Source organism: Scomber scombrus, chromosome 6, assembly GCF_963691925.1.
Source record: "Scomber scombrus chromosome 6, fScoSco1.1, whole genome shotgun sequence".
Lineage (NCBI taxonomy): Eukaryota > Metazoa > Chordata > Actinopteri > Scombriformes > Scombridae > Scomber > Scomber scombrus.
The window spans coordinates 17155004-17268306 of NC_084975.1; the positions used below are offsets into that span (position 1 = coordinate 17155004).

A 113303-nucleotide genomic window follows, 5' to 3' on the forward strand; every position below is an offset into this window, starting at 1 on the left:
TGCATAACATACTTTCCCAGCAGATGCTTTTACTTTCAAAGTTGTGTTTACCACATCTTTGGACATTACTGAGTATTTACATATCCGACAGCACTCAAATGCATCATAACATATGCCAGGGACACGGACGCGCTTGGGACGATCCGCTAAGGCAGGACCCGCCCTCCTCCTGCACTTGTCAAAGGGCTCTGATCGCAAATTACATTACAGTTTGCCGACAGACGCACACGCAAATTATACTGGGACCTGAATCACAAAGACGGAACATTTTTTAAACTCACTCCATCTTATTATTAGATGCCACAATGTTGCCTTTCAAGAGAACATTTGAGAGCGAAAAACACCAGCTGAAAGAGCTCAACAGCAGACTTGCCAATTACCTATCCAGAACCAAAGAGCTGGAACAGGAAAATGGGCATCTTATAGCCGAAATAAATAAACTCTGGCATGTGAAGACGGCTGAATGGGAGCCGAAGTACAAGGCTGAGCTGCGGGATTTGAGGAGAATGGTGGGACAGATCTCGTTTGAAAAGTCCCAGGGTGAGATGGAGAGGGAGAAGCTATGGCGGGAGTTGCAGATGGTCCAGTCTCTGTGCAGCGAGCAAACTGAGGCGGGCAGGGAAGTCAGTGGCGAACTGAAAGGCTGCAAAACTGAGCTTCACCTCGCTCACAAGACCAACAGTGAACTCCAGCAGCGTTTATTTCAACTAGAAAAAGAGTATAACGGCTTAGAAGATGTGCACAGACAAGAAATGGGCCATTTACGGCGTCAGGTGGAGTCCCGTGTGGTACCCATCATTACGCAAAGTTATTGCGGGCCTCCGGCGGCCTCCTTGGAAGAGGTGGAAGAATATGCACGCGGACTGTCCGAAGGATGGATTGAAACCTTTGAAATGTACCAACTGAAGGTGGAAGAAATGGAGCAGTCGATTCAAGCGGACCAGGCCAGACTGAGTGATCTGCAGAGGGAAAAGATGATGTACGCCTCAGAGTTAGGCAAATTACGCACAGAGGCGGAAAAACAAGGCAAGGTTCAGGTGCATCTTGAACAACAACTGATGCATATGCAGGAAAAAATCCGTGTGGACTTCAGTGAATATCAGGTGAGAAGAAATCTATTATTACTGAGGGAGGACAGATTTATATATCAGAGACCGAGTTGAAGCTAGAAGTCAGGTGATTTGTTTCAACTAGCCTACAAGACATTGGAAAACGTGCAAAACTGTATGAAACACAGAATAAATACCCACTTACTGCGCTGGGCCTTGGGAGAGGTTGCTCTCTCGCTGTGCCACACCCACTGCCTTTAAGGCACTGATGCAGCTGTAGCAGCTGCTATAAAAATGATAAGTTCAGTCTGGATCAGTCTGATTCTTGGAAACTTAATATTGAACATATCACCAAAATCTACGAAGACGTGATTATTTTCTAACTATATATGATGTGTGGCATCCTGTAACTTGCCCTAGCCTGGCTCGGGCCTATCACTGTGCCGTTACAACAACATAAAAATGAAAAAGATGTTGGACAATCAATTAATATAACACTCCTCCATGATAGTAAAGGGATGCCTATCAAGTTTGTGTTCCCATAAGTGCCAAAAGCATGCATGCACACCCACACACACCCACACACACTTCTGTATAGCTAATAGATTACACCAGCCACTTAAACCAATTAGCTGTCAGACTGACAAATCCCTTTTAGCCTCCTTAAGATGGAGCCACAAGCAGGTCAACCAGTTGCAAGTGACAACACTGTTCAAGTACTGTAGGATTGCTTTCAATATTGTAACAAAGACACGTTTAGCACAGGTTCACAGCGTTACAATTTATAGTTGATCATGGCAACTGCTTTGAGTTGTTCAATGTATGTTCTTTTGGAAAAGGATCATGCACAAATCATGAAAACAGGCACTGGATTAAGCAGTGCAAATGATTAGTACAGTCTGTTAATGGCATCAGATATGATTTTAAAAAGAATGTTCAGCTGCAGTAAAATAAAATGCTTAACAAGGAAGCTGAATGATTATAGTATTTATTGTTTAATTGCAAGAACGAACAAAAAATAACCGAGACACAGACTGGTGAAATTACACTGTGTGCAAAGTGTTAATTTCTTGTCTTTTTCCCCCCCAGATGATTATTGATCAGCTGGAGCATGAGAGGAACATAATGGCTGACACTATGGCACAAAAGATGCGAGAACATCAGCATCTTCTTCAGGTCAAAATGGATTTGAGCATGGAGGTGGCTTCCTACAGGTGATCATATTTATTCAGTATATCAGTTTTCCAGTCTAAAAAAACGATTTAATCATGCCTAATAAAAAGACAGCAGTTCTACATTCCTTGTAAAAGCAGTTTTTATTTAATTCATTTTGGGAAATGTAGGCTTTTACTAGATTGTCGACCCTAGAGAGATGACAGGAAATGAGGGATAGACTGGCCACAAAGCAGTTTATGGTCTAAGAACTGGTTCTGGTGTCTGGTTCAAGAGGTATGTGCTTCTCAAACTGTCTTTAATGAACAAAATGGTGCTGAGCTCAGTAATGAAAAAATGGGATTAGGTTTTTTATTATAATGATGAAAATACATTTTGAAATATGTGACAAATGTTGTGAAAACAGCTTTTTGTCTGGTTAAAAGGCTGCAGTAATAGCTATCTTTTCAGTGATATTTCCAAAATTTAACAACAATTTGCTTGTCCAAGCAAACCAGTCCCTACATGTACTCTTGGCTTGATTAGTGATAGTGATCAATGTTAGAGATTAGAGATGTACCGATATCAATATCAGATATCAGACCAATAATAACTCACATAGCTGGATCAGGTGTCAGTGACAATGGGACAATGTTATGTTGGATATATTATTTTAATAAATAATAATTCAGTAAATTTGTATCTATGTATTTTACAAAGTTAGAAAGACCAATATTTAAGTCAAGCCTGATGCTGCCTTACACATGAAAGAAAGATCCCAGTCTCCTCCACACAGTGAGACATACAGCTTATTAATTATACACTAGTATCAGATTGTTACTTGGTATGAGCAGATACCCAGAGCCCAAGTATCGGGTCTGAAAAGGTTGGATCGGTGCATCCCCAGGGGAGCTCAGCTGCTTGCTTCCCTTCCTTGTTTGCCACTAAGTGCTCTCATCTCAACTCTCCCTCTTCAGTTCAGTACTCTAGAAATAAGTTGCTCATTTACTGTCTTATAAATACAAAACAGATTTTGATAGGTTTCTTCAAACTTTCTCTGTGGTTTATTTTAACTGTACAGGAAGCGAGACAAATTATGTCTGGCATTTCATATCCTGTTTTAGCATGGCATGCCTAGTGGTCATGCTTCTAACACAGCCAAATCACACATGCTCACATAATAACAGACTATTTTTTATTGAAAGGCAAAGTCATTTACAAAGATGTTAATAAACATATTCTTAAACTTCATATTCTTAAGTTTATATGGAGTTGTTAGGCACATCTGGTTTAATTTGAATTTTTGGAATGGACAGAATACTTTCTCAGAGACGTGGCAGTGGCATGTGTTTTTGTATGTGTCACGAGTCAGCTTTTGCTTTGGGATTCCTACGGAAGTATGGACAGCCCCACAATGAAGCTGTTATTTTTAGGTCAGTCTTTTTGAAAGCACTCTCCGGAGAGGTTGTTTCTTTTTGAGGGAATTTGGTTTGCTGTTGTTTGTTTTGTTCAGTCATAGTCAAGAAAAGGTGAGCCATTTCAGCAAATTACTACAAGGTGTTTACTAGATGACAGTGGCTTGTTATGTTCTTGATGGTTATTACCCTATATGGCCAGGTTCTGGGTTCATACCGTCTTGTAAGCCTGATGCGTTTAGTTTGAGAGGGTTGAGATGGCAGAGCTGGATGACGTACAACGTCTTGTCAGGTATTTGTCTTTGATCATTTTTTATATACATGGGAAAGTAATTATTGTGGAATGGGGAAATAACCAAACAATTTGCTATGACTTGTTTGCCCTTGTTTTCAAAAAGCATTTTGTCTTTTGTCTTGTTTGTTCAGGGCTCTCCTGGAAGGTGAGAGAGTAGGTCTGCCAGATGCTCACAGGAGGGTGAATCAACAACAAAGAGAAAGAATAATAGGTACTGTATTGAAATGTGTTCTTGTTTGTTCTCTATATGTTGATCAAAATTGTACAATGTAAGAAAAGTTTAAATTATTTGTCTGAGGGTTTAATCAAACATATATAAGTTTAAATTGGAAATGTGGCTCTTTCATTCTCTGCCTCAGATATCAAGATGCCTTCCCAAACCTACACTCCAAGACCACTCACCTCAATCAGACAACACATGGATATCAGATACACACACCCAATTTCAACCCAGAGGAGATCTCCTGTGCCTCACTCTGGGTCCATTAGTCCTTCGAGGGTCATCCCCATTTCAGTTACAGCCAGAGCTCAGCATCAGAGTCCCGCTTCCAGAAGGGACATGATCTCATTCACTAACGCTCGGGCTGCTGCTTCTGCCCCCGCTCCCACTGCTACCAAAGATAAACAAATTGGTCAAAATGCAAAGAAAACAACAGAGGAGAAATATGTTAAAATCACACAGGCCTCTCAAGTAGAGAATAAAATCAGTTCCATTAAGTCCTCTACTGCTGATACCACATCAGTGAGAGTGGTGTCACCACCGATGATGAGCCTGAGCGTGCAAACTGAGACAGAGAACAAAAAGAAAGTGCCAGATGAAAAAGAGAAAGGAGATGTTTGTGATGGTGAGTTCAAAGCTAAATGGGAAACACAGTCTATGACAAGCCCAAGTGAGAAAAAGGTATTAGACTCAGTGTCTGTTGAGGAGATCATCGAGAAAGTGATAAAACCAGCTGGTTTGGAAGCTAAAGTTTGCTCCTCTGGAGAATCAAAGGTAATCTATCATCTGGAGAAAACTGAGCAGGAGGATGGCACAATTAAGACACAGATTGTGCTGGAGTCCAAGGTGGAGGAGGATCTGGATATCTCGGAGGATTCTGCCCTGGATGAACTACTGGGCCAAGGGGTGAAGAAGGTGTCACTAGAAGACATCAAGGACACAGCAACAGGAAGCATGATCAAGAGCCTGCTGAGTGGCCTACAGGGAGGCGAGAGCCTGACAAATAGGTCTGTCAACGTGGAAATTATTGAGGAGCCAGTGGAGTCTTTCAGTGATGAGGAGCATGAGGTTGAGCAGAAGTCCAGATCTAGTTCAACATATTTCCAAATTGAGGAGCTAGAAAATGTCCCTCAAGTCCAGAGGAGTGATGATGATGCCATCAAAACCTTAATGAAAGACACAGTCCATTCCAAGGGTGGATCTGTTCAAGTTCAAGAGCTCTCTAGGGAGAGTGAATCTTCATATTTCTCCCATGACCAAGAGCCTCATGAATACTTTGTCTCCACACCAGATGACAACCTTTCTGAACCTGAGGATGGTGGTGGTATCACCTCATATGGCCATTATGGTGTTGTGGATGACCTGTCAGATGAGAGGTATTATCAAGATGAAAGTCTTCCACCAAAGAGAGTGATTGTTGAGGAAAGTGACGAATACAAGTTCATGTCAGGTGATCACTCCTTTGTCAAGGAGAGTATTCCAGAGTGCATCATTGAAGAAGAGATTCGTGTTTCCCCTATAGTGCAAGAGTCAATGCTTGAGGTCCTGAGAGGGGACACTATGGAGCCTAAAGATCAGCTGAAGGGAGCTTTAGAGAAGTTACAAGGCTCAGTGTCAGGTCCACTGAGAGAGGAGTTGGCTTTCTTCACAAAAGTTAGTGGTGAAAGTCCACAGAATGTGGCTGTCGATGTCAAAAAAGTGCAACAGTCGAGTGACAATGGAACCATGACTATTGTGGCAGAGCTGAATGTCTCTCAAACACTAGAGGAATCTGGGCTTCTAGACACAGAAGATGATCTATCTGAAGAGCAGATCATGGCAGCTCTCAAGTCTTCTAAAGTTGAGAAAGCCTTCCAAGGTGGGGCCGGAGGAGGGTACAGCCTCAGAGTTTCCAAAGAAGAGGATGCTGCATATGGAGAAGAGTTTGAAAGCTTCACCAACAAAGGAGAGTCTGCATTTGAAATAAGCCAGAAACATATCAAACTAGGTCCATCAGAGAAGTCCCTCACCTTTCAGATGGATGTGCATGGCAGCCATGCTGAGGCTGCCTTAGAGCAGGAGCTGCAGTCTAAATTCTTGGAGACCCCAGTGAAGAGTTCTCATGAGAAAAGAGTTGCCACAGTTATCCTTGAAAGCCCTACTGATGATTAAGAAAGTTTTCAGTAAAAAATATTTTCAAACTCAATATTTGCCAATGTATCACTTCAGTGCACACATAGAGCTTGTTCTGATGCAACAGTCCACCACACATGGCATTAATGCTGGTTGCAGACACTGTAATAATGATGTGATTTCTGCAGTAAAACATTATATACATCATTGATTTTGTTGCGCTCTTAGCTTACACCTACTGTACAGTATGTCACCCAATATTGTGTGTCCCTAACTGCATCTCTTAATTAAAACAAAATTCACTTAATCAAGTAAGCATAGTAGATTGTTACATATTTTGTGGTAATTGAGGCGGTGCTACATAGTCAAAGATACACAATGCCAACTAATAAGGGCTAGCTTGAGTTAGAATTGTAATATCTAGCCTACATATCGTTGCAATTTTTCTATTGGTAGACTATATACAGATGGAGTGTACTGCTGGTGTGGGTTAACCTTTTTATAGTTTGCAGTATCTTTGAACTGGTTTGTTTATGCTCTCTATATTTCTCTATTTTTGTACTAACCTGTGCTGTACAGCTTAAACATCCTGTTTTGCAGTCCACAGCCCCCATCACCCTGACCATCACATCATGGCCTTTTTCTATTATGCTGTTAATTTAGTTGAATCATTTATTTGAAAGGGACAATGCATAATGCTTACATTTCTGAAAATATGCCAGAGTTAACCAAAGGCAAATTTTCTGTGGTCTACATTTAATGCAGATGAATATCTGACAGTTGGGAGTTATGATGTGCTGTGTACAGTATTTGAAGGTTGCAGGCTTCATTTTTTTTCCCACTTATGGACTGTTACTAAATGGAATGATGTTAGTATACACTGTACGCTGGAAAACAGCAGGTTATGTTAACCAGTTGACACTAAAGTTCACAGAATGTAGTTAATCTTATAGTGGAGGAAAATATACTCATGTTTGCTGAGGAAGTGGAGAAAAAGATGGTAATTTGTCTTAACAAATACTGCAGGTTTTTGAACACGGTAGGGGTAGAGTGCAAGTAAATGTGGCACTTAAAAGTGGCCGTCATGTAGAATAAACATTTATGTATTTAGGATTTACCCTTACTCACAAATAAGTTTACATTATATATTTTTAACAATTAGGGGGAAAAAACTGCCCAATATATAATTATTATATATATAATTACATTTCTGATATATGAAGCTACAATTTTCTAAAAAAAAAAATCTATATCTTTACTTGGTATGTGTCAATACCATGTTTTTATTCACCCAACATTAAATATTTTGACCTGAATACGTGTAAGGAAATGGTATGACGCAAGAAAGAAAAGAAACTAGAAGAACATTTATAAAGGTAAAATAACGCAGCGATAGTGTTATCAAAGAAAACATAATCACATCTGGGTTTGATGTATGTCTTGTCTAAAAGCTGTTTGCTTGTACACATTGTTTCATCACAGCGTTGGCTTGAAGGATTCACCTTTGCTCTGACATAAGAGTGTGTTGTTGACCACGACTATTTTTGGATCATCAGCTTAGTGACACTGAGTGTTCACCAGGGTTTGTTGTGTTCTGTTCTAGTTGCAGAAGCAGAAATCTTCCAATATGATTACAGTGTGGTTACACATGTTGCACGGATGCATAATTTACACTTACACTAACTACTGAGCACCGTCTTCTCAAATTGCCTGTTTGGCACTATCATTTTGAAAAATCGTGAGTGTGAATTTTATGCTTCTAAGTTGACAATTAGCATGTTAATTGTAAATCCATAAAATGAAACTAGAAAAACAATGTTTTATTTTCAAGTGCCCACACAGCATATTTTCATACATTTTTCTGGTCTGCAAACCAGTAATTTGAACCAAAAAAAAACCTGTCACATCATTGTACTTCAATTGTAGCTAAATAAGGAAATTCTCTTTTCCTTAATATGCACAGTATGTACACAATGTTATCTGGATACTACTGTTTATGTCATTTCATAGCATTAACATATTAGTGTACATGAGAATACAGAAAAGTCTACTTATGAATGAAGATTGTTTAATGACCGAGTGTTTACCCTGGAGAGCACAACATTATTGCTTTTATTGACATAATGATTTACATTGAACAAATAACATTATATTTTTTTCTGATTAAGATTCTTTGGAAATTGTTTCACATGGTAACATAATTAAAAACTGCTGTGGGAATGTTTTCTGAGCGTGAGTATTTCTTTAAAGTCAAGTTATTTCACCTGTACAAAATGACAACCAGATCATGTACTTCCAGGGACAAAATTAGAGCAATTCTAATTTTGAGCAGAGTTAGCTGCCAGTATATGATAGTAGTGATAACAGACAGACTAATTTCTTGAAACAGTTGATATGAGTAGGTCTTGGTCCAAACCATCAGGATTATTCGAGTGACATAAAAGAGAGAGGATTATTTTTTGAAAAATTAGATATGCTACCCTCTTTGCCACTGGATGGTAGAGCTGAAAACATTTGAGATTTTGTCTTCCTTCTACCTTGCCTCTGCAGGCTCTCAGCCACCTCTGGTGCCCTGCAAAACATACAGAACATGGTTGCATCACTGAAACAGAATGTATTATTATGTTTGTTCTTCCAAATCAATTTGTCCTCTAAATTCATCAAAACTATTTAATAACACCTGTTGGTTGGCAATTTATCATTAGACATATAATTTAAAGGTAGTTTAATTAATGACAAATATAACAATTTTCTGCAGATTTACCGGGCCAACATGTCTGCAGCTTTTTGTGTAGCTTTTGTCTTCTTGTGCTGAGGGCCATATAGCAAACTCTGGATCTCCAGGCACTAAAATAAAAAAAAAATTAAAAACAGCAGACTGAGTGATCAGTGGAAGATGAGAGGTGCAGCTCATACTCAGAGGGGAATAAACACTTCCTAGCAACATGTGAATGCACTAAACATCCCAAAATAACCACTGTAGCAGACCAAGGTTTAGATAACACCTGTGCTGACCACTCGGAGTGTCGAGTCAACAAGGGAGATCTCCTAGATTTCTTTTGAGGGCTCTAAATAAATAAGACAGTAATCTGAGGTAGTAAACTCAACAAATTAAAGACACAGTTTGTATCACTTTCCACTCAATATTTAGTTTGCTGAAACCAAATGAGATGAATGAGCAATGACTACTTCGCTATGAAAATATATCCAAATTTGACAAAATCCCCAAAAAAGTAAATTTTAACCAGAAGGACGTGTGATTATACAACAGACACGATAAAAGCCTGCAAGCCATTCCTACAATCATCAGTAAGAGATTTTCATTAAAGCCGGGAAAGAAGTAGGTAAAAGTTTCCTGCCTCACCAGGAAAAGTTAAACACTCCATAATCTGGAACAGATCCAGCTGGCCTCTTGGATGTTTTCACTGTTGCTAAGGTTGATGTAATGGAAGATGTTTTTTTTCCTCAGCAGCACAACTAGAGGAAGGGGGAAATGTCAAGTGTGTATCTGTGTCTGTGCCATTGTTCTCTATGTTTTGGGTTTTTTCTGTAGGTCTTATGTAATATATACTGTATGAACCAGCTTTCCTTTGGAAAAGTTGCTCAATCGGTGTGCAGATGGTGTCATGACGACAGCAGGGGAAAAAGTCCTGGCATATCTGCTCTGTGTCAGAGTACTTCAGAAAGGTTAATAGTCAAATGTAGTGTAGAGAGTGAGACTTGATTTACTCTGTCACACTGAGACCCCCTCTGCACTTAGCTGCAATAACACAGCAACATAGCAACCAAGCTCCTTTACTTTCAGGCATGTCATTACTTGCATGAAGAAATCCCCCTTTTGTAATTTAGTATGTTTGGTCGGTGGTAGAATTGACCTCATACAGCACACATATGCAATCATTTATGAAAAACAAATAATACTCATTACATAAGGAATAAAGTTGAGCACTAAAAGCTGTTAAGATGGAACATGATTAAATCAACTCAAGGCTGCTGTTTATTTAGTGTGTGTGTGCTGAAAGACACATGAATGTCACTTCTTCTGTTTCAAAGGACATAATGGCATACAGCACTAATTGGGGTCAGTGTCCCTTTAATTGACAGCAGTTAGCTAACAGCCAGTCTTTCTCGAAAGTTGTGTTGCCCATCTGTCAGGTTCCATCCAGCCTGAGGAAACACAAAGTCACTCTGATATTTTACACCAGGGAGGACGACTCTGCACACTGCACCCTTCCAAGATTAGCATGCGACTCTGATAGCGTTGAGCCTTTAGAGAGGATGGTGAAAATAGCTCATCTCAATATTACACGGACTCTTTGTGTGTGTATTTTGATCAAGGCTCTCACCCTCTGACTGGTATAGGTGGTCACACCCCTGACTCTTGCCCTTTAATAACACCCTCCTAAATTCTTTGGAAGGGAAATGTCGTTTCTAATATGTATTTACAGGTTGTAACCAGGACAAAAAAATACTACTAAATGTTCTGTAATTTGTGATTACCTTTGTCATGGTCCCGTGAGCCTGCTTCATTCTGCCATCACTCATTTCCAAACTTCCTATCAGCTGAAGGGTGTCTGCTACCTCAGCACTCAAATCACCAAATGTAGATTTCTTTGAATTGAGAGAGGCTCTCTGGATCTCCACACTTCTCTGCATAAAAAACAAGTTCAAATCATCAGCAGGCAGACTTCCACCCTTCCTAGCACGTGGAATCATTCCCTTGACAATTACAAACTCTGACGAAATGTTTCCATGGTGCTGCTCACGACAAAAAATGTGTTAATACTAAAAATCAGATGTCTGATGATACACTGTGCCTGGAGAAAATCATTGTGTGTGGCATAACCTCTTGCTGTCCATTGAGGAGGAGAAAGCGACAGAAGTCATCCTGGACAGCGAGAAAGGCTGGATCCTCCAGACCTACAGAGTTCTGGTATGAACTTAGGCTCTGCTCAAAGTGGTGACCTGCAGAGTCTACACCAGCATGGAGAAAACACACACATTATGCATGTTAACTTAATATATGGCAATAACTGATTCAGAAAATAAACAATATGGACGTAATAGTTGCCCACATGAACTCTTCCATTTTCTTAGTGTCCAGATGTTAGGCTTTACATAAATCCGCAGATCATACATTTAATCTACGATTGTTGACAGGGATGAATCATATTGATATGGCTGAATTTAGACATGTCTTCAATACGGTTATTATGAGTCTGGTTTCCGTAACACCATGTTAAAGAATTTGACATATAGGAAGACAGTAGGTGATTCAAACCCTAATTAACCCCTTGTGCCTATCACTCAGGCCTAGCATGCGTCTGAACAGACTCACCATTGTGGTGGGGCTCTGCAGTTGCAGAAAAGATGAGGGCCAGGCTGTGAGAGATCTGAGCCCTCTCTAGCTCCTCTGGGCAGTGACTCATAGTAATGGCATGAGCCTAGTAGAAACAAGCCAGTGAAATAAGACAGATAACACATCACCAAATAAGAAGTGTAGGAGCATTACCTGACAACATAGCATGACATTGTCTTAAGCTGCCTTGGTTGTGTATGCTGTACTTGAGTTTTGTGTATGATGTGTACATGATGTTCCCCTTGCCTTAGAGAGATGCTCTATTGCTCTGTCCAAATGACCCATGTCCTGTTCAATGGCAGCCATGTCCCTATAGACAGAGGTGGTCTTTTCTGGCTTTCCACAATCCTTAAGCAATTGCAGAGACTTCTCACACTGGCTCAAAGCTTCCTCTGGTCTGTTCTGTCTCTTATGGACCCTACAGAACAAAAATAACATACAAATAGGCAGGCTGTCAGCAATGGCAAGATGTACATAAGGACAAGTCAGTCTAGCCCACTAAAAATGTCAAAAAGAGGGGAACATGAATAGACTTTTAGTATATGTCTCTTAAATCTGCACACATTAACAAAGACTTTATTTAATTATTAGCTATATAAAGTCTGTTAATTCATTACTATAAGCCGGTTTTATATAACTGAAGTAACTTGTTTGGTTTCTAGCCAAAGCCAGTCCCTGCAGAGTGGTGAATGCTTTGGCTGATGGCTGCAGTTGGAGTGCACACTATAATAGGGAAAGCTTGCACATCGCCCTTTATCTGTTTTTGGTTGCATCCTTTCACCAGTCTCTCTCCTCTGGGACTGAAGGTTACACAGCTCCTAACCCTTGCATTTTAACTGGAGCCTCTCTGAGTCTGACAAATAAATCCTGCAGTGTGTTTAAACACCAGCGTGTCTAAATTAGGGGACACCCTTGGACATTCAATGGAAACCACCCGAGCAAAGCTGAAATCTAAGCATGGTCATTGATGACACATGGGTAGCTCAAATTTCATCTACATCAACAAATTCCACAGACTGGTGACAATTAAAGGAAAAACATAAATGTGCAGAGTCACATAACAACTGCAGGTGCTTCCACACAGGGCACAAGAGGTCACTGAAAGGTTTTGTAAATGCAGTGAATACTATGCCAAATCTAAACCCAGCTGAACACCTATGATAGATTTTGGATTGATATATTGGACAGCACTCTCCACTGCCGTTGTCAACACATGCAATGATGCAATGAGGGTATATGTTCTGGAAAAACTGTGTTTATCCATCCATTAGAGCTCCAGATACTTGGAGACAAGGAGCCCAAAAGCTGTTCTGCAGGCTTGTGGTGGCCCAGCACCTTACTAAGGCACATTAGTTTGGTGTTTCCTTTCATTTGTCGCTTATATGTGGCACATGCTTCCTGTTATTCTGCTTTGAATTGCTTTAGCTACTAAAGAGAAATCGGGGTGGGTGAGGGAAAGTGAGAGAGAGGACGTAACCATGGCTGCATTATCCACTGCAAGGACACTGGATCCATCAGGCGACTCTGCGAACAGCTTCAAACCATCTAATGGACTCTAAATTTAATTCAGCTCTCCTGTCAAGGAGGTGGCCTGTTTCAGAGGGCACTACTATACCATCTCTAGTTAACATTACTGTCACACAGCAGTATAGGAAACCTCTTTCACAAATAAGTCTTCGCATATCCGCACTGTTCAGACTGTAACTGTACGTGGTTATTTGGACAACTGATCATTTATTTATCTATGGAATAAACACTGCAGTCAATTTGTTACAGCATGCCATTTGATTTAAGGCTTTATCCAAGGTGCCTTCTAGTATCATGAGTACATACAGTAATTTTAGCACAGACAGCCTCTCTGGAAACCAAAAGTCTAAGCTTGTCAGTATTATATCATACTTGCATCCCTGGACCTTACAAAAACATTGTGAAGGCCTTATTTCTTTAAATTTTCCCATGAATCCAAGATTATCCTAACATGCCTTGATGGATAGAAATGGAGTGCCCCACCCATAAGTGTTTGTAAGGCTGACACTTTAGGTCCTTTTAGGGCAGCACCAATGGCTGTAGCTGAGTTACATTCCAGCATGCCTTGAGTTCTGCCATTCTGCTTGCATCGACAGACAGACACAATACCCTCTATCCTCTCATTCACTCTACATCCTTACACACTTCCCGGCAGAGCAGTAATATGCCACATCCCACTGAAATCTACTAACAGTCCACAAGGCAGGGAATTATTATAATTAAGGATTTGTAGAAGTGTTGCCAAGCAAGCCACACAGCCCTCTTTTGTAAATGTTTCCAGAACATGGTTGACGTAAGTTTGCTCAGAGCTTTCACTTGGAAAATGATACAGTAAGGCCAAGCCAAAGTGAAAGCAGCAGGACAAAAACACAGCAGCCTGCTCCAAGAAATCTGTGTGTTGCTTTGAATTTGATCAAATAACACTCAGAGTGAGCTTTTTATTGTGAGCTTCAGGTGGAGTGAATGAAAATTGGGAGTAATCTAGAGTATGCACAGGAATACTAAATACCATGTTCAGGCATCATCTAAAACAAAAGCCCTGCAGGTTTTATTTCAGCCATCTAATCAGAGACTATTATGATACGGAGTGATTGAAATTAACCACCTTTTTTGAAAGAAAACTAGCAATCTGTGGATCTTGATAATCAGAATACAACTAGTATTTTGAGCAGCCATTGTTTGTATTTCGGTCTGTGAATCCAGTAAACCGCCTTTGTATAAATTGAGGGTAAGGCCACTGATTATCTCAACAGCAGAAACTCCAGAGATTAGTTGCATAAAGTTAGTTATCAGAGTGCAGTTCAATTAATATGATGCATGAACAGGAAAATTAAGTAAGAGTGGAGAAAATATGGAAGAAATTACTGTAGATGTATTATTCAACTAGAGTGAAATGATACATACATGCTTGAAATGTTTAATTCAATTAAATCTGTCAACTAATCGTAGATTCATGACAACAGTTATGAAGAGGCAAAGATAAACAAGTAATTTGACACACACACACACACACACACACACACACACACACACACACACACACACACACACACACACACACACACACACACACACACACACACACACACACACACTCTCTAAGCCTAGCAATACAGCTTTTGCCTCCTTGTAAGAAATATCTATTTTGGCTGATTACAAGTGCACACCTTGAGTGTGAACCTGAAACTGAAGCAGAAAGTTTGGACCGGGATCTATAGGAGAGCTGAGCTTACTTTATTGTTGCAGGCTTTGGTGGGAACATTCCCCTCCACCACAACAGTGTTGACTGACAGAGCTTTAGAAGCATGCCAAATTCTTAGTCATCACCTAACAAAAGAGATTTAGCAAGCTTACACACCAGCCAGAGTCTGCACATTTTTTCAATTACGCATATCATGTCAACAAACTGACTCTCTGAAACAGACCAAGATGGCATCATCTATGAATTCCTTTTAGTGTAGCTCACCTCAGCTGATAAGGTTTGTATATGTGCTGCAGTACTGTTTCTCTTAACCCCGCAACTGCATTTTTTTAGCTTCCTAATTAAAGTCTAAGAATAGAAATATTAAACTAAAGCTTACCTGTAGGATGAAGTCCTGTGTTAAAAATATGCCACTACTGACCTACATAGAGATTTATAAGAATGATATATTTTCCCTTCTAAAACTAAGAAAACAACAATATGTATTTTCTTACATTGTGAGGATGTCAAATGTTTTGAAGGTGACAAGCTTGTATTTTGACTTTATGTTTTTCTCAATTCAACAAAGCTTATTGCACATGTGATATTTGAACTATACCCACATACAATATATGTGAGCATTTCTTACTCAGTTAGTCCAGATACATTAAATATTAACCGTAAATGTTGACAAACAACAACAGTATAAAAATAAAGACATTAGTGGGGTGATCTCAACTGAGGTAAGACTATACTCCAATTCCTGATTGAGCTTCTAAATCCAACCACAGTGATCTAAGTTATGACAAGTAGCTGCTATTTTTTATGTTGCCAGGCCACCGTTCCCGTAACATGTTATCAGTCTGTCTTGCACTCAGTGTCTGTGCTTGGTGCCTCCACCATGATCCTCTAATTCTTTAATCTTTTCTTTAGCATGTAGTACTACCCTTGGGACCTTTGTTGTCAATACCACTATTAGGTTACAAATGCATATTTTGAAATGGGAAAACAAATCAATAATATTTAAATGGTAGAGGGTGTAAAGTAAATAAAGTGACTGACATTTTGTCTGTGGATCAGGGGAAGAAAAGGCTTTGAAATATTTCAAGCATTGAACCATACAGTGAAGTGTGAGAAGAGTGAAGATCATAATTAGGGAGGTGGCAAAAGGTAGGATTAAAAAATATAGACATAAAGCATGTGGAGGAAAGTAAAACATTTTTTTTTTAAAAGAGCGTGTAGTAACTGGATGGACATGCAGAAACCACACCCAGCAGGGTCTGTAAGCATCACTACAAAACACCCACGCTTACTGCTGAGTGGACTGCACAATAACATAGGGGAAAACCCTGATTTAATATATTGTGTGGTTTCCAAGAGAACATAAATGAGCATGAATATATTGCCATCTTGTGGTCAAACATTGATCTAAACTCAGAAGTACTGTTTCTCAAATTAGACTTAGTTACCACGTTGTGCAAAATGTGATAATATTAATATAATTTAGTTGCAACAAGTGATGTTAATGTAAAATGCTCTTGAGCTATACTCTGAAACCTAACTGGACAGACGTGACCTCTTACCATTTAATGGGATGTGACGGACCCAGATCATTTATCTCAGCTTGAACATGATACTATATGTCAGAGGAAATAAATAGAGCAAATGACCTGATAACCAGAGAGCACTCCTAAAAACCAAGCCTTCAAACCTCTAATCTACTGTATTACTTACCACCTGGTGAATTTACTATTTTCAGATCTCATTTATACTAAAAAAAGAAAAGAAAAAATATGACATAAAAAATATGTTACACTACTATACCTAGATAGACCAGTGGAGATCTCCAGGTCAGACTTGATCTTCTCTTCCTCCCCGATTCCTCCGTGTTGATGAAGCTCTTCAATAATTCGTTTTGCTTCCAGATAGGATAATTCTGCCTCCTCGAGAGTTGAAAAGAGTCAAGGACATTGTCTATTGCCACTAAATGCAACATGCTACATCTAGCCTGTTTCTGAGTTAATATTAATAAATCGATCCCACACCTTTATTGTTAAACACATAATGGCAAGGATATTTAGCAGAAAGCAGTGCAGCACCCCCCTGTGTAAGACTTATGCTCAGCAGACATGAGAGAACCTCTAGTTTTTCATCTCTGCAGGAGGAGATGGAGGGGCAGAAAGTCAGCAGCTCTCTGGCCAGCAATGAGTGCTCTTGGGCCTGCAGTCCCCAACCTGCATGGACAAAGAACAATTGTTGAATTTGACATAAACTGGAAAACTGTGACTCTAAAGATAATATTAAAATGTTGTACAAGGTGAGGCAAACTGCCATAAGTGGTAAAACTGTAGATGCCTGAATTGTAGCTGCATCACTTAAACACTGCCATATTCTTTGCATATTGGTCTTAGATGGTAATTTACACTGTACCCAGTCTTTCTGAATTTACCTTTAAACTGGAAATATGCTTTAGCCAGTCTCGCATGGGCCTGGGCTAGTTTCAGGTGTCTATCCCCATATACCAGCCTCGTCAGTGCCACACACCGCACCAGGTCCTGGATGCAAGCATCAAACTGAAAGGATAAATGACTGTCAGTATCACTTGGTAGACCAATGTACCATGCATCAATATACCACATCAATAATAACTAAAATACTTCAATGGATTGCATTTATATAGCACCTTTCTAGACTTGTGGTTAACTCAAAGCGCTTTAAAATAAATGCCAACATTCACCCATTCACACATATATAACAGAGACTACCATGCTAGGTGCCAACCTGTATCTCTCCTCATCAGGAGAGATACAGGGCCTATGTTTCTATGCTCACCGTTTACACACAAACACTACTGAGATCCATTTTGGTGTTCAGCAACTTGTCCAAGGGCCCAACGACTGGACATGCCTAGAATTGAACCACTGACCTTTACCACCTATCACCCCCTCTTAAAAAAAATATCATTTACAAGAACCTGCATAGGGGTCAATGTTACTTTTTAACTGTTTAACCAGAGATTTGTTTTTCTAATGTCAGGGTTAGGGTTAGGGTGTGTGTACAGCTAAAATGATAATCTATAATTGATTAGTTCACCAATATAATATTAATAAACAATTAATTTAATAACTGTCATTTAAGTAATTTAACAAGCAAAAATAGCAATCCATCCTTTCAGACTGTTTTTTTCCAGGGTGCTGTTTTTCTTTTTATATCATTGCACGCTGCAAATTGCAAATCTTACAGTTTAGAAACTGTGTTGGACATTTTTCCACTGTTAAATTTGATGAACAAAATATAATTTTTTGAGAGACATATTAGTTGCAGCCATGTATATGTGCACTATGTATAGTTTATATTTATGTATATGCATCAGCCCTGTAAGCAAGACCAAAATCTGCAAGAATAGCTGTAAAAGCACTGTAAATCTTGAGCAAAACTGACCAAAAATTACTAAGAATGATTGTACCATGAATCTGTCACTATACTGTACCCACTTGTTGGTTGTCTTCATGGTCTTGAAATCTGCTTTCAAAGTGTCTGAGCTTTTCTTCTGGAGTCATCATCATACATTCCTTCCTAGCACATCCTATTTGTGAGGGACTCACCACACTTGAGTCACAAGGAGAAAACGTATCCATGCCCCTGTTGTTGCCTCCCATACTTTCAGGGTACCTACAAGTTTGTTCAAACAAAGTATTGTAATAAATTTGTATTTAGAAACAGCATATATTTTAGGAAACTATTATTTAAGGCTACTGAAAACTCCACAAACAAGCGCAGCGCTAACCCTAACACAAGTGTAACACAAGTAGAAATCACTTACGACTCAACAGAATCGGATGATTTGGGTCGTATTTTCGACACTCTGTTGTCATCATCATCCATTTTTTTTTTTTTTTTTACAAACAAACAGTGTGGAAAGCATGAGATTTAACACAGTCTATGTAGCTGATCCATAACCAGCAGTCTGCTTTCCTTAAGTGTTGCCGTGGATACACTGTAGCTAATGCGCAAACAACCGCTGCTACTCCTCTATATTGTTTTCTTGGGAGAATTAAACGTTTTCTCCCAAAATAACACTGCCCTAGATGATACACTGGAAAGCCTAACATACAACTCTGACCCAAGCTGTAGCCTAATCAGGTTAGATTCTGTTGTGAGCTCCACATACGGATCTGCGTTTATTAGTAACCATCGCTGGGAAAGCTGTTCTTGAAGGTTCACCATCTAGTTGGTACGCAGACGGAAGCGGGGTGCATTCAAGAAAAACAAGTCTTGCATTGAATTTACAATTTCCCCCCCATAATAAAACAGTAATAAATAGACTAATGCTGAAAAATAACTCACCCCCCTCTAGGTTATTAAATGAGAAACTTTGAATTATACAGTTTCCCTTTTAATTTTGTAATTGAGTTCTTGTGCGTTGTTTTAGACTTACTTAGGTAAAGTCGGTGATTGAAATAGGCTATAGCTTGGTGTCATCCATCTCATTTTCTTTTTGGTCGTCAAGGCTGGATTGGTAAAGCTGGTAACTTTTTTGACAATCTCTCTTTAATAAATGCTTGCTTTGGCCCCCATAACCTCAGTAATCTTGTGCTGCAAGATTAGACCTCTTCTATGTGAGCAGACACAAATGCTACTGTTCTAGTGGGACAATTTACACAATTTACATCGTGGTACACACACACACACACACACACACACACACACACACACACACACACACACACACACACACACACACACACACACACACACACACACACACCTGCTCAAGAGGTGTACTCCATTGTGACTACACCTCTTACTACTTACTTTCTTACTAAAAAAAAGTGAAAAAATGTAATTATTATAATTATTATCAGTAGCAGCAATAGAGTTAATTAGTAAAAAAGGAAAAATGTGTCCTTGTGGCTCTCCTGGAGGTAAATTGTGGGTTTTGTGATTGCTGAGTATACTTTTTCTTTTTCATGGATTGTTTCTCACTTTGTGCGGACTGGCACAATATACCCTTAGATGCATATATAACCTTAAAACCAGGATTTTTTTTCTCAACACATTAAGGGTACTTTATGTGCAGTTCCTAACACGTTTTAAACATATGAATTGTAATATTCTGCTAGTGCCATAAGGTGTCAGTATAGTAACACAGGAGTAATTCTCCCATATATGCTGTAGGTTTTACAGTTGTACTCAAAGGAGAATTATAATATTGAGCTCCTTTAAGTAGTGATTTGGCCTCTCTTCAGGGCATGCACACTTCAACATGTTGTTTTTTTTTTATTAAAAAATATTATTATTACTATTATTATACTATTATCCAAATTGCATTTTCAGTATTTATCAGACCATGTATTTCATTTAGAGTTTTCTCAGACCACCAAAGATGCAACTTATGGTTACTTACTAGTGATGTGCTTTTGATGTTATGTGAGAATTTATGAATAGCTAATGCTCACACGTTACAGACTTGCATGAGCTATAATCAAAAGCATCATCATCAAAAGAAGAAAACATGCAGCGCTGTCAGTCAAAACCAAAACCATCCTATAAAGAAACTGCAGCCACACTTTCTCTCTATCCTTATTGGTTAAAATATGGGAGTGGTAACAGTGACCTTAAAGTTGTTCAAAGTCAGCTGCTAATAGCTCATTAGTTTTAATGGGAGGCTGTTAAATGGACTGAAGTCACTGTGGTACACAGGTTCAGAGGTGCCACTCAGATGAAAAGGTAAACAATGAACCTGAAAGACGCTTCTCTACATTTTTTTAACCCCAAATTTAAAAAACAAAAACAAAAAAACAAATGTTTCTATAGTGTTTTCTAATTGTTTGTTATTCTCTAAAATTACACTGCCAGATATGAAAAATATATTTGCTCACAGGCTTTGTCTACTGTCTAAATCTACTATCAATAAAACTGAATAAATATTCTACAAAAACAGGCTTCCCCCTCTATTAAGTTGTTTATTTTGTAAGAATGAGTTTACATTGTGTTTTAGTGCAGCACAATGTTTGTCCATTTATATAGAGCCTACAATTTTGCAGTAATCAAGAAAATCTGAATTGTAAGTGTATGTGGAGATAAGGAGCTGCAAGGCTTTTCAAGTAAAAAACAACAACAAAATGAATACAGATAGCGAATTCATGTGTTCACATCATTCTGTACTTTCAGACACATGAATGCTATATGCCAATAGCGAGTAGAGGAAATGTACATTTCCTTGTGAAAATATCCTTTCTTACATCAGTGCCCAAAATCCATGCCAAATAAACAAGAAGTAACGTCTCTGTGGCTGCTTTGAGAAATTGGTCTCCGGAGACAGCTTTCTAGGTTAATTTATTCTGTATCGGGCTGGCAGTATGTGTACTGTCACCACTTTTAAACTCAGGGCAGGGCACATTTTGTGTGCAAGACTGCCTAAGATAACTTCTTATGGCTCCTTGGGATGGCTGCTGCCGGTTGATTCTGGCAGGCCATGAGACAACCCGTTTATTTGTTTGTTTGTCCCGTGAGTTTTTGGCTGGCCGTTCAGGGCTCTCTTTGGCCCAGGTCCCTGTTGGGCTTCTATTTCTGAAACCCAAGTGGCTCTTAATGAAGCTGGTAGGGTTGGCATGGGCCCTCAGCAAACCCAGGCCTGATCAGACCCTCCTTCTTCTGCCTTGGCAGCCACACTCCATTTGCTCCCTCTGGCTTCCTAATTTAGTAACGGTGGGTAAAAATATGCGCTAACGAACAAGGTCTGGTATGTCAGGCAGGCGTCCAGAGAAGAGGGAGAGAGGGGAGGGGGGTGTGGAGGAGTGTGTATGTGTGTGTGTGTGTGTGTGTGTGTGTGTGGAGGGGGTGTTTTCACAGCAGGCACCCAGTGACAGGGGTAGAGTCACTCAGACCTCTCTGACATCTGTGTGTTTGTGTGTATGTGTAGACATTCAAGGGAGTGTGTGGGGGTGGTTGATGAGGGGTAGAGAGTGAACACTTAAAATTTCTCACCCTTGCCAGACTCCATTCAAACACTTCTAATCATTCTTCTGTTGTATTCAAGCCCTACTGTTAGGGTACAAAGCAAACCTATACAATGGAAATGTATTACAGACCTCAATTATTAAAAGACTTGAATTTGCTATTTAATGGTGCCTATACCATCAGTTTTAAAATATCTTCTTCACAAACAGTCTTAGCATAAACTGAACAATACAAACTGTCAAAACACTTTTAAGAGTGATTTTCTACTGGAATTTATCTTCCTCCAGTATAACTTGCTTTGTCTTTTATCTCTCATTTTAATTAATCGTGATGGCCCCTTCCATCTTACTTTATGGAAAATTCAAAAATCCTGGTATTAACAACTCTGACAGCTATAAATAACATTTGGGGCTTTATGCTATGTTTTTGAGTTGATCATCATGCTCGCTGTGAATTATTTCTGCACATTTGTTCAACGTCTGTGATGGTTTACTGTGTATGTAGGGTAACCTTTTTACATGTAAGATACAGAGCATACTGTGGGTATGCACAAACCGAACAGCCAGCGGAAGAAAAACATGTTTTTAATGTATGTTTACTCTATACACCTCAAACTTTCAAAGTTCTCAATTTTCCATGGACCCATTCCAGCAAACATAAACAGTGAATAACTTTGTGAAGCCATCACTTTAGTGAAAGACACAGGAGAAGTGGTACCAGTAAACTTTCTTTTAATCATACAACAACTCTAAATATTTAATTCTGCTTCATTCTTTCCTCATAAAATACCATGCCTGCTCAGAAATGATGCCAATGTTTTAACCCTCCAAGAACAATGCAATGTGTTGGTAATAATACAGTTTAATTAATTGTTTCGTAGCCTAGAACGTACACTACGTGAACCAAGTCCTGTGTTTGAAATTATTCCATTTTCATCTGTCAAGACACTCGACCATAGAGATCTGCCCTTAAGCACTTTAGCACTTGCCCTTCTTGTTCACAGTTTAAGAGGCTCATGAAAACCTTGTCAATTTCACTTGTAAACCCAGAGTTTTTGATGAAAGCAGAAAGCCTCCTTGTATGTTGGAAGGTGGCAACAGCAGAACACTACATCAACAGGCATAATAATAGATGTACTATTACAGTAGATTTGTATCACTTAATTTAAAAGAAACCAAACAAAACATCACACGATTAGCCATGTAACCAGTATCTTGTACAGCTTGTAGCTATGCATGTAGAATTTGGGTAAAGTCCCCAAAGTTGTTATATGAACTTTCGGCACTGTGTGGTCACACAGAGGCTAGGTAACAAACCGCAGTGTCTCCAGCTTGTGCTGGAGCTGTGTTTGCAGCGTACATCATGAACTCAACGGGTGGTGAGACTCAGTTTACTGAACTAAATGAAAATGAAAGAACTACACAACACAATTAGAAGTGAATTTTTATTTTTTTGATATAATTATAATGCATTACAAGAAATTTAAATTCATATTGTGTATTTCATATTGTTTTCATGTTTGTGCTCAGTTAAGTATTTTATGCATTTATACATTTGCAAAATTATCTCACCAAACTACTATAGCAGTTTCATGGAAAGACAGTTTGATGCATGATTGTTCACATTCAGTATTGGGCCAAAAAAGGTAGATGAGACAAGTTATTATCATGTTTTAACGTAAAACTCTACCCAGCACAGTGCTTTACTTGTCGACACAGAGATATGCCACTCATGCACATCAGACAAATGATTTATGTGTCAAATTCTCGGGCAAATGAATGCTTATAATCTTGACTCTTTTTGGAGTCACATTCAATCAGCAAAAATCATCAGTCATATTATGTTCATGTTTGACAGATATGTCACAGTTATTTGGTAAAACCACAAACTAGCACCTTTCATTTATACAGCTGTCCCCACTTCCTGTGTTAGTTAAGCCACAGACACCCATCCATCAGCGATAAACATATGCCCCTTGTCAAAACAGTTTAGAGTAAGAGCTGATAGTATAGACAGTATTTAGTAAGAAATATGTATATACGGTATATTCTTAGATTATGATTAAGTCATTAATTAGTATTCATTTACTGACTATGGAGCATTCCATAAGTTATAATACAGTAATATTACCTATCTGTGATATTCCTGTTTTATATTTGAGAACAACATAGTTCATTTATTTTCAACTGAAATTCCAAATGTAGGAAAACTGGCACAATCCTATTGCAGTTAGATTGTATAAGTGGTTTACCACTTTAACAAAGGTATTATATTCTGTCTCACAGCAAATATGCTAATGTCTTCACAGCTGCTACACTTCAGATAAAGCGTGTTATTCACACATAGAATAAGACGTGCTTCAGTTCTGTAATCAAAGTATTTGTGCAAGTAGTGCTGCTGTTGAAAAGTAAAAACAAAGCCACACACTTAAGCCAGGCACCCCTTTCTCTGAACTGACTGAAGCTGTCCGCAACAAAGACATGATAGTTACAGGGACGATAAGATAAGCTTTCTTTCCATCCAGCAGCATCGTTCCATGCCAGTGCTTTGTTTAACAATAGTTTGGCATTCAAATTTGAATTGTATTCTGCTATAGATTTAGAAGGCTTAAACTTGTGTTTATCCTTACCCAAACCTTGGCCTAATTTGAAGCATATGCAGAAAACAAATCTACTATTGTTTTGCCCCAATGCCTCTTCTCTCCTTTCTATTCAATGTCAAAATCAAAGATTATGGAGAGCTTCGGAGGTGATATTGCCATTCTTTGCTTAGACAATGGCCCTCTAAACCAATAACTGTGTTTTGTGTGCTGACAGCATGTACATTCCCTCATAATTGCAGTTTTAGCGGTATTGTGACAGGCAGATATGTGTATGAGCGAGTTTCATCTCTTTCCAGTTGCCCTGCAATCAAGCGTTAGCTTCTAAAACATGGATCAGCAACTGTCTGCCAAACATATCCAAAAAGATGTTGAGTGGTTTTTCTGTATCCCTGTACCCTGAAAACCAAAACACACTCTCTCTCTCTCTCTCACACACACACACACACACACACACACACACACACACACACACACACACACACACACACACACACACACACACACACACACACACACACACACACACACGCACAGAAAGATAACACTGCCAAGGGCATCCCTGCAAACGGTGAGAGGATGGTGCAGCTCCTTGTCCTTAGCACACTGTGGTCCTGTCTTGTACCCTATGCCACCTTGGTGTAAACCAGAGGAAAAGCTGCAAGACCACTCACTTAGAGTGAGAGAGTTAATTTTGCTTACTGTATAGAGATAGGAAAACAGGGAAACAAATATTTCACCTGTTTCTTTAACTACATGTGAAAAATGTGTGGCATCTCTCCAGGAAGAAAAATAAAACCAAAAGACTGTTTTTCGCAGTTATATGAACATTAAATGTTTTTTATATTAGTTTACTTAATGTAAACTCTGAGATGCACGTTTAATGTCCAAATAGTAAATAATGTTTCAGACTAATTTTTCCAACGTCCCAATAAGAAAACCTTGTAAATATGGCACTTTCTGTACAGTCAGTGCACTTTGAGGAGGATGCTGAGTGCACAGGAATCCCTTCTGTTTAAAGCTGAAATGATTTGCTTAGGTTTAAGACTTGACCAGAACATTAAGTTAACCCAGAGCATCATGAATATGGTTCATATACAATACCAATATCAAATGGGCTTTTTTTTTACTGTGAATGTGAATGAGAGGCTAAATGTCTGCCTGTGGTTTTCTGACCTTTTTGGCTCCTCTTCTGACTTGGTTCAGGTAAGTGCAGGTTGTGTGATGCAGTGGTATCAATAATGGAAGAAAAGCAACCCCCCTCCCTCCAATGGCTATGTGGGTCAGAGGAGGCTCTCGGTGGATACATGAGATTGATGAAGAGCACCGGGGAGAGCTTCGGAGCACCTACCTCACAGCGGTGCAACCAAGGCTGCTCCCCCTGCACTTGTTCCGTGGCCCCCCTCCTGAGCTGCACCGCCTGGCGCTCTTTAAATGACCTTCAAATTAGCCTTATTTTTCAGGGCTCCAAACCCTTCAGGGTCCTTCCTGGAAGGATGGTGGGTCTTATTCTCACTCTTTCCCTGTTTTTTTTTTGTTTTTTTGTTATCCTCCTGTTGACTACCACGAATTAGAAAACAGCAGAAGTGTGTAGCAAAGGTGACTGATTTTCACTCCTGTTGTGTCTTTGATGTAATTGGACAATTGAGCTGTATTTTTTGATTATGCAATTGCACACACACACACACACACACACACACACACACACACACACACACACACACACACACACACACACACACACACACACACACACACACACACACACACACACACACACACACACACACACACACCCTTTCATTACAGCCACACTTTCAAATGAGTGGCTGTGTGTATATGATGGTGTATGGGAGTCACAGTGGCAGCCTTCATCCACTACATCACCGAACAACACTGTCGAGCCAGCCATCCATCACTACAGCTGTGGTTTATGTACACACAGCAGGTCATGCTGGTCCTCTGTCCAGGCCTAATGCAGAACTCTTGATTACACATTTGCATTAAGAGAAACACCTCACTCTAATGGAACTAAATGACTCAGATGGCTGTAATTTGTAAGGCTATGCGTTGCTTTTGGATGGAATGGCAATCTGTAAGGCTTTGATTGATGAGCTTTTTCAGTCATTTTCAGGACAATTTGCTCACAATTTAGATTTAGACAGATTCACTAATCTCATCTCTCAACACCTGTGACAAAATGTGGAGGACAAAGAAGCTCCTCGCAAACTCACCTCACCTATCAACAACAATTTGCAGCAAATATAGAAACAATCATGTGCACTCACTCAGGCTGCTAAACTGTTAGTTGATGCTTAGCTAATATTTAAAATGTACCTCTTAGCTGTGTGCACAGTGTAGCATAGCAGCCTTAAAGGTGACCTTCGACAGTACAGGCATATGTTGCACCCTTTTGGGAAAAGCTTTTACTTTTGTTTCGGTTTTATTACACTGGGGTGACGCCTTATTCCCAAGAAGACAATACACCTCCACACAGTACTGGCATTATAAATGTTATGTGCAAGTAGCAATTTGTCATGGAAAGCTTTTTAAACTCTTTTTAAAAAAAACAACATTTTGAAGAATACTGTATGGAAACTTTTAACTTGTGTAAAGATAATGTAGTGTCTGTACAACAATTATGCCCTCATCACATACCTGTGGGTAGGTATTAAAAAATCTTTTTCACGATAAATATCACTGATAAAGGTTAATAGCCAGAAAATTAGGATCAAAACTTAAAGCCATCTTTTTTCTCTTCAGGTTCACCCAGCTTTCTTTTGACAGTCTGCCAAACATTTGGAGCTAATTCTCCAGCAATCGTGATGGAAAATCGGCAGACGGGATTGTAACTCATTGCTCAGGCAGTGAGAGAGTTAGAGCAAACATCAAGGGGAATCAAGTTGGAAAACATAATAAGTCATCGTGTTAGCTGTGGAGTGAAAGAGATGGTGTGAAAATAGACAAGAGGACAACCAGAGGTTGGGCATGACTGATGGCTGGGTAGGATGGGGGCTTATTGCTCCAGAAGGGCAAACCAGGCCTGATTGATTGGCTAGTATTTCAGAGAGGCCCCCGTGCCCATTTGCTTGTGATGCTGGAATGTTTTGGTAGCATTTGGTAGGAGTAAAGACAAATAATGAAAAGCAGCCAATGTGAGATGAAAAATCACTGAGGGTGAATTAGGAGAATGAGGGGGTAGCCATGCTGGTATTCATATTATTAAAGCAGAATGAATACTGCTCAGCTCCTGAATGCTACCATATTTTGTTAGCCTTTAATTTCAAGGAGAAAGGAGCAGATGTTTCATGAGTAAAACTCAGTCTATTTCAAAATCGGCTTAGTCTGTTTTGCTACTTTTTTAAATGTATTATATATTTTCAATAGAGTCGAGCAGTAAAAAGAAATTGAATAAATCCAAAACCATCTTATATATCAAGAGTTACAGCAATTTAAACAAAGCTGAAAATCTTCAGCCTTGCTAGCGGCTCTGCAAAAGTGAGGATGTTCTGTAGTTTTGCAGGTATTTGGGTTATTAAAATCGATTTATTCTCAGCGGGACATGAATTTGTCCTTCATGTCAAAACCACAAGCTTTCACTCAAAACCACAAGTGTTGGTACAACTTGAAGAAAAGTAAGGGGATCACCATTATGAGTCATTAAGATAATGAAAATGTAGTGCCAATCCATACTGTTGATGTTGAAGCATTTCACTAGTTAAGTAAAAACTTTGACCCAATGGTGGTGCTGGAGGATAAGTCAGGATCACCAGTCATTAGGATTCTTCCTCTAGACATCACAGATGTCTGTACTATATGGCTATCCAATGACTGTGGAAACGTTTTACTAAAAACATACATATCAACCTCATCTGATTGTAGATACAAAGTCAGTATAAACTGGATCACGAATCTGTATAAATGTTCATGGCAATCCATCCAGTATTTGTTGAGATATTTCAGTCAGAACCGAAGTGGTTTACCAACACCTACAGCCCGACATTGCCATCTCTACATATAGAGAGAAACACTAACCTTTACATTCCTCCCATCTGATTAATTTTCTTTAGCATCACTCCTTCATTATGGTGTTACCGAGAGAGGCTAATTGTACTTTGAGGGTTTTACTGCATTAAACTTCATATCTAATCTCCCCTGTCTCTCCTGACTAGTGCATGGCTCAGTTCCATGAACTACAACAGAAAGAAACACTTACTTTTGGAATGTGCTTCACTGAAAAGCTTTTCTTCATCTGGATAGTGGGATTGCTGTTTCCTGGCTGTCTAATATCTATCCAGAGAGGTTATTACAGAGAGAGGGATATCATGGTGCATTATCCACAGCCATGGTATAAAACAATCGTGGAAATGTACTGAGCACTTTGTAAGAACATGACCAGCTGTTTGGCGCTTTTAAAGGAGGACAGAGGATACATGCTGCTTCCACGTTGCGCTTTTCCTCTGCTTTTGCCTCTTTGAACCCACTTCAAACATTAGTCAATGTGTGTCTAGTGTCATGCCAGCCATGTGGATGGCATATGCTAACATTGCAACTGGGCTGGCTGGTTATAGGTGTGTGTGGTGACCAGTAGCTCGTGGCTAAGTCCCTGAGAAGTAACTTTGATGTGAGGTGGTGGAGAGGTGATGACTAAGGTAAACGTGTATATGGAAACAATTCAGACGAAAGCAGTGTACAACAGTAGCCACATGAAAGGCCCCTTTGTGGGGCTTTGCTACCTTACAGATGGTCAGCTTCCCTCGTCCATTAAATAATAACAGTTCCTCAATCTCTCACTGGGCCAGATGTGCTGAAGCTGAATGATGCTAAATGGAAACAAATCAGCCAGGCTTTACTCTTTAATTGAGTGCTGGAGTGTTTATTTTCTTTAGACTGTCATTAAAGACTCCAAGAATTGAAAAAAAAAACTAAACTCTGAGGGCAGATTAGCCCATTTAGCACCTCTAGACAGCATTTTCCACATGAGACAAGTCTTAAGTGCAGTTCTGCTGGTGGTAAGACTTCCACACGGGCCGCAGCTTTAGTCACTCCTTATTTCTGCTGTGTGATTTTGCACTTAGAGGCACCCCTTGTAAAAGCGGTAGTCACAGGGAGGTCGCCCTGACATCTTTATCATAATTGCCCTAAATACCCCCATTAGCGAAGCTAGCCAGTATCCTCAATAACACTAGTCATCCCTGGTAGCGCTGGTGCATCTAATTGCCTGGGCCTTTTTTGAAAGATTGCCTGACATCAGCACGGCTCCCTATGGGCTGGCCCTCTTCATTCTCTGCCCAGCAAAGCATATCGTTATCGCAGCCAGCAAAGAGACCCGGCCTCTCTGCTCCTGGATAATTAACTGTCTGGCTTAACTGCATAATGGAAAAAGGAACATTGGAGGTATGGTAGTTATTCAAGCAGGCCTTGGAGAGAAGAAGTATAAGACAATACCAGGGTCATCCATGCTCGCCATTTTTCAGTGGGATGGGTGATAATGTAGAGGGATAGGAAGTCATATTGGAGGCAGAGGCTGGTTATAGAGGATTGGTTTCATATTATAATTAGGCCCATATGCTAATTGCTGAGGAAGCTTGATGAATCTCCACTCCAGTGCTGGCAATCCTATCAGCTGTCCCCAACGTACTCCACTTCAAAGATTCACACCATCTTTACATAGCACTGAATTTGCTCTGCCTTTATATGCTTCACAACAACAACAACAGGCCCTATCATTGTATACCCCACCTATGAAAAAAAACAAAAAAAACAAATATACAGAGGAAACAAGAACAGCGAGGGGAAGTAAAGGGGCGTCTGCAGTTGTTTGACATTTACAAGTCTTAGTGAAATGCATGATGCACATCCTTGTGAGTGTGTGCGCGCAAGTGTAATTAGAACACGGCAGGCATGTGTTTGTCTTTGTGTTGTTGTATAGTGGAGGTATCAAGGACAAGTGCATTAATGAGCACCTGGAGAGGAACAGCTTGTGTCTCCTGGTTAGTGTGACCGCGAGCAGGGCGCAGACTCCTTCACTGACTCATATGACGTGACTGATGGAGGGGGAGGTTTCTGTCAGATCTGGGGCACTCCCAGGAGCTGCAGTTTGTCTCGGCTGACAACAACGCTCACCAAAGGGGCCCCCATCCCACACATCAGCTGGATAGTTGAGAGAGGATGTTGTCCTTCCCTCTGTACTTAAAGTCATATTGTTATTCCTCTCTTAAATTCTTATATTTTGCATCTCTTTCAGTATTATTTATATCAGTTGCATGTTTATGACATGGATGGAGATAAAACAAATTAATCAACACTTTTAGATCAAAAATTTAATAAGCAAGGACTACTATCAATATCTTGGCTTACATGATGAAATTTGGTGGCTGCAAAACAGCTGGATGATGTCTATAAACTGATCTATTGACACAGATGTTTGCTCTGTATTCGAAATCATCAACATTGGAAATACTTTTTGTTTTAATCAAGTCAGGCAGTCAAAGTCAAACCATATCATCATGATATGTTTGGTCAAATAAGGATGAAATAAAATATCTCCCAAATGTCATATAGATATTTTGTGAATGGAAAAAGAACAAAGAGGTAGAGTCATATGCTCAGTTACATATGGATTGAACAGGATGCATATGAGACCAGAGATATGAAAGAAAGCAGCTGGAATTTAGAGTTTGGCATTGCTTGAAAGTGTGCTGAGATACTGAGTCCAGCCCATAACAAAAAAAGAAAAAAGAGAGCATGCAGTCATCTATGCCACTTTACAATCCTAACACTGTGTTTGTGCTGTGACATTGATAATAGCAGCCTTATTAGATTGGCTCTGTGGTTTTACATGGCACTACTAATAGAATTACATCTGTACTGCTAATAGCATTACATTCATTCAAGTATCTCACACCCTCTTCAATGCACGAAAAAACTGTGTCATGTCTTGCGCCTTAACTCACTAACAAAAATGATAGAATATGTGCATCAGGACAAGCATCCATAACATAGGTATAAAGTGATACTGATAGCATTAGCCTGCATTTGCTACAGTGTAAGTATGAATGAATGACCTACTCACATACAGCACTTACTCGTGCTACAACTATCTCTCATTCAAGTTGTTTGATGAATGACAAGATATTGATGCTTAAAAGTTCATGCCTGACCTTGGAAGCAACAGCTGACAGCAAATTATCACTATAAAGATCACATGATAGGATCGAAACCTTCCAAACAGCTACTAAATGATATTTGTTGTTAAGGTTAAGGGTTAATGGTTAAGGGTTAAGGGTTAGGGTTTCGTGTGTTCACCAAACTAAAGTTTTACAAGTTTCTAGTCACTGATGGGTTTTCCAGGTTTCAGTATGCTGGTGACAGAGCTGTGGGTTTTATAGGTACAATAGCCATCAACAGCCTTAAACACATGATACCAATTACAGTAGAGCATCTCTTCAACTATTAGGAAAAAAATGAAGGTTGGAAAATTGGAGCAGCATACCACACAGTCTTTCTATTCTCTGTTACTTCTTATTGCCTGATTCAAGTGTACATTATTCAGCACATTTGCCTTTGGTGAGCCAAAACACTGAAATAGAAAGAAAAGGTTCAAGGTGTGGAGATTATGCTCTGAGACAGCCTTTGAACTAAGTTCTCCATCCAGTCAGACTTTAGTTAGAAGTTGAATCTACTTTGACCACCATTCTGAACACTAAGAATGTTCACAGACTTGATAAGGTTATCGATACAGTACTTCCTCCCAGCAGTTTCTCTATTGAAAATCCCCAGCCGAGCCCGAGGGGACATTCGTGCTTGTGTTGCAGCTGCCCATGTTTACCATCCTCCACCTCAGGCTCTTTCCGCTGAGAGAGAGAGAGATGCTGGCTAGGGTGCTCTCTGCAAATCCCACCTGGATGTGGCATTTGTAATAAACAACCTAAGGGCATGGCTGCCACCCTTTCTCTTTTCACTCCCAGCACTCCTCTTCAAGCCCCTTCAACACTGTTCACAAGCTCCCCAGCAGCCTCTAATTTGTCTCTTGATTAATGCCGTATAAATTGCGGTGTGTTGTTTTTTATGTCACTCCATGGGTAACACGTGACATGGCTGTTTCACCGCATGCGTCTGCACTCTCTGTCTCTCTCTCTTTCACACACACATGCACACTCACTCTTCATCACAGTGATAGCACATGAGGGGGAAGATATAGTTATTCAGGGAATTATCTGCCTCATTGGTGCCATATCTCATCCCGTGCTTTTGTGCCAAATGGCCATGTTTCCATGGAGCCTGCCTGTGTTTACTGTGACGTGCCATGGCAGGGCCCTTTCTGGTACAGAGGGACTTAGCGCACAGCAGCGGAGGGTATTTCAGTCCCCGTCTGGAGTTTTGGGGCTTACTTCCCCATCTCTCCCCTCTCCTCCCACCTGCTCTCCTCTCTGTTTCTTCACTGGGTGCCTGTGTGGCTGTGTGCTGGTGCTCCTGGCCTTGTTCTTAGACAGACAAGGCTAATTGAAAGGGAAGGCTGCTCTCTGCTGATCAGCTCTGACAGCAGTGTCTTGCCAGAGGTGGGTGTGCCACCCCATGCTGAGAGTTTTCACAGCAAAATAACAGTGCTGTCGTGAAAAACACAGACCGTGCCACGATTACACAGGCAACTTGCCAAAGGAGCCAGATGAATTTTGCGGACAGAAGAAAGAGGGGAAACCCACTTTGTCTGCTTTACGACTTCAGGGAGGAGAGCTGTGCCAGCGTTTAGTGAAAACTCTAACAGGCGTTCTCTCATTTCATTCAGGGTTAAATGAAACCACATCTTTTTTTTTAAACAATGCTACAATGAATGGTCATGTTTGATCACAGATGTACAGTCTGTCATTTCTGTTGCTTTCCAATGTTACAGAAAAAAAGGAACTGTTCATCTGTAATATTCAGTGATTAACAACTTTCCCCCTTGTCATCAGAACTTCAATGAAGTTAGAACAAAAAATAAACATACTAGAAGTTTAATCTCAGCGTCGGGATGACAGGCATAAAAAATGATTTCTCTTTGGTGAAAAGACCAATATTTACCTTATAAATGCCAGCAAGCTACATGTTTTTGGACATGTATTTGTGGAGCTGTAATGAGATGAAGGCCAAGGGCAGAACTATTGTGCAGTGTATTAGAAAACCGATAATAATATATATTAACTTAGTACTATTCCTGTGAATCAGAGTTTGATTGTCTCATTCCAACATATCATTTTGCATTTGCTCCAGGTTGTCAGATAAACAGCACCTCTTTTAAACTTTTCTGTGCTCTCTAACTCCGCTTGCAGGTCCTTCCCACTGCCCGTATCCGAGGTGCCACAATCCAGTGTGACTTGATGCACCAGGACAGGCTGGGACCCCTCAGCAGGCCCACAGTGGACAGCTGTGATTACTGCTGACAATAATTTATGGTCCCCTCTGATTGAAAACATGAGAGCTGGAGATAGAAGGGATGGTGCAGAGTCAAGGCACCACCTTAAGATATAAAACTGAGGCCGCAGCTGCTGTCAGAGGCAGGACTCCTGCCAAGCTCTGCAGGCCTTCTGCCCATCCAGACAAACACTCTTTTTTGCTCTCTTTTCTCTTCCATTATATTTTCCTTTCTCCTTTTCTTTGCCTGGTCTAAGTCCAGTCTTCATCTACATTGTTTCTTTTATCATTTCTATCTTGCTCATACTTCTGTTCTTCTCTATTTTTAAGCTTTAATATAAATGTCCATCTAAGCAAAAATGTAATATGTAGCATTGCTGTTTGTAATAAATGTGAAATCAAAGAGGAACAAAGACTTATCCACCCTAGCTGATCAAGTGTCTCTACAGTGAATGTTTCCAACCCTGAGATTACCATGCTAATCCTAACAATAGCACTGTGCAGCTGGTTTGAACAACTATCTGCACCATTGTTTATGTTGTTATCCCTGCTGGATTGTACTCACGAGGAGTAACCATTTTTGTGGATTTGCAATTACTATTCCAATGACATATCCAGGGAAGAAAGATCCTTTCCTCTGAAATTATGTTCTATTTACAAAGAGGCCTTGGACTAAAGTGAAGGGGTAACAAAGCTCTTGCGGATATGAAACCGAAATTTAAAAAAAAACCTAGATTGAATTGAGAAAGATTTAAATGGAATCAGATGGGATGAAATCTGAAACACACTTGACCAAAAGGATTTGCTTCTAAAACATTTTATCACAAATTAGATTTTGGCTGAATTTAGTATATGCTCATATGTAAAGTAATGCAATCTTATACACATTTAGAAAAAAAATCATTATACATTTAAAGCACTTTAAAGCTACCACACCCTGGTAATATTTATATCAATTAGAAATATATTGCACCAACTGCAACAATATACTGTTATGTATGTGAAGGGACTTTGTGTGCATAAATATTGTGTGCTATATATGTCGAGTTTCACAAATGGCTAAGTGCAAAATTTTCCGAGTGAGTTTGACAAATTTGTTCTAGTAAAAGCTTATTCAACATACAGTATTCCTCTGAGTCTCTACAAGTGTGTTGGCTACCTGTCTGTTTAAATAGCACCTCAATCTAAGGACGGAAAATGTTTCCTTTCAGAGCACAATGGTTTGCAACAGCCTCTGAGTTATGTCAACAAGAGAGGGAATGCCCCCAAAGTCAAGGCACGCTACTTTGTTGGTGTCCAAAAAAATTAAAAAGCCCTTATTCTCATGATTAACAAAGCAAAGGATAAACATGTATTGAGAAATACAGCAATATCCTATCAATGAATACAACAATGTGAAATTTAAGAACCAACAAACCAAGTTGGAGCCTTGTAATAGAATGGCAACATGTCTAGTGTATTGTGTACTTTCGTCCAGTGTGTGCTCAGTTGCTTCAGCCCCTCACTACCCTGAACAGGAAAGGCTGGTATAGAAAATGGATAGATTAAGAATACCAAGTATAGAGCATTGCCCTTGAAAAGTGGGAAACACTCACACAGAATCCCACCATCATCATAATACAAAAGGTTAAAATAAAATCAACATCATTATGAGGCAAGGACATACGGCCTCAAACTGAATGTTTCCTGTGTTGTTTGCCCCCATTTGTTGGGTGTGTTGGGTGTGATACCAATACCAATCTATGATGAGAACAGAGTGGTGACATATATAAACAGTGCTATCTGCACATCATGGAGCCCACATAACACTGTTGAATATGTTGTGCATTTCAGTTCTGTTGTTATTGCTCTCTATGAGCCACTAAGATAAAAACAGATCTGCTGCACCAATGCTTTGCAACAGGACGATCAATACAGTACAATTGGCACTTTAAACAATGTCTTGCTATGATTTGGCAACACTGAGCGTGACCCACACTGATGGATCTCTGGAGAGTGGGAGGAAACCGTATTAACCCAGATGAACACAGGAACTCTAAACAGAAGGGAGCGGGATTGAGAACCAATTCAAGGACTTTCTTGATAGTGCCAGTTTGTGACCTCAGACAAATAAAAAATATCCATTATCAAGAATCCTTGGAGCTCAAAAATAAATAAGACATTCTCCACTGTTAAAAGCAACTATTTTATTCATACATTTTTAAGAAAGTTTTTTTTCTCAGATTTTCTTCTTTTCTCATTATTGGCTTATTGATACTCTGTGAATGAGACACTGAATTCTGATTGTTTGTTTTTAAGAGTTGCTATACAAAAGCATAAAATAAGATAGTTATATGAATATTGAATATTTTTCATACAATCAGTAATCGATTACTTGAAATGAAAAGAGCATTGGTGTAGACTTCTTTCAAACAGAATCCACTTTGAATTTGGAGTCATTTTATGACCTGTTTAGACAGTCTTTCTAATATGATTATGCTGTGTTATAAAACATTACATGCACAGTTTCTTTGTGTTGTGGGTCAATCTTTGCACCTTCCATGTCTGAAGATAGCTTTTTCTTAATTTCTTATAATTACCCTTTGCCACTAGGTTGCAGTTATTAATCTATCCTTCTATTGTGACTGACAATAATTCCTGCACTTTGTCCCAGAGACACCACAATCATTCATCACTCTGTCACCTTTCACGAGGGAACCAGTGGTGTCCATTTATCCACTGGATAAACAATTCTGACTCTGGAGTGTATGCACATACCACAGCAGCCATTACTATGTATGATAAACTAGGAAAAAAGCCATGAAAAACGCAGAGAGAAATAAACAGTGATAATTTAAACTTGTTTGAATGGTGCAATATAACGTATTAATGATATTTAAAATATCCATTCGACTATTAGAGAAAAAAGAAAATGCAGAAGCCAACATTATGGCAGAGTTGCAGATTTTTTATGATGGTTGTTATCGGTTTTCTCGATGTTTTTTAGCTCACAGAAGGCTGATACTATCAGCCTTTCTATCTCTTTTTCTCTCTCATCTCTTTCTCTCCCCATCCGCCTTCCTCGTTCACATTCACTCTCTGCCACCTGCACACACTCACATACGCACACATCGATGACATAAAAAGACTGCTTTTTGATGAATAAATTTGTATATTTTAGAACCTATCCCCGTTTCAGCAAGTATTCTCCAGAGGCCCTGCCTTCTTCTCTCCCGAGTTCCCCTGCAACCCAGTGGAGTCATTAGTCTGCTTGCTGTGTTGAACTCTTTAATCATCTGTGTGTTACATAAAAAGAGGACTATTCCTCAGTGACACACAACGGCATGCTCAGCTTGGTCGGGGCTTGCTTTGATGTGTATAGGCTGTTGTGTTGTGTCTGCACTATAGGCTTCTTCAGACTCAGTTTTTCCATTTCTCTGTAGAGGTGAGATAAGATGTCAGTCTTCCTCTTGTTTCAGTAAAGACGTGGCTGCAAGTATAGTGTTTGCTACTAAATAGGAGCATCAGGCCTTTGTAGACATACTGTATGTCCTACTACAGCAGAGTCCCAAGTTTCTTCCTGTGCCTATGGTGCCCGGATCACATAGATTGTTCCTGTATGATGAGTATGTTAACATCCCCTGATTAATCTACATATTTACAACAGTTAAAAAACACTTTTCTGAAGAAAACAAAACAAAACAAAACAAAACAAAACAAAACAAAACAAAACAAAACAAAACAAAAACAAAACATGTTAGCGATACAGTATATGGATATGTTGAAAATGGCACACAACAGCAGTCACTTTTTCACATTTTCTGTGCGAATGTAAGTAAAATTTCATGTACATACACACACACACACACACACGCACACACACAAACACACACACACACACACACACACACACACAGACACACACACGCACACAAATATACATATACATGCTGCATCAGTGTTCCATAGGGACAGAGGCAGGCGCCTGGTGCCATGGTATCAGGTTGCAGGTCTGTCAGACACAATGGTGAGGAGTTGCCCTGCGGCTCGGCCTGAGAGGGCAGAACAATGGAGCCGCAGTGCAGACGGAGCAGCAGAGGGCACGTCGAGCTGATCTGTCAGCCTGGCAGAGCTGCACAGGCTACTCCAGCTCCGGACCCTCTCCTTGCACATACAATGGAGGGTGGGAGGTCAAGAGCACGAGGAAATGGAGGGGAATTCCCAGCATGCTGTGATAAAATGGAGCCCTCTATTTTGGTGACTGAGGAATAGGACAGAGTTAGGCTACACCCAAGATACATCGTAACTTTCAACAATTACAGTGAAGTCATTTCAGTTGGTCAGCATGCAGCTGAATATAATCAATTTATGGGTCAGTGGTTCACGCTCTTGGACCACTGCTCATTGCTTTTGCATTTAAGTAAATGACTTGTCTGGCTGACAGCTGAACTTGTACCATGAGGCCTTTTCCATGTTCTCTTCATGGTCATCAAAAATGTACAATGTAGTCATAAAAGACATTTTGCAATTTAAAAAAAATTCAATAAAATGCACTTTCTGAATTAATAATGGAATACTGTTTAGCATTTGTAGGGCACATCTAAAAACAGTAGGCAGCGCAGTGTGTTGAAAAATATATTTGAATCAAATCAAGCCATGACATCCAATAAAGTAGAGTGTGTCTGATCTCTTACACTACTTACAGGGAGAGAGAAAAGGAAGAAGGATATCACTTTAGACTCGTTCTGCTCTGAGTTTATACAGCACAGCCTTTTTTTTCGCCTTTTATCTATCAAGCACATGTACACTGCCCCAATCTGTTTAGGGGGACTAGGCGTTTAGTTAGAGCTGTATTGAAATAGAGGTCCTGAAGACTGCTGCCCTCAGAGTGGTGACTAAAGGGGGGCTAGTGAAAGCCAGATTTTGTTAAAGCTCTTAATAAGGCACAGTGTGATATATAAGCCCGCAGGCGGCAAAGCTCTGTGTGCAAACACTTCAACCACTCCTGTGATAGGGCAATCTGTGTATGGAACAGCGGATGGCCTAACAACTCTGTTATTTCACACGCGACCCTATTTGGCCTCTCTGATATCCTTAATTTGGTAGCTGAATTTGATATAGTGCTGCAAATATTTGCTTAGGCACACATTAACTCTGTTTGCCTGGTATGTTACGATAAACAAACCGCAATGGTGTACTGAATGTAATAAATGTTAAACAGTGCGCGCAATTATATACTTCACATATCTGGCCCTCCACACTGAAAGCATGCTTTGTGGACTTGCACTCTATTTTGACAGATCGTTATTCCCCTTCCTGACCACCTAGGGTAACATTCAAAAATTAACTGTTTATGAGAAGCATACCTAGGGGACATGGCAAAATGTAACCCATATTTCAGTGTGAAGAAAATATAGATTTTGACGTGACAATTTCACAGTTTCAGGGAGCAGAGAGTACATTTAAATACACAGAGAAAACAGATTTTGGTTGCAGATCTGACATGCTTTAGATGGATATGCATGCCATAATTAATAAGGTTTTTTGTTTTAAGCTTTGCTCTGCTTCCTGCCTTGCCTCTTTTCATTTATTTTATTTTATTTTTTATTTGCACTTTTTTCTGGCCCCACCATTACGGTATATCCAAGGCGATGATGTATAATAACATACTAATATATTTTTAAAAAACCTTTCTTTATACACATTTTTTCAAAACACAGTTGCAGTGCTTTACATTAAAAAAATCATGCTTGCTATTGTGAATTGATGGTTTAACAGAATGTTATATCAAATTTGATCTCCTCTGTGTATTTAAGTCTTTCAAATGCCCCTTTCTTCCTGCCACAGTATCATCTATCACCCCTATTAGGCCCATAAAAACTTAAAAAAATAACAAAGATTAAGTTTTAGTGTCAGAGGGTTTGGTCCACTTTGGCTATGGACATTCAGCACTCATCGCATCTATTTATCTAACTATTGTGGAGATTACAGGTATAGTAGTTAAACATTTCCCTTACCAACACACTCTTAGGTGTTTGTTTTTGTAACGGATAGACTTACAGTTTTAATAGTATCTAGCTCTTTTTACTATGAAGGTTGAATACACTTGTAAGATGCTTTACTCTAAATGTATGCAATGTAAAGCCAACAATGTTTCTTCTTAATGTTCATCCTACACTCAAAGATTAACTACTCAGCCCCCAAATAAAGAATATCTATATTTAATTCTACTACCTCAGATTCCAACTCAGAAAGGAAAGCATGTGTGAGAGATCGGAATTAAGTGGGGCATCAGAAGTCAGCTGTATTTGGATTATAAGTCAACATGCTTTCAGCCATGCTGCCTGCTGATTCAGCTGTTTCCTCGTGAGGATAGTGAATGATCTTAATCCTGTATATTCAGGTAACCTTCTCTGAAGGAGGAAGAGTGCAAGAATAGTGTAGACATTATAGTCAGGCAATGTCTAGATAAAAACCAGAGCATATGAATGTAACTACTCATACATGAGTTTATGATCTTTAGGTTTTATAGTTTTCTTTCTTGAGTGAATCACATGACAACTATGAGTTTATGCAGAAGAAAATGATTGAGGGGTACTGTTTTAGTTGTAAGTTCATATCTTTCTGTGTGAATACACATATACCCTACAGTTTCAAAAGGCAAAGGCTGTTTCTCTTACTTTTGATAGTTGCTCTAAAGTAAGCTTTTCTCAGGATGGTGACAGCTTGCAGCACTGGTGTGAGAGGAGGAGAAGACAAAGCACTCTGTACTCCGAGGCTGTGTGTGATTAATGACAGAGGTGTGTGTTGCAGTGGGCACCCTCGGAGCAGCTACAGATCAGTCTTCCTGTAAGACAAATCTGACACTCACCAACCCACCGCCTCACCTGCTACCCCCTCAACACCATCAAACCCTCAGCTCCTCACAGCCAAGTGCACCCAGCACGACATCACACTCATAAATCATCCTAAACAAAGCATGTTTAATCTGTGACGCGCAGGCCTGACACGCAAATTTATTACCTGTTGTAGGAAAACTGTGTGTGCCCCACTGAGTCAAGCCTCTATTTACCTTTGAGAAACCAGTAAAATATTGGAAAGACAAAGTCTGCAACAAAAGAAGCTGATGATGGCAGTGTCTTTCAGGCTGAATTCAGGAGACAAAGCCCTGCTTTACTCCACCATCCCACTGCCTTTTCATGGTGGATGACATGCTTGCACGACTTCCTCGACTGCACTTGCCAAAAAGATTTAGGGATTTTTCTCAAGCACATTTGTAAAACATGAATACCAAATTATCTCTTGTGGATTAGAGTTGGATAGCTGTTCTATGCCTGGTGTGAGTCATAACGCTTAGGGAGAACTGGGCACCTACTACCTACAATTGTGTGATAGAGAAGGTTTTTAGAAATCAGCCATGCAGTAATAGAGCATTGTGAGGGAATATGCATGTAATACTGTGCTCAGTTCAAAGGCAGCAGTGTAGCAGCAATTCAGAGGATGTGATAGCAAAAACAAAAGTTACTATGAGGAAAAATGTTCAAGTCTGTTTAAAAAAAAGAGGACTACTACACATATATTTCAGGTCTTTTGAGCTTGGTTAATGTTAACATATCAGTTAAATAAGTCTACAGAAACAGGATTTGGAGCGTGGAACACTGTCTTCTCTAAATGCTGCCTGCAGGTAAACAGTGACAGTAGATCCAGATATCTTTAGCCTTCTTGCTATACAGTCTGACAAAATAAATTACAGTAGCATTAGCTTGATGTGGAAACATAGCGAAAATGCCAGGGAGAACTGGCTGAAAGGCAGAAATTAAAGTGGTCTCTCCCACACATTCTCTTTGGCAGACGCTCTTGATCCTACTCGTCCTCAACGTGTCTTTATACTGTAAATGGTGGGAATGAGAAGTGATGGCACCTGCTGACTGGCTTTGGCAATGTCAGATACTCACACATACACACACATGGAAACATGCAATCATCATTGTTTATGATGCAATCATCAAGTAAGAAAACCTGTGAATTAATTATTGTTTTGCTTCATAGAATATCAAAGTTTTCTCTCATGTAACAACAGGAATTTAGAAATGGCTCACATCTGGAAAAATGTTTTTCAAAGAAACTAACACAAATATGTTTGGAAGTCAATAGCACTCAAAAGTTTGGACATACCTGACCATTCTCTTGAATGAGAAGAGTGTATCCAAACGGTACTATTTAAATGGTACTGTTTGTAATTCGCTAATATCACCTATAACTCATGACATTGTGAATTATTTGAGTCATTCCAGGTGATTAATTAAATAATACTTGAAATTAGGGACAAAATGAATAATGGCAAGAGCAGTTTCATTCCTGACCTTGTTCAATTTTTAATGAGCTCAGTACAATGGAGACTACATTTTATAAATCGAGCTATAGGCTTGTGTGAATATTGGAGATAATTAAAGAGCTCGTGTTATTATTGGGATCTCTGTAAATCTGCAGGAGAAAAATGGGTCCATCAAGCAAACAAGGCAGGATGGATGTTTGGGCTACTACACCTTGCAGTTGGTATGTGTTCAGCAGTGTGATAAACAGAGAAGAATACATTAAAAAAACCCAAAAGACTAGTAATCTCAAGAGAGATCATCAGCTCATCAGAAGGACCTTTGTATGCTGTTGTTTTCTGTCTCAGAAGGAACACAGATACTCCACAAAATCTACTACAGTGTCAAAGTTATATAGAAGTGAGATATAAAGAAGAGAAAAACATCACATCACTCATTCCTGTCATTAAACCTGTATGACAAATACGCTGCAATGTCTTGATTTATACAAAAAACATTTGACCACGGTTGACTATGAAAGCTAACTGGACACCTTTCTACTGACCCACATTCACTGGAGTTCTCATAACTCTGTATTATCTGCTCCGCTTTCCACAGCGAGCTGATATCATTTTCATTTCAAGTGTCATTCCTTCGCATTAACAGTTGTGTGCTATTCTATGCTATTTGGAGCTGGCATGCCTTGGTTACTTTTAATTACAGTGGGTAATGAGAGAAGAGATCCAGACTGTGAGACATGGAGTATTTTTAGATCTTGATCTTGATTATCTAACACATAGCTGCGGTCTTCTCAGATACGACTTTGTTGGAAGACTTTTGTACCATCAGTATGATTAAAACTGCTGTGGATGGAGAGTTTTTGTACATTTGTAATTAATCAATCAACATATTTCTAAACACTTAATGTAACAACCCCTTCTAGATTTGAGCAATTGTGTACTCAAATCTGAGTTCCCTAAGGTTATGTAGGAAACTCACACTATAGAGTATGTAATGAGTGATTATCTCAAAAGTCTCAAATGTGATACTGCTGTATGGCGTTTTTTTTAGCAGTGTTTATCCCCTGACTGAATATGCAGTGAAAGGAAGATTGGTGAAGGGTGTTGAGGGCTTTTCAGAGAGGCTGTTTTAATGAGCCTCAGATAATGAAATGTTATTTCAGAGCTCTGCGGTCAGATCTCTGTCTCAGAAAATTGTGTGACTCAGTGGTCTGTTTGTGCTTTTCTCATTTACAGAATAAACATCTATTTCTTTCCTTGCTATCATATTGTGGATCAAACTTGACTTATATAGCCTAATAAAGCTTGCTTCATGAGACGCGTGTTTTAGGCCCCTTTTTTAATTGGAGAGAAAGAGTGTCTGGATCTATTTGTGGTCTGGTGCAATGTTGGAAATGCCAGCTGTCGTGCATCAAAGCCCTGGTGGAACAAACCGTTATTTGACATGTCCCCGCAACTTGTTGAAATACATCACTTACTATGTCATACATAAAGTTTTACTCCTTAATTTAAAAACACTAATTAAATCAAGTTTTGATAAAACACTGATTAACGTATTATTCAGTCTCTTACATTTAGATACATACATTTTAAAAAGTTGGCCACTACTTAAATTAATTGTGCCACTAAAAGCATAGTATCAACCACAAAGAACATAAGCTTGTGATGATTTTCCTAAAACTGTTCACTCTGTTGTAGAAAATGACATCTTTCCACACTTGTGTGATAGGAAGGAAAAATCCTCAACACCTTCTGGAGTTATGATTGACAGCTGTGGCTGGTCCAGAGAGCCCAGAGCCAAGCCCCATAACATAACGCATGCCCGACATGTCTATGTCCATCTGGGGTCCTACCCTTCAAACCACAGCCCCCTTACTCTCTGCCGGCAGAGAGACCAAGGGACAAGAGGAGGAACAGGGTGTGAAGTCGGGCCTCTTAGGGCTCGAAGAGGAAGCATTCAAAGCCAGCTGGTCTGGCTTTGAGGTAAATCAATGGGCAGAGTGAAACAAAGGCAACAGACAGAAAGAGAAGAGTTGTAGACAGCAAGAGATAAAGAAAGTCAACAGGGAGGAGAAGTGGAGATTGGATCAGCAGGTTCTGTGAAGGCGTTTGTGCAGCAACAACAAGCAGGTAGGAACACAGGTGTCAGGAAAGGTCTTGATGCCTTGCACATGGAAATGGATGCCAATCAATGCTAATGTATTGTCAAATTTGATTCAGGTGTTTATAATGAATCCAAGATGAGAGTTTAAATCGTGTGTGATGATCTGGATTTACCACATACAATGTAGCATCATGCTCAAGTGGGACTCATTAGGATGTAAATCACTACCTTAAAGTTGGTTGTACTTTTGCTAGCAACACTGTTTTTTTGTTGCTGCCATCACTTTGGGAAGATGGGAGGGGGGTGTGTCGACACAAAGGTGCCGCTCAGGGGGATGCTGAGAGCAGTTTGGATCCACACTGTTGTTAGTTGGCATCAATCTGAACTCATAAACAACTGCAACAAGGTAGAAACTTTACTGATGGAGAACAGGTGGAGACTGTTTCTAATTGTAGTTTTTTTTTTGTCACAAGTATTGTTATACACAGAATAATAAACAGGAATGAGCAGAATAATGTGTGCATGCTCCTAATGGCATGTGTATAGCTAGAGTTGAAATCCTGACTTGTATTAGGTTATTAGAATTCAATAATAAATTACTGTGAAATTAGTAAAGATGAGGAGCGCTAATGCTAAATAGAAATATGTACATTTCTGCAGTAAAGAGCAGACTCAACTAAGAGATTCATTGAAGTGTACTGAAGTGTGTAGACTAAATATGTTGAGAGGATTGTAAACAGGGTTGCAATCATTAACATACTCTCATATGATGGTGAAGTAGTATTAGTGATAGGCCCATGTCTTAACCTGTAGATAATGAGAAAAAGGTTGAGTGCTGAGTTTCAGAAAGCCAGTTCTATACAAATAATACAATAATATATTTTATTCAATAGAGTGCTTATCATGGTACTCAATGATGCTTTTACCAAGCAGAAAAACACATTACAAGCAAGAGAACATCTAAAACTACATTACTTAGCAGGGGAGATTAAATCAAACATTAAAAGCAGCTCTGAAAAGGTGAGTTTTGAGTAGTTATGAATATGTTCTGGGAGACTTTTAGGAGAGGGTGGAGGCAGCAATTGACAAAACCTTGTCAACCCAGGTCGATTGCTTCACAGAGTCTGTAGATGCTTTCTGGACATTTCGATTAATGTAAGTAAGCATGAGTGAATGGAGTAGCGAAATCAGTGATCAGTTTTCTTGCAGTTTTCATTAAGTGGCATCTCTCTAGGTTGCTGTCAAAATGAATTTGGTATAATTGTATACAAGCATGAAAACCATTTGATTAACAGACATGATAAAAATAAATGTGTCTCTATATTGTGAAAGAAAATTTGCCTGATCTCTCATTTGGTACGGTTGAATGTGCCATAATGTTGCTAAACCATTGACCGCAGAAAAAACCAAGTTAGCCAACAAAGAAATAAAAAACATGTTGCTGTAAAACAAAAACTGTGCATTACTCTACAAAATAGCTGCTATACTATGGCATAATACAGAAGAGTGGTGTATAAGTGTGAAACAGATGGGAGTACTATAAATCAAGCTTTACTGTAGCGAGAACGATAAAAGTATCCTTTTGGTTTAGTATATTTTACATGTTTTTCTGTCTCTTTGAATAGACATGTACTGTATGTGTAATGTACACATTCATTTAATCTGGAGTCAGCTTCAACTGGCACAGATTATAAAGAACTAAGTGACTCTTATACTGTTTATGTACTGTTCTGTAAAAACATGTCAAGTGTAATTTCTGTGTGCCATAATATTGTCCTTATGGAGCCTGAGTTTGCACACTGAAGCAAAACAGGCTGAAGCAAACTGCAGGAAGAGCCAGCCCACATTGCCTCCTGTGGCCATAAAGCACGCCCTCATATAACCTGGACTGGTGCATGACCGAGAGCCAAGAGCAGGACAATGAAGACATGTTCAACTAAATTTAATATATTTCATGCAAACTATTGTTTAAATTCTACCAACATTTTACCACAGTTTACAATAAGAAACGGTGACACAAGAAGAATGTAATAAATAAATATAACTTATTATACTGTATATATTGAAGTATGGTTGGTAATAGAGGAACCCTCACGCAGAACTTTTATTTTACCATTAGTGTCAGTTGATGTTGCTCCTTGACCCCTGAGACATCAAGAGGGATAAGGAAGACCACTTATGGCCTTTGCCATTAGAGGTTATTAGTGAAAAAGACAACTGGGACAAGCCTATACTAGACTTTAAAAAAATGAGCTATCTGTCATTATACTTCCTCAAACACTTTTTCTTCATTACTGAGCATGCAGTGAAGTGAAACAGGATGCCATTAGCAGAAGTCTAAATGATCTCAAATTGTTTACTATTCAACCAATGCAATGGTGCCATCAAATCAGTGATTTTGTTTGCACAGAAATCAATTGTCTTGCCATTTTTAAAGCACAGAAATGCATTTGAGGATATTCAAAACTTAAAGGGAGTTAACTTGGTGCCAATGTAGTTTGACATTTCAAATATCACCTGAGGTAATCAGTTATGTGTCTAAGAAGTCCTGTGACCTGACTGATGAGATCATGTGATATAGAGGCAGTCATTAAAAAGCAAAATGCCATGCCTTGGTCTAGAGACAATTAGTAGCCTAATGTGTGAAACTTCTGTGCAATTTTAATTACTCCTCTGAGCCCCCACTGATACAGTACCAGGTAGCAAGCAGTACAGGAAGAAGGATTAAAATCCTATACTTAACTTTTTTGTCCACTTGCCAAATGGCTAGTGATTGTTCAAATTTTACCAACCACTCAACAGATTATAGTTGTTTTTTCAGGCTTGTGATCAAATCTATTGCCGACTTGCATATTTTTACCATCATTAACTGGTGACTAGTGCCAATTTTGTGGCCTGGTACTACTAGCAAAAGTGAAAGTACTCATTCTTAGGGCATAATAGGTCCCTGTCAGTGTCATTTTTAATTATTAGGATATTATTAATTTGAATTATTACTTGGCTACTGATGCATTAATGTGTAACCTGCATTTTGACGTATGGTAAAGGTGGAACTAACTTTAACCACTTAAAATCCTGTAAGGTGAGCAAAACATAATTTTCCAAGATCATCTTAGAATTTGTATACATTTTAATCTGTGAAGTAACAACGATAGCTGTGAGAACCCTAACCCTAACCCTTTATTTAGTTTACAAGGGTTTTTCCCTCATTTTTAATATTAAACCTGTTACTGAATACATATATTTCTGTTTTTAATTATTTGAAATCAATATTTTTTATAGTATGTAAATAAATCATGACGTGGGCTTAAAAATAAATAATGTCAGTATCCACGAAAAACACCTGAACTTAGATTTTGGTGGGCTCATTTACCCTATAGCTGTAAACAATCGTTCGAAAATTAGAAAAGTAACCAAAAAGTAATCAAATGTAATAAGTTAAACTACTTAAATTAAGTATGCTAATTGAAATAGTTACATTACTCATTACATTTCAAATAGGGTAAATAGTAATCTGTAACCTGTCACATTTCCAGAGCAACCTTCCCAACCCTGCGTACCCATCCCATTCACATTTAACACATAATCGGACAGTTGTGCCCGGTTTCTATAGCACCTGCCTCCAGACGCAAGCAACAACAGTCGAACCACCACACCTCCTCTGATCCTGCACATACACGTGACACGCTCATATGCGAGTCAAACACGTCCCACCTCCCTCCTCTAATTGGCTGCTTGACAGACGCTGCGGGCTCCTATTGGATGAGGGAGGTGCCACTTAAACCGAATTCCATGGCTGTTGTCTTAGAGATATGACGTCAAATATATCTAATGCAATGAAGCTGAGCCCGAGTAATTTTGGGAGAAAGTAGTTCTCAAAATCTACAAAAGTTAGGCTTGTAGTTGAAAAAAACAGCATGTATTCTGGCTGACTGCAGTTTTGCTGTTTTGTCAGTTCTTTTTTCCCCCCTGTTAGTTTCTGTCAAAGTTTCCGTACGTTTAGTCTGTTTTTACTCTTTAACAGGGCCGATTTGGAACTGAGTTGTTATTACAATGAGATAGGCAAATGTCAGGACATCCATGTATACAAATAGTCTAATCAGTAAGATATGTGTTGCAGTTGTATAGCTACAGCTCTGAGGCATTTCTTATACGTTTCTAATATATACAGACAGTTTTCCAACTTGTTCCTACGTTTTGTTGGACAGTGTGTGCATGTGTGTGTTTGTGTGTGCGTGTGCGTGCGTGTCAGTGTGTGTGTGTGTGTGAGAGAGAGAGAGAGAGAGAGAGAGAGAGAGAGAGAGAGAGAGAGAGAGAGGGCGGGAGAGGGAGGCAGCTCGTCAGATAAGGGGAGGAGTCTCTCGCTGACAAGAGGGAGACTGGCTTTTCTGAGTTTGTCAGCTCCCCCTAAAATAGCAGTCAGCGTGTAAATGTGAACTGAAATTACGTTTATCCACTGGAGCAACCGATATAGAGTGTCTATATACAGCGACTGACTTGGGAGTAAAGGTGAGTAACGGAAATAGAAACAATGTTGCGGGAGTGTGGCAGCGACAGTGAGTGAGAGCAGAAAAGCGCAAGAGGGAGACGTAGAGTGGATTTGGGAGACGGGAGACATTTATCAGTATCTTTCGTCGGCGTAAATGCGGAATGTGGGATAATACATGAAAGTAAAAGCCGCGTCGTGTCAACTAACGTCTGTCATGTCAAATCATCTGTCAGCTTTTCACGCCGTAAGAAAATGTCCAAGTGGTCTGTTTAAAGGGCGCCGTCAGACGCACGCTCTGTTGCTATCACTTAATTTGCGGGAAACTTTTACGCATTTCATGGTAAACAGTAAATACACCGGTGACATTTCTTAGCTATGAGTCCCTCCAGGTGGTCCCGTTTGTGAGTTGTGATTTGTAAAAAGTCTCTCGGAGTTTATCGTGGGGTCGAAAGTGTGAAATGTTTAAGCTGCACTTTGTGAAACAGGCGCATCGTTTCGGGCAAAACAGTAATCAATGTGCGTTTAATAACATTGTTGAGCCACCATAACAACAACAGGCTACATTTCACTCTGTGACACTATCCCGGTAATAAAAGGCTCATAGTTTACTGAAAATGAACTTCAAAATGTAAACACGTCCGCCTCTCTTTACTTAACCTGTAGTTGATAATTATTTACTGTATCTTTAAAAAAAAATATGATAAAATGATTGCAGAAGGTTGCCAGTTCTGATAACAGCTTAGTGGCGTTGAAGTCTAGATAGTGCTGGTAAGCAAGTGCAGTGTGGCTTCTTATTGTCATACATGTTGCCACCAATGTTGTTTGTATATCCACAGTACAGTACAGTATTTAATTTCAGTATCTGGCCAGCTGCAAGCATTTTAAGTATTTATAAAAGCAAGGTGTGTAATATAAAGTCATGCAACTAATTTACCAGTTATTGTGGAACTTTAACAGTGCTTATGGCTGGCAGCTATCGTCGGGGTATAAAGTAAATCCAGTCATGATTTATTTAAGGGAAATTATGGGGATAAAAATTGCCAGTTAAAGATGAAAAAAAGGTCAGCTGAAATGTACCTAATCAAGTCAAATAATGTGGGACGTTTTGGAGGTAATATTTCTCTAGATAAACTCCCTGCTGCATAAGCAGATCCCACTTTTTATTATTTAAAGTGAAAGGCTATGGGACAGTACATTTAGGATATGGTGTGTGTGTGTGTGTGTGTGTGTGTGTGTGTGCGTGTGTGTGTGTGTGTGTGTGTGTGTGTGTGTGTGTGTGGAGGGTTTGGTAACTGAGCCTGTTAGAGTGGATCTTCGCTGCGTATGGTTCTTTGAACCTCTCGGACTCTTGTGACCCTAACCCCTGGCCAAAGTGGGAAATGACCAACAGTAACCTGACCTTCTCAAATGTCACTAGTGTAGGGCACCGTACACGTCTCATTAATGTGTGTAAGTTTAACTCAGTTTTAAAAAATATAAAGAAAACCTGTTTTCTTTATAGAACTTCTTATAACTGGTATGAATCCAGACTTTGGGTGTGTTGCAACTTGTAAAGTTGTTTTGTAGTGTTGCATGGATGAAATCCATCCTATTTTGTGAACCAGCAGCAAATCCAAACTATGTATACGAATCCATAATAGTTGTGAATTCAGTAGATTGTTTAGTTGCGTACTTAAAAATGCTTTCACCCCAATCGTAAATAATTTACTACCTACAGTACAACCCTCAGTGATCAGGTTAAACCAATGACACATTTTATTACTAGTATAATTAATCTGGGACATGAGTTGTTGCTGTATTATTAGAGCGCACTTGTGTTTTTCACTGTCAATTTTATGTTCCCACTGTTTCTGACGACATGTACATTACCGTACCAGTTGGTTGCCATTGATTTCAAAAGCAAAGCAGTAAAGCACCCTCCAATCTGTAGTCATTAGCTTCTGTGCTGCCCCAGGCCTCGCCAGTAATGGGCCTTGTTGCTCATGATCCACATCACGTGAGCTCTTATGTCTAATGTGTGGGTGAGGGATTCTTTCAATGCTGCTGAAATGAATATCATTTGAACAATTTATGTCATATATTAGTCAAGGGAATGAATAAGAGGTCTGTGAAGGTACAGATAGAGCCATCATAACCGTCTGTCTCTCGTATGCGGTGAACTGTTGCTCTAACCTCAGAGACCCCAAATGTTCTGCCTTTGCCATTATGCAAACACACACAGAGAGGTTTGATAATACATCTATTAGATTCCACCCTGTATCATTTAATCAAGGATGGGATGATGTACTGTAGTAATGGCTGATTTGTCAAAATGACTACCACTGTTTATTAAACATTTTAGCCTTGTTACATGTTGTGTTTGTGTGCCCCGCATGTCTCTGTAAATGTGCATTAGTATGTGTCAACGTCTTTGTACAAGTTCTCAGTGGAGAGGGAGAAATGAGAGGTGGTGACGGTGTGAGGAATGGGCAGCTGCAGCATCTTTTGCTGCACTCCTCATCCCACTTCAATCTCAGTGTCTCAGCTTCTCCTTCCAGGAGAAATGTGGAGTGTGTGGGCGAGTCGGATCTGCAATTAATGCTGGTTGTCAGAAAGAGAATGCTGGCGTTTACACGATGCTTCTGAATCACTGAGTGAAAGTCTTTCTCCTCCACTCTCCTCCTCCCAGGACATTTTTCCAAGGAGGACAAAACACCAGAAAGCTGAAAGCCAGGGATATATTGACTGAAAAATAAGCGATAGAGGCTGCACATTCTTGGTCCAATAAAGAGGATAGTGTTTCTTTGATTGTTTGGTAAGCCAAGATGTTCTTTTATACTGCAAATTTAGCTACAACATTACAGTAATTATGGATAATACATTGCATTACAGTTTTAAATTGTTGTGAATCATAATACTGAATCTATTTTTTATATTTTTATTTTATGTAATCTTATTTTGTAACATTGAAGTGGCATCTGAAACATACTGGTCTGTACATTTAGAAAATGAACTTTAAGAGTGGTTGGGTTTCGTGGCATATAGTTGGACAGTAAACGCTGAATACAGTTTTTGTTTGGTTTGGTTGGTAAAACTGGCTGTAATCGGGTACTGAAATGTCAGAAGGTTCGTGTAAGTTTGCGGATAAAATTAACCAATTGGATTGAAGTGTAATAACTGTAGTAGTTGTCTTTGTCTAAGTGTAGTAATTGTCTTTCTCTTCATAGTTAATTTTTCCTCTCATTTTTGTACTCTGGCATACTTGCAATACTTTCTATAATCTTTTTAATATCATGAGAAACAAAGATCACTGGCATGATAGCACTCAGTATCACTCAGTAAGCATTCAGCCTTCCCGTTGATTAACAAAAGCATCTTGGTAACATGATTCATTGTTTATTGGAGCTCCATCATCAATATGGAGATTCCAGCATCCTCCTGTGAGACCTGGAGGTTGGATGCAGAATCTTGAGCCTGGCAGATAATGTTTTAGACCACAGTTAACTGTAGACTATGGAAAGAGAAAAAACATACCTCTTTTTTTGTAAACAAATAATAATGACCTATTAATATGAATCTATTTATTTCTCTGTATATCAGTTTTAATAGTTTGATTATTTCAGTTGTTGGTCAGTCAACCAACAATCATGCCTGAACTATACATTTAAATCTGAAAAAATCCAAATAGTTGAAGATTTGATTTCAAATTGAGAGAAAGTTGCGTTCTTTTGAATTTACATTTTTTCTTTCTGAGTTTGGCTAATGCTAATTAGGTCAATCTGGTGCCTGCAGTGTGGGCGTCACAGTGTGCCTTTGGTAAGCAGTGGTAGCTCACTGCACGGAGGCCCTGGGTACAAGTCCTGGCACCTTTTTTCTATGTGTGTATTTGCATATTCGATAGGACATTAATGTGCTGTGATCATTATCCATTGAACCAGATGTGAGTGTCCAGAACTGGCACTGGGTGTCAGATAACGTAAAACTGGTAGATATTAATTACTGTTTTACATCCAGTGGTTGATTTAAAGTTACAGCATTTAAAAAAACAATATACACTAGAGTACCCTTAAATACACTGAAATGTATTTTTTTATTTATCACTGAATCGACTGACATAGCTGATACAGAGGTTATTTTTTTCAAATGCTTCTTAAAACTTTCCTGATATTGAAAACTTTTTGTAATATTCCTAATTCCTAATACATAATTAAGTAATTGTCATGATAACTAACATCATATAGCTCTGTAATTAAATTACATCTGTGAACGTCACCTGCAGTGAGACACTCTGTTAAGAATCTCCAGTGTTGTTAAGGCACTCTAAGAGCCTGATTTAAGCTCAGAGGGTGAATGTATTGCTCACTGAGGCACTGTTTGTATAGCAGGACAGGCAGCAGTGACCTTTCAACTGTCCTGCCCTTGACTGAGACCTCTGGTGGTAAGCCACCCCGTTTGGCTCACTCAGCACATGTGCTGCTGAGCAGGGCAGAGCAGCTTAATGCTGCACCGTCTTTTCCTGTCTTCCAAACGAGGCCTGACTGGAGGTCTCCTCACCTCGTCAACCTGGACCACACAGTAGAATCAGCAGGAAGATCCTCGAGCAGAGTCGCACTCTAAATCTGCCGTTAATCTGCTTTCGCCCACTATGATCCTAGTCTGTTTCTCAGTCAACATCCATACTTGTCACGGACTGTAACTCAAACAAATAAACCAAGCTGTCATGCTATACCTATAGCTATAGAATCCTAAAATAACATCATAGTTACTTTTTATCATCAAATTATGGTATGTTAAGCCTTTTTCTATTAAATACAATACATATTTTCTTGGTCCCTCAGTTGCTGCTTATTGTGTTAAGTTTTGATACATTATCTTCTGTAATCTGCAGAAAGAATAGCACATGCACACTGTGGTTTGGGAGGGCAGACTGTGGAAGCATGCGGTGGAGCAAAGGTGACGACTTTGTGAAGTCAAGTCATTTAGCGTCTTTCTAAGATGCCACCTCCTTCTTTGGGTTTCTGGCGTGCAAAATAACCACAGAATCACACTGTGCATCATCTCAAAAGTGAGTGGGCTACCTTTAGAGGACAGACAACCCAAATGTGTGTGTCCTGTGGTTTGGTTAGTCATTGTTTTTTAGCTTATTTTCTAATTGTTGTTTACAACAACACGTATTTGCCTGCATGGAGACGTAAGAGCTGGTGACTATACTACTACACAATACTGTGGTGATATTATTCAGTTGAATCATCTATAAAGAAAAAAAAGGAAGTTAAGAAAGACATCTCTTTGCTGAGTTGCATTTTAACTGAATTTTAATGAGACTTAGAAAAAAAACACAAATCAAAGGAATATATTATAATCTAATTTACTAGATCAAAAGATCTCCCATGATTGCTAATATACCCAACTGTATTGAATTCCTGATGCTCTACTGTAGATCTTAAAAAGCATCTCTCACTGGAGATTAAACTTCTCTGGCTTTGTATAGAGTCGATTAAGTAGGAGCATTGTGAACAGACAAAGAATTGAATTGTGTGCAAAGTAAACTTTCTTCAAAGTCTGGTGAGCTCTGTGTGATGAGGCTGTTTACTGCATTGTTATTGAGTGCTAAAATAGGTGATTTGAAACATCTGTTACCGCCTTTATCACCATTTAATCTAGGCTCCAATTATGTTACCCAAGATGGTAGTAAGTACAGTCCATGAAAAAGTGTTTATCAGTGGTAGGTGTAGTAAATACAGCTGTGAGACCTGGGTGTCACAGTTCCTACAGCGAGCCCATTGACTTATTCCAGTGGCTGCTGGAAGGAAGAGCTGGATCCCCTGCAGCTGGGCTGGCCTCATGGCCCCCTGAGCTGCAGGAAGGGGGCTTGGCCTGCGATATCCTTGTTTTTCTGTCTGTCTGAGAAGCCCTGTGAACAAGGACAGCTGGGGGGGATGTGATTCCTCCCATTATTCTGCAGCACACATCGGCCATATGAACAGGGAAGGGAAGTGACCTGGTCCCCCTCTGCTCTGGAAGCTGCTCCAGTCCACCCCAGGGCTCTGACTTGCAGTTCAAAGTTGTCTTTCTCGCTGCTGTTAGGTCTGTGCTCCAGCAGTGTGAGAGCGCAACATCCAATGCATGCTCTTTTATAGTTAGACCACGAGTTTACAAACTGTTGTACATTAGGCAGAGATACAGTAGATACAGCAGATTTAGGATGGAAAGAATATCTCTTTGACCTTGTTCACTTTAGGGGAAGTGTAAGCCTGGTCAAGTGTCAGTTTTAACAAGCCATGATATTATCTCTAAGCGCACAGCTTCAAAATCTTTACACTCTGGCTGGCCATTTTGAAACTTTAATCCAGTTAAAACTATTATTTGAATCAAGGGCATTCATGAAGTGTTGTCATTGTAGCTCCAGTCACTAGATACCAGCTCTCGGTAGTGTGACTGTGATTGTGAGTGAGGTGTTGAGTCTGCCTGCTGTTTGTGTGTCTGCCCGTCTGTCCTCTCCCTTTCTCCCAGTCCACTTTCCATCTGTGTGCTATGGGCTGCAAATCTAGGTGAAAATGGTGTAGTGTTTCCAGCAGTTAGCTGTCGCCAGCCTGTATTCATGTCAGACCGTGTTCTTGATTTTGTTTCCCTCCTTCCCTCAACCTCTGTCACTGGTCCAACTGCCAGGGGTGTTCAGAGCATATATGGGGGTTTTGGGGGAGGGTGATGGGGCATTCATCATCAACCGTTGGCCCTGGGACTCAGGACCAGAGGCTATCAGCAAACGAAAAGATTCCTGGAGAGGCGAGCAGCAGGGCCTGTGGGGGTCTCTCTCTCTCTCTCTCTCTTTCTCCTTCTCTCTGTCTGACTCCCTCTCTCTTTATCACAGTGTTTGCACACAGTGTTCATGTGACAGCGAGCACACATCATCTGATTTAGGAAAAACTGTGGGCTGTAGCTGTAGAAATACCCCTCTGATTATTTGCTCAGTGAATGCCGTTCATTGATGTCAATAGATTTTCGATTTGAGAGACAAGAGAGAGAAAAAATGAATTCCTCATCTTTTGGGTTGAAGTCAGTTTACCAACTAGTATGAGTGATTAAAATATTACAGTAAGCCTCGCTCCTGTTTACTGTTAAACCACTTAATTTACAAATCTGATTCAGAAGGTGCACTTGTTATGCAAAATGAATTCCGTCTGTCACTGTGATGTTACAGGAACCTAATTACATCCAACTTTATACAAATCCCATCCAGTCTGCATGTGTCACTTGGTGTTTTCAGAAATGAGCAGTTATTTTATTTAAATAGAATGAAATGTGTGAATAACAGGCATGTGTGGGATTATTACTAAAAAACAATGCTACTTCAGCTAGCCCCTTTCACTGTTGTTATGAGTCATGGCCATCCTCACTGCTCAGATTGCATAAACCTTTATGTAATGGAACACTGTGGGAAAGAGGCATCGAGTGGAAGAGAAAAATGGGAAGAGAAAATCAAATATTTAGTTTTTTTCCCCCATTAAAATCAGTCATTCTCTTAAGGCACGCAGTAACTGTAATCCTAAACAATATGGACTACATGTATGTGCACAAAAATCTGTTGTCTTTCCACAGCACTTACTATTTATTTAGTAAAATCTTCCTGCTGATCATCAAACACTAGGGAAGTACTGAATATCTGGAATCTTGGTGTCTAATCTGGATCCAAAGTGTTTCCAAAGAAGTGTTGAGATCGGGTAAATTCACTGCTGCTGAGACACATTATGCATGACGTCCCTAATATACTTACACTGTGGATTCCCCCTGGAGGAAGATCTCAGTTCATCTTTGCTGTTTACCATTTCTGAGTTGCGATCTGCGCAACATCAAAAGGCTGCCATGGCACTTAACACAGCTCGCACGGTTCCTGGGAGGGTGGGGGACTGTTTCTCCCTATGGTGTTGGCATTATTATTGTTCCCTGATGAGAAGTCCATCTGATGATAGACAACCATGCAAATGGACACATGCCATTGTACCATACCAGACCTCAACACAGCACTGTAACGCTATGCAAATTCATAAACCATTGTGTGTCTAAGTGTTGCTCTTTCAGTTCACAGCAAATGATCTGACAAACCAATAAAAGATAATGAAATGGTGAAAACTGAGAATAAAGGTCACTTTGATATATCACATGTATCTTTTTCAGCAAGAGAAAAGTGTGAAAACAAGTGTTCAACCATACAGACTGCTGAATCCTGATGTTGTGCCGTGTCAAGACATCGACTTGTTAACTGACATACTGTCATAAAGAATGTTGGTGATGGGGGGCTTTTGCTCAGAGACATAGTTTGTTAAACCATTGGCATTAATATGAAGTGAGTAGTTAGCCATTAGTCTGTCAATTGCATTTTACGGATATAGCATGACATACTGTAGATTAGCTGATGAGATATTATTTCTAAGGGTCAGTAGGTTAACCTAATAGAGAAGTTTCTTGAGTCCCAATGATGCTTCATTCCTCTGAGAAATACTCAGGGACCAGTCGAGCCTGCTTTGGTTGTTTTTTTAAATGACCAAATAACCACTTTGCCTTATTTGTCCTGCAGTGTGACTATTGCACATGTGCACATTGCAGTGTCAATGTTGAAATGATATATTGTTTTGCCCTAATTGGAACTATTTGTATTCTAAAACATTTCAACCTAAATACTTCAAACCTGTTTTATTGTGATGAACAGAAACACATTTCAATTTGAAAAATGGTATTACAACTTATTTTCTTTTAGATTCTTTTATTCAAATTGCATTCTGACTCAACTTGACAGCATTTATACTCACCCGTTGTTCTGCTAGGCTCTTCCTTGAAAAACAGAAAGTCCTCCAAAATGTTTCCTTTCCATGAATAGGAAACCAAAACAATCACCTGAGCCACAATGACAATATCTGTTGATTTGTTTAATTCAATAGAAAATTGCTCACAGCAACGCAATCTATCCAGTAGCTGTGACTGAATGTCAGCGGAGAGGTACAGCTTTCAGTTTATAAGCTGCCTCTGTCCCATGTGTAACTTTATACATTTCATACACCACTGCAATTGTTTGTGGCTTCTTTTAGCAAACTATTGAGTCACAAAATAAGTTGCTTTCTGTGCTCTCTCTGAAGCTATGGCCAGGTTCACCATCCATGTTTTCTGGCGAGTGCACTCTGCTTTTTCAACCAAAAAATGATTTTGCGTTGTTACTTTAGCTTGGCTAGCTTCATCGTTCACTAGCACCGGGAGACACATGACACTCTTCTCAATAAAAACTTGGTGTCACTGTCGTCATATTTTCTCAATTGAGTTAGTTTGGGCTTAGCGTCACTTGACAATGTAGACTGACTCAAATATTTCTCCATGTTTGCCAGCTAGCTAAACTGGCTAATTAGTCAAGCTAAACAGCAACAGGAATGTTGTGCCCTGAGTGTAGTGAGTGATCCATGACAGATTGGTGTGATGTGTCCACAGGTGCTTCAGCAATGGAGCAAATGGAGCACATGCTAAATGGCTATTACTCAATTAGGGGGAGCAAAGTTATGGTTTTGCTGCCTCACTTTTTGTCTTTAAAAAAATAAACTGCATGATTAATCATGATTAATCATATTTTATTTTCAATTACGATTTTGGTTTCTAGTCAAAATCAAAATCAAATCAGCTGATCTCAATTGACCAAACTGTTGGTACTTTGATTGATTGTTAGGCTTTGTCCCTGTGCGTATTGAGAATAGCAACCCTCAGGTTTAACATTGTTTGACCAGATTATAATTATACAAATCATATTGTTATATATTGTAAGGCTACTTTATTTTTATAATTTTAAATTTCAAATTAAAGTTTGTCCTTGTTTGACCTTGATGATGACCTAGTAACCTACTACCTCCTACCATTTAGGCTACATGATGTTTTTATAAATATTATTTCAAATATGAAATAGACAGTCTTCTTATAATCATTTCCTGTGCTGAGCCACCCAATTTGAGACTGTTCTTGATGCATTCTTGGTTTTCATGGCACCTTCAATCTAAATAATATAATATAATTTAAAATTACGTATCTTCTCAAGTTTTCTCCCCCATTTTAAAAACATTACCAGGTGCTCATTGATCATATCAGAGTTTATATTGGCCCAATGCTAATAGGATTGGGAGTAATGGATATAATGTTGGCTATGTACCATAACTCCAGATTCTATAAGTATAGGTGTACTTGCTTTATTGCACAGCTTGGCTCAATTAATTTATAGCAAATTATTTTGCAGAGCCCTAGGCTATGAGACCCCACGTTGAGAACCACTGCAAACAGGTTGAAACTCTGTTGGACACTAGCTCCAATTTGTGCCTCTCATGTATTACCATTACATTTGCGTCAAAGAACTAAGCATGCAATTTTCTGACAAATACATGGCGATCTTTGAAAACCCAGAAGGTCGTTCTGAATGTTTTTCTGCAGCTCTCAAAGACTCTCTCTCTGATTGGGTCTATTTATTTTCCATAAAATCTGATGCTTAGCTCTGTTACTTGAATGTAACTGTAAAATAAGAGAGGCACCAAGCGGGGCTATTAGGACATTATGGAAACTGTACCACATGTCTATGATTTGTCAGTCGTCAAGTGCATTCATTTTTAATGAGACATAATTCATCACCCTACTCTTGCATCAAGTTATCATCATTTTCTTTGTTCATAAAAGTTTCACTAAAATATGCATCAAGGGATTTACCTTGAGAGGTAGTAGCTTTTCTACATGAAATGGATATAACTGTTAGGAGAGGGTCATCTCTTTATCCTTGAGAAACTGAGAATCCATTCATTGGCTGGGCTTGAAAACCTGACTGACGCAAATGGATCATTGGGAATAGAAGTGTCCCAGCAGTAATTATGTTACAACGCCGCTGCCGCACACTACCACAGAGGTGGGATGGGATGAGCGTGGGGTGCTTCTTTTAGTCTTGTTTTCCTTACATCTTTCCACATAGTTAACACAGTCATACTGTCTTCTCTCTCCCACTCTGTCTGACTCTGCATCCCTTTCTCTCTCGCTCTTGTTATCTTTCTGCCTCTCTTTCATACACACACCTGCTATCAAACCCAAACATACGTGAAGTGTAGTGGAAAGTTTCTGACTAACATTTATCCTACTCTGGTGAGCGAATGTCTCGTACCTCTGTTGAATGACTCTTAAAGGAAAAAGTTGGTGGCTGATCATGTCACCTATTTGTCACTGTTGTCTTCCTGGCCTCTAGATCCCTGCTGTCTGTGCCTTGAAGCTAAAGCAAAAATGTCTGTTTCATTTATTTCCTCCTATCCAGGACTCTGTGGCACTAAGTCAGTTAAAAAAGAGACATGAAATTAATGTAATGTCAATGGCGTTTTCTCATGAAACCCCAAGGCACTTAGTCAAAGTCACCTTGCATAGTCCTCTCATCCCCTGACAGTACTGTGAGAGTGAGATGGAGGATGTCTGTCTGGTAATGCTGTCAGCATATGATGTCCTTTGGTTATTGGTTGTTATATCCACTCATCGTCATTCAGATTTTGTAGATTGGATACATGTCCACTATTTATCTGAAGAGCGACTGAATAATGTGGCCTAAAGTGAAACATTTTCTCAGTGAGGACAGGTTCTTCCTGTGGGGTTTTCTTTCCTTTTGATGTCATTTTGGAGGTGATAAGTAGCTTTCTGTCTCTTGGTCCCTGTCTTACAGCACCATCCCCCAGCCCAAGCAAGGTGCTAGCAGCATGGAGGATTGTTTGAACTTGCATTGATCCAATGTGGGATTACAGCTGGGTCATTGGAGAGTTGGACTGAGCTACCAGTCATCAGGGCAGATTAACCACTCGCTGTCTGCTTGGCTGCCATTTCAGTGCAGGCTCTCACTGCCGGCTTTGTCACTGTCCTTACTGTGCAGGTCACTGTCTCCATTTGAACAATACATTTTTATATCTTAGTTGATTGTGTTAGGTTCAGACTGATTCAATATGTGGAGAAAACATTGCTTAATGAAATAAGACAAGAATGATGTTTGACGACCTGCTACGTGGCCTTAAACCTGCAACTAATCTACTAAAAAGTCTTAAATTTACAGTCTGACTATTTCAAGATTGTGGCCAACAGGGGTTTCTTTTGTGCGAACTATATGTATTTGATTTTCCTTCAACACCTTCAAGGTATTCATATCATAATCATTTTACCCCCTTCTTTAAATGTTATTTAACACTTTAAATCCTTCTTCGGTACAAGAAATGTCACCCCAAGCAATGCTTTACAGAGGAAGGGGAAGTGTTGCAGAAAGTCCATCTTTTGCAGACTGCTCCACCTCTCTCTACATTTCTCAAAGCCTCCTTTTTCACTTTTTTGTTCGCATGCCCTTGCGATAGCTCTTATTAATTATATCTCATTAGTTGCCTTGGAAACTGAGGTGAGGGAATGGATAACAGGAGTTTAAAGAAAGAAAGAAAGAAAGACGAAGAGAGAAAAAAATCACGAGAGAAAGCAAAATAAGAAAGAAAGAAAGACAGACAGGAAGAAAGAAAGAAAGAAAGACAGACAGGAAGAAAGAAAGAAAGAAAGAAAGAAAGCTGTAAAAAGCATTGGAGAAAGTGGTTGTTGAAGGATCAGCCGTGTGTCAGATTAGCATCAGGAGACATTAACACTAGTGATGCTGCTGGGGCCACAATCCTGCCTTTCACTGCTGGAGAGGGAGATAAGCACGCTCTCACAAATGGGAAGAGGGAGAGAGTGTGAGAGGGCTGGCTTGCCTCCACTCCCCTCTGGCCAACAGCCCCATTTACAGGTACAGCACCTCCTGATGAAAGCAATAACACAGAGGTGGATGTTCATTTCCTACTGCGCTGGTGTCAAGGCTCCATTGAAACAAATCGGTAAAACTGTGGATTTAGGCTGCTTCGCTTTGTGTCTTCAGTCTGCCAGAAGCTAATCATAACCAAGCCAGAGCGTTGACACTTTGAGTGTGATACACTTAAGAACGTTGTCAGGGATTATTTCACAGAATCCTCATATCAATGCACATCAGATTACTGTATGGGGCTTTTGCAAGAAATGTAGCTCTGTTATAATCATGTTGTTTCAGTGTACATTAACTTGTGTTGTGAGAGCTGTGATTCATTCTTACGTAACCAGTGGAGTGTTTGAATAACAAGGAAGGGTCCCTGCCTACTAATTGTAAAGTGAGTGTCTGAAAGCAGCGTGTGCACGTCGTCCAGCCAGTGTAATGATCCTTCCAGTAAACATAATAAGCACACAAAGTGAGGCCACAAGAGATGAACTTCTGTTGTTGTTTAGTCTCGGACTTACAGCCAGGACGGTAATAAGGGAAAGGATCAGAAGGGAAGTGTGTCCCCAAGGTGGTCCCTCCCTTTTTTCGTCCTCTCCATCTCTCCAGCTCCCATTGACTCTCCCACAGAGGACACGCACAAGTGTCCTGAATAACAGGAAGTGGAGAGGCAGGAAGTTGAGTCTTGTCTGCCCACGGCCTGTGGTAGGATACTGAAGCTAACACTGCCTTGCACAGGAAGTGCAACTGTCACGGCTATGCTCAAGACTTTGGCTGCTGTCCATCACCTTCAAAGAAGTGGAGGCATGCTTGCTGCACACAGCGGGTGCTTCTTTAACGCAAGTCAGATAGGATGAATTTTCAAATAACCTTTAATATATTAGATTTCATTTAGTTGCTTGAAGTGTAGAATGGAAAAGATTATAGTCGTGTAGATTTATTTGATTCAGTTTATTACATCACAAACTTACAGAATAACACTGGCCTCATTTTTAGTTCATTAGGTAAACCCTGTAACATAAATCTAATGTTATTTGATGTTACCTTTTTATATAGGACAACAGTTGAGGGAATAATGCCTCAACTTTGTGTGGAGTGAACACAGGCTTACGAGTAGAGGAGGGGAGGAGGATGTGCTGGATTCAGTAATTACACTGGGACTTGAGCATGTTTTATTGATTGTGAAAGGGCCAAGGCCTGTCACCAAGCCTCCCAGTGTCTCGATGGTCCGTCTTAAGGGAGGAGGAGGCAGACTGGCCCTCCTGTCACTTTACCAGTCTCACAGCAGATCAGCATGTCCCTTGTCAAAAACTACTGTAACGCTTATCTTCTTGTATAGATACAGTGTGTGCTGGGTGGTATACCGATTCAACTGGTGTACCGCTTTTAGTTTACTGTATGGTTTAAATTTTTCATATACCACCACGCCAATTCATAGCTGAAATAATTGCTGTAACTCTTTCAATGAGCAGCCAAATAGGGTAACAGAATCGCTGCAAAGAGCGCTACAGTCTGGTGGACCCCTTTCAACTGGGTAACCTTCTTACTAACGCTTATAACTTCGTAACACAACAATTAATAATAACCCACAACTAACTCTCTTTAACAGGACGAAACACAATGGCACAAAACAATTTGTGACACATAAACAATCTGTGACACTAATAATTGTCCGCTAGCAGCTAGCTGGGTAGTTCTGTTATTTAGATTAAGATTAAGACTTGGATGGATGAGACCTTGTGATAATGACGGTTTTCAAGGCAATCTTTGCCAACCTCCTACTGCTTTAAAAAATAAACATGATTTTTACACGAATCAGTTCAGAAAATTGTTTGAGTCTTAACCAAAGTAAACACAGGAATTAGCTTCCTGTAGCATTGTGGCCTCGCTCTTTTCTTCCATTTTCTTTGTGGATGTGAATCACTGTCGACAAATGCTGTAAATCCATGTGTAGTAGTTACACATCTGGGATTGCTTTCATCTGTGGGCACTTAGACTTTCTGAGTCTGATAGCAACAGGTCCAACTGCAGAAAAAGTTTTCCTCTTCAATCTTCAGGAGTGCAGTCACTGCAGGAACACCAGCAGTTTCCTCTACGTGTAGTCAGGCTCAGATAAATATGCTTCACCATACAAAGTGACTGAGAACAGTCTGTACTCCTGACAGCAGAATAAGCCACTATAAAAATTTAAAAAACAAAAACAAAACAGAACAAAACAAAACAAAACAAACCAAACAAAAAAATGTGGTAGACTGTGAAACCACCAGAATATGAAAATATACCATAATACACATTTTTGGTCATATTACCTAGCACCAGATACAGTATATGCCAAAACTGCATGTTTAACTGTAGAATGTACAGTAAGGCATGGAGTCATCATGTTAGACATGTCATATTGACTTTCTTTCAAGCTGATGTGGTTGTTCCCATGGCAACATATTTTCTGCAATTTGATTTATACGTTACACATGTTTGGTAAGCATCTTTCAGAAGTGCTGGACTGGTTTATATTGACGTGGTCCAGGTGTATCATATCAAGGTCTTTTTAAAGAGAATGAGATGATATGCTGTTGTACAACATTCCACAAACAAGGTTTAATGACCCAAACTATTATTTGCAGGATGATATATATGTGACTTATTGAGGTTGAACTTTTGCAGCAGGGTTCCTGTTTACAGTGCACAAGTTGCAGTGTTGGTCTGCTCTTGCTTATAGGCTCATTTTGTGCCCATTACTTTTGTCTTTGTATGTTACTTATTTCTCTGTCTCTCACACACACACACACACGCACACACACACACACACACACACACACACACACACAAACACACACACACACACACACACACACACACACACACACACACACACACACACACACACACACACACACACACACGCACACACAAAGAGCACATGATTTAGGCCATAAACAGTCCTGTTCTAACACTCAGGAGAAGCCAGTGTCACCTCATAAACATGTACTCTGCTAGAGTACAGACATTGTTCTCCTTTGTAATCTGACCATCTTCTGACATGTCTATCTGGGTAGTGGTGCCAACTTAAAGTTTCCCACTTAGATCTAGAGAATAAAATTTTGTTATTCAATGTACAGCAAAGTGTGTTCTGATATGATCAACCCCACAGTATTGGATTAAATGGACCCTGAAAATAAGATTTTGTCAGCAAGATGTTACAGTATAGCTTTTGACTAACTTTTGATGAATGTGGGCACTATGTTGACATCATGGCACACCTGCAGTCTGAAGGCCCTCTCAGCTTGTCATTTCATATCTTTGTAAGACAAATGTCATGACACAATCTATTATGCCTCTAGACTTGAACTGTCGTGCTGTGACAGCTCCTCTGTATAAAAACAGGAAAGGATGTGTGCATGCATGCGTATGTGTGAGAGTGTCTCAATTCTTTCTGATCTACAGTTTTACTGGACTTTGATAAAATGAGCAAGGCTGCAGTGTTTTAGAGGAGCAGACAGTTATTGTAGGTATGGCAGACTGTTTACACTTGTGGGGCTGCAACTAACAATTATTTTCATTATTGAATAATCTGCTGATTATTTTCTCAACTAACGATTAATTACTTGGTCTATAAAATACCAGAAAATAGTGAAAAATGTGTTTTTTTAATGTCTAGGAGTCTTAAATTATGACTAAAACGATAATTTGATTATCAAAATAGTTGTAAATTAATTTTCTGTGGATGCAGCGCTATGTTTATGTTACACTGATAAACATGCACACATTCACGTAAGCACACTTTCCAAGAACAGAATTTGTTGTGGTCTGTTAAGACTAGCCTTAACAGATTATTACAGATTACTCCAACTCAGACCAGCTCTCAACACCAAATTCCCTTATAGGTTAACGGATAAAAAAATAGAATGCGGTAAACTAGCATGTAGATAACAAATAAAGCTATGATATGACCACAAACACATATATAATAGCTTCACCAATACAGATCGCATACTATATAAAAAACAGACTGAGAAATTACTATCTCATTATACAAATATAACACAGTGGCCTGCTGTCTTTCCGGTTCATCATTTGCTGATTTAGCGACAAGCTTTGATGTGTAAAACAGAAAGTCTGTTTTAAATTTTGTTTTGAAATCTGAGGGAGGTAATCTTTTTTACCTGAAATGTACAAAACAAGATCACTGGAGAAATTTAAAATTTCCGTTATATAAAGCCATACTCTTTATACTTTTCTGAATAACAATGCATACACTCATTCAACAATAACCACGTATGACCTACTACAATGTGGTATGATGAATGTGTGGTGGTAGATCTGGACGATATGACAACAAACTATGATCACAATAATTTTAATAATTATCTTTATGACACAAATGACACAAGTGTTAGTGGGTAACTAGCTTTTCGTTGCCGCTTTGTTTATTAGCTCCGAGCTTAGCATAGCTTAGTAGTTAGCTTTTGCAGTCAAAGCAGCCTTGTTAAAAGGATAGTGTATGATGGCTGTTCCATAGTTACAGACAGGATGTCTCTACTAGAGAAATGTGTCTGTGAGTTAGAGCAACTTTTTTTGATCAGCTTTTCACTGATCAGCTTGCTGTGGCGTTGTTGAGCAGAGGAGAGGCCGACTTTGAATCTTGTGTTTACATACACCAACTGACAAATTCTGCATTTAAGACGAAACACTGATTTTTAACAGTGAATTCACTGAATAAGTTGATATAGCTATACCAATAAAATGTAGGTCTATAGATAAGTAATTATCCCTTTTTGTAAATGACACAAAAATACTACTCTCAGGGTGGAGGAGCTGAACTTCACTCACTTCCCTCTAATTCAAACACTGCTCTGTCAGTTTGTGTGTTAAATGGTGAATGAACAAGAACATCGTCATTCTCTCTGGCCTGTTGTGATGTGGTTTGGGGAAATTCTTTGCGGGGGTTCAGGCGGTTACTTTCCTGGCCCCGACAGCCATGCGTGGGTAGTTAGTGAGGTGATCTCAGTCAAGTTTGCCTACAGTGGAGCCCCATTTCAGACAGCCAGACACCATAATGCCAGTCCATCTGTAACCCATAATGATTGTGTGCCACTGGAACTGGTCATTTTCGTTTTCACTGTCAATTCGGCCTCTGGCTTCCTCACCTCACAACTGCTGACTGCATCTAATGACCTGAGTTGTTAACCTTTCTACATTTGTACTCATAGGGGAAATGTAGTTGTTTAGACACTTTCTATTTGCTGGGTGTAAGTGATGGATGTGCCTCCGGGGAGGGGGCTATATCTCTTCTTGCAGAGAAGCAGAGACAGGACAGAGTTAGATGTTCCCCTGGGAACAGTGTGGTCTGAACCACTGGCCAGGTTACAAGCTCATGTGGGAATATAACCCCCACCCTTCTAAGCCCTCACCACCCCCCACCCGGCTTCTCCTCTAGCCCAGGAGATTTCAACTACTGTCAACCACAGACTGGGTGCCCTCTTAATCATCTTAAGAGCAAAGCTGGCATCAGGGTGGGTCAGTTCAGGAAGGGCAAAAAAATGTTGATGCTCTGTTAGTGTAAGAAAAGGACTGCAGATAAACTTTCTCTATTAAGGTGGATGTAGATTTATAAGGCTCACAGCATAGCGATTAGGTGAATCTAGTTTCATTACTCAAAATATTAGCTGCAAACATAGTCTTTAATTATTATTTTGATTATTTAGATCATTTTGGTCAATGTGTGATACCAGCTCTTTTTGCTATTGTCTGAAGTAATGCATTAATTATGTATAGTTCTAATATGATAGCTGCTGCCCTGTAAGTGTGAAGCTGTTGCTCAGTGACTTCGGCTGTGGTTCAAAAGCAACAGCAGTGAAGATAAGGGAACAACATGTGGGTCTCATACTCTGAATGTGTTTGAGAACAGAACACAGAGCTCTCTGGTGCTTTGAAGTGCTTAAGGAGACATTGTTGAGTGTCAAGTTAACTTTCTGTTTTCTCCCGCTCTGTCTCTGTCTTTCTCTTTTTGTCCTTTTGCAGATTGTGCTGTGGTCTGCTGAAGAGCGGAGAGTGGATTGAGAAGAGTAAAAGAGTGTATATTAGAAAAGAGAGACTGTTGCACAATGTGCTAGGAGAGCGGCGGGAGACAGTGTGTTGTTTTTCTGATATTGTCGAAGTGTCGGAGAGACGGGAAAGGACGCAGCAATGGGGCGGAAGAAGATACAGATCACCAGGATCATGGATGAGAGGAACAGACAGGTGAGTGCAAGAATTTGATTTTGTACGCCGACAAGAAAAAATTACTTTTTTAACTGTCCGGTGTTGAGTAGTCATATCAGTGTACAAAATGTTATATGTCGTGAAAGACATATTTATTGTCTTATTTCACAAGATCTTATTGTGTCTTTCTTTTGTGTCTGTTTGAAAAAAGTCTGCTCTGTACCTGTCTGAAGGTTACAGTCTCCCTCCATTTCACTTCCTGTCTTGGACCAGAGTTCAGCAGCTGTCATGGTGTGCCTGGATCTAAACAGACATACCTCCCTCCCCAAAGTCCCAGCCAGCTGAACAGGGACCATGACATTTCTTTGTCAGTGCAGTCGTATTTACAGACATGATTCCCCTGCCACCCTGCAATTTCAGCCAGAGAAGTTGATGAGGCAGCAGGAGCACTGGGCTGCAGCGGGGGCCTCATGGCGTGGGAGTGAACCGAGGGTAGCGTGGAGCATAGCGGGATGGCTGTGGCCTCCCCACACTGTTGGGCTTGTCCTCTGGCCTGGCAGTATGGCTGGGCCCCTTCGCTGTATCCCTATGTGTTTGCAGCTGTTTGGTAGTAATTAGGAGCAGCCACTGCACCACAGAACCCTCTCATTTGCAGGGTGGGTCAGCAGGACACACAGCACCCTTCTCTGCCTTGGCTACACTGGTCTTGTCTAGCCACAGAGAAGCAGAGAGCTGGAATTCACTCTGTCTGCTCACATTAAATATAAACTCCTAAACAGCAAAACACTGTACAAAACAGCCTGGGTCTGTTTGAAACAAGAATAACAGGCTTGGATATCTATAGCAGGGAGGCTGGGTCCATTTCTTTTTTAGCTATACTCCATTTGATTTAAGAGCTAAGTTGAAGAACGGTGATTTCAGTTTTTGACAAATTATACTAATTAATGAAGATGAAGTTTCGCTTGGGCAAAATAGAACGCATCTTGTTAATGCCCCCTCAAAATATAATTTGCATTCCTTCACAGGTGGAAAAAACTTTTTGCTGTGAACACAAAAATGTAATGGAGGTAGAGCTTTCTCTCCTATAACATGATAGCTCACCGCACTAGCCAGTCGGTACTCCGACCATGTTTGTGTCTGTTACTGTGAGGCTAGCAGTTCAGCCAAGTGCGAAACAAAAATTCACACTGTGGGCCAATTATCAGTGTAACACCTGGCTCTGGGTTGGATCCAAACAGGAGGGCAGGGGAGGAATAACTCCTGGCTCATTTCTAGTATCTACACTGTATGCAATGACCTGTGACGGCAGGGAAAAAAAGGAAATAGAAGAAATTACATGAAAACAGGTTGTCAAATGATTGCTAGGTGAGCAAGTTAACCCCTCAGATGGTCCATTCTTTTTAGTTCGTATATGAAAAGAGTGACATTTTTCCCTACTGTTGTTAGTGGAGCTGCAGAGAGAGACGTTGCCTACTATTAAAGTGTTGCCCAAAGTCTAGTGTTTGCATCAGATTTTAAATGTCTCACAGTGTAATTTGTGAGAAAGTTTATCAGCAGAGCACAGGCACTTCAGCATGCATTTAGTTGGTTTTAGCTGGCTCAGCAGAGACTCTGCTACGACAATAGACTGCTGTGCTAAAATAAAGCTATGCTGTAAAGTGATGTATGCGTGTGTGTGTTTCTCTTTTTTTTCATGGGCCATGAAGCACACAGTGCCATCTCCCTGGGGCATGCTCGTAACCAGAGGGGAATAGCCATTAGCATATGGTCCCCATTGTCGGGAGACAATTTGAATCTTTATCTTTGTTGCTCTGCTGCTAGCTATCCATACTCATAGCATTAAAATGAAAGAAGTCATTAAGTGGGCTAATTAGATAGTATTGCTGTACACGATGTTGTATGAGGACAGTGGGGACTCCTTGCATTATCAATGCAAGTGCTTTGGGAGGGCTGTTCACCTTTCAGGATTTATGACACAGTGTGGCACAGGCTGAGAAGGTCTGTTATTGCTATCAGGAACTTTGAGAGCAGAGTTGCGACAGGCTGTGAGTTCAGCTAATATTTTTTTTTCCTTCAAGCCATTACCAATAGTTAGATATGTTAATAATCACAACACAATCTACAATTCAAATAAAGAAGTGTATTGTACAAAAATGACAATTAAGATAAAAAATGATGGGTTTATACAGTGCCTTGTGCGCACACAAAAGTATGCATCTCTGCTGCAAGGTGTACGAAACAAGAATGCAGCAGAGGTCCTTTCATGCATACTGTAAGATGGTAAAGAGCCAGTTCCTGTGCCATGCCTTGCATAAATGATGGTCCTACAACACAACAGCAGAGTCATCAGCCAGACTTCACATGCTGATTGCAAATGAATGCTAGATAATAAACAGACAACAGCACCTCTCTGGATGATTCACCTCATTTATAGTATTCACAGCAATTATTACCTTTTGAGACAGATGCACATATCACACACAGACTCAAACACATTTACATTTTTCATAATCTCTATGTCCTTCTTACTTACAGTATGCAAAGTACAATGTCTTACCAGTGGATCTCTGAAATGTGGCCTTCAAAAAGAAGAGTATGAGGCATCGACTCAAATAATAACTGCACAGCCAGTGGCCCCCTATGAACATTTTCAGGGTCTTTTGCCGACGTCTCAGAGTCGAGCTCATTTGCTGTTATGATTTGTGTGGATCTACAGGAGATATGAAGGTGGTAGACATTTGTCTTGTAAGTTAATGCAGGGAAGAGGCTGATGTAACCTAGTGAGCATTGTATAGTGACGTCCTCTGGATGCCATTAAGCAGGCTCACTGGGGGTAATTGCCCAAGTCATTAAAAGTTTGATGATTTTGCTGCTGGGTGGAGGGTTGCCTGCCCTTGCTGTGGTTCATTTTGGATTTTGCTCTGGCACGTCAGATGCCTGTAGGCACAGAGCAGCTCTCTGTCTCTCTCTTTCTATCCAGAACATACCTCCCCTTTTTCAGCCTTCACCTATTCCTGAAGTTCTGAGCGGTCATCTTTATATTTTGATAGGTAAAAAGATTGTTGATAGACAATGGATGGAAAAGAAAAACTCTGTTAAATGTATATTATCATTGTTCAAGATAATTATGTAGTTTCCATAAAACTACGACGAAGCAACAGAACATGAAGTCGGAGAAGATGATGGTGATTGTATTTGTTGCAGTTGGGTATCGTAAAGAGGTTATGTCTTGTGATGTTTCATTGAACTGCTGGTGCTTTTAGATGATGGAAAATTATTTATTATTTTACAGATGCAGTGCACTGTCTCTTGTGACAATTTCAGTTATCTATAAGTTGAACAAGCTTTGTATTTAAGCTGAATCATTCTTGTTATTGATTAGAGCTGTTTTAGGAACCTACTTACGTTTTGTTAACTACCATGTCATCCTCTCTACTAAACAGGATCAGTCACGGCTATTGTAGGTTTCAAGGTCAATCCCACCCAGTGGACGAGGCCTTTGTGCCCTCACTTGTCTACATGGGGATCCTGGGGCTGTCCTGTCTCCCAGGGAGAGCTGATCCAGCCAGACAGTCGCAGTGGCCCTGGCCTGTCTCCCAGGCCCCCACACTCTGGTGCTGCATAGCCAGGGCAGCAGCCACAGGGTCCGGGTCACTCTGCCAGCTGGTGCCAGACCTCTCTGTCTCTCAAGCCCATTCTCAAGTCTGCCATGGGGGCTGTCAGAGGTGACATGAGATTCTAATAAGGCCGCTAGCTCCTCACCCCTCTGAAGGTGTTAGTGACTCAGGCATCTCCTGCCATGCCTCAGTCACAGCTGCAGTCACAGTCCCAGATGTCTTGTTTGTCATCTTTGCACCTCTGCCTGAGGACAGACATTGATAGACCTTTTGATTGACACATCAACTCTGTGTGGTTGTGTGTGTTGGGTTTATTATAGCATATGTTATTATATACAATACAATTTTCAATGGCAGGGTGTGTCTAGAGGAGGATGAAGACAATAAAACACAAATTGAATATAGCAGTAAAAGCATGGGTGACAGGCATAAAGGCTATAGATTTTAAATGCATTTTCTTAGGACACACTGCAATTTTGCATATAGATAGATGACCCAACACTGTCGAGTGTAGATGAATAACATGAATTTCTCTGCTGTGGTACAACATATTGATTTAAACTGATATGATAGGTATGTCTCTTTACAGAAACACCTTGCAGTTTATAATAAATTTGTGTTAGATTGTAAACACATCAAACTCACACTCAAAGTGTAAAAAAAAAGCTTATAAGAAATGAATTTCCAAGCTCAATTAAAGCACAGTAAAAACAGGTTATGGTGGTGGAGCACTTGGAAATAGTTGGGAATGCAGGTGAGAGTTGTGAGCAGAATTAACAGCTCATCTTGACATTGTGAGAGCATCTTAAAAGGTCAGGGTTTTCAGCCTGGCACAGTCCAAATGAAATGCTATTACAGTCACAGATCTGTCTGGTATTGTGTGGGTGTTTATAATGACCTTATCAAAGGCATAGAAAGTTGGAATCACTCCAGTTTATTGGAAGTTTAAATGTGGCCTCCCTATCTTTCATTTGATGTCTCCGAACAGCTGTAAGATACACTGGTACAGTATGTAGTACAGCAAAGCTTTACAGTACAGCTGAGGCTAATCCTGTCATTCAATTACATAAATAAGTCAGGGTGCTACGCTACATGTGTACCACATCTTACTATAGGATCGACCACATCGACTGTCTGACTTGTGGGTGTCTTTGACTTGGTGAACCATAGGAAAGCTCTGCCAGTGAACCTCCCACTTGACCTCAAGGATGTCTGTGGTTTTCCACTGTTTTACCAGTCACCCCAAAAAAGATGGGGGTGGATGTAGGTTATATATGAATGTGTTGGTTCTTTTTGCTCTGAGCTATTTTGTGTTGTGGTTATCCAATGAAGCTGCACTTCTTAGAAATTATAACAATCGGGACAAGATAGGATACAAAATACCCCACTTCTTTCTCTATTAAAGGAAAATTTGTAACTACAGATGAGTAATGTGGTCGTCACCTTTAACGGCAGTGTGAGCAGCAGCTAGCTTTTGTAGAGGTTCTGTGTCTGTGGCTGGGGCAAGGACCAAGTCTTGATGCTGCTGCTGAGGTTGAAATGAAACGGTGCCTGGGTCAGCAGCCCTGCACTCAGCACTCTGCCACGCATCCAGGTGGAACAAAGTCCTCACTCAGCGTCTCATCCTGGGCTTCCTGCTGAAAGGTGACATCTCCCTGGCTTAACAGCCACATTCATCTGCTAAAGAGCGTACAATTTGTTAATCATTTTCACCACACGACAGGCCCTACATTCTGGTTGATTAAGCAAACAAACAAATCTGCAAGCAGGCAAATGAGCGAGAGGGCGGCTGTGGTGTTAAGTCAGAGGAGACTAGTATCAGCTGGTTAAAACTGCAGGTGCTGTAACTTGGTACAAACAGTCCAGAGATTGGTCATAGCATATCCCCTTGTCTGCATCCATGTTGCTACTCACCTCGGGCAAATCATCAGAATGACATGAAAACCACACAGTGCTTTTTCTGTTCAGCCACACTTGCTCAAAGGCTTTATGTGACTTCGATTTGCAAGAAAACATGTTATTTGATTCAGCTTCTTCTGTATTTAAACCTTGTCATTTCAAGATATGTCATTTTAGACTTTGGTTTGTCATATGAGCTTGAGTAACATCGATGCATTGAATAGAAAATTACACAAGGACAGGTTCCTCCATGTCTACAGCAGGAATAATGGTCCTGTATAATTACCTGTAATGTGGAAGATTTGAAATTCATTTATCACAGTTGGAGTGACCCCACTGCCTGAGTGGTTACACAGACACTATGCAACACATAGGATTATACTGCATTATACCAGTTAAAATGAGGGTATAGCCGCAAGCTGTGACCAATTAAAGTTGAACAAAGCCAGCTCATCTGCTCAACTCCTCTCTTAGTAGGTCAGTGAAACTGATGGAGAATACAGACACATGCACTCCTCCGCGCTCTGAGCACAGCTTTTACTAGCACATTCACAAGGCATGTAGTATGATACACATTAACAGAAAAGACACATGCACTGAAGACAAGCATACATTTGCAGCCAAATTTTAAACTGTTTTCCAAAAACAATTAGAAAATTAGAAAATCAAAGGAAAAAACATCTTCCCTCTTTGTGCATGATGTTTTTGGTTTAAGAAATGAGTGTAGCATACTGTAAAGAGATGGTGTAACATAATGACATGTGTGTATGGGTCTGAAGCGACCACAGAGACAGAGCTGCAGAGATACAGGACATAAAGTCACTTTGCAGAGAGGGTTGCATTACCATTGGAGTGATGTATGACCTGAAGTCCCATCTGAGAGCTCATGTTACAAGGCTTATGCTGCACTACAGAGATAGCTTTCCGTATATGGAGTCAGGGGCTACAGTAATGTATGGACCCCTATTGTTGCCAAAGCTCTGACTCAGCTCGCTGACTCGTGCCTCTAACCCTGACCTCTGGCCTGATAACTAGACGTTTCAGACATGCACTATGTTATTGCAGTGATTTTTAAAGGAGGAGTGATGTTTTTATCTGTCACCTTGGTTACAGTAACATTGTTGGAACACAATGAGACTGTTAATACAGTATTCTCCTGGTTTAACCTGCACTTTACACACTCAGATAAGTAATTTGTTTTTGAGTAGCACAGATTTTAAACCTGAGCAGAAATCTTTATCCATACATTTGATATAAACATTTTACAAAAAAAGTAAATTTCCTGCATGAGCATCTCTACAGTATAATTGAGCTCATAGGACTCGGTTTTACAATCCCGTAATATAATCCACAAGCATTCCTTGAGTCAGGTTTACGGAAAGTGCTTCACAGGGGTCATCGGATGGACACTCTCTTTCCTTGGTGTTTTATTGAAAGGCCCATACAGCACCAGAACGTGAAGAGGATCAGTTGAATCTGGTTTCTTCTGTCAATGATTCAGTCTTGTTTATGTGGACTGTAAATCATAACCAGCAGCAATAGAACCTCAGGAGAATCAGTCGAGACCAGGTTTCGTCTGTCAATGATTCAGTCCTGTTTATATGAACTGGAAATCATAACCAGTGGCAACAGAACTTCAGAAGGATCAGTTGAGTCCTGTTTATGCGGACTGTAAATCATAACCATCAGTGGATGTAGAGATAGAAGCTTCACTGAGGTCATCAGGTGGGCATCTTCCTTCAGAGGATGGTGACACTGACGTCCCAGGTTCGCCCCCCCCTCCCCCCCACAGCTTTTTATCCCTCCTGATGGCTTATGGATATCTTGCCACCCAGTTCTTGTTGGGTTTTTTTCAGCTAGAGCCAGTTGTTGCTTCATTCGGCAGCCTCTGCCAGTGACTTGATAGCCTGTTATATGGCCTGTCTTTGGACTCCAACCCATTTCAGCACCCTGCCGGCTGACATGGCCAGAGAACCTCTACAGCTGACCTCCACAGGGAGCACCTTCATTTGCTAGATTGGGGTACTTCGTTGTTTTGTGTTTGTATACTTCACCAGCTGCATCCTCCCATGGCACTATTGCTTTCACAATGAACAGGGCCTTTTTATGAGGCTGACCGCCGGATCAGATCCGGCCTGTGATCAGCCTTCATCTTCCAGTCCCCGGCTGTATCCAGTAAGCTTGATTCTTTTTTGCAGTTGACCTCTTTAGTGCATTTCCTTCTGCTTCAAAGGCCGTGGTGTTTGAGAAGCCAGGAGTTGCGGAAGAGAGGGCATTCTTGTTAGTCCTCCTTTCTTCCAGCACTACTGCCAGTTGCTGAAGGAACTGGTTGTGCCTCCAGGTGTTGTGTCCTTGGATGAGGCTGGTCTTGCAGCAAGTAAGTACTGTATGTGCTGGTGTTTGGCAAATGAGACATGATGGGTCTATCCCAAGTGACTGGTTCACATTCTTGGGACTGGGAAGAACATCATAAATGGCTCTGATGATGTGGCTAAGTCTGCCTCCTTCCATTTCCCAGAGATCCTTCTGGCAAGGTTCCTGTGTACGTAAGGTTTTCTGATCTTGTCCTTTGGCCCCGTTTTGGTCGGGAGACAATATTTCCATGCTTGAGAAGGGATTTTGTCTGCTGCACTACCTTGGATGCGTTCCACTTTCTGCCTGCTGCCACTCTGGAAGCTGCCACCCATATTGTGGCATCTTGAGTTTCTGTCAGGGTCATGTCTAGCCTTACCTTGGAGAATTTGTTGAGCTAGTGATAGGCAGTCCCAGGGCCCCGTTCCCCGACAAGCCGATATTGCTCAGGCATCATAGGAGTCCAAGCCATTTCTTGACTTATGTACTGACAGTTCTCTCCAGCTTCTTGACTTTGGTGATGGTCATACATTGTCAGAAGCCACATTTTAACTGTACCTGAAGTAAGGCCTTGTCTACATTAGCAAGGCCTTTGATGATTTCTTCTTTCAACTGCTTGCCCTGGTCTCAGTCCTTAACGCTTGCATTTTACCATCATCCTAAGCTTTTGACTGGTTTCTCTGATAATATAACAATAATGTAATATATACAGTAATATAATAAATGATATCACTGACTGGAACCTTTTTGTTGCATAATAAGTGTTTTTCCTTTTAGAACTTCTGCCAACAGTACTTTTGTACCTAAGCTCCAGCTTTAATGCAATACATTTACTTAGAATTAAGTAATTTTATACTGTGGCAATGCTATGTTTACTTGAGTAAAAGAGGATTAATATGTTTTCCACCACTGACAATTGCACGGTTAGCATGGAGTTAGAGAAATAAATTACTACTTTCCATCATAAATAAGAAGGCTAAATCAACATTTACTCTTGCACAAATTGTGTCTATTGTAAACATTTCTGTGTTGTTCACTTACATTTGATTTACTTTTTAATCATGAAAACAGTTTTTCTCTAATGAATGGTTTTGTTTCTGTCTGTTCCTCAGGTTACCTTCACAAAGAGGAAGTTTGGCCTGATGAAAAAGGCCTATGAGCTGAGCGTACTATGTGACTGTGAGATTGCCCTCATCATTTTCAACAGCTCTAACAAATTGTTCCAGTACGCCAGTACAGACATGGACAAAGTGTTGCTGAAATATACAGAGTACAACGAGCCCCATGAGAGCAGAACCAACTCTGACATTGTAGAGGTGAGTGACTGTTGCTTTCTTATTTTGTGAGGGGAAACATTCACATCATACCATTTCCCTCACTGTGATCAATTATTTTCTCTTCTTTGTAATTTATTACAAAAAAAACTGTCATTCAAATATATGAAATTTAGGCTAAATTAATTATTTTAATGCTGGAATTCAAACCATGAAATGTTCTTATTCAATAAAAAACATTAGCCTTTGTTACTGGAAATGCTGCAGTGGTAATGTTTCAGACATACGAAAGTGAGGGACAAGTAACAGTTTCCTTTTAGTCTCCATTCAGATAGGGCATAGGAGGTCTGCACTCTCTGATAAGTTCAGCTTCTCATGTGCCGCATTAACTGACGCGGAAAACCTATCTCTGCACACACAGTAGCTGCTGACCACCGGGATGACCCTGTTTCCCATAGATACTGTATTGTACCTGTAGGGCTCGTTTCTCTAGTTATTTCTTAATGACAGAACATTTAAATATTGCTGTAGTATCTTGTGAAAATACAGTGTTGGGTACATTCCATACTGCTCTATAAAACTCAATAAGCACTTGGGTGTTGTGGCAGCTACTGCCTGCCCAGTGACTAGTGGAAGAGTATGCTACTTGTTATGCCAGCATACAAAATTGTCAGCCAAAAGTGTAAAAGCCAAAGTAAATGAGAATGATTACGAAAACTTCCTGTTCCAAACATCGTTCACTGGCACATGCGTGGTTTCTTAGCTTATTCAATATCTGATTTAAGAGGGTGGTATGTTCATTCTGACTAAATGATAGCATATACAATGTATGCAATGTCTATTGATAGGATTGTGACACCACTAGTATAGTACAGATTCATTTTATAGCTATTATTTTAAATAGGGTCTATTTCAAATAACAGCAGTAAAAAGAATGGGATTAGATTATTTTATCTGTTCTTGGATGTTTTTATTAGACAACACATATTGCTGTGTGGCAATCACAATGATTTTACTGCCACCTGTCCACTGATACGTAGACTTTTTTTTCATTACTGCTGCCCCATTAAGAGATATTAAAAAATATACGTGAGAATGTACATTTTCAAGAATCCTAGCTTTAGTAAAGACTGTCTCTTGGAGAAATTAGAGAAATTACATGCAGCATAAAGGAGTCAGCTGTGGCCCATTATCTTTTATTCATGCTGCTGCTGCTTGTGAATTACCTGCTTGGCAGAGCTGCAGAAGAGTGCTCTGGCATCTAGTAGACTCACGCAGTCACTCCTCCATCAGGGGCCCTCTGAGCAGAGCAGGGGCTCACCTGCATAAAAAATACATGGATACATTCCTTACTTATGTAACAGTGACCACAAATTTGTTTTTGCCGTGACTCTGGAAGCCTTCTTATTTTAAGCAAGACTTTGCTGCAAACACAACACCACCCCTCATTTAGAATCGTTATGGGGTTATTCATTGCCGATCAGTTTGGCCATGCCCCTCAGGCTGTTATATCACATATATATGTGATGTATGTTTGTGTTGACAGCATGGTGTAATTGGAATGTACATCCTGCATAATGTAGCACTAGTGGTCACATGCTAATTTCCCACTTAGCCCTTCTGGCTACTCTGAAGAAGCTTCCCTGCTACACAAAAGGCTGTTGTCCCCGTTCACTCGGCCAGCATCTTTGCAGATATGTACAAAACCCCTTCTGCCTGCTGGCTACGTGATCAAGGCTCAGAAGTGAATAAGCAGAGCAGAAGCAACCAATCTAGTCCACTTCACAGCATCACCACACAACCTCACTATTCACTTGGCTTGAGAGCCAGTGTCAGAGGTGGTTGATAATTTGTTGGAGCTTTGATTTTATCATTTGATAAGAGAAATCTTGTTTTGCTGACTGCCTTTTCAGCCTTTGCACATCTCAGCTATACTGGTCTACACTACATGGAGGAGCTGATGCATTTGTAATGATGGGGAAGAATCCACCCCTCCCCCATTTATCTAGAGAAATGAGCCTCACATGAGGACACTTACTCTGGACACTTATCTAAATTTTTAAATTGTGTTAAACCAATCTTTGCCATGCAAACAATCATGTGCTCATTTGTTCGAGTTTGGGAGGCCAGCAAACCCTCTCCCACTTTTCATTGGGAAGCTCGTTCCGTGTGAGAAACTAAATCAAAGGTCACATTCCTGCTCAGTAGTACCATCTGTAGATAAAGGTTGAGCTGTGCAGTGTGGGAGAACAGTCTCCATGTTTTCCACAGATGGATGCATGCCTGGGCCACAGTTTGATAACCCAGTGGAGGGCTATGGACTTTGTCTCAAACTTGGCTCGTAGTCCAAAGCAGAGCAGTAGGCTCAAATTTTTCCTTTATGTGTGTGTGTATTTGTGTTATGGTGTGTGTATGTGTCTGTGTGTGTCGGTGGTCTTAACCTTACCAACACTCCAGGCGACAAATGGAGCTGTTGTATGAAATCTCTCTCTTTATGTATACACCTGTGTGTGTCACACAAACATTTGTAAACTATATTAAGGTGGAATTTAATTGTTTTAAGGCCTCTTTTCATTTTTTAAATTACTTTATAAGTGAATACATAGTGTATTTTGTGCCAGTACTGTACAAATCAAAACAAATTCTATTTGGAAGTAATTTTATGTAGTTGTGTTATTTTGAAAAGAAGCGGCGCATTCATGACTGAAAGTTTAATGGTGTTGTTTCTATTGTGTTTCTTATTGAATTCTGTTTATACCACAAATGAAAATGCTGCAGTTAGTCATTACATTAATCTAATGATATTTACTCTTCCTCCCACCCTAGTGAAGCTAATGAAATTTTGCTCATGCTCCACTATAACCTCACACCATTCTGCTGCAGACAGAAAGACCCCTGTCTCCAGGAGAAGCCTTGAAATCAGATAGTAACTTAACAGGCACCTTTCAGCATGTATCTGCCCTCTCTTTGAGCATTTCAATACAATTAAGGTATATAGTTTAGATTCGGATTAATAAAGTTTGCAGGAACACGGAATCGACATTGAGTTAACATTTAATTGTAATCTTATAAAATCAGGGCTGTGAATTGGTTTAAAGGGACCAGCGTGTAGGATTTAGTGGCATCTAGTGATGAGGTTACAGACTGCAACTTACTGAATAACCCTCCCCCAACCCTTCCAAGCAAGTTTTGACTTTTCTCGTTAATGAGTGTGCCATAATCAACAATACGGTAAAACCTTAAGTTAAATTATGACACAAAAGACAAAAACATCCATATAGGCCACATACAAGAACATTTTAAAGATATTTGTCCGTTATTCACAACAAGGGCTTACGAATTATGTATGGATCCCATTTTGAAAACACTGCTTTCAGTAAATCATTTAAAACATATTGCACTGGGAGGAAATGTCAAAACGGACACTACAGTGCATCAAACAAAAAAGGTATATTATATCAAAATGCCATCCACATGAAACATCCACATCAACGTTATAATTTTGGAAAGTGACTGATGTATTTATTTGTATTCATTTATTTTAATTTTGCTCCTCTCACACCATGGTAAATTGTTAGCGAATCTGTGCTAATAACGTGTGTTACTGCTGCAGCGGTGCACTTTTACACACCTCACTTTAACATCTGCTGCGGGTTAGTTTGGTCAGTATTGACTGAAACATCATAGCAACTAGTGTCTGAAATACTTCTGATCAACACACTGAATCACCCACCTGTGAACTCTTCTGGTTTTCAATTTATTTCTCCTTACAACGTACAGCAATAACAGCTCATCATTAGCTGCAGACACAGCTGGAGTGTGCAGTGTGTGCTTGAAACCGCTGTTTACAGGACGCTCGTTATCGTGCCTAAGGTTGCCGACCCCTGATGTAGAAGAAAATATGTTGGATGCGAACTCTGAGAAAGCACGAAAGGCCATCTTTAGAGCCAGTGTTTGGTTTGTCCTTTCTAGGCTACTGTAGGAACATGGCGGTGCAACATGGTGGGCTTCTTGCAAGATGACCTGCTCTATTTGTAGATCGAAAAAGCTTATTCTAAGGTGATGAAGAAACACAACATCTCTTATTTCCAGGTGATTAAACGTGAATGAAAACATACTTATGATTATATTCCTTTTTATACCTATTTTTCTGCCAATACATCTCCCAAAATCTTGAACACTGGTCCTTTAATCCAATTCGAGAATGTAATTTTAATCAAATAACAATGCCATGTAATTGTAAATAACAGGACTTCACTAAATGCAAAGAATTGACTTAACTCTGCTTTTTTGCCAGTCTTTTGCCCTGATGATTTGTGAAAGTAAACAACCTCGGGATCATTCATATGGAAATTCTACTTATCTTCCTCATGATAAAGACGGGTGGCCACTGTTAATGTGACCTGGGAGAAGCAGACAATTCCTTCTCTATTCATGAAGGAACAGTCTGCCTTTCACAAGACCACTACAGTGAGAGGAAATGGGCATAAAATTATCATTAAGTTTCATTTCATGATCACTATCAACATTTGTCATAAATGGGGCTGTATTAATCATTCAATAAGATATGTAAATTTTGACCATTACAGAATGTCAGGCCCTGCATACATTTCTTCAGCTGAATCATACTTTGCTTCTTACTGATTATTTTGTAACTGACTTTAACCACTGCCCTTTGCAGATCTTACTGTCACAAAAGCTATTTATGTATTTATCACAACTAAGGATTCAATTTGTGATGCCTCATAATTTGTAGGTCTGATTTACTTTTTGGAGGCAGTCAATGAATAAAAGTGTATTTTTTAATGACTTAGTGAAGCTCATTTCTATTACCAGCTATGGAATGATTTCCTTAAAGAGCTTTGGGCTGAATGGGCACCAGAAGTTTAAGACAGGGGATGTTTATGTTGTCAATCAAGGGCTCAGCAGTGATTAAGACTCATTTTTATCTTAATGAATGCAAATCGGCACATCTGCTATGGTGGGCTAGCTGTCCAGACTCTTCAATTAGCATGATTGATCAATTATCCTCCTGCTGGTAGCTCTAGAAATGGAGGCTGCGGAACATGGGGGGGGGGATGGGCTAGCAAGAAAGATGAAAGAGCATAAGAAAAAAAAAATCCAAATCTTTCACATTCTTTATTTGAGTTGAATAATGGCACCTCATTTAACTCAAGAAAGGGCTCTAGTTTTAACACACATCTCTTAAATAGACAGTGATGTAGTATTATTGAAAAAAACTGTCATTTTATCTTTGAACCGTTATTTTACTTTTTGACAAACATAATTATTTCCAGGTTGGTACCCAAAAGGCCAGTTAGAGATCAGATCAGATCCCCAGATAAAAATAGTATTTCACCAACTAACTTAATTCATTTTTTTAGAAGGTTATACAGTGCTGAACTTGTAATTATGATGATAATTTATTAATTATCTAATAATTATGATTATTAGATATTCCCATTCTGATACATCAACTTTACATGAACAAAACACAATTTACATCTTGAAAGTGTGTCTGAGTTTTTGATCAGAATTTCTGATCAAGTATTCCTTTGAGAAATGATCTTCAGCAATGCAAATATACTGGCAGTACTGTAGTATAGTGTGCAGCTTGTTTGTGTTGGTTTTAACATGTTTGAAGCCCGAGAACTTGAATATCAAAGCACACTGGTGAGACTAAGCCAACTACCAAAGGTAGGTTGTTCTGAGTTTGCATTTATAATTGTGACAAAAAATACATAAAAGGACGGTCAAATGAAGTTACCATGTTCTCATAGAGTATTACATATACTTCAGCTAGTATACACTAGTTATCAAAGCAATATAGTATTTGAAACTGTGCAGCTCATTTTTAATAATTAGGAAAACTAATACAAACATGGATTTGTCAAAATAGGCATGTTTTTTTCTGTCATTTATAATACAGAAATTAAACCAACAACGCTGCTTGTTTAATTTCTGTATGGCATAAACATCTTAACTTGAACTTATATCACATTACGTTATTGCTGCTTGGTAATATGCCACACACTTTTCACACAGCTAAATTACCACAAAAAAGTCAATGTTTTTTGCTTATTGTTCTTTCAGTTGGATGTTGTATAAAATAAAATTACTTTTACAAAAATTTTAAAAAGTATTTTTCTCCTGCATGAAATATTAAATGACATCTTAGAAAAGTGTGTGACTCTTGTATATTCTTCTACTGTACATGTGTAACTTAAAGAACTTAGAGTGTTTTATTTGTTGGGAAAACAAGTAAACCAGTGCAACATTTATTAATTTCATGAAAGATTTTAGGTTGTAAATCCTGTTTAATTAGATTTGATGAGATCAACAGTAAATGTTTTACATTAGATGTCTTGTATTAAATGAGTGGATGTCTAGGGGCACTCTGGTGGCCTAATGATTAAGGCACGTTAAACATAGCCACAGCATCCACGGTTCATCTCCTGGCTGGAGGCCCCCCCCCCCCCCCCCCCCCCCCCCCCCCCCCCAGCTCCCCATCCCCAGCTACCCGTCCCCACACTGCCAGTCAAATAAAAGCAAAAAGCCTGAAAAAAAGACTGAATGTCTATAATATAGGTTTGATATGTATTATTAGTAATTCATTAGTATTCTAGTTGTTAGTTTTGTCTTAATGCAGTTTGATGTATTTCTAATCTTTTTTTGTCCTGGTTGTCCATGTGTTAAGACACTAGAAGTTGTTTTGTCTCTGCAGCTGTCACATGCATCTGAAGCTATTTTCTGATGTGTTTGTCTGTATATTCTAAAGAAACTGACATCACTGTTGCCAAAAACATGAACAGCATTACTTCCTTTGCAGCAGGGTATTTTCCTCTTCTGGGGGCCACCTTACTTTGTGGTAATATCTAGGGGCAAAATCTAAATGAGGCTACTGCTCAGTTTGTCTATATAATATATTAGGAGGGTAACAGTGTTAAAAAAAAGTCTGTTTGTGAAGTTTAGAGAAGTATGTCTTTTGAGTTTAGATTTTCTCTTCCTTCAGCCTTCCTTCTCATCTATAAATCAGCTGCACTGACCTGGTCTGTACTGTGCTGCTGTGTCTGGCTATTATCTTAAATATCCAATGAACACAGAAGAGCTGACAATGCTTATATCCATAAGGTAATATTAAGCGAGTATTTGTATATTTCACAAACCTTTTTCAAAAACATAATTAAGGGATATGTTCACAATTTTTTAAGTGAAATCAGATGTGATCGAACAGTTCGTTGACAATTACACGGAGAGGAATATTATAGTAAGGTTTGCAGTGCATAAACAGCTCATTACAAAGGTGAATGCACATTTGAGTGTTCATTGGTGCAAAAACCATAGACACTGGTCTATAGGGATGTGGTAAAAAGTGATATGATCAGATGAGTCATCCCTCACCATACTCAAGTAGGTGAGTACATGCATGGTGTACACCAAGAGAACAGTGCAGGCTTGAATGCAGGTGGAGAAGTCAAAAACACATGACCCTCACAGTACTCTCTGACTTTTCCAGGTGTAAGTAGCCACAGTTTAGGAGGTAAAGATGGCATACTCAACTCTCAGTTGGGGTTGGTACGCGAACTGGAGAGGGTCTAAGAGTTGCTTGACCATGGGCTGGAACTGCTCAAGGACAAGTTTCTGCAGGGTCTTCATGATGTGGGAGGTCAGTGCCACCAATGTGAGCCACTGGGACATGGTGTCTTTGGCATGGTGTCTGTGGACTCTTTGAAGACTCAGGCTTCCTAGTAATGTGTTTGCACTCCCTCATGGCAGCGCCATACAGCTCTGATCAGTCTGATTGCCGCCTGTGATTGGCCACTACAACGTGATGTGGAGTGTCGTTTCTCCAAATGTTGATTTCTGGTTCACTGTAACTTTGAAAGATATCTACAGGATTTGACTTATTTGGATGGCTGAAGTTTCACATTAACCTCAGATAAAGTTTAAATTTTTTCACAGAAGGCTTGTGGATTTTTCCCCTATCACTTACATTGTAAGTGCATTTAAAAAAAGATCTTCTAATGGTCAGTATGGACAGGAGGATTCCAGTGTTCATTTGAGCACCTGACTATTGTTTTAAGACAGACTTGAAACAGCTGTTTAAATGTCCTTTAATACGTTAAGACCAAACAATTATTATTTCTTTTTTTTTTTAAATTAAGAGTTTGGTTAGTGGTCTCAAGATGAACATGCTTTTGTGTTTTATTATTTTATTCCTTTTCACAAAAAATAGTCTGCTGCCATTTTTAGAGAGGTAATATAGCAAATTAATGAAACATTTTTTTGTCTAGGGCTGATTACACTTGAGACAAGTCAGAAATGCTTACATTTTCCTGTTGTGTGACTTGTCAAATGATTAATTCTTCATGTATTATTATAGTTATTTAAGAAAGCTGAAAGTTGGTCTGTTAAAAAGTGTAAATGTTGTCTTCCTTATGGTGTAGAACAAATATAGCACATATATATTTAAAGGTTAAATTACTTCATTGTCAAGTCTCTGTAACACCATCACCTGCACCACCCGCAGCTCTTCGGCAGTTTCTCTATATTTTTCTGTCTCCCCACTACTCCATTAGCATATTGCTTTTCTCCTTTTTGATATTTCACCATTGAGCTCATAGCGGCAATGATGAGAAATCCCTTTCAAGCTAAATCAAATGTCACTTCTATTGACATAGTCTTATTGGGTTGATGTTGATTTTCCAGGTCTTTCCAATATATGTATATATGAAATTTTCTGCCAGCCCATTTTTAATATTATGTGCAGTTTTGGGCTCCTGTGATTTATTGGAGTGATATTAATATGGTTTTCCATATTTTTATTTTGACTGTAAGCCACATACAGCACTGTAGATAAGTATGATGATATTATGTTTGGGTGCTTTAGTTTTTAAATTAATGGATAGGCAGGTTCTCTGTGATGCTGCTTTGTAATGAGGAGGAGGTTGCATCCTCTCTGCGTTGCCACATGAATATGAAGCCTGTCAGTCTTCAATCTGTTATCTCTGGAGGGGATGGTAAAGTAACAGCATGGGCAAGCATTAATTTGTGTTTCTATTATCGCCTCTTCATTTGGTGCTCATATAAATTCACAATGTTGTGAAGAGGAGCTACTTCCTATTTCCTGTGTACGTGCAAAGTGTTTTGTATACCTGAAATCAAGCACTTAACATTTGGGACTATGTTTCAGACCAGGTCCAAAGGTCTACAGCTGACATGTGTTGCTCATCAAAACAAACAAACTGGCTAGCAGCACCTATTTTCAGAGTGATAGTGAAAACAAAAAGAAATCATGACAGTTTTCTGTCGTTTTATAGCCACGTCTGATCATTTTGCTACAGTTATTCACCCGCTGCTGTAAGCCACTTTGAGCCATTTTCAGAATAACGAAATAACAAGATGAAGCCTAATGATGATATTGCTTGTTATCTATTATGATATCTCTGATGGAGTAGTCTGGTGAGAGTTGTCTGAAAAGTCTTTTCAGCCTTGCCTCAGTGAGTGAAGCAGTATTAATGGTTCTGTTGCTAGCAACATGCTGGGTTTCAAAGTGCCCCTTTTTATAGGACAAGGACTTCTTTTCCTCTGGGCTTTTAGTGAAAAAGGGTCACCAGTCCTCTTTTGTAGTTTTCTGAGTGTAATGAAACAGTTGTGGTAATGTTCATACGAGTGTATCACAGACTGTTCTGTAATATGTGTCCTCTGCACTGAAACTGATATACAGTAACCGTTACCTGACTGCCAAGTAATAGCTTTTTTTTTTAAAACAGAAACATTAATTATGATTTTTTAAATTAAAATGTTCATAACCAGCAGTATCTCCCAGTCAACAGTTTTTCTTGGAATTGCTCAATGGCTTAACTCCAGTATAAAGTCGTGTTTTTCTGTGCATTTTAAATCCACCTCATATCACATCTCATTGTTTTATGATGTCTCTGCTCTCCAGTGTATGACACTTGTTACTTGGTTACTGCTAACAGATTTTTGCTTTTGACACAGGGCTTCATTGACGTCAGAGCTTCATTTTCACCTTCTTAACTATGTTGCATATGTCTCATTTCAAATTGAGGGGTCTTTATAGAGCACATAATGAAAGTAGACGGAACAACAAAAGACCATAAACCATGTTGGCTTATTATGAATATTAATTTCCATTGACACTAATGAGTTAATACTAATATACTGTATCCCCGAATAGAACTAAAAACTGTTTATTCACCAAAGAGAAAAAATAAATGATCTCTTTTTTAATGTTCTCTGTGTTTTCTACCTATTCAAAGATTTTGCACGTCTGTTTTAAAAAGATGTGAAATATCTCACTTCTATAGAGCGTTTCCTGGAACCAGTGCTTAGATGGCAGTTGTAGATGGTAGTTGTAGTTGATGGCAACTGCCATCACAACTGCTGCATTTGAATTTAATTATTTGGAGCTTCAACAACTAAACATGTCTTAACCATGACATAATTAACCCAACATGACTGCAGATAGAAAGACAAACATGAGCTGTATCCAACTTTCATACATGACAGTTTTCCTCTACAGAAGTTAATGTTTGTTCAACATGATGGACAAGACTGAACCTCCACACCAAGCAAAGCAGAGTTTGACCTGGCTCCTTAAGTTTTATTTATTTATTTATATATTTTTTCAAAATCAGTTTTTCTCAAGAAATCTGCTTATATTCATACTGACACTTCCGTCAGTTCAGAGTAGAGAAAAAGTAGGCTTTTTCATCTTCGTGAGACAGCTCCACTTGTCTCACAGAAATGAAGATGTTTGACACATCACTTGTCTCCCATTGTTCGTACTAACAGAAAAAGACAGTTTACAGTGAAGCTCTGAGGTTCAGTACATTTTTTATAGTTTGCAAACTGATGTTGTTAATGATGTTTACATAAATTAAACTTGATTATCCTTTACAATCGATGTTACATGAAAATGCTTTTTCTTTGTTTTGATAGTTTAAGCTTTTGTGATCATATTTAAGACTATCTTCTTTTTCTATATGGTAATTGTTGCTGGTTGTGAATGTGCTGCAAGGTAATGAGTAAATATTAGTACCTTATCTGCTCTTGTAACAGAGCTGGGTAAGCCACTACTAAGTCACTGATCTGGCATGTTGGCTGTAACATGCAAGACATTCTTTAACCTCAATTAATTCATTGATGTAGTACTAATCGAGATGTTACCCTTTTCAAATTGTACTTTCAATAATATTACAACTACTAGTAAATGGCAAAGAAAGAAGACAACAATATGGTGAATCCAACATTCAAATTTGGAAGTTACCGTTTCATGCATTAAAACTATTGCAACTATTCAAGCAAGCAATGTGTGTTCTTTTATAATATATTTTATATTATAAGCCAATGGATGTAGCAGCATTGCAGGGCAGAACACAAAATCAAAATAACTTTCTGTGGTAACAACGTGTTGGATGGCATACTACAATATGTAGCTTCTCAAACTGACACCCAACCATATACCTGTCTGGTATGAGCCACATGAAATAGGTCAGACACTGAGCTGACCTAATTTGGGTTTTCATTACTGTTTGAGCCACAGGTATACTAGTTATGTTAAAGATCATTAAAACCACAAGCCATGAGTCCTGTGTTTTTCTGTGACCTTGTGGGCTGAACGGCTGAAATGAGACCTTGCTTTGCTGCACAGCGGCTTCTGTGCGTTAGCTTGTGCAACAACCAGCTTGCCCTTGTGCCCCCCTCCTCCCACTGTGCGTGCTGTGTGGCCAACCCCTCCTGCCCAGGGGCGAGGACAGAGCAAAGCCTGCTGGGATGGGGGGCTGGGGGCTGGGATTTAGCTGGCACCGTGCCACCTTCCCCTGGCAGCCTGGCCTGACTGGGGGCAAAGAGGGAAGCTGCTGTGTCTCAGATTGATGAGGACAGGTCTTGGTATAGAGTGTTGCAGAACAGACGTCCTGCTGGCATACCATGCCCTCTCTGCCGCACGCCCCCCAGCCCTTCGTACTTGCCTTATCGGAACTCCTAATTGTCCTTATGAATATTTTAGAGGCGAGCAGGAATGGGAGTTCAGGGTTGGGGGTATGGTTTCAAGGGCCCTGGCAGCTAATGATCCACTCAATGACCAGAGAGAGAGAGAGGGAGAGAGACAAAGAGACAGAGTAAAATGGTCAGAAAGATTTTCAATAATGTGCATGTTAATGTTTTTGTCTGGATTGTAATATCTTCTGATCAGTTTTTAATGTGTGCCACCTTTTCTGTCTGCGGAGTGGGACAGAGTCTGCGTTCTCATTCTTTTTAATCTTTAGATAAAGATGACATTGGTTTGCCTTTATCCTCAATTTGTAGTTTAATTCCCTCTCGTCTATGACTGAAAATATGCTGTCCGCTGATTGAGACTGTTCTCTCTGACTGTGGCAGCTAATAGCTTTGTCACATCAGTCATTCACCACAGTCTCAGAGCAGAAAGCTCTGAAGGGACTGCTCGCTTCACAGCAATTGCCTCGTATCCAGTAAAATGGGTGGGCTATATTTAATTGGCAATCTATTCGGTCAAATGCAGGTAATCATTTGAAGTATACAAGATGGAATAAGACGAGTTTGCGCCCATATGTATCACTCCTTTAGATTGAGCAAGCATGACTCACTTTAGATTCATGAGCCAGTCTGACTTTGAGCTCTGGGTCCATTGTGGTCTGTCCATTGTCACTGTAATGTCAGATGGGATCCAATCTCACTATGTATATTGTTTTCCTAACAGCTGCAAGACAACAATATTAAAATAAAACGCAGACAGTTGAGTTGAGAGGTTGCCCCCTCCCACAGCTCTTCCTGTACATGAGTATCTAGACAATAGAGTGAGCAAAAGGAAGGACATGAATCCAGCCTCATATCCTGATATCAGTCAACTCAATAATGTGTAATGGTCATGAGAACAAACAAGATATGTCTGGGAGGTTCTTTATCTAATAGTCCAACTCACAACATGTGGAGGGAAATGGTAGAGAGGCTTCCTACATTACAGTAACCTAGTACTGGGCCATGGCGTACAGTGCCTGAAGACCACCATGGTGGAAGTGAAAATCTCTTAAGATGTTATATAAGAGCAGAAATATTCCTTAGCAGATAAAAGCTTTCCTATCAGCCGCCTCCCCATGCTGATTTCCTAGTGCGTTCACACTCAAAGAAGCCCTTTGATAAGCACATTAGATGGAACTGCCTGGACACAATAGTGATGTCATGAGGATTAGCACGCTACCTTGCTTAGTGTAGCAGCGGGCACAAGGGCTAATTCACAGCCCTGCAGGGCGAGGGGCTAGGACTCCCGACTGAAATGAGGTGAGGGGAGGCAGCTGCACAACAAGCAGTTAAATTATAGTTTCTATGTACTTTAGACTGGAAGGCTGGAATAAACACAACATACATTAAACTTTCATGATGTCTCCACTTTTGGAACATTTTCCTGCTGTATTGCCATTACATTAGAAACTGTGTTGCTGTTGAGGGGCCTGTAATCAGAACTGTGGTGCACCAGTCATAGGTCAGGTGGTGCTCTACCACTGGTGAAAGCTACTGTAAGTATAGCCTTTTGCTGTGATTCTGGCACACTGGAGAAGACTATAGAAATAGCCTCTTCATGCCTTCCTTTCAGCCATCTCCCCCACAATTTTGAAGCTCAGCTTTTATACCTAACCACTATCTTTCTCCTTTTCACCCTGCCTTCAATTCACGTACACTACTGTACAGTACATGAATAAGTTAAATGCAGAAAGCGCTCTTGACACGAGAGAGGGAGAACATCACAGTCAAATGGTTTTCCAAGACACACAGCAGAGTAAATTGCATGGACCCATTCCACTAAAAGTACTTCTCAAGGAACAGGTGATGTAGGTGGCTTATGCAATGGTTTTAGATTTATTTTTATCCATGGAGTAGTGTTTGCTTCAGTTAAAAAAAAAAAAAGATGTGTGTATGACGCAAAGTTTTAATGTAGGATCCAAAAATGGACATAATGTAGGCATGTTTTAAAATAATGGAACATTCAAAAGTGCTGTCATATATATATATATTGATTATAACAACAGATCTTAAGTGTTCGTTGTCAAGAATGACATTAAATAGTAGGTTTGTAAGGTTGCCTTTTTTGTGCTGTATCTTTCTGTACTGGACATACTGCAATTATTGTACTGAATGTTCCCCATGGTTACAGCTAGGTTAATAGTCAGAGCTCAGGTGGAGATGACAGATAGATGTTTTCTTCAGGACTTGAAGCTTCAAGGCCCTCTGCAATAGAAACTGCTTTTTAAAGAGAAGTTGAAGTATTACACAGGCAAACTCACGGACACACATGCATGAATACACACATGGACACATGGACAATAGTGCCCAGTTGGTTTGACGTCAGCCACTCACAGTCTCATTTTTATTTGAAGGGCCAAATTTCTATCAATACAGGTTTGGACTGCTGTGAGAAAATAGCAGCTGGCCTTGTTCCCACTCATCTTTGTGTGCCTCTCAGGGCCTTGTGAATAGATTACACAAGTTCCCTTGTCTATATGCTCTGCAGCCCCCCTCACACAACACACAGTCCATATCTTTCATCAGAAATGCTACTGAAAATCCCAACCTCAGTTGCATTCACATTCAGCCAACTTCACTTTACAAAGTACACCCCCCACAGCTTGATCCAACATTTTAGAGGTTTTTTGAAACTGCCTTTAACAAGCTATTGATGATGTAGAAGAAATTGTCTTTTTCTTTTGCATCTTGATTGTGTAGTAGGTTTTCCCTTTTCTAGGTCAGAAAACTGTAGTGTCTAGTGAAATCTGTCGCGCTGTCATGTAAGAGTAAAGTTGATCTGAGGTCAGGTGGCCTTCAGGGCTCCATGTGGTCCCTTCTATGGCTATGTCTCTGCGCGGCTGCCTCTGATTGGCCGGCATGGGGAGCCAGGTCTTGACAGGTGTTTGGAAGAGAGACACCTGTTTGGCCATGTGCTGATTTAGTGATCCATTTACTGGGAGCTGTGGGCAGTGTCTATGGGACACCCAAAACATGCCAAGTCATTTAACAAAGAATTACAGCCATGCTCTCTCAGGCCTTCAGTTTCTTATATGCACAAGAACACCATTGAGATGATTAACTGTTTTATTTTACTAATGCACACCAACTGTCATGTATACAAAACACCTTACATCACAGTCTGAAAACATCTTTTTTTAAGATAAGTATTGTCATTATTCAAGTTGTGTGTCATGGTGTAGATCTGAGTGCTGGCTGTCCTCATCTGCTGCTATCTGGTTCCCGCTTACCCACTGTGCTGCTGCAAGCCCTCCCTAAATGGCTTGGGCCAGTGGGTGAGGCATATTGAAGGCTGGCCAGGCTTGTTGTGAAAGTAGAGCAGCCCTGCCCATCTCGCACAGCCGTGCCCGACCAGTCCAACCGACATACTCCCATAATGAGCAGGTTGAAACTTAAATTTGCAGGTTCAGATCAGATCTTTGGCTCATTGGTGGAGAAAGTGCATAGTTTAACCCCAGTAAACACAGGCCTTTCACGGCCTGAACTAAAGAGGGCTCGTTCAGTAAACAGGAAATGAACCAGCAAGGCGTTTTCTTAGAATGAGAAGAATGCCACTGCTTTGTACCACACCAAGCTGCAATGCATCTGTGGTACAGTGCTGGCCATTCATTACCCAGAGGACCTCTCTCTCTCACTCTCCTCTGGGCATTGTGGACACTTATGTCTGAGGAGATGTGGGCGCTTCTCTGAACTTCCTTATTTCGGTATCAGCTGTGCACAGCATCACATGTATGTCTGTGCAATGTAGATTAACAGTTTTTGTACCCCCAAAATTCAAATATTTTATGCACGTAAAATGTAGGACGGAATGAGGGATTTATTGCCTGATTTTAATGATCAATGATACTATGCATTTCATAGAGCTATGGCAGTTTTAGGAAATGTGACTTACACTGAGGTTGTGGTGAGCAGCTCTGGGTTAGCCACATTGTCTGCACAGACCTAAACGTACTGTCACACCGCTGTCAGAGGATGTAGCAGCTGTAGAAATACCCCCCTCCCCACATATACACACACCAAAGTCACACACTCTCACACCCAACACAGCACACATTCCTACACCTATAGTTTCTCTTTCTCTCTCTTCCTCTTTACTAACACACACTCACATTTTCCACTTTGTTGAGTGATGGAGACAAGAAACATAGAGTAAGGTCTCATTAGTGTGTGTAGGTTCCTCTCCTCTGACTCACACTCTGACCCCTACATCCACAGGAGTCAGTGACCTTCCTGTAGACACGAGGCCTTCAAGGCAGCCCACAGACAGGGCAGGGCGCTGCTGTGGACCTGCAGCAGCCTGATAGAGGAACCCTGAGAGCCACACATAAATCATGTTTTGATGTACGCTGCCTTGATATCACAAGCTGTCACATGCTGTCAGCGAGTCTTGTTAACACTGCTATTCAGAGCTGTAATGAGGAGCAGAGAACAGCCTGTATGAAAGTGAGCAAAAGAGCACACTGTTTATTTGTTTAGTTGTATGACGTTTTTTTGTTTGTTAGAATAGGCTCTTTATAACACCACATCACACCACCCTATTTACTTATGAGCACTTTGCTTTTACAATAATTGCACAATTTCATGCTCAAATAAGCATCTTTGACCACGTCGTTTGATAATCCATTTTATTCCCCACATGCATTAACTTTGATAAGATCCGACGAGTGATAACCGTACTGAATTACAGACTGGGGCTCGCAAAAGTAGGAAACGTAGCCGTAGGATCTTCTTATGCAGGGGTTTCTTTCAGCAGGGTGGCTTATGATAACTGAAATATAATAAAAAATGCGAACGCAAACACTCACACACATGCACACACACACACACACACACACACACACACACACACACACACACACACACACACACACACACACACACACACACACACACACACACACACACACACACACACACACTTGCAGAAGGAAGAACAGAGCAGGACAGAAGCAGGACTGAGAAGGAGAGAGAAAGAGAGGAAAAGGGAGGAGGACAATATTTTGTTTCTCCGAACACTTCTGAAGGGTGAAAGGATATGGAGTGACATTTCAGTTTCCCTTTGGTAGAGAGCCATGTATTGAACTACAGTTTAGCTTTGCATTGGTGTAACAGCTGCTAATGTTTTACTGTTATGAGAAAAAACTATGAAGGACATACATGTAATAATTGATTGATTTATATATTTTTGGTAGTAATGTATAGGCAACACCACAAAACACAGCCACATCTTGTATACTGTTTCTATTCAACTGTGCAATTTCATTTCAGAAATTGAGAAACAAAGGCCATAATGACTGTGCTAGTCCTGATCCTGATGACTGTTTTGGGCACAGCCCCCTCATGGACGACCATTTCGGCAAACTAAGCGAAGAGAGTGATTTAATGTACAAGCGCTGTGGTGTAAGTACTTCCTTTGTCCCCTGCTATTTTGTGTTGATTCCTGTCTTTATGTTGATGTTCACTACAGGCGCTAAACAAGAAAGAACACAGAGGTTGTGATAGCCCGGACCCCGATGCCTCATATGTCCTCACTCCTCACACAGAAGAGAAATATAAAAAAATTAATGAGGAGTTTGATAATATGATGAGAAATCATAAAATCGTAAGTACTGTAAATGCAACATTTTTGCTTGGCTTTGTGGCACAAAGGATTCTCACTCTTTTTTCATTTAACTTTTTCCTCTTTTTGTTACTCCCCCCCTGCCCCCAGAACCTCTGTCAACTTCTTTCAGAACTACTCTAGCTTAAGATTAATGCCCCCTCTTCTGGGTGTGCATTTGTTTCTTACGTTGATTTGTTCTGCAACTGATATTTTGGCACACCCTGATAAGATCACATTTCATTAACAGGTGAAATGTTGCATGCTTCTGCTGGAAAGATTACACCCTACTATCATGGTTATGTTATCATAAATTCAACAGCAGTTGCTATTTAAACACATCAGGAGATTACAGTAAATACTTACTCATGTAGTGTTTATCACAAAGATCTGCAGGTTCTGTGATTTAGGGGTGGGTTTTTTTCACCTCATAGTGTAACAAAAATAAATTAACACAAATGATTCATTTTCACAGTTCCTTGATAATGTAATATGTAATGTAATTTCCCCCCTTTAAATCTTTCTATCACCTTTCTCTCAAAGTATTCTAGCATTAAATATCTCCGTTTACTCCTGAACTCTTCCAGCAGCACTGTGTTCACAGAGCACAATAACACTACACTATCATTTAGCATCTTCCCTCTCCTTCATCAAATACCACACTGGCTCACCCACTAAAATACCACAAATCTTTTGTGATCTTATCATGCGTGACAATATTAGAATTGTGCAAGAACATAGTGCTTACTAAGCAGTAGTTTTCTCTATGTTCCTGACATGAAGAGCATCACTTTGCCATTAACAAACTAATGATAACACTCGACTGGCCCACTGGATAATGCTATGATGAAATGTTCTCACTGCCACCTGTCATTCTCACTTATGCTTTGCACAGTCAGCACTTTTTTTTAGGTAAATGCAAGTGAGTCACAATTCTTGTAGCTGTGAATCCCCACTACCCTTCTGCTGTGCTGAGAAACGTATTATACACTAGTGTTTCAAAAATATGTTGTTAGTGCTGACTGCTGCAATGCCAAAGTGATCACCTAAATGCATGTTTTTGGATTTTTGTTTTTCGTGTTTTGTGTGTGCTGCGGTAGCACTGAAGATTGTGTGTTTTCTGTATGTATGATGTTAACCAGAATAAACTTTTTTTGAAGGTTGTATGTTGTCACTTGATAATCCTTAAATGTTTTTAGAATATTATTTTATATAAATAAACTGCAGAGCTTTAAAACATTCATTTTTAAAATATTTTGTGTCCTTTTTACAGGTTTTTGTGTGATCTGTGTGATTATTTTGTGAATCTATTTATTTATTCGAGCTAACCTTCAAGGGTAGCTCTCTGTTAATGATACCATGACAACCACTGACCTATCATCATCAGGCCTTGGATTCTGTGTGAGTTTTATGTGTAAATATCTGTGTGTGTGTTTATCTCCCTTTTGCAGCCCACAGCATTGCCTCAGCAGAACTTCTCGATGCATGTGGCAGTGCCCGTATCCAATCCTAATGCCATGTACCAGCCAGGAGGGACTCTGGGCAGCCAAGCCCTGGCAGCAGCCACAGCCTCTCTGAGTGACAGTGGGATGCTATCCCCTCCACAGGCCTCTCTGCACAGGAATGTGGGCTCTAGTGGAGGTCCCCAGAGGCCCACCAGTGCAGGCAGTTCAGGTTAGTGGACAACAAAGCCATTCAGTTGGTCAATGTGTCAGACTGAGGATGATCAAGACCACTCACAACAAATGATCTAGTTTATTAAAGAATTTTCATCACTCAAATAATAAAAATTAATATTTTTGTTTGTAGTTGAAAGCTGATGATGGTTGACATTGTTTTCTGCCATAGTGTCTTTTTTTAAAATAGAAAATACCACTGGGTGTGGTATATTAAGAAAATTCAAAATCCACTTATATTGGAATAGTTTAATAGTATTTTGGGCATGTTTATTAACTTTTTTAATTAAGTAAGCTGAGAATAAGATAAGATACTTTATTGTCATGATATGCACACAATGACATTTTGCTTGGTGACTCTTAGATCAGCAGCAATAGGCAAGGTAAAAGGTTTAAAAAAACAAGATAAAAACAAGGACAAACAACATTTAGTAGAAATAAGTGAGGTGGTATGTTGATGCCACTCTCATGTCTGTACATTCAGTAATAAGTATAGCTCTGCCAAGAGGTAATTAGCCTAGCCTTGCATAAAGCCTAGCCGCACGGGAAACAGCTTACAGCAGCCTGACTCCATGCAATGCTCAAAAATATAACTTCTCTAAAACTCACAAATTAACATATTTTATGTTGTTTGTACTCAAACAACAGTGTAACAGTGACAATGTGTGGTTTTAAAGAGTATTGTATCCTATACTATAACTATTTTAAAAAGTTTATCTGTGTGCCCAGCACTTTTTGTGTTGTTCCTTATGTATATAATGTCATTGACACTTTTTACAAAATTGCATCTGATGTAAGGGACTTCAACTTAAGCAGTCATGTCATACTAACACCCTTTAACTGGTATTTGTGTGATATATGTTTTTTTCACACCCTCAGAATTGTTCATCATCACACCTTTTACTGTATCAGCACTGCGGAAAAATGATGTCAGTCTCTGCTAGTACTTGTATGACTGGTCTGACTCAGTCAGTCCAGATGGCTTTTGCAAGATTCAGCTCCACTGCTTATGAGGCACATGCAAAAAGGTGTGAAATGCCTCATTCAAATTTAACCACAGATCAGAACTGGCTGACACCTTCTCACTTGCAGGGGGTTTACTTGATGATTGTTTTTCACAATAACATCTCATTCTTGATTGTTCACTGCAAGGTCTTAATTGTTTGTTGTTGTTTTTTAGCATATTTTAAAATATTTTAGCAAGGATTTTAACTTCCAGGTTCATGTGAAATTGTAGCTCTGTATGTTTTGATTTAAGGATTTTTCTTGACAGCGTTGAGTGTCATGGTGGAATATTCGTACAACATAGAGGCTCCGGTCGATGCTTGATTTCCAAGAGACTATTGAAGGTGCTCATAGAGTAATGTGCCATTCACCATTTTAAACGTTATAAACAAACACCATCCTGAACAAAGCTTGATGTTGTTCTATTTAATTACATTTTGAAAATTTCCCCACCATGAGGACACTGGCGAGGGAACATGCCTACCTTTTATATACTCTGAAGATTGATCTACATGACATTTTCATGTTTGGTCTGGCATCTCCATCACATGCTCTGGTAGTTTGCAGAAGGATGCAGATGGTTAATCATATCACTCTGTGCATCTCATTAAGTGGCATGCTGGATACCACAGACCTTTCAGTGCCAAGTGGTGCGGGCTGCAGCCCAGCGGGTAAGTCCTCCCGGAGAGATTCATTAGCTCTCTTTAGCTCTGCCCAATAGGCCTCCTGCTTCGCACACGAGCTGGATAGTTGTGTATCCATCTGTGATTGGTTCAAGGCAGTTGTCATTATCATTTACTGATAGTGCCTTTGCCTGACTATATTTTTGCTGCATGCTAAGGGGATACATCCTCTCAACAGAGGAAATGTATGATATGCTTGTTAAATGCATGCATGAGAGATGGGAAATAGCTCAGCAGCATTCAGAAAGTGAAGTTTTTGTGCTTGAAAAGGGTAACCAGGCGAGGCAATTAGCTGTCCAACTGACATTGGCAGGTAAATAAACGCAACGTTTCCTTTAAACTTGTCACCTCTACATAGCCCTCCCTCCTCCTGTTTCCTTCCCTCTATTGACAGGTGCATCTGTTTCTCCCCCGCTACCCTGGCAGCCCTTATAAGGCTGGAGAGGGTCTGTAAGATGCCTAGACCAGCATAACCCTGTAGGTATTCGGGCCATGACATCCCACTAAGTCCTCAGTACACAATGACCGGACAGGCTGTCATGGCTGCAATGTGCTGTGTGAGAGGCCGAGGCAGGTGGAGTTTAACCCTTGTTGCGTAGCTTATGTTCTCCATATAGTATTTCTGACTAAACGCACAATATTGTTACGAAATGGTCCATCGCTTTTGGAAGACCACAAGAATGGTATATTTTCTTAAGTTTTGATGACATAGCAGAAAACCACTTTCGTCAGTTTGCAGTTAGCATTATGAGGAGAGTGCAGCGTAAGTTTTAAGTTTGGGGTGTGGTCCCGGGTCAGGGCAGAGTTAGGATCCTCTGCCAGTGGGTGTCAGCTTTTGGCACAGTATAAGCATGCTGCAGCTGTTGTTTGTACCAAGTGTGTAGAACAGCAGAGACTACAGGGAGGAGAAACCTCTCCAGCCCTGCTGTCAGATGACCATTCCTGACATAGCTCTGATTTTTCACAAGTTGCAGCTCTGACTACAGCAGAAACCTTTCAAAGTTGCCAGATGGAAGATGTGTTGTGTGATATCTTCTCCCCTGTTCGATGGTGTCACCACAGGGGGAAGATTACAAGCACGTACAGTAAGGTTCAGTGAAATACTGACGCCTTTTTTAAACATAACAGAAATAGGAGGGGCAATTTCTTATTTTCCACACAACTTCTGGCTCCCTGTTAAGAGTGATGGGCAGCTGTTTAAATTGTGGGATCTGGAGTTATTATTCACTTAGCGGATTGTGAAATTGCCCGATCTGCAAGCTCCCATATGTCTTTGTCACAGTAAACATTATCAGAGATATTTTTCAAGCAAACAACTTTCAGTTGTTCTTTCTGAAATAAACTATCTGTTGTTTTTATCTAGCCTATGGTCAAGAATGAAAGTTATGGTAAACAAGGACGATTTAAGAGAATGCTCTCTGTTATGCATTGCAATTGCATCTGCAATTTGTGCATATCCCTTCATTGATAGAGGAGCATTACAAGCTTTTGAAACACAATTATAAAGCATGTTTGTATTTTCAGCAGATCACATCTGGCAACAGAATAAATAGTAATGTAATTAAGTCCCTCAACAATGTATTCAATGTTGAGGGATGATGATGAATCATACATGGTAAAAAACAAACAAACCAAAAAAAACAATAGTATGAACCATCAACTACAGTTTAAGGAAAAGAGTGAAGGGCATGAATGATTATTTACCTGGTTGCCATCTGTCTTTTGTCTTAACAAATCATTCTCTGCACATCCTGGCTGGTCTTTTTTTCTGAAACACAACAATAGGACTGTGCATGGCATCTATTATTAGAAAATTGTTCTCTTTTTGGAGGCACTTGATTTATATCTTTTATTTGTTCTCATTCATCAAGACATTTCGCTTTTGCCTAAACCTGATGTATGTGGGATGTTGGGCACAATAAGTCACTGTGGTGTTTTTTTTCCATTTATTGTGCTTCAAATGAAACAGAATGTTTCAGTTGTAAACACAAGCCCTTACGTAATGCCCCTTCCCACACCGTGTTAATAATTTAGGACAAAGAAAGAAACCAAAGTGCTTTCAACATGCACAGGTTTCAGTCAGAGATGATTCACTGGCAAAACCAATGTTAGAAAAATCTGTACTGTGAGTGGAATGAGGGCAGGCATCAGGAAAAAACCCATTGAAAGGTCCCTGCAGAAAGGCTGGGTCTCAACTTGTGGCTGTTCTCTTGGCACTAAATTAATTTTGTGGTCTAAGTATGTGTTCAAACTAAATTATTTGAAAGAAATGTGGGATTTACTCATCATCAGGCATCTGAAGTCATAATCAGAGGCACATTCCAAAGATATGCAAGTCAGGTGGGTTAATCCAAGTCTAAATTAGCCCATGAATACAGCAGTGAGTGTCTTTCTGTGTCTGCCCTGTGATGAACTGGCAGTGTGTCCAGGGTATCACACTGCCTTCTGCCCAGAATATATTGGTATCAGCACCAGTCCTCTGTAAATAAAGTGGACAAAGAAAATGACTGAGATGTCAATGGATACAATGTGACTATTTTCCTGTTACTTTCGTATAGTATAATGCAAAATGAGCATTCTGTATTTTTTCACACTACAACAGCTTTGAGCACAATATACAAAGGTTCAAGTTCTCAGACACCAAGCCTGTTGTCAGGCATAGAGCAGTTTAACATTTATACTGTATAATATGTTATTCAATATATTTGTACACATTTACTCCTGGATAACTTGTCAGTCTCACAAATATTTTCTTTCTTCTATTTGCTTAATTGCTTTAATCCCTAAATATAATTTATTGGAAAAATGTTGCGTAAGCTTTAGATTTGTGCTGTAGAGGTGAACAGCAGATCTAGTAATTTTCAGATTAAGAGATTTCTTAAAAAGTTGTCAATGTTTAAAATAAGCATTTTGAATGTTAAAGTGTTACAGTAAACAAAGCGCTGAAATGTTACCCTGCATGCCACAAAAATGAGTTTCTTGTTGCATGTCATACCCATTTGTCTGACCTTATTTCCTATCTGCCTCTCATTGATCCCTGTCAAAAAAGGCAAAAATACAAAAAAACACATTAAAGAACTGTGAACAATAGAAGTACACTATTGACATACTGTAGGTGTAGTTGACTGAATAATTTTTCAGTAAGAAGTGATATAGTCCTTTTCACAGTTTGAACACAGATTTAACTGCCAGCCCTACAATACGTGGATTACTTGCTCTACCTGCTGAGCAGGTGTGTACAAAATCTGGGTGTGACTTGTATGTACTATGAAAAAATAATGTACATGTTATGGGCATCATTCCACTGCTCAAAATCACACAAAGCAGTGTGTTGCATTTTTTAAATGCTCAAATTATGCACAAAATGCACAAAAGTTGGGCGACTTAACACTCGTCAGTGATGATGCAAAATGGCGATTTTTAAGGTTTCGAATCTCAATTTACTTTCCCACCATCTAGGAAACTAGTACTGAGTTTCTGTTATATAGGGAGTAGTAAGTGATTTAGGGATTGTTTTCGAAAACAGTCAGAAATGACTGTTGTGAATAAGGCCTTTATTCTGCTTTTCGCAACAACAGCTTTATGGTTAAGAATCTGTTTCAAAGTAGAATATCACAGCTCACTGATTGTAATCAGAAAGCTCCTCACATGCCATATTACTACACTGCAAATCATTCCTTTACATGAAATTCTATTTACACGAACATCTCATTCTCACTGAATGACATCTTCTCTGCTTTTAATCAGGTTTGCTATTTTTAGGGCCTTGGACATTTACTTTGCTAATTCTGTAAACACTGTTTTCTCACAGCAGCCAAGTCTTGTACGATCAAAGCCAGAGCTGACGGCGATAGCTGCTTGTATATACTGTTGATTCAGCTGTGAGATACTATTGTGGGTTTCATAACTGTTTATTTGACCATCAATTGTTGGTGTCCTTATCTGTAGTCAGAGGGGCTATTGTTCCATTATGTTCCTACGCATACGCTACTCGTTGTGCACACACTTTGTGTTTCACTGGGATACACTGAACACAATGGAGAAGTCAGCAACTTGTTGAAGTGTTACTGATCTGTTGCAGTGCTAGATACCATTTATTCTTTCTTCTCTCTCCTCTTTTTAGCATTTCAACATGTTTTTCATTATGAGTATAAACTATATTGTAAAAGTATAGTTTTTACTCAGGCTCACATGAAGTAAATTGAAGTTAAAATTGAAAAGCACTTGAAATATCACTTTTCATTACAATTCACTGTTCCATTTTTATTAGATTGGATGTGTGGAATTTGCAGTATCCCTCTGCAGACCTGGTTTAGATGAGTCACACAGTATCTTGCAATTGAAAATAAAGGTGCTGTAGGTTGACCAAACCAGAAAGAGTGTACCTTTTTGTGAAACCTGTATTTAATAGGTGCAGTTTGCAGTGCTCTAACAATTTTCAATAGTTAATTTTTGATATTGTAGTGCTTCAGAATGATTTTAATTGGAAGACTACCAAAAATTAAATATCACATCATATTATACAACACAGTATCTATAAACTGTCCCAATCTACTGATCTACATAGACTAAGTCATTTATAGTACTTAGTTTATAGCACTTATATATTATAGTGTGCTACGTATTTCTGAAAAAGAACTACTTGTTGAATAGCATATATATATTAGCATAATATGTCCTTTGCATGGCATAGTTGTCCTGCGATGCAGAAGGCCTGAGGACGATGGGTGTTCTTAAAATAAGTTGATGTAGACGCACTTTTTGAAGAAAGGAAATTACTAGTGACCATACACATCAAGGTGTGACTGTTGAAGGGAGGATCTGACACTTTGCTGTTATTTGAGTGCACAGTGTAAAAACAACACTAAGAGGTTTTTATTGTTTTTATTCAACTGTAATGACTTCAGCTATTTCTTTTAAGCAGTCACAGTACATTTGTCAGTGAACTGCTTCTCATCCCAAGATGCAAAGAACTGACTTTGATGTAATCATTCACAATAAAAATAAAAGGCTCATCAATTTTGAAATGGACATTTTATTTTTGTAAATGTGCAGGATAATTATCCAAGTCTATTAAAACTTCCCAGAGGGTTGGAAACACTTAACGCTGCATGCTGCAGCAAGCTGGAAAACAACACAGTGCGAGAGGTTTGCTTGATGACTGGGAGTGTTGTCAGTCACAGTCCGTGGTTTGATGATGTGTTTCTGTCGTTGTCTACCTCTGCAGGGAATGGTTTTGTTAACTCCAGGGGCTCTCCAGGCCTCCTCAGCACACCCAGTGGCAATGGCCTGGGAAAAGTCATGCCCACCAAGTCTCCACCACCCCCTGGAGGGAATATGGGAATGGGAAGCCGCAAGCCAGACCTAAGGGTTGTTATCCCTCCATCTAGCAAAGGGATGATGCCCCCACTGGTGAGTACAGAACACACCACTGCACACAAGTATCGCTAGCTGAAGTACCCATGAATATCTCTGCTGCAGGGCAGAGTGGAGCATTGTTTAGTGTCTTTAGCCATACTTTTTTTGCAGAAGGTTTTGTAGGACTATGCCTACACACATTTTTGATGTTATCACATCGGTGTAGCATGCCATGCTAGTGAGGTTGTCAACTCACTGAGAACTGTATTTTTCTACAAAGTGTGACTCACTTACAGTAAGCAGGCCAAATCTGAGCAGCGTTTCTCTTGTGCTGCATGCTTCTCACATTGCATCCATTAACCGAGCAAAGAATCTGCAGCCCAGGTGTCATAACTCTCACTCAATTACTCACATTAAAATGAGAGGCTTTCTCTAATTATAATAATGAAGGTGTAGAGTGCACTGACCACAGTGATCACCTGGGGCTACGCTAGACTCTTCCATTCATAAATCAACATTAAAAAATAATGTAGGTATGTAGAAATAGGCCAGCAAATTTAGTATCTCCAACTTTAGTTGTTGCTGCTGTTGTCAGCAACAGGAGCCACTCCAGGAAAATGATTCTGTTTGGTAAATACACTTTGGGTTACTGTGGGTGCTCCTCTCTTGCCAAGCCTCAACTAGCATGAAACAGTGTTCAAACAACTGTGTGTTGCCATGTTGGCATGTGGAATCATTAGAGGAGGACCGGTTGTGTTGTGAGAGGTCTGAAACAGGTTAGGCAGTTCAGTTCTCCTCTGAGCCATGAAGTATTTTAGACTGGTACAGGCTGTAGAGGGTGCCGGCTGTGGCAGGTCTGCAGACAGCCTGTCATTAGGCCATAATGGTATTAAATTAATCACATCTCAGTGTGACAGAGTGTAGATGAAGACTTAATCAGGGGCCCAGGGTGTGAGCCAGATAATATCTTGTCGCCCTTGTCGTGTCTTCCTGCCGCTATTGATTGAGTGTGGGTATTAAGACAGCCCTGGCCTGGTCGCAGTATGTCCCACAGCACAGAAAAAGATGGAAGATGGGCTTTTGGTTCCAGCACAGTACACCACAAGAACAAGGATGATTCAAAATGTACAGTATTATGCAGTCATTTTAAGTAAAAAGCTAAAGAAATATCATCTGTGATTTTTGATGATTATAAGTTGATTATGGAGTTGCATTCAAAATCAGATAAGTGTCAGCCTCACTGTACTTTGTGTTCCTGGTTTGACTGGCTTTTCTCCAAGATTTTACTTTTTCTTAGTTTACTGGTTAAAACTTTGTTGCCTACTTCAGAACTCATCATTCACACGTTGTTAGGGGATTGTGGCCACATATTGAAGATAATCTGGTGCTTATGCTTTGGAATGAGTATCACAACAGACACAAAATGAGTGGGTTTTAACAACGACTGCAGCAGTCATCTGCACTTTTATATTCCTTATTGTCCCCTTTAGAGTCTAGACAGGTGGAACTATTTTCCAGAGCGATTTACAGCCGCTCTGCTTCTTTTCTGTAACTCTGCCTTTCTTCTTTTCTTCTGTTGAGGGCAGTCGGAGGAGGAGGAAATGGATTTGGTGAGTTGTGACAAATGCCTGGGCAAATGGCTGAAATGTGAACATGCTTCCGGTAATCACACATGCTAGACTAAAGGCAGTGCTGAAACCGGAGATTGGCTCTCAGAACTGCCAGCAATAATAAATTCTGAAAAACGTTTTGTCACTGCATGTTTTGGGTTTGGCCTGTGAAAATTGCCTCAGCCTGTTAAATTGGCTCCATTCCCTACACGTCAATGTTGGTCATATACCACAAGGAGTTTGTGTGTGTGTGTGTGTGTGTGTGTGTGTGTGTGTGTGTGTGTGTGTGTGTGTGAGAGAAAAATATAATCAGCGTTTTAATTCTTGTACTATTATATTGTAATCACAATCTGAAAAGTTTTAGGGTTAAAAGACTGTGGAGCATAAAATATACATAATTTGTATTTTTTCTAAGGAAGAGAAGATTACATCATCTTGAATGATGTCATTCTGTGAGATACTTGGGTTTGGTGAAGTCATCTGGCTGGAGAGTGTTGGAACAATGCAAGGAAGCCATCAACTAGATCATGATGCCATGCTGCTTCAAACGTAACCGTTGGCAGCAGCACATATGTTTGTTACATTATATACTGAGGATTTGCCTTAGTATTGTTCTAAGCCACATCTGTATTTGATTAGTGTAGTTGGCGTGTGTGTTTTTCTAGCTCGCAACTTAGTTTGCTGCATGACCACACCATGCTGTGTAGGTGTGTTTGTGTGGACTGCATGACAGTCACTGCACTAAAAACCGCTAGAGATATACGTCACTGTAGGAAATGTGTAATTAATATGATCCCTTTGTACCCTCACAGTTACGAGTTGTTTAGCTGATCACCAGACTCACTTGATTCATCTCACTCTGAATGGACACTGTTTGCATAAGAAGCTAACAGACCTGTTTTCTATTGCGGTGCACTGTCCTTTTTAATAATATCACTTTTTAAGTCTAACAAAGATAAACTCTTTCAGTATATTGTAACAAAAAATAGAACAAACTAATCCATTGTCTCTAAAGCTGCATGTCACACACCACATATGTTGTCCACTCTAGATTCATTGAATAAATGAAATATTTATTGTATAAAATCCACCTAACTATAAGTACAAGTACAAGTATTTTTTATCATCTATTTTGGCAACTTTGTCAAACCACGTTTTTATTTTGTCAACAACATGATCAGAAAGATCAGAATGCATGTATTGACTGCCATGAAACTACATCGCCACCTTGTGGTAACACTTATTATAACACTCTCATCCCTGATTACCTCAATATGTATAGTAGGTACCATCTGGGAAATAGCAGGCTTTCGAATAAATACCATAAATATTGTCAGGTATTATTATTGTGTGGTATTGTTTGAATACTGTAATTTGGGCTAATGAATTTTCTATTTTTTTTTGTGTTTTGCAGAACACCCAGAGGATAAGCAGCTCCACCCAGCCGCTGGCCACTCCAGTAGTGTCTGTCACCACCCCCAGCTTACCCCCACAGGGCCTGTCCTACACAGGCATGCCCACCTCCTACAACCCTGCTGGTGAGTCCGGCCTCTCTTTCCCCTCAGACTGAAAACAACGGTCTCAGCAGTGACTTTTTGTACAACACACTGGTGGTTGCTGTTCTTTCTCAGTGACACACAGTATTGTAACTTAAATGTGACTGAGTTCTCACTGTGTGTGGCTGCTTTTGTTTTTACAGAGTACTCCCTGAATAGTGCAGAGATCTCCTCCCTACAGGGCTTTAGCTCTCCTGGGCTCTCACTGGGCTCCATGTCGGCATGGCAACAGCATCAACTGGGCCAGGCAGCTCTTAATTCTTTGGTGTGAGTAACACACTTCCAAACAAAGGCACACTCTCCAGACGCCCTCACATAAAAGCAACACCCACTATGCTCTGTGATATCATGCTGAATCACACATCTACATATTCCTGGCTTTTCACATTGTTGCATCTCGCTTGCGTTGTCTCCTTTTTGAACTGAACACAAAATGTTCTGCTTATCTTTTCGACAGTGGTGGAGGTCACCTACCTCAGGGCTCCAACCTCTCTATCAGCACCAGCCAGAGCATAAACATCAAGTCTGAGCCCATTTCACCGCCACGGGAGCGTGTCACCCCCTCTGGCTTCCCCCTTCAGCAGCCGCAGCAAGGGTCCAGTCGACAGGAAGTTCTGGGACGTTCACCTGCTGACAGCCTCAGCTCCTCCTGTAGCTCTTATGACGGCAGTGATCGTGAGGACCATCGGCCAGACTTCCACTCCCCGCTGGGGCTGGGCAGACCTCCGGCTGGATCTGAGGACAGGGAGAGCCCCTCAGTCAAGCGCGTGCGCATGGACACATGGGTGACATAAAGAGCCCTGATCAAGCCTCCAGTCACCAGCCAGTTAGAGAGAGGGAGGGGTTAGACATGGAGATAAAAGAAAGAGCAAGGGTCTGTAGAGCTATCATTATGATACTATTATTCAACTCCAGTTCAATTTTTAAGACTGAGTGGAAAATGTAACAAGAAGTGTCAGGACATATCTAAAGTAAATTCTCAAACTGATACAGTAAGATAAAACAAATGTCACTTAGCTGGGCTGAATTATATGCACAAGCAGGTGGTATCAGGTACGTGGTGCAATTCAGATGACGTTTGCAGAAGAAAGTTGTTCAAAGAAAATTGTTAAACAATAGGCGGTAGATTATTGTAGTCACTGGTCTAGTCAGACACTTACATGTAGTTGCTGTTTTGCTGTTGTGCTCGCAAAGTTGCAAACGATCAGAGAAAGTTGTGTTGCTTTCAGGCTGAGGACCCTTACATATGATGTTCACTGCAAGAACTATCTTTTAAAATCATGCTGTAACCATACAAGACCTTTATCTCAAGTGGCCTCTTCTAATTTATTGATTCAGTTGATCAGGAGATACAGAAAACGTGGAGTTAGTTAATACTATATTGTAATTTGGATCATACAGTTGAGACTACTTATTGAGTACATGAAACAATACTGTTGGAGGTAAAAACACCATAGCAACAGAATATATTGCAATAATGACATACTATTCATTTTATAATTTAAAAGAGTAGGATATATTAATGTGCAATTCAAGATAATGCGGAAATGTCTAGTTGAACTGGTGAGAAAATCAACATGTTCACATTTGTGCAACAGTTCATCAGTAATATAAGCCAAAGCTGTTCTTTTGTGTTGTTTTGTACAGTTGCTATGGTTTCCTAAAAATTCACTCAAATGCACCATTTTTGTCATTGTTATATTTTCTTTTGTGCTTTATTTCAAACAGTGTAAAATCATATAAACCAGATCTTGAATCAATATTGAAAGCCATGAACATTTGCTGTTCTGTTTGTACAATTGAAAATTTGAGCCAAACATTTTCTTCTGTTATGTAAATAGCGACTTTAATATATATCACCGGGGTGTGACTACATACTGAATGTACTGTACGATCACCGTTTTCAAGAAAAGTATATTTTTGTGGATTACAGCCAAGTTTACAAGTGTAGACCCTTAAAAAGTAGATCATTCACTGGTCAATATTTGCTATTTTGTTAATGTTACTGTAATCTCTCCTAAATTGAATTATCAACAAAACCTTCCGTATGTTTTAGTTCCAGGTGGTCAATTTGTCTTTTCTCTCTTTATTTGTGGTGACTGTTTGTTCTTAAGACATTGGTATAACAATGCTGTGAGGTTGAAGTTCCACTATTTTCATATTTGTGAAGGATGATCACAAGGCTAGGGGAAATAGGGTTTCTTCCCTCCTATTGTGTTAGCTTGTGTTAGTTGTATACCAGCAGCTGCTGAATACACTGCCAACATTCAAATCCAAGGTCCCAACCCCACATTGAAGAATAATCTATTGTTAATGCATGTAGCTCAACTGAAAGACATGCCATCTCTCAAGCCATTTCCACTACCCTGTTTTTTGTTCATTCAATTTAAGCAAAAGACATAAACATGGCCGCAGACCTTGTCACAAAACTGATCATGCCTGTGCCCACAGGTGGTTGTAAATATTACAGTCTACTTAAAATGTCAGTCATAATTATGTACAAAAGTAGTCATGTGTTTCCTCAATTGGCTCCAGAAATTCTATCTTATATCCATGCCCTATTACTAGTAAGAATCCTGTATGCCTCGGAAAACTTAGGAGCCAGAAAGTCAAAATCTGAAGGCGTTAAAGTCATGTATGCGGAAAGTTTTGTGACTGATGCCTGTGTCACATCACACAGAGACAGAAGGGGAAAAGGGGGCTGTGACTTGTTTTCTTCTCCATCGTCACAGAAGCAAATATTTCAGCAGCTAATTCATAAAAACAACAACGCAATGTCATAAACTTCAATCTCACTGCTGGATTGCACATATTTGTATGAGAAGTTTGCTGTACATGGGAGGGTAACACTCTGCATTTGCCGTGATGCATCTTGTGTGTTTCTGAGGTTTCTGTCCACTCCGACCCATCATCAGCTCCATGGTAGTTTTAAGTATATGCTCGTAATGATCTATGCAGTTTTTACCCCAATTCACCTGACCAGTACAGAATATGATGTCATTGCCATTCATATTCAGTCCACTAAGCATTAGGAGGAAGCGCATTTGAGGGTAGACTGTTAGCCTCTTATTCTTAAGTGCCACAGCTGGACTACAAGTTACAATATAATACATTTTATTAACTGATTAATTTGGATACCCAGGGGCAATCTGCTCATGTCCATATACATTGGTAGTCATTCTCAACATAATATATAGCAATGCATAATGTAATGATGTTTAACACAGCAGGTGAAAATAGCAATAACAAATCAATACAACAAAAATTGTCTGCCTGTCTTGGCAGCATCACCTCGTAGTTGAGCACATACTGTACTTTAGCACTCAATGACATATCAGGGAATTTTGTAGGTTCTCTATCTATATGCACAGTTAGGAAATGCCTTATCCCAAAGAAAAAATGCACCACTTTTCTTTACTTTTACTCAGTTTATTTAATAAAACATTAACAATGCAGATAATCACTCAAACTTGACCACACCTGCCTCTTCTTCTCATAAAAGACTCACACAAGAACATGCACGGAAAATGCACCGTGATACACTTTGCTCTTTTGGTATATGTCCAAATTGTGCACAACTGATGAATGTGAAAGGAAAGGATAATCAATGAACCTTTGTAGAGAACTTTCTTCACTTTGCTGTGCAAGAGTACACTGCTTTGCTTCATGGCTTTTATAAACAGAACTATGTGTTTGGTAAGTGTTTGTAGTTTATAGTTCACTTAACTAAAGAAGCTGTTTTCGGTTTGAATGCTCAGACCGTTTGGCGGCACAAGCTGGACTTTGTTGCCAATAATGAAATTATTTGTTTCAGAAATCAAAAGAGATTTTAAGTTAATCTACATTTTATTTCCCTTGAATGTTATTTTATTTTCATCATACAATAAATATTCAAGTGAACTTTTTATTAAACAATTAAAATACTATGCTAGATATTGTTGTACAAAATTTGTATTCTTCACAAAAGTACAAATATTGGCTTTTAATGTGTAATTTAGGTTATCTCTCTTATTCTGTATAAAATGAAGTAAACGACTCTTACATAGAATTTGTTCTCCTGTGAAGTCCCAAACAGTAGAAACTGTCAACTTTATTAAACACCTCAGTGTATGCTCAATCTGAACTCAGTGTCTATTCTCTTTGAATTTTCTACAGGAAATGTGTTTTCTTGACATCATGCATCAGTGTGCCGCTGCCATTGAGTGATTGTGATACAAGCTGAAAAGGGATGCAGATTTCCACAGCACTGAAATGATTCTATGAAAGAACAGTATCTGACATACTCTGTCAATAAAACCCACAAATACAAAATGTATACAAGTTAAAACACACATTTTATTTAGTTCAAAGTGGTAATACCAGTGTCTACTCCATTACTAATAAATGTGCTGCATCCAAAATTCTACCTAAAGAAATAAATACAAGTATACTTTTTAAAGGGTTATAGTATTCTATATTTTATCATTACATGCATGAATGTAAACAGTTTTTTTTTTTTGTTGGCTGAGTTGGAGCTAATTCCAACTGCTATAGGCTTCATGTGAAAAATCTGAATTGGCACAGTGGTTAGTAGAGCTGCCAGATAAGTTAAATATAGTTAAATAACAACAGTAATAGTACACTAGTTAAGATACACTAGTGTCTTCAGTAAATGCATAGAAGTCACTTCAGCTACAATCAAATGGAACTGGACTTTCCACATCTGATGTCAACAGCACTAGCACAAGGCTTAAATACTTATTTGTAATTTTAGTCAAGTTTTAGCCTCCAGTTGATTAACTTGAAATAATTTGAAGACTGTTGAACTAATGTTTCAGACTGTATTATATGAATGTTACAGTTACAATGCACGCGACACACAGGATAAAAAAAATGTGTTCCACCGGTGACATCTAGCGACTTTTCTTAAAAACTGCTTTACTAGGATCTCAGTGTATTTCCACAGTGTTGCCAGCAGGTAGCGCTGTAATACAATGAATAGTGAGCAGAAGCTTGCTGGTCTGTTGTTGATACATGTATCGTTTTTGTTGAAGTAAAGGTAACTTAGTAAACCTATACTGTTAACAACAATTTTAACAAGCTAATTAGCAGCTAACGTAGCTAAGTTAACTGCTGTTTGGTTTGTCTCATGTCCCTCTTCCTAAAGAAGTGATTCATTAGCCACAGAGGCCCAGAGGTTGTATTTTAATATGACAACGGTAAGTTTAACATTTCAAAATAAACCCTTTACAAACTTGTAGTTAGAGACTTACCAGGTGTTACTTAGCGTTAATATGGTAAAATGTACATTGAAGAGTGAGGTAACTAGTGTTTCCTTTGGGAAGACTTTCCAGTGATTTTCAAGGGAAATTATTTTACTGTTTAGTCCTATATCTGACGGGTATACGTTTGGTAGTTGTTTTACAATATGATTTTATGTTGAATAAGCTCATAAAATATTATGTAGCATTGCTGCAGTGGCAGTCCCCAACAGTGATGGAAAGGTAATGTTATAAAGCAGGGTAGTTAGTAACTGTTAGGCCTATTGGTTTAAAAGTACATTTTACTGTTTTACCAGGTTGTATTTTCAATTGCATTTTCCATCGTGATATTGCTTTTATGTATCAGCAAACAAGACGAACTACATTTTCCACTGCAAGACAAAAGGTTATAGGTCAGCTGTGTATAGTTGACAACCTCTATCTTTAATAGATGTATTAAGTGTGAAGTTTTGCATGTGCATTTCCTCTATATTTGTCCTCAAGTGCATGTTTTTGGCTTCCTGACCGTCAGACCAGCTGTGCTGCCGGCTGGAACAGGTCCAGTGTGCATGTGTAGAGTAACCAAGCAGGGTTTTGGGCTTTTTGAGTTGTTTGCGAAGAAGGGCGACAGGCCACCTGCCATAGGGGCTTGCCCTGTTCGGATCCCCAGCCCTGCCTTTCAACTGGAAGCCAAGTTGGGGTTCTTTCATGTGTGCCTGATCTCCTTAAGACATCAGCAAATATTGAACAAGACTTGGTTCAGACTCAAACACATCTGTTGTCATATAGTCTCCACTGTTAGGCTCAGGCAAGGAGAGAGAGAGAGTGAACAGCAGTGGGTCTTTTGCATTAGCATCTAGGCCTATGTGTGGACAGAAAGCTATAGTTTATACTTTGCCAACACAAATGCTCACTTTTGACGAGCTTAGGCTAAACCATGTTCCACTGTAAACAAATATGGGGCTGTATGAAAGAAATGCAATTTGGTATGACAAGGCAGCTACTGAATGCCAGAGCCGATCTGAAGATCAGGGATGAGATGAGACGAACAGATAGCTAACATTTCATATGCCTCAATCATGTTGCAGAATCCATCATTTTGGGACTGTTTTGGACAGACAGGATGGACAGTGGTACTGTAGAATTAGGATAGATTATAGCATTATGGTTTGTTTTATTTTTCAAAATACTTGGACTTAGTGTACAATAACACATTTTAGAGGAAGCATGATGCAAACAAGCTCCTAAAACCTAGAAACCTTAGAAATTCAAATAAGCAGTCAGATATTCAAATAAACATACAAGCTGACAAAACAGGCTGTTCAACTTACTGTACTCTGGGCGACTGTTTCATTATAGCGTCAGTGTGTATTTAATCTCTTGCTAACATGTCTCAATACACTGTATTTGTCATCAGATTATTTTTTCTGATTTCACATGAAGTCACAGTACAGTATGTAGCTCTATTCTATGTCGCAGAACGGGTAGGACTCACCATTTAAGTCTTGTACACTATCATTCTCCTAGTCGTTGAAACTCACCTTGGTAGACTGGTATGGCTAGTTTCGCCCAGTTTGGACTCTCAGTGTTTCCACCAATCACTTGTTGTCAGAGTTGTTTTTAAGCAGGAAAGTGCACTGACTATATGTTGTGCGCCACTTCCTCTTGTTTGTCATAGTCGGAATAGTTGGGCTGCCTCTTGGGAAATTTACTGCTGCTCTCA

At 39.7% G+C, this 113303-nt stretch overlaps 3 protein-coding genes across 8 annotated transcripts; 2 read left to right on the top strand and 1 right to left on the bottom strand.

The window, feature by feature from the left end:
• Positions 1–258: 258 nt before the first annotated feature.
• synm (synemin, intermediate filament protein) lies at positions 259–6612 on the top strand. Its single transcript, XM_062421498.1, has 4 exons — positions 259–1103; positions 2139–2263; positions 4043–4056; positions 4271–6612. The coding sequence occupies exons 1-4, from the start codon at positions 306–308 to the stop codon at positions 6280–6282; spliced, it is 2949 nt and encodes a 982-aa protein (XP_062277482.1). The 5' UTR covers positions 259–305; the 3' UTR covers positions 6283–6612.
• An 823-nt stretch (positions 6613–7435) lies between these two features.
• Positions 7436–21290, bottom strand: ttc23 (tetratricopeptide repeat domain 23). Its single transcript, XM_062421499.1, is given in 12 exon segments — positions 7436–8815; positions 9008–9090; positions 10744–10893; positions 11090–11217; positions 11582–11687; positions 11849–12020; positions 16635–16760; positions 16888–17044; positions 17260–17383; positions 18305–18482; positions 18634–18695; positions 21210–21290. Coding segments are annotated over 12 exon segments (1515 nt in total). The 3' UTR covers positions 7436–8667.
• Positions 21291–48566: 27276 nt separating this feature from the next.
• mef2aa (myocyte enhancer factor 2aa) lies at positions 48567–110457 on the top strand. 6 transcript variants are annotated; one of them, XM_062420217.1, is made up of 11 exons: positions 48594–48689; positions 51338–51463; positions 67469–67687; positions 76629–76832; positions 94122–94253; positions 94321–94455; positions 95904–96126; positions 103044–103228; positions 106199–106322; positions 106484–106607; positions 106798–110457. In XM_062420217.1, the coding sequence occupies exons 3-11, from the start codon at positions 67634–67636 to the stop codon at positions 107132–107134; spliced, it is 1518 nt and encodes a 505-aa protein (XP_062276201.1). In that variant the 5' UTR covers positions 48594–48689; positions 51338–51463; positions 67469–67633; the 3' UTR covers positions 107135–110457. The 6 variants fall into 6 exon arrangements, with proteins under 6 accessions (XP_062276197.1, XP_062276201.1, XP_062276198.1 ...); XM_062420214.1 differs by lacking the exon at positions 94321–94455 and adding an exon at positions 104761–104784; XM_062420212.1 differs by lacking the exon at positions 94122–94253 and adding an exon at positions 104761–104784.
• The last annotated feature ends 2846 nt before the right edge of the window (positions 110458–113303 follow it).

What these genes read in the sequence shown, in the direction of transcription:
- synm (XM_062421498.1), top strand. Translation starts at nt 306, where the DNA reads ATGTTGCCTTTCAAGAGAACATTTGAGAGCGAAAAACACCAGCTGAAA. An exon ending in TGGACTTCAGTGAATATCAG is followed by an intron (nt 1,104 to 2,138) that starts GTGAGAAGAAAT and finishes TTTCCCCCCCAG; the next exon opens with ATGATTATTGATCAGCTGGA.
- mef2aa (XM_062420217.1), top strand. Translation starts at nt 67,634, where the DNA reads ATGGGGCGGAAGAAGATACAGATCACCAGGATCATGGATGAGAGGAAC. An exon ending in CACCAGTGCAGGCAGTTCAG is followed by an intron (nt 96,127 to 103,043) that starts GTTAGTGGACAA and finishes CTACCTCTGCAG; the next exon opens with GGAATGGTTTTGTTAACTCC. An exon ending in GCAGCTCTTAATTCTTTGGT is followed by an intron (nt 106,608 to 106,797) that starts GTGAGTAACACA and finishes TCTTTTCGACAG; the next exon opens with TGGTGGAGGTCACCTACCTC.